The 144179-nt window shown below is 45.0% G+C and overlaps 1 protein-coding gene across 1 annotated transcript; it reads right to left on the bottom strand.

Moving 5' to 3' along the window:
• Positions 1 to 56298: 56298 nt before the first annotated feature.
• LOC135200177 (zinc finger protein 271-like) lies at positions 56299 to 128680 on the bottom strand. Its single transcript, XM_064228540.1, has 2 exons — positions 128498 to 128680; positions 56299 to 66053 (listed from the first exon to the last, which is right to left on the bottom strand). The coding sequence occupies exon 2, from the start codon at positions 65480 to 65482 to the stop codon at positions 63473 to 63475; it is 2010 nt and encodes a 669-aa protein (XP_064084610.1). The 5' UTR covers positions 65483 to 66053; positions 128498 to 128680; the 3' UTR covers positions 56299 to 63472.
• Between the last annotated feature and the right edge of the window lie 15499 nt (positions 128681 to 144179).

Genomic DNA, 144179 nt, shown 5'->3' with positions numbered 1-144179 from the left:
CAATTTGCCAATACTGTTACGGACCTCACTGTATGCAAACAGTGCTCGGCGAGTCATTCAGTTCTATAATTCAATGCTGTTAACAAGAAACGGTGATTAGGAAGACATCAAAAACATGTGGGGCCTGAGTAAGTAGGAAAGTTTACTGCAATACTCTCAATATTGTATGGAGGCATTATGCCATTTTTTTTTTACAGATACTTTGAATATTATATAAAGAATATCATGGTTATAATAAAACTTGTTGTGAATTATGTTTATTAAAAAATTATAATAAATAACTAGTGAGAACAAAATGAGAACATTTTATGTCTATTACAAAAAATATAACATTTATATTATCCAATCTAATACCTTGACCATCAGTCACTTCCCTCAATCTGTCGGGCATCGAATGAACAAGGTTGAAAATTTGCTGCGGTCTCCGTCTACAAATTTCCCACTGAGAGTTGATGTGAGCCATGAGTACCGTGTTGTTCTCTCATGTTCCATTTTCCATGTTTTCACCATCTGGGCCCACAAGTGTTCAATCACATTCATATCTGCTCCTTTGCTCGGCCATTCAAGAAGAAGCAGGTTATCCTGTCTGGCAAACCACTCTTGAACTTCGTGAGCAGTGTGAACAGGATGGGCCTGGTGGGAAGGGAAAATTCCTTTCTAGTAACGAAGGTAAGAAGGAGGTTTGCAGCAGCTCAAACATATTAGCTGCTGTAAATCGTCCCTCGATACGGAAACACATCATCCCAACATGCATGCACACCCCCAGCCCCATACGTTGCAGGTGACATGGCCAGATCGAACCACCTCAACGATGTTACGGGGTTCATATCAGAATGAGAGTGAAAAAATAGGGATGTATAATATAAATCATATATATATATATATATATATATATATATATATATATATATATATATATATGTATACCTTTGGAAAAATTTAAATTCTCAGTGATGAACAACACTGAAAGAATTCTATTGTGTAATTATTTATTTAATATATTATATTGAGGAAAAAGAGCAAATGATGCCACTGTCCCTTACCTAATATTATCTCAGAAATAGCACTCTTATTTATGTAAACTCCCTTTGTATATTTTGACAGTCCACTTCCGTGGAACAAAATCTGAAGATTAATAATTAAATATAAAGAAGAAGGCAATTGATAATTGATGCAAGTAACGATTTTCCTTGTCATACCTAGTTCTATTTGTTCGCCAACAATGCAGTCTTCCCATGAGATGTGGACGAGAACGCACTTCTCGTTAGTAAAGATGACCCTGCCCCAAAACGTCCAAAACCCTTATCAGCATGACGTTGGGCAAAATCAAGCCTTCCCGCCTTATGTCGCTCCGTCAAGAGCTCCTTCGTCGCTGGAGTTCTGTGATGAATCCCAGCAGTGTGGAGTCTGTGTCGTACTGTCATCGATGACACTTCTAATCCAAGGTCTTCATGAATGGCCTCGGCGTTGGTTAAGGGTTGCTCTCGAGCGGCCCTGATTAATGGCGTCATCCTCAGCTGGGGTGGTTTCCGGTGGACCACCTGGACCTAGCTAAGAGAACATATTACCTTAAATGTTTAAACTATATTATATAACATCGCAATCAATTCTAGATTTTTCTAATTTTGTACTCGATGGATTGATCATAATTTAGTAAACATGGCTGTATATTTTGTTTTTGGTTTCAAAAGCATATCAAATAGAACGAGATTACATATATCCATATATTCTCAATTTGGTTGGTGGTTATTAAAACTGTAAATCATCCTGAGCCATCACTGAAATGACATTTAATAAAAAATAAACTATAGCTATCAAAAGACACACAATGACTGTGACGGGGTGGGCACAAATAAAATGTCTTATAGGCTTAATTTTACCGAGACAACTCAATCGACTATCTAACTTTGTTCATGGTTGAGGTCGGCAAGGGCCAACCACCCACTGGTGTGGAATTATGGAGGTGCACCTGAAATATTACTGTGGTGTTGGAATGGCTGTGGATATCTGTAGTTTAACCAAAATTATAATAGCGAGACGAAATACTTTTAAGAAAGAAACTTTCATATCAAATAAGCAAGATTAAATAACCATGAACAATGTAACATATCCACCAATCATTCAGCATAAACAACTTACGCAAGTCGTTCAAGTTCCCACTCTCCTCCCACCTTCTTATCCACAACTGTACCGTGGTGGGGGACACACCAACATCACGTGCAATGGCTCCTATCGAGAAACAATTGTCGCGTAAAGGGACAATTCGTCCTCGCAGCGCCAGATTTGTGTCCCTTCGATTCATGGTGAGTGGTTGTGAAGTCTGACCCATTTAAAAATCCTGCTGACGACCTCACCGCCGTTGGGATTCAGACTCTGTTTCGAGTCGAGTAAAACAATACCATGATTCATATATCATTAAATTGTTTCTTGATTGTAGGATTAGCCAATAGGGATCATAATCACCATGGTATGAAATAAAGATACTACTGTTAAATATAATATGCTCACATAATTATTGTTCCTGCTAATAATTACATTGAGAACTGAATACTCGTTGAGCACTGCTTCGTAAAATGAGCTCGGTGAAAGTGTTCGCGAATTCTCTAACCTATTTCTCTGTAACTAAGATTCGTATAAGTACGAGATTTTGCTATAGTGTACTACACCGGTACCGTAATTTATAGAGTATCATAAATCACAAATTATAAAGAATAGACACTTGTCCTGTACGAAGAGGCAAAAGGCTCGATTAGCCAGAAATGGATATGACACAACAGTATAAAAAAAAAATTCGCCTACCCTCTCCCTCCACCCCCACTTCCACCCCCTTCCTCTTCCTTCCCTCACATCCCTCCCCCCCCTCCCCTCTCTCTCTCTCTCTCTCTCTCTCTCTCTCTCTCTCTCTCTCTCTCTCTCTCTTCTGAATGTTACTTCAGTTTAAGTATATTTTGTACGATTTTTTTTATCTACCATCATCTAATCTAATAATAATAATTTAACAATTTACAATTTTTGTTTATATCTAACGATTCACTTGGTTGTTACCTGCCAGCAAGGTTGGCATTACGGTACGATACGGCACGGTTGATATTTAGCCTATGTGTACGGTACGGAATTACGCAACGACAATTTTACCAAAGTACGGTACGTTATGGTTCAGGTACGGAAAAAATGTGCAAAAATCAAGGGAAACAACATATTAATTAATTATTGATAATAATAACCAGTTTTTTAACTATTATTCTTAGCATCATCATCAGCAGCAGTAGTAGTAGCTATTACTATTTTTATCTTAAGGTCAAATTGTTTTTTCTTTCTTTAGTGACTATTGACTTGGGTAAGGAGTAAATGATTATAACTATTAGATTGAGAGATATCTGCATGTATGGTGGAGTAGTAGAACGATAGATACTGTGATTGATGGTAAAGCTACTGTTATACTTGTGTTTGGTTACCTCCTTCGCAATCTTCATTTGGACTCAGGGCATCAGCCATATGCTTGTATTACGAAGGTGAAGAAGAGATGGCCGCCTAGGAACATAACTGTCGGCATGGTAGCAGAAATCCGTTTGTCACGCAACTTTTCAACTTTTTTTTTTTTTTTTTTTAGCAAAGAGAGAGCCGCCAATTGCCTACAGATTGGTTTGAATAGGTAACTGGTTACAGTTGCTCTATGTGTTACAAATAAAAATTGAGCATTTTTACCGGACATTCATTTGTGTTAAAGCCTTGATTATACCGAAAAATTATAGCAAAATCCCGTACTGATACCAGTCTTCATTACAGTGTTATTGACCAAAAACTTGACTGCACTGTCTGTGAAACCCACAGTAAGAGAGCTTTACCAATTACAAAAATAAACATTACCTTTTATCTGAAATGTTTTAATTATACGTTTTGAAGTTAACTGTAATTGCGGTTGTTTTTTATTTATACTTAATGGTAATTATAATTGTAACTGAAAAGTTCAAATAATAAAGAACTTTATTTGAAATTGTTATCCTAGAGCAGCCCTCTTACTTTTCGAGAACTCATCTTAACCAAATGTAACAGAGATGTTTTGAGTCGCTACCCAATTTATTTATTATATTATTAAGGAAGAATATTAACAAGCCAGCTACCAATTCTAAAAATTTTTTGTATTCCATTTATTTCCTTTTTTGTGCAAAAAGTTTTGTGAAATTTTTTTTCCAATATTTAAGTTTTGTATTTCAGTATTATTGAAGTTGTAATTGTAATTCACGATAACAGGTCAGGTAATTATGATTCTAATTGAAATAGACATACAAAGAACAAACGTAATTACCTCTAACAACTTATATTACATAAGATATACGACAGTAGCTACTTCATACGAAATGGATGTGCATAAAAATAATGGGAACAAGAATAAAAAAAAAATTTATGCATACATGGGAGAAAACTGATTAGAAATTCAGTGATTTTTCCACTGCACTTCGGCTTCTCTCGGGGCACCTGTGAATTGTTCAGTCTTTAATAAATCGACGTTATCTCTCTCGGGATCTGTGGGGTTCGGCACCCTTATTTGGCCAGGCAACCAATTCAAATCCTCTCGACCTTGTAACCATTCCTGGACTATTCTGGCCGTAGGGATGGGGCAGCCGTCATGAATGAAAATGACAGGACTAGGTGGAAAGGGATAATTCCGCTGGTGAAGCGAAGGGAGGAAGAAATCCTGAAGAATTTTAACGTATTTTTCACTGGTGAAACCCTTCAGTCTTGGTGATATCACATATACCATGTAAGGAAATCCAGGCCCACACGTTTACGGTTACAAGCCACTCCTGGCCACTTCATAAATGCTTCCTCGGTGGTATCTGAAGGAAAAACAATCTAAATTTTTTACAATTTACGCGTTGCTTTCCGTAAAGGGAAAATAATGATATATCGTTTGGGGAAATGTAATGCTAAGTAACAACCCCTGCATTAGGATAATGTTTATTCATCTATGAGGATTAATACCTATTACAAGTTTTCCTCCTCCAACCTCTTATACACTAAAACAGCTCGAAAGCTGATTAGTGGAATTCACGTTAAGAGAGGAACAGCACCACCTTTAGTAAACAGTGTTTCAAACAGACAATTAACAATGACAGTAATGACCTGAGATGTTGCAATGCCAGTAACAGCCAATCAATCAATCAGTCCCTGTAATCGTGTGATTTAATATATCACTTTGTTCGGTGATAACGATATCACTGCTACAGCACCTCTTTTACACGCTAACAAGTTTGTCACCCAATCATGGCTAGACTGAGGTGTTGTATAAATTTTGATAAGGCATCTGTCCTCTGCTAGTAGTATTCGTTATAGTCTCCAAATGAACAGCAACATATTGTTCTCCGGGCGCAGATCGTTGCTCTACGAGAAAGTGGGCTTTCAATACGTGTTGTTGCACAGTGTCTTGACGTCTCCCCTACAATAGTAAATAAATGGAAAAGGAGGCAAGCTTAGACTGGGAAATTGACCGACTTTGGATAGCATTTATTTCATTCATTTATTTATTAATTTTTTAAACTATAAACCTTATAAACCCGTGAAATTATGAAACCTAAATTACAGTTGCCTTGGTTCTGTTGAACTCTAATAGTGATTCTTTCTCTTTACTTCCCAGAATACCAAATAGCGTTCCCATAAGTAAACAGGCTATAATTAATCTTGATTATCTAGGTATCTGCATGTTAATTACGTATTTCAGTTCGAAGACCTCCACCACGAATGACCACCCGTTAGGATAACTACGACATTCGACGAGCAGCATAAGAAGATCCTTTTACCAATACTATTGCTATTATTGAACGTCTGGGATTAAATGTTTAGGCTATGACGGTGCGAAGACCAAGGTATATAGAATAAGGGAGAGAGGTACAGTCACTTTGGTCGCGGGGTATTTCCGTGACAGGCCTGGAGGCCAGGGTGGGAGCGGTCAAGGCAAGTACTACCTTGGGAAACTTAAGTACCTTGGGTCGAAGAGATTAGGCCTGTAAGATGTCCTTTTCACTCTGTTATCTTGTATACGTTTGGTGTTCTTTTGAATTCATATAGGTCACTGTACTACACATACAAAATCGTGGATTGATAATGTTTGGGTCTCTAATATATAATAGAAACCTTAAATTAATATGCTTGACAGGACTTAAAAAAATATTCAATTGGCATTTGACCTGGCATTTATTTACAAAGGCTTATGTATAATTTTACAATACATTATTTAATACACTAACATAGATAACACATAACAGTATCTGGCTTCATAATGGAAATGAAAAATACTTAGTAAAAGTGAAAAAAACAACAATTTTTAAAATTTTCATGGCATTATTTTAGTTAATTTATTGCTGCATCTTTTTTCTTTTTTTTGCCTACTTGATAAAATTTGGGCATTCAGAGCTCTCATCCTAAAAAACATCCGACATCTGACAAAAAACAATATTATGCCAAGTCGCATAATACTCCATTGCCTGGTCTCAGTGTATTTTCTCCATTGTATGTTTTGAAACATTTTTTCCGTTACCTTTAATTTTTCAAATAACTCAGCACTTGGTTCCGTTAATTTATCATCATGTCGCTCTACTGCACTAATCCAGGTACCTTTCACTATTTTACGTTTACATCCTAAGAACTGATGATCTGGAAATTTAGATGCCACATAACCTCCAACATATCGAAGGGCCCTCTTCGTCTGCAACATTCTCTAAAGTTATTTCATGAAATTAATTTTCAAAGTTTTCTGAATCTTCTTCTGGGATCTTCTCATCTTCAGTAGAGGCAAACACCATTGCAGAAATCATAAGCTCTCTTTCAAGATCGGTTTCATTTGAATCATTATTTTCACAACTTTTCTCTTGACTGAACATTCCTTCAGACATATTTGAAGAATCGCACTCCTTTATCGAGTTACATTTTTTTCCAGTTATAGAGTTTATTTTGCCAAGTAAATATGACCTTATTCTAGTTGCACCCATTTGTCTAAGACAGCCAAAGGAGGTAATTATGTATGATACATCATATTTACTTTTATACATATGCAACCTTGGCAAGGATTTGCATGACACAATAAGTCCCTTTTGGAACTGATAGATCTTATTACTTTTGCAAACTAGTCTTGTTTCAGCAGTACACTTCATATTGTCAAGGATTTTATTCTGTTCCGTCAGTAGCATCCCATAAGTATTTATAGATTTTTTTCTGTCATAAGGTACCCTTGAATTGAACACAACAAAACCAGGAGTCGGCAAGCTTTATAAAGTCCCTTGTACTTTCCCAGGACATGTTTCGTCAAAAGTCCCTGACTTCCATAAAAATCTAAAACTTTAGATGTTGTTTCCGAAAGAAGCTGCACTGCTTTCCCCACATTCATACGTCTGAATTTCATTGCTGGGGCTCGCGATCCAAGAAGTTCCTGCTGCAGGTTTCTTTTATATGCATTTTCTTCAAAATGTTTACTGCATATGCGATGAGCAGTAGGGTTAAAGTAGTCCTTTCTATTACAACGATGAACCCATTTCAGTCTTGTTTCCTCATCACGAGGGAATCGGAAAAAGGATATCTCCTCTTTTTTTCTACTATTTGAATAACAATCAAACACGGCGCAGTTGTTTGGCATTATTTTAATAATAATTTAGATGATATAAAAAATCAAAACTATGGTTGTATTCGAAGAATGTAAAACTAAATCAATACATAGATGACTGAAGTGACCTGTGATATACATTTGAATGAAACGGTAGCTGAGTGACTCTCGGTGCCCCTGACCCCATGGCCTCCAGGTGATGCGGCTCTTGGGGGGATAAGCCGCAACCCCCCACAAATGACTACCTGACCATTCTATATACCTTGGCGAAGACGTCTGCATGAGGCAGGAATACCTCATAGAATTCCTACCAAGAAGGAATTTCTCGGCATCGTGCTGATAGGCTTGCCTTCGTTCAACAGTTTGTAGGGGAGGATATGGAATTTTGGTCTCGAGTCGTATGCAGTGACGAAAGGTCTTTTACTAGCTGAAGTCACGGCAGAATACATAACCGAAGACCGAGTAATATATGGCGAGTTTCTAAAATCATTAATAACAGTCAGACTATAATAATTATAAGCAAGGGTAATATTATCATCAAAAGATGATAATTTTGTCAATAACCATGTATTTTCCGCTAATTGAATTATATTCCCACGAGAAGTGTGAAAATAAAAATTCTTCATTGAAAACCCCCCATTAGTTATGCTATGGCCAGCTTTCAGGCATTAAGCAAATACATTATTAATACTATGAATAATCACGAAGGCAAACTTATAATATAGAGTACTGCCTGTTTACTTTATTAAAGAATATCATATCATAACGGACTGTTGCAGATCAAAGTTAATGCTATTATAAGTATTAACCCTTGCAGATGAATAAATATTCTTAACTTATTGCAAGGGTTGTTACTTTGCATTTTATTTCCCCAAACGATATAGAATTATTTTCCCTATTACGAAAAGCAAAGCGTAAATTGTTAAAAATTAGATTTTTTCCCTTCAGATACTACAGAAGAAATTTACGAGGTGACCAGTAATGGGCACGTCACAGTAAACGTGTGGGGCTGAATCTTTTTACATTATATGGATGATATCACTAGGATTGAGTGGAGGCTCACTGGTGAAAAATACATTGAAATTCTTCAGGATTTCTCATTTCTTTCACTTTAACAGCGGAATTATTCCTCCCCACATGCTCCTGTCATTTTCATTCACGACCGCTGCCCCATCCATACGGCCAGAATAGTCCAGGAATGGTTTCAAGGTCGAGAGGATCTGCAGTTGCTTGACTGGCCAAGTAAGGATACAAACATAACCTCACTAAGAATATTTATTCTAATTTGGTAAAATGTTGGGAGCCTGAGAGGGAGAGGAGACCAGATCAACTTATGAACCTCTGGAAACACAATGGAAACTCTTCCACAACCGACCACAGATCGTCAGAAACCATAAATCTTCTATGCCTAACAGATTGCAAGAGGTGATCTAGAAGGAAGGTGGCTGGACTTCTCACTAATATTAAAAATAAATGTAAAAATTGAGTGTGTATATTTGGATTACCCCATGGCTTCCGCTGAACTTCCATGTCGTATGATGTAAAAAAAAAATCGTAAATAGACCTATGCATATCGTTTAGCTCCAGGTCATGATTATTAAAATTATTTATTCGAAATGTGAATTTGATATTTTAAAGGAGTTCAAAATCTAAAGGGAATTTCGCTATACTGATTTTTTCTTATTTATCTAAAAAGAGAACCCTAGGACAATATGATCAAACTACATTTCTCCAAATAGCTCTTTCCACAATGGAAAGGTAAATGACTGAAGGGGCTGTTTAACAATAGAGACGTCTGTCTCTTATCCTCACACGAATGATGATAAGAGCGAAAGGAATTTCTGTCCGTAGGACATTAAAACATGTATCACAATTAATATATTAGAAAACAGAAGCCAAGTAGATATGTTTATCCATATCATGTAATAATTATTGTAATGAACGGCGTGTAGGGAATAATCTCTACAGTATATTCAAGAGGGAATACAAACCCAACCATGAATACATGAAACCTCTGAATATCAACAATTATTTATCATTGGCAAACGAATTAAGTTTACCATATGGGAATGGTTAAAAGTTTGCACCAAGTTTGGGAGTCCTTCTTCACTTTCCATTACACGTTGTGGAATTTTCTCTGTCCCTAGTAGTTTCATTTTGATTCCTCAGTAACGTCTAGTCTCTCTCTCTCTCTCTCTCCTTTTCATTCTAATGTATTTACAAGAGAGAGAGAGTTTAACCCAATCCTTCTTCTTGTAAATGTTGTTGTATTCAGAAAATCTACAGTACTTTAATAATATTAGGATAAACACTAAAAAAAACAAAAGCAGGCATTAAAGAAAAACAAGAAAATATTTCAAGTGGAGCTTTTCTGTAGCCATACACTATCCGCGAGCATATCTAGTATTTCGTCCACTCATCGGGGTCGCAACAGGCCCACCTTACCCCTAGTCCCCCACCCATTTCAGTTGTAGCAAAGCCAGGCTGAGGACATCGGTACAGCAAAAGCAAGAAGCTTGTCAGTTTGAATTACATTTTAGAATTCCAAAACCTGTGAGACAGTTTAACAACAAGAACTCTATCCCCGACACCACTACCCCCCCCCCCCCCCCCGAAAAAATATATATGCATATATTAGTTTAGTCCAAGATAAAAAGGGTATTAATGACTATCAAAAACGAATACTTGGCGCAGTGGTATTTCTAGATGACATGTCACTTTAAAGTAGCTAATATGGGGAGAGAGAGAGAGAGAGAGAGAGGAGCTAAGGTGTCGGACACTTAAAACACGTTCACAGAGTTTTTGGGTATGTTCAATGAAGTGCTGCTGCGTTTCTCTTTATAGCTTCCTATTATATTATTGGTAGGAAACGCACTGCAACCGATACTATAAACTTGGCTTACGTGATAAGGTTAAAATATCCTGTTATGATGTTCGTGATTCTCTCCAATACCAATATAACTCTAAAATTTTGATCAATTTTAAGTATTGCGTAATGAATATGACCGATATATAATAACAGACACGGTGGTAAGATAACGCCTTAGACGAAAGTTAAATGGAATCTTAATAAACAAACTTATATTAAAAGTGAGACAGTAATCTTAGTTACAACGATATACCCTGCTCAGATTTCTTTTTTTTTTTTTTACTCCGTGTGTGTGTGTGTGTTTCTCCAACCATACCTAATGACTCCTCCCACTGAAAGAATTCCAGAGCTTATTGGTGGAACTCTTGCTAAGAGAGGAAGAGTCCTCCCCCCATCCCCCGCAGTAAACACTGTTACCATATAATTTTTCGAAGTCCCTCAAGAAGGTGTACCAGGGAAACCTGTGTCCAACTGTACATCTCTCAGCAGGAAATGAACTTCTGGGTGGCTGCACGCAACCTAGCCAGGGGAATATCAGGATCGTGGCTGTCGGCGGGGAAGAATTTGCCTGGCACTCTCAGGGTCTCTCCATAAACCTTCTCTGCCAGGGAAGGGCCACCATTGGCCCTTGGGGCGGTGCGGAGACTGAGGAGGACTCAGGGAAGCTGTGCCTTCCAATCGGGGCCCCTGACAGCGTGCCATTAAGGAAACCTTGAGGGAGCAATAGACCCTTCCCACCATGCCGTTGGCTGCAGGATTGGAGGATGTCGTGGTGTGGTGCTTGGTCCCCATCGGGCATGCCAGGGAAGACCAGAGCTCTGACATGAAGGCGGGTCCTCGGTCCATCGTGACGTCATCGGGCACTCCAAAGCGGTTGATCCAGCTGGTCTGGAGGGCTTTGGCACGGGTGTCTGCGGTGGCTTCTGACATTGGGTGACCTCGGGCCACCTGGTAGACCGTTCAATCACTGTCAGGAGGTATCTGGCACCATCGGGTGGAGGAAGAGGCCCGACGACGTCGACGTGGCTGTGTCCAAATCTTTGCCTGGGCTGGGGAAAAGAGCCTATCCCCGATTCCGTGTGCCTTCCCATCTTGCTACTCTGGCACGCGATGCAGTTCCTGGCCCACTCCCAAGCCTCCTTGATGCCGTGCCACACGAACTTCTCTGTCAGGAGCCTGGTTGTCATACAGGGCGACGGGTACGAGAGGCCGTGAATGACATCAAACACCTGTTTCCTGTGGGAGGGGGGTATCAGGGGACGAGGGCATCCTGTGCTGGTATCGCAGAGGAGCGTCATCCTGGAGGGGATGTCCTCCCAGCGAAGGGTGGTGATGGCGGTCCGGTAGGCTGGTACTTTTGGGCTGGAGGCTTGTTCATGTGCTAGGTCTTCGTAGTTCATGCCGAGGAGAAGGGAGTTGATCTCGATCTTCGAGAGGGCATTGGCTACGGGATTTCTTCCACTGGGGACGTACTCGATGGAGCACCCGAACTAGGAGACAGCTGCAAGATGGCGTTCCTGCCTTGCGGACCAGGCATCACCCGCCTTGATGGTGTGGACCAGCGGCTTTTGGTCTGACCTTATGGTAAAGGGGACGCCCTCATGAGATATTTGAAGTGGCGGACGGCCTGGTAGACAGCAAGGAGCTTGCGGTCGAATGTGCTGTAGCGAGTCTTGGCGGGTTTGAGCTTCTTGCTAAAAAAGACTAGTGGTGTGGGGACTCCGTTGACCAGCTGTTCCAGGATGGAGTTGCACACGATGTTGGTGGCATCGATAGTGAGCGTCAGGGGTGCGTCGGGATCCTGGTGAGCCAGAGTGGTGGCCCTGCTGAGGGAAGACTTGGTTTGGGCGAAGGCGAGCTGCTGGTCATCTCCCCATGTGATCTTCTTAGGTTTGCCCTTCAGGACCTCGGTCAAAGAACACTTGGTACGGGCGATGTCTGGGACGAACCTTCAGTAATAATTCACCATCCCGATGAATTCTTGGAGGGCCTTGACGGTCGTTGGTGTCGGGAACTTCTCCATTGTGGCCACCTTTGACACCATGGGACGAACTCCTGCTGCTGTAATTTTGTGGCCGAGGAAATCCACCTTCTCAGTACCGAAGGTGCTTTTGTCAAAACGGACGACAAGTCCGTTCTCCTGTAGGCGCTTGAGGACGGCCCTAACGTGGTTCAGGTGCTCTTCCGGTGGTCTGGAAAAGATAAGAATATCGTCCACGTAGCAGACAGAGAAGGGTAAGTCACTGAGGATGCTGTCCATGAGGCACTGAAAGGTGGCCCCAGCATTCCACAGGCCGAAGGTGGAGAAGGCGAACACGAAGGATCCGAAGGGCGTGATGATCGCCGTCTTCAGAATATCATCGGGATAGATGGGGACTTGAAAATACGACTTTTAATAAGTTGATCTTGGAGAAGACCTTGGCGCCATAGAGGGGCCCGGTGAGGTCCTGCATGTTTGGCAGGGGGTAGCTGTCGGGCGTGGTGACTAGGTTCAGGAGCCAGTAGTCACCGCAGAGCCTCCACGTACCGTCTGCCTTCTTTACCATGTGAAGGGGGGATGCCCATTGACTCGCTACCTTTTTACAGATCCCCATCTTCTCCATTTCTTTGAACGCGGTCTTGGTTTCCTGGAGGAGCTTCAGCGGGAGGCTGTGGAACCTGGCGTGTGTCAGGAGGCTCTTGGTCTCAATATGGTGGAAGACACCGTGCTTGGGCACAGCCCCAGCCAACTGGTGAAGCTCGGGGCAGAAGACGTCCAGAAACTCCTGGAGAAGGGAGGCGTATCTGTGGTGGGGAAGGACGGAGCAGATGGTGGGCGTCCTTGGTCCTCTGGCAAGTGGGCGGGAGAGGCAGGTCTCGGTATCGAGAAGGTGCTGGCGGGCCACATCCACCAAGAGGCTGTGGTAGGCGAGAAAGTCCACCCCCAGGTGAGGGGTAAATACATCAGTGAGGACAACGGGCCAGGTGTAGGTCCAGCCCAGGAACGCAATGGTCTGGGCCCTGATGCCGTAGGTGCAGATGGGCACTCCATTTGCAGCTACGAGGGTGGTTGGGTCATCAGGGGCACAGCTGTGATCCTCTGCAGATGAAGGGAGCACTGACTGCATGGCACCAGTGTCAACCACCATCCTGAGGCCACAGATGCTGTCCTGAACGTAGAAGCCCTTGAGTTGGGACTTCGTTACTGCCGCTGCCATGGGGGCTTGTTTTGGGTGCTGCCTCCGTTGTTTTTTGAAGGGCGGAAGGAGCAAGGGCGCTCGCACTTCCATGCCTTGCTGCCGAACTGGCGTTGGAAGTGGCACCACCCGACGTCTAGGAGGGGCTTTGGAGATCGCTGGTATGCTGCACCAACCGTTGCCTCCTGCTGTAGGCTGTTGGCCGATGGAGAAGAGAGTTTTGCAGCTTTGGTGGTGGTAAACAGCATGAAAGGCAGCTGCACCAGACTTTCCATCTCCATGGTCTCAGCGTTATGGATCTGGCTTCAGACTTCGGGTGCAAGTTGGCGAAGGAACAGTTGACAGAGGATGCTCACCTCCTGCCTTCGTCCTTGGTGGTCCACCTCTGGCACGAGGACTAGGTTCTGGAGCTTGTGCCAGGCCAGTCTGGGATCCAGAGTGGTCATGGGGTTGACCACGAGGTCGAAAATTTGGGCAGCTCACTGGGGAACTGGGAGGGAGAAGACCTTGATGAACTCCCTCTTCAGGCCTTCGTAGGGCAGCTCCCTGGGATGGCTGTGCATCCATGGGGCAAGGCATTTGAAGGCATCCGCTGTTGCAGCCATGTTGCAACGTCCTCACTGCAGAAGTGCTCCAACGGTGTGGTCGTCCAGGGCGCGGGCACGGGCATCGAGGAGGACTCAAGCACAAAGAAGGATCGTCTCGCAGATCGCAGGGTCGAGGCAGACACAGAGGAATCGAGTGAATGCACTGAACTCTCCATCGTCTTGTCAGACTCACGCTTACGGTCAGCAAAAAGACATGAATGGCGGGCCAAACCATAAGACTGAACGCCAAACCACTTCTGTGAAGAAATGCCGTTGCGAGTCTGCTAATGGTGTTGAGGAGTACCAGAGAACCTAGACTAGGCGTCTCATGGGTCCATTTAATGGCAAAGCCAAAACTGCTTGGGTCGCCAATTGTGAGGACTGAGTTAGAGGAGAGCGAGCAAACTATTTGGCAAATGAGGCTGTACATAGGCGGTGTGTGGATGGAAGTGAAGTGTCCGTCATGCACGCACGAAGAAATGTAAATAAAAAGGGAAAGGACCCCTGCTGTGAATGTGTTTCTTCACAGATGAAAATACATGAATAATATTACATAGAGGGAACGGATTCCCGACATATATACATCAAAAGAAAGGGGGTAAAATGTTCTACAGTTTAGTTCATGGATTAAAAGAGAGGACATATGGATATACAGATTTTTACAACATTCGCCCGAATGTCGTCCTTACACGATAAGAGATAATAGATTAGAGGGCATAAACTAGAACTGAGTTACTTCAGGAAACCTTCCAGTCAAAGGGTTTATGACATCATTAGGATGTGAGGAAACAAAATTTAGTGCATACATAGAAGAAAGGGCATTTTCTATCTTAACAGTATGGAAAAACAATAAAAAAAATAATGTTAAAACAGCACCAATGCATAGCTACAATTCATAAAAAACGAACCAAATTCTAGGTTCACTCAGGAGTTTGGTAAGTTAAAGGAGGAAATGTAGATAAACTTCTTAAGACAGTATATACACAGATGGCTCTAAGCAGGAAATAAACAGACCCACGGAGGACTGAGCAAGTGCAGCTGCATTTGTAATTCCAAGTTTTGATTTCTATTGTAGTTTGAGATTGAATCCACTTACATCTATCCTAGGAGCTGAATTATTTGCTATATGTGAAGACTCCGTGACCTCTGAAATTTATTAAAAAATAATGGTGTGCTGAGATTTAAAGGAATTGTAGGTACATAACATCCAGTCAATTCTACCAACTAAATGACACCCTCAGTTATGTGATTCTGCGCTGGGTTGCTACCAAGTCATAAGGAAATCCTAGGGAATGTGCTGGCTGACGAAATGACAAGACATTTAAGGTTTGAAAAATATTTTCATTTTGAATAATAACGTAGCTATAACAGAGAAGAAATCCGCTTTAAAACGAGAAACGAAAGAAATGTGACAAAAAAAATGAATACCAAACCGGGTAAGTGGCTTGGAACCTTTTAATTAAACCCGTTATAGGAGAGTTGGAAACATCTTATTGTAAAAATAGAAAAGTAAAACCATCTTGGAGAATCTAAGAATCGGACATGTCAGGGTAAACTCTTATTTGCATGAATGTGAAATGGTGTATTCGCCTCTGTGTATTCAGTGTAATATAATAGAAGATATCCAACATGTCATTATAAGTTGTAGAAAATTTACAAAAACGAATGCGTTGAAAGCAAAATTGACAGCAATGAAAGTTAACTAACTTAAATAAGTTACTAGTAATACATAAAGATAAAGAAGTTCAGAATAAAGTTACAAGTACTTCATAACATTTATAGGAAAAACTAACGTACTAAACACGCTGTAGCCATACCAAAACAGCCAGATTAGGCTCACCATGGTTAAATTTAGCCACTAAACAAACTAAAGTTTGTACGTGTAAGGCGACTACATTTAACATTGATATTTGAGTTAGCATGACTAATCTTTTTATTTCTGATATGATTTTGCAGGGGAGTACGTTGGCTCCAATAAAATAGGGCACAGGTCTACTACTAAAATAAAGAAGAAGAATACTTCTGCCTCAGTTATAAGGAAAAAGATCTATTCATATTAGATAAACCTAAAGATTAAATCAGTAGGCTAGCAGATGAAATTAACCTCCAGTACCAGAAATGGATGTCCATAAGTGGGACAGGAAAAATGGAAAAAATCCAAGAGTCAAGTATTCAAGAAGTGGAAAAACCAGTAAAGAAACTGAAGAATTAATACACCCCAGACCGTCAAGGTATAAATAATATAATAATAAAAAGTTTGGGTACAGAAATGACAAAGTCTGGCACTCTTAATTGGAGACATTGAAGAGGAGTTAAACACTCCGGACGAATGGGAGAAAATGAAAATATTATCACTGCATAAAAAAGGATTGGTGTCAAATGATCAACCAACCCTTGGCATGCCGGAGAAAGTAAAAACACTTATTAGATTCTGCAAATCAGAAAAGTCCTGAAATACCAATTGATGTGAAAGAACTCTATCGGAATGAGCTGGACTTTGAACGCTTGTCCATTCAATTGAAGATGCTCCCTGATGCTCTGAAGAAGGGAAGAGAAGTGCACAATAAATAGCATCACCGAAATATGCAGTGGGTACTCTCAGGGGAACCTGTCATACAAGGTCTGCTTAGTGAACTGCATAAACTACTTAAGCTATACTTAACAGTCTCAGCCACCTCTGCAACTTCAGAAAGATGTAACCCTGTACTGAAAAGAATAAAGAACTCGCTAAGAAGCAGAAGCACCATGACACAGCATTATATGTTTATCTTAGTTTTACCAGACCACTGAGCTGATTAACAGCTCTCCTAGGGCTGGCCTGAAGGATTAGATATTTTTACGTGACTAGGAACCAACTGGTTACCTAGCCAGCAACGGGACCTACAGCTTATTGTAGGATACGAACCACATTGTATCGGGAAATGAATTTCTATCACCAGAAATAAATTCCTCTGGTTCCGCGTTGGCCGAGCCGAGAATCGAACTTCGGACCATCGGGTTGGTAGCCTAGCGCGAAATGCACTCGGCCAACGTGGAACTAGCATACACAGCAAAGAACAAATAACACTACATCCATTTGTCATGCTTTCAAGCAAAGAGCTGATGATCTGGATCTGGTGGAAATAGCTAACGTCATTTTGGGCGTTTTTATTGATGTATCTATCAGTGTTTGATACTTTGAAATGGTTCATTCTTGTATGTGCCGATTGCATCTCAATGCTATTCATATTCTGCAATACTTTAGTATTGGATGTCAAGGTGGGACAAGAGATACACGGTGTTGGGTTGTGAGGTTGATTGTGTCCTCAATTACATACTGACTCCAGTTGCTGTCTACAACTGGCACACTTACTTGGCGCCTGCTCGCCATGGGAAAACGTATCTTACCAATGCAGGTACTCCATCATCCCCCCCCCCCCCCGAGATTAATACATGGGGTATATGTGGATAAGCAATAATAAGAACAATACATGGATTAAATTGGATGCATGCGCCAGAGTAATGGGACAGATCCAATAAAAAAAAATAAACAGATGCTGCTGTAATGTACGTGATTACACATAAGGAGGGTGTATGACAGTCAAAGACGTCATATGTAGTCATTCATCCAAGCTGGCCTCCTGGCGTGACGTGATGGGCTGACTCCCGCACTGCTTGCAGGCTGGGCGTGGGAGGGGCTGGATGCGTGGCAGGTGTGGCCCGCCCTGGCTGGGGCCCCGATGATGTGAGTCGCAGGTGCTTCCTGTTATGGAGGGAGAGGCGCCCGCTGCCGTTCAGTCTGACTAGGTATAGTCAGTATGGGACCGTTTCCGCCACGGTACCAGTACGGTCCCACAGCTTGGTGGCTTGATTTTGCACTCGCACTTGGGAGCCCGGGTTGATGACGGGAAGTGTTCTGGAGGGTCCGTTCTCTGTGAGGGCAGCACCGTTGTCAGCCATCTGACGTTCTCTATGCTGGAGGGTTGCCCACCAGTGTTTGTCTACCGTGAGGTGCCAGCGGGCCGTAGGTACGCCGTCTCGGAGCTGCCTGCCTGCTGCCATCTGGGCGGGTGACTTATTCATTCTGCGGAGTGGTGTGTTGAGGTACTGTAGCATAGCCAAAGAGGACTTGTCCGTGTCGAGGTTGCCGCCGCTGCCCATGTTGGCCATTATTATCCGCTTCCCAACCTTGACTGCGGCCTCTGCCCTACCGTTGGACTGCGGGTACTGGGCGGATGATAGTCGCATGGACATGCCCCATAACTTGAAAAATTTCCCCATTTCCTCGCTTGCCAGATTAGTGCCACCGTCCGTGGAGATTTGCTCCGGGGCCCCCCACCTGGTGAAGTAGCGAAGTAGCTGGGTCTTGATGTGAGAGGAGGAGGTACCGTGGGGGAAGTGGGCCAGCTCCAGCCAACCTGTGAGCCTGTCTGCGTAGGCCATGTACATGTGTCCGTCGTGCTGGAACATATCCGCTACCGTCATCTGGAAGGGGTACTCGGGGGGCGGCGTGATGATGAATTCCTCAGCGGCCTGGGATGGTGCATGAATGTCGCATTCTTCGCACAAGGAGCGGCGATACTGCAGGTCCCCCTGGAGTCCAGGCCAGTATACCGTCTGGCGCGCTCGTCGTTGAATAGAGTCCAGGCCTTGGTGCCCCGCGTGTAGGTTGGCAGCCACCTGCTGACGAAGAGGCTTCGGGATAACTAGGCGAATGTTGCCCTGTTCGAATGTGTATGTCACTAAGTCTTGGACGACGGCCAGCCTCTCCCTGACACCGTAGAAGGGCCGAAGGCATGCAACTTCCTGGGACTTCCTGTCGGCACAGTCCCCGGCCAGGACCCTGGCCATGAGCAGCTGATACACGGGGTCGCTGACGGCGGCATGTCTGACACTCGCCTCGTCCACGACGCAGCTGTCGTGCTCTACTGCTGCCAAGACAGCGGCTGCTATGGTGTCGGTGAGGTCCTCGTCGAGGTCCACGTCGTGGGTGCTGGGATCAGCTTTCAAGGTGGGGTATTGTGACAAGAAGCCTGCCGCACTGGTACGATTCCCTTTCAGATACTTGACCCTGAAGCGGTACTGCAAGGTTCTCTCCTTCAGCCTGAAGAGACAGGGGTTGGAGATTTCTGTAAGAGCCCGATCCCACAGCAACTTGGTTAATGGGCGGTGGTCTGTTATGACGGTGAGGTTGGGGCACCCCAGCAGGAACAGCCTCGCCTTCTGGAGACACCAGGCTACCGCGAGGGCCTCCCCCTCTACGGCAGCGTAGCCAGCTTCGGCGGCAGTGAGATGGCGGCTGCCGCATAGCGCCAGGCACCACCCGCCCATGCAGCAGAAGGGTGTGGCGGGGGAGCTGCACGCGCAATACTGCTGGAGGATAACAAACCCTATGCCCTCTTTGCTCCAGTCAGTGATAGCTGCTGTGGGGCGGCTCCTGTCATAGTAGGCCAACCCGTCCTTTGCTAATTGGCAGATCGTGTACTGGGCGTGATGGAATTTGGTCCGGAGTGCCTCGTCCCAGTACACTAACTTCCCCGTTGGCTTCTTGAGGAGCTCCCTGAATGTGTTCATGATGGGGGCTGTTGTGAGGAAGGGCGCCAGCTGGTTGATGAATCCGTACCACGCCCTTATGTCGGTGATAGAGGGCTGACACGGCATCGGGAAGTTCTTGATGGCCGCCAAACGTTCCTCTGTTGGCTTGTAGGCCTCCCAGCCCAAGTTGAAGCCCACAAAGTCCACTTCTCTTCTTGCGAACTGGAATTTCTCAGGCTTTAGGGTGACGCCCTTAGCTGCGCATGTTTTGAGGAAGTCGTAGGCGTGCCAGAAAGCTCCTTTGATGCTGTCGTTGTAGAGGAGGGTGTCGTCCATGCACTTGTATTTCCTCTGGATGTCCTGGATGGCGTCGTCGAATTGTTGAGTATACGCATCGCCGGCGGAGCAGTGTCCCATGGGGGTACGCTGGTAACGAAATCTCCCCCAGGGGGTGATGAATGTGGTCAGGTCGCGACTTTCCTCGTCTAGCTCCACCTGGTGGTATCCCCAGTACGCCTCCGCCACGGTCTTGAATGTGTGCTTGGGTACACCGGACACCATGTCGAATAGGGCTGGGGTGTGGTGCGTCTCCTGCAGGCAGGATGCATTGAGGCACTGGTAGTCAACTGTACAGCGTGGCTGTCCTGACTTCTTGGCGACGACCACCATACAGGCACACCACTCGGTCGGCTGCCCAGCAGGTACCGGTTCTATGACACCACGGGTGACGTCCTCTTCGAGCTGGGCCTTCACTTCCTCTTCCCAGTGTTTTGGCACCGATGCTGGGGTGTGGCACGCGTAGGGCATGGCTCCTGGGAGCAGGTGGATGTGGTGTGGTTCCCCCTGCATCACTGGCAGTGGCTTTCTGGCTGTGTTAAACGTCGTCGTGGCGAAATGTTGCAGGAGCCAGGCTTCCAGTCTGGCCGCATGCTCCTCCTGGGGCAGCAGGGGAACCTCGGCGGGTCAGGGTGGTACCTGGGCGGCCCGTCAGGCCACGCCATCGAACAAGCTCACGTGTGCCACCGCGGGGGAGGGGTTGGGGAACTCCTTGGGTACCAGCTTCAAGTCCCTGCAGGCGTCCAGCGACAGGAAGAGGTGCTTTGCCTACTGCACGAAGTACACGTCCTGCTCCGTGGTGCGGCCTTGCAAGGTGACGTGGCACACAGCGGATCCAAGGCACTTCAGGGGGAGGTTTGCCACATGCCGCAAGCCGGCACGGGGTGTAAGGGCTGCTGGGCGGACTTGGAGGCGCGACAGCAGGGAGGGGCCCACCACACATACCTGTGCCCCGGTATCTGCCACGGCGACGACAGGCGCTTGTACTACTGTGGCGGTGTGGACGACTGTTACCTCCACTACTGGGTGGCGGGCGAGGTTGGCGCCCGCAACAAGCACAGCACCAGACACAGCACTAGACACGTCTGTCGGGGATTCTGCCGGTTTTGCATGGGATTTCCTGCAGCATTTGTGATAGTGGCCCTGCTTGCGGCATCCTTTGCATACAGCGGACTTGGCGGGGCATGAGACTCTGCCGGGGGCGTGGCGGCCACCGCAGTTCCCACAGGGAGGGGGTGGGTGGCCCCCACCTGTACCAGCGACGGTTGCATTCGGATGATCTGCCTCTGGTATCTCGCTGCCAGCCGCGAGAGCAGTTTCCCGCCAATTGCAATGGCGCGCAGCGCTGTCGACACGGGCCGCCTCGTAAGCACAGTACCTGGCCCTAAGGGCGCTAACACTATTAATCACTATTAATGTCGTTGCTACATTGGTAAACATGACAACGCATAGCCTCATCACTTAGGCCCACCGTTAACTTAGGTAATAACATATATTCGGCTAGATTACACTGACACTGAGGGCACTGGAAATTGCAATCGGTGGCCTTTTGGGAAAACTTTAAAAAATAATTGCTAACGCTTTTGCCTGGGCCTTGTATCGCATTGAAAAACTCTGGCCATAACACAGCACGGTTTGTAAAGCATAACACAATATCGCGAATAGAATCCATGGCTTCCGTAGCGATGAGGTTACTCCATTCCTGTGAGGTGAATCTGGCGTCCAGCGCTCGTTGCAGAGGGGGCGTGCAGTATAGCCTGATGTGGTGGACGACCTCGTGCGGCGGTAGTCTGCACAATTCGATCCAACATTCCATCAACCTTCTCCAGGATCTGAACGCTTCAGCTCGATTTCGCACTTCTCCGGGGCTGCAGACGAAGGGACACGAGGTGCAGGGGTAGCATGTGTCATAATCCGGTCGCGGAGGGAGTTGATCATTTGTTGCTGTGCCGCCATGGCCTGCCTGGCTTCTTGCAGGGCAGGAACGAGCCCACGGGGGACGACAGGGCGTGCGGCCCTTGGGGTGGACTGCACTGAGCGTCGCTGGAAGGGCATGGTGAGGGTCACGTTGGTCCTTAAGAATCACTGTGCCATATTGGATGTCAAGGTGGGACAAGAGATACACGGTGGTGGAGGCATGTGGTTTATTGCGTCCCCAATTACATACTGACTCCAGTTGCCATCTACAACCGGCACACTTACTTGGCGCCTGCTCGCCATGGGAAAACGTATCTTACCAATGTAGGTACTCCATCATTTAGTATTCTTGTATTTTGTCTGTAGCACAATGTGTAATTGTGATATTGACATAACTTGCTGTGCTCGTGTCTCACACAAAATAAAACTCCTAGTCAAACAATAATGTGAAGATGCAAGTTTTATCCCGTAGTCTAATGGTAAAGCAACTGTTGGTTGTATTTGTTTTGCGTCTATAATCAAAATGTCTGTGATTGATCTTATAATTATGGTGATATGTTGTTAGTTCATTTTGTTTTCATTTGTGCTAAACATTGCATGCAAAATGGTATTCAAGCATCATAAACTATTATATGTTTGTATGATTGTATGATCTGCAATGTTATTACGATGTATGGTATCAAGTCATTAGAGTCTATTAAGTTTTGAAGAGGTCTGGTAATTTTACATTTTTTATTATACCTTTAAGATTTTGAGATCTTGGTTCGTTTTCGTGACATATTCACGTTGATTCTGATTGGATTATTATTACCATTGCCTTCATATGATTATATATGGGTGTGTAAGATGCTTGGATAACAAATTTTGCTTTGCTTTAGTTTTTGCATTTTGATAATGCAAACTGATTTGCAGCAATGCTTTCTTTAACAAACTGATGCAATTAAACTGTATTGTGGCCAAACCATTGCAGATTACTTAACCAGTTATTAAACCTTTAAGATTTACATTATACACAATTTGTGCACTTGATTTAGTTTGAATCAATGATGCAGTTCTCTTACCTGTTGGTTTATTTGAAATAATTTTTTATACGTTCAATAAAGAATAGAAACTTTTCTGGTAATTCATGTGTATTTGAATATTGGAATACTTGAGTATATTGGTGTGGCAGAAACTATCTTGCACTGTTGTCTCGTGTGACATGGAGGGTATAATAACAATTATTAAATGTAAGATAACACGATATCGCAATGACTTTTCACCAGACCCATCATAAGTCTCATCAACATTGTGTTTGGTACCCACGCTTTTATTTCTGTAGACAGGATTAATTGTTTGAAAATTCTGGCATCTCAAAAAATTGTTTTTGACTTTATTGTACATTTTAATAAAGGCGTGGTTTAAAAACTATATTTTTATTTTTTCAATGTTACCACAGGTTTCTTCTCCTATGTATTCTCCTTAGAAAAACTCGCGTTGACGTAATAACAAAAGGAGAAGAAGTAGCTATAGTAGTTTTGAAATAGATCTGACTTTGGTACAGCTCCCTCGCGAGTTATATTACTCCTTTGCTTGTGTTTATTTAGGATTATTGTAAATTCCTTCCCATTTTCAATTTCTTTTTTTTTTTTTGACAGATATACTCTTTATTTTCTTGATGAAGTAAGGGAAGTAATTAGTGGTAGTTGAGAGGACTTCCCCAGGGACAGCTCTATAGCCCTTAATGTTTGAGACAGAGAGAAGCTTCTCTCAGCAAAGAAAGACAAGGAAGTCCGCTGCCTGCTGAAGAATAGCTCCGACTGGAGAGATACTACTCGTTCCACATCACCATCCACAGAAGATGGCCTATTTCCCCTGGTACACAGCCACAAAGAATTTATGCAGGTATCCAGACATCTCTATCATTGTGTGGTGAGAAAAACTTCTCACTTTCAAAAGGCGCTGGATAGTCTCCAGGCAAGAAGTGATAGTCCTCTCTTAACCTGGATTGCTCTCTACTTACGGCTACTACAACAGGTTGTGCCAAGGGGGAATCTCTCTCGGTAACTCGGAAAGTAGCAGGTCTGGAATACCACTTGGCATGTGACCAATTGGGAGCCACCATGGCCATCCTGAAATTTGGGGTGATCATGACCCTGTTGATCAAACAACGCATCAGACAAAACGGAGGAAAGGCGCAGGCATCGAGATTGTCCCAGGGGTGTTAGAAGTTGTCTTCTAATACTGCTCATGGATCAGGCATTATAGACCAGAACCCCGGATGCTTTCTGTTTTGCAGGGTTGCAAAGAGGTGTATTATTTTTCTTCTTTCCCACCGTTATCCTTACATTACAGGGTCGGTTGCCTGATGTGCCTTCTCCACTGCCTTCTATCAAAGGCACTAACGTCCATCAAACCTCTTCTCTCTATATCTTCCTTCAATTTATCTCGCCATCTGATTCTCTGTCTCCCTCTTGATCTTCTTCCTCTAACAGGTTCCTCCAAAGGCTTCTTCACTCCCTCCTCATCATCCATCCTCAACACATGCCCATACCATTTCAGTTGTGACTCTCTTATCACCTCTGTAATCTTTACTAAGCCTGCCCTTCTTATTTCATCATTTTCCAGTCTCTCAAGCAGTGATATTCCCATAAACCACCTCTATTCTCATCTCTATTCTCTCAAGCTTTACTTCCTCTTTTCTTTTTAGAGCCCATGTTTCTGCTCCATACATTAACACTGGTCTTATCAGTGTGTTATATACCTTGACTTTCAGCTTGATTGGCATTTTCTTATCACATACCACTCCAGCTATCTTTCTCCACTTCGCCTCAGTGGCGTGGTTGGTATGGTGTTAGCGTCCCACCTCGGTGGTTGCGGGTTCGATTCTCTGCCATTCCATTGAGGAGCGAGAGATATGTATTTCTGGTAATAGAAGTTCACTCTCGACGTGGTTCGGAAGTCATGTAAAGCCGTTGGTCCCATTGCTGAATAACTACTGGTTCCATGCAACGTAAAAGCACCATATAAACAAACTTCCCCCATGCAGCTTTTAACCTACTGTCAACTTCAGCCTTGCATCCTCCCTCTTGGCTTAAAGTAGATCCTAAGTATTTAAACTTCTGCCCCAAAGATCAACCAATCTTTCTGTAATGTCTGGGTGTTGGGACAACTCTATCATCACCTGACTCTGGTGACTGAGATTGTCTGCCACTACGTTCCAGTTCCTCAGAATGTACCTGGCTGACAACTCTTCTGAGTGTGCTACTAGCCTCTTGTGCACATGTACTGCCAACATGTGGAGCTGAAGGTAAACCAATCCACCATGCTCTTCGATGTATGCCCCATCACTCCATCCTGAAACTCTTGTAGAGCTAAGAAAATTGTCTTGAGTTCCAGGATATTGATGTGGAATTGTGTTGCTCTGGTTCCACACACCTGAAACCAGTAACTCTTCCAGGTGTGTGCCTCATCTCTTACTCATTGCATCTGAGAACGGGAGCATCTTGGGAGGGGAAGTGTGAAGCGACACTCCTATTACGAGGTTCCCATCATCTAGCCACTAGGCTAAATCCTGTCTCATTTCCTCTGAGAGAGGAATGGGAAGGAACAGGGAGTCCCTTGCCGGATACCAGAACTCCTTCATTCTCTACTGAAGTGAACAAAGGTGAAGCTGCCCAAGAGGACCAGCTTCATCTCCGAGGATGACAGGTGACCAAGAAATACTTGCCACTGCTGAGGTGGTTGCTCCTGTTGAGACAGGAACAACTGTGCTGCCTCTCTGAACCTGCTGACATGTGAGTCTGAAGGGTAGACTCTCACTGTTGCCATATCTATCAGTATGCCCAGGTACTTTATCCTCTACCTGGGTATGAGTTCGACTTCTCAAAATTTATCACAACTTTCAGGCTGTGACAAAACTTGAGAAGTCGATCTCTGTCCTACAGCAACTACAAACGAGAGCTCACAAGGACCAGCCAATCATTGAGATACCTCAGGAGACAAATTTCGTGCAAATGGGCCCAAGTCGACACCAGGGTGAACACTTGTAAACACCTGGGGAGTGGTTGAGACCTCGAAAAAAAGTGCCCTGAACTGGTACACCATCCCCATGGATTAAGCGCAGCTGCTTGTGGTAAGACTGATGGATGGTATTTGAAAATAAACATCCTTCAGTTCCACCAACAGCATGATGGCCATGAGTACTAAACATGTCATTTCCATCATGAACCGAACCTGGTGAACGAATCGGTTCAGGGAAGAGAGGTCTATGGCTGGTCTCCATCCACCCATCACTTTCCCTAAAAAAAAATAGACAGCTCTAGAAACAACGGGGCCGGTCAGTCACGACTTCTACTGCACCTTTTTTCAGCATCACCTTCACTTACCCCTGCAGGGTGAGATCTTTCTGCGAGTTGGGAACATATATGCGGAGATAGATCGGATGGCTGGTGAAGAGTGGTAGGAACTTGAAGGGAAGTTGATATCCTACTCAAAGGGCATCCACTACCCAGGTTTCTGCTTCATATCACTTTCATGATGCCCAGTGACTCAGCAGGCAACTCCCAACCAACACCAACTTGCAGGGAGAAACTCCATCCCTATAGTCCTCCTCCCTTCTTACCCCTGCCTCCTCTCCCAGGTTGGGAAGAGGGAGGAAAGGGGAGCTGCTGCGCACCGTTCCTGGTGAGGGCAGAAGAAGGCTGGGTGTTCCTATGAGAGCCCTTGGAAGTTTGGGCACTCCTAAGACCTGTAGAGGAAGTGCCAGCCTGACTCAAAGGTCGGGCTGCAGTGGCATGTGGAGACCCAGAGGCCTTAGCCAATGCCTAGTGAACGAGACAGTCTTTGCTCTCCATCCTCCATCTGTCCACATTAGCATCCATTTCTTCTCTAAGAAAGAGAGAAACAGTCCATTGCGTAAGGCCAGGGCTGACTCGGCACCAACGAACTTCAACACCAAGTTAGCCCACAGATTAGCTGTCTGGTGAGCTAGGTAGGGGATGGCCCTACCTCCAGACAGCATCAGTCTCTTGAAAGTGGCTTCCTCTTCAGGGTTCCCTGAACCCAAAGTGGAAGAGGAAGCAATCTTGGATACTGGACTGGAGTGAGTTCTCCTGCCCTGATACAAAAGAAATCACTTGGTTCAGAACCTGTTCGGCAAGATTTGACCAAGGCAAGCCCACTGACGTAGCAGTCATACGATCTCAAAGTAGGTCCTCTGTAACTTGAGGGTGTCCGTGTCCTGGAGAAAAGGACCATAGAGCCCTTCTAGGTCACAGTCCTCCCCGGATACTATCTTTACAAGGGAGAGACCCACTGGCAACGTCTCCGCTACTCGAGCATACGGCCAGTTGGGTCTGAGGATTGTACTCGGAGCGCATCCCTTCATGGATTGGATAGGACGGAAAAATGAAAATGACCAGTCCCAAACCTTACACCTGTCTGACTCCCAGTATACCCCCAGGAGGTGCCTGGGCCTCGCTCAAGCAAACGTGGACAGGCTCTGTCCCACAGATGTGCTACAGTCTTCTTCAGGCCTGGGGCCTCTACAGGTGAAGGAGACTTGACGAGGGACATCCTCTTTGCTTTTCCAGGTGAGTGTACCTGTGGGCTGGCACCACCTTTCCAGGACCCTGGTATTATTCCACTGTCATCGGGTTTCATGGGCCCAGTGTATTGTAAGCAACTGTTGTACTGGACTCCACAGACCCCTGTGCCACAAGAGCTACAGGTGCATGGGCTCCACAGATCCTGGGAAGTCACTGCCCCAGGTTGGTAAAGGTTCCTCTACTGTTGCACAGGATCCCACAACCCATGTGATACCAGTAAGGGTTCCTGGTTTACAGACCAGGGCCCAGCCCAACGAGGGATGGCAGGTGTCCAGCGTGCAGGTGCTGCCTCACCTTCTACATGCGTGGGACCCCGTGCAGCAGTAGAAGAACCTTTTCCAGCCTGGAGAAGTGACTTCCTAAGGGTCTGTGGAGCCCCAAGCAACAGTCGCTTACAATACACGGGGGCTTGTGCAGTGGTGGAAGGTTCTTAATAGGCCTAAGAAGGCGACTTCCAGGGACAGGTGTCAGTGACGGGGGTCCATGGAACTCTGCGCACCTGATGCTTCCATGACATGGGGATCTGGAGAGCCCTGTGCAATGGTTCCCATGTCTGTAAACAGGGGAGAGGTGACACATCTACATCCACTGGTGGCTAAAAGTAAAGTGAATGTGTACCCTAAGCAGCTTCTTTCAAAGTTAAATGGCTGCTCCCAGCTTGCTCTGCAAGTAATTCCAATAGATAAAGACTTGTTTAGTGTTTTCTAATCTTACTGATTGAGTTTCCTGTAATGTGTCTAAAACTGTCATTTAAAATGTTTTGTAATTTTTCAAGGTATATCTAAATTGTGCTTGTTTAGCACAAACTAAATTGTGCTTGTTTAGCACAAACTATCTCTCCCACCCAAGAAGGTCAAGGAGATAGCGACGGCTATGAAACAGTTCCTCAAGAACAAAAAGGCTTCTCAGCGTACCCAAGAGAGAATCCTAGGTTCGCTACAGTTTGCGTCGGTGACGGACGTCCTATTGAAAGCCAGATTGAAGGATATCAATCAAGTTTGGAGGAAGAGAGCCAACATCAATCTCAAGGATAAGATCTCTATAATTCCACCCATTTTGACAAAAAGGCTCCGTCCATGGACGGAACGCCGGAACCTGGCCAAGTCAGTATCACTGCCATTCCCTCCGCCGTCTCTTAACTATCCACACGGACGCATCTCTGAGCGGCTGGGGAGGATACTCGCAACACAAGAAAGCCCAGGGAACGTGGTCGGATATGTTCCGCCAGTTACACATCAATATTCTAGAAGTGATGGCAGTTTTCCTGACCCTAAAGCGACTGACTCTGGCCAGAAACAGTCATATAAGGTTAGTATCAGACAGTTTAGTAGTAGTCCACAGCATAAACAGAGGAGGCTCCAGGTCAAGCAAACTAAATCACGTATTGATTGCGATATTTTTGTTGGCGGCGAAAAATCATTGGCACCTGTCAGCAACTCACCTGGCAGGAGTAAAGAATGTTATCGCAGACGCACTTTCCAGGACAACTCCGCTGGAATCGGAGTGGTCCCTGGACAGGAAGTCGTTCCGGTGGATTTGCAATCAAATCCCGGACCTTCAAGTAGACCTATTCGCCACGGAATCCAATCACAAACTACCATGTTATGTGGCACCCAACCTGGACCCTCTAGCTTACACCACAGATGCAATGTCCATAGATTGGAACAATTGGCAGAAGATTTACCTATTTCCACCGGTGAATATTCTGATAAAGGTCCTGCACAAGCTAAGATCTTTCACAGGACAGGTAGCATTAGTGGCACCCAACTGGCCAAAGAGCAACTGGTTTCCGCTTCTTCTAGAACTGAATCTCCGGCCCAAACGGATCCCCGTCCAGAACTGACACAAGTAGTACAAACTCTGACTGTGTAAGCTTCCTCAAGAATTCTGAGTGCCCTAACTTTATGGACTTCATGAAGTTTGCGGCCCAAAAGGACGCTAGTATTGATCCACTAAACATTTTATTCATAGAATCAGATAAAAGAGAATCAACGCTCAGGCAGTATGATTCAGCAGTGAAGAAATTGGCCATTTTTCTAAAAAATTCAGCTGCTCAAAATATGACTACAAATCTGGCAATTTCGTTCTTTGGAACTCTATTTGAGAAAGGCCTAGCCGCTAGTACCATTAATATTAAAGCTTGGCTTTAATATTAACTTGTCAGATTCATACTTCTCTTCGATTCCAAGAGCATGTGCCCGTCTGAGACCAATAGACCGCCCTCATACGGTCTCTTGGTTTTTGAATGACGTACTTAACCCTCTTACGCCGATTGGACGTATTAGACGTCGAGTCAAAATGTCTCCCGTAAGCCGATTGGACGTATTATACGTCGACTCAAAAAAGTTTTTTTAAAATTCGCGGAAAAATACTTATAGGCCTACCAGCCAAAAACTTTTGAATCATGCGCCTTGGGGGATGCTGGGAGTTCACGGATCAAGGCGTTGTTTTGTTTACAATCGTTACGTAGGCGCGCAAGCGCGAATTTCTTTCTTATCACACTAAAAAGTATCAGTGACCCATCTCAAAAATTATTTTGTCACTTTGACATAATTTTTGCACAGTTTTAAATTATCCGTTACATGGAGTATTATATATGAAAATGTGCGCAATTTCATGTAAAATACAACAAAAAAATACTCATGATTGTAGCTTTAATCAGTTTTGAAATATATTTATATAAATAACGATAAGTGCCAAAATTTCAACCTTCAGTCAACTTTGACTCTACCGAAATGGTCGAAAAACGCAATTGTAAGCTAAAACTCTTATATTCTAGTAATATTCAATCATTTACTTTCATTTTGCAACAAATTGGAAGTCTCTAGCACAATATTTCAATTTATGGTGAATTTATGAAAAAACTTTTTCCTTATGTCTGCGCGGTACATTTTTTCGTCTGATTGTCGTAATGTTTGCACCATTTTAAATTAGCCGTTACATAAAGTTTTATGTATGGAAATGTGTGCAATTTCATGTAGAATACAACAACAAACAACCCATGGTTGTAGCTTTACCTTCATTTTGCAATGAATTGGAAGTCTCTAGCACAATATTTAGATTTATGGTGAATTTATAAAAAAAAAAAAACATTTTCCTTAAGTCCGCGCCGTAACTCTTCCAAAAAAAATCAGAAATTTTTTTGTGCGATTGTCGAAATGTTTGCACCTTTTAAAACTAGCCGTTACATAAAGTTTTATATATGAAAATGTGCGCAATTTCATTTAGAACACAACGAAAAAAAAAATGATTAAGGATTGTAGCTTTTCTCTATTTTGAAATATTTGCATATAAATTACGATAAATAGAAAAAAAACCACGTTCGGTCAACTTTGACTCTACCGAAATAGTCGAAAAACCCAATTGTAAGCTACAATTCTTACAATCTAGTAATATACAGCCATTTATCTTCATTTTGAAACAAATTCGAAGTGTCTAGCACAATATTTAGATTTATGGTGAATTTAAAAAAAAAAAACTTTTCCTCCGCGTGCCGATTCGTGGCCGCAAATCTCCGAAATGCGTACATCGTTTTCTCCTAATATTTGCTCCTTTTCATATTAGGCGTTTTATAGAGTTTCATATATGAAAATGTGCGCAATTTCATGAAGAATACAAACAAAAATATTTGAAGGTTGTAGCTTTTCTAATTTTTGCAATATTTGCATGTAAAAAAATATATATATAAAAATTTTGACATTCAGTCAACTTTAACTCGTCCTAAATGGTCAAAAACTGCAATGCTAAGCTAAAACGCTTACAGTATCGTAATATTCAATCATTTGTCTTAAATTTGAAAAAAAATTTGAAGTCTCTAGGACAATATTTAGATTTATGGTGAATTTTTGAAAAAAGCATTTTTTTACGTCCGCACGTTACGAATTCATGCATCATTTTGTGATAATATTTTTTCTGTGTCGCTTTGATCGTTTTACAATGTGTTATATATCAAAATGATTGCAATTTAGTGTAAAATACAACAAAAAAAATGTAACTCATTAGCTTTAACCGTTTTTTGCACAGCTCTATTTGAATACAATTATGTATTAATTTTTTCTTTGTCCCTACCATATATCACATTATTTATATATGATAATGATATTTTTTTCATTTCTGATGGTTGCATACTAAACTTCAGGCAATGACAAAAAAAGGAGCCAAAAATAAACTCTTAATCTTGAAAACTAAGTGCGCTGTGATTTTTTGAAAAAATTATTTTTTACGCTTCCGTGCTCACTCCAAACCCGCCTCAGCATACGGGAGACGATTTGGTTTTTAGGGCTTAGGCGTAAGAGGGTTAAATTAGCCTCAGACACTGATGATGAGTCGTGCTCATATATAACCCTTCTCAGAAAGACCTTACTCTTAATGGCCCTGGCTTCAGGTGCCAGAATATCTGAACTCTCGGCTCTCTCTAGAAATCCAGATCATGTTGAATAGACACCCAAGCTTGGGTGTCTATGCCAGGAATGAAGATGGCGGGCGGGTAGTAGTAGTAGTAGCAAGAGCAAGCGGAAGGTAAGGGGAGTAGCCTTTGTAATGGCTCTTGCTGTCGGAGGGACTTTGAAGAGGAATCTAATTGGCAGAAGACCTGTGAGTAGTGGCTTCCACTCGCCCTTATACTTATACCGACGCCCTTGGGGTGTTCGAGCTGAGGGTAGTAACTTCAGCATACCATGCTAGCTTTTTCTCTGGTATATTTAGGATCTATTTATACTTAGAAAAGTGAGCTACAGGAACTTTTCACCGGGCGACACAGGTCTTCCCCAAGAAATAGATTTTTCCTTTGTCAAAATCCCTTAATTGATCCCATCCCCTCCAGTGTTTAACACCAGAGGAAAGACCATGAAGTTCGCCTACTCTCTTCACTGATGCCAGGGCAAGCAAGAACATGGTCTTGAGGGTTCAGAGCCCTGTCTGATGACTCTCGTATAGGCTCATATGGTGCACAAGTCAGGCTTTTCAAAATGAGTCACATCCCATGCAGGGGGCCTGAGTTCCCTGGGAGGGCAAGACCTCTTGAAGCTTCTCATTAGTAGAGAAATCTGCACCGAGGAGATATTTACTCCTCATAGGTGTAAGAATAGGCCCAGAGTGACCCTTTAGCCTTTCACTGCTGAGATGGAGAGAAGCTCCTCTCTGCATAGAAGGATGAGGAAGTCCTCTGCTGAATAGTGGCTCCAACTGGAGAGAAACCCAGTCTATTACACCAACCACAAAAGACAGCCCACTTTCCCTGGTATAATGCTGCAGATGATTGTCTGAGATACCCAGCCATCTCCATTGCTGTGTGGTGAGAGATGCTGGATAGTCTTCAGCCATGAAGACACTGGGACAGCACTGCCTGATGGAACCGTTCCATGTGAGGTTGACACAGGAGGTTGGTCCGAGGGAATCTATCTCTCGGTGCCTCAGAGAGCAGAGCTAGCAGGTCCAGATACCAAATGGCATGTAGCCACTTGGGAGCCACCAGGGTCATTCTGAGATTTGGGGTGATCACCCTGCAAATAAACTGGAGGGAAGGCGTAAGTGTTGAGTTTGTCCCATGGGTGTTACAAAGTGTCCTTTGCAACTGCCCATGGTTCTGGTATGATGGAGCAGAATACCCAAATCTTTCTGTTGTGACAGGTGGCAAACAGATCAATGGCAGGGAGACCCCACAACTTGAACAGCCTTAGTGTAATGTGTGTGAAGGAACCACTGCGTCCCTATCACTCAATTCTAGCGACTGAGCTTGTCTGCTACTACGTTCCTCTTGCCTGGAATATATCTGGCTGACAGCCCTACCAAGTGAGCTACTGCCCACTTGTGCACCTGTAACTGATGAAGTGGAAGGGATACCACACACCCTTGCTTGTTGACATATGCCACTACTGTGGTGTTGTTGCTCATCAACACCACAGTGTCATATCACTTGATCCCGAAACTCTTGGAGAACCAGGAAGGCTGCTCTCATCCTGCTCATCAAGTGCCCATATGTCAGACAAGTGTGGCCTATACAGAGGCATATCAGGATTAGTACTTGTATGTGTGTCTCTCTGATATGCTGAACTCCACTTCTTAACATCAGGTTCAATTTATATTAATTTATCATTTTCAGGCTCTTCATTCCATACATTTTGCCATTTATTTACAAGGATTGTTTTTATATATCTTGTATAGTTAATAATAGGGATGTTTACATTTGCTTTTATCACGTGGACTGCTTCTTTATCTGCTTTATCATCCTCTTCACTTCCTTTTATCCCTACATGGGCAAGGATCCAACATATTCCATATCTCAATCTGTTTTACAATAATATTTTTGGGATTGTAACTTTGAATGTCTTCTATAGCACTTCTGGAGTTTATATAAGTCACAAAATTATTAAATGAGTGTTCAATTGTTATTTTCATGGCTAATGTCATTGTACATAATTCAGCTGTAAATACTGAGGCATTACTGGGACGAAAGAACTGATACGTTTTGTCATGGGACACTGCAGGATATCCCACTCCTATTCTGATTTAGATCCATCTGTATGTACTATTGCGTAATGTGGACCTTTTCGGCTTATATGTTCTATTGCATGTTGTCTATGATGTTATGGGATATATGTGTACTTTTTTTTATAAATATTTTAAGTTTGTGCAACTTTTTATTTTATTCATATTGCAAGGAGGAGGAAATTTTACTATTGAAGGTAGCTTTATATTTATATTCAGTGACTTGAACAATCTTCTAGATCTAATAGGGAAAGGTAGTAAATGATTGTTAATAAATGCATTTCTTAATTCAAATAATCTTTTGGTCAGAGAATCGCTTATCTGAATTCTCAGGGCACTTTTCATTGTCACTAACTCTCTATGGAGGAGAGAGAGAGAGAGAGAGAGAGAGAGGGGGGGGGGGGGGTAGTTCACCACATTCAACCTGTAAAGAAGAGGTTGGTGAAGATCCAAAGGCTTATGAACATATTCTAAGGCCCTCATTATGAACTGGATCTAGCGTTTTCAGTACTACTGTGTCTGATGTTGAGCTGTATATTTCGCTACCATAATCAATGATAGACAGCACTGTTGCTTTATACAGTAATGTAAGGGTTTGTCTATCGGCTCCCCAAGTAGTGTTTTATAATTTTCTAATTAGATTTAATGCTCTTTTACATTCTGATTTCATATATGTTATGTGGACTTTCCCGTTTAAGTGAGTATCAAATACAGTAGTGCCTCAGGTTACAAAATTAATCTGTTGCGACGCGGCCTTCGTAACCTGATTTTTTCGCATCTAGAACTACATTTTACATGTAAATTGCCTAATTCGTTCCAAGCACTACAAAAACACCACAGTAAATTGTATAATAAAGCTAAATTGACCAATAAACAATGAAATACAACAATTTGGACCATTCAATACCTAACATAACCATGACTGTACCTGTAAATAAAGTGTATTAGTGTACAGGGTACAAGAAATACTGTATGTACACATGTAGTAAAATGTGGAACCTTACCTTTCGAGTGAGGTGATGTCCGAAAGTGACAACAGAGGAGGAGGACAAATAGCAGAAAACATGAACACTTAACTTTGCGAAACACATTAAAAACTGGTAGAAATCATTAACACTAAACTTTACGAAACACATTAAAACATGCAGAGCAAATCATTAATAAAACTACATATGATAAAAATAGATGAATGGACTTTAAATTATCCTTACAAAAGACTCAAGCAGTTGTGCTTTATAAAAATAAAAGGTGGAAGTAAGGTGAAGAGGTAAATTTAAAAATCTGAAATCATAGTATACCAGTTGGCCAAACTGCAAAATCTTTGTGATTAGTAAGTGGAACCTCTACATACGAAAGTCCCTACGTACGAAAAATTCAGGTTACGAAAGCAAAGACGAAGATTTTTTTGCTTCTGTGTACGAAAATAATTCAGGTTGCGAAACGGTAAAGTCTGAGATTCACCTGGGCCGCTGAGAACAATTTGAAAACAAGCACGCTGCCAACTCAGTAGACTCGTCACCATCCTCCCACTCTCCCATTAGTTCCTGATGCTAGTCACCGCCGTAAGATCCAGCTCTCCTATTGGTCAGCATCTGTCCCATCATGCCTCTATGTAAAGGCGTTCCTTGACCATTTTTTGCGGCAGCGTTATCGTAAACACTTGGAATTCGTTCGTTCACATATATTTAGTTTGTTAATGTAAATTTCCGCTTTCGTTGAACTGTAAGTTACGTTATTGTGTTGTGCGTGAACTTAATTACTTACGTTATTAGCCATGGGTCCCAAGAATGTTGCTGAAGTTCACGGAAAGAAGAGGATGCTTTCTATGGAGAACGAAGATGGAGATAATCAAGAACTGTTAATGTTTTCTGCCATTTGTTAAGTGAGATGCTGAATAAAATATGACAAAATCATCCATAAACAGGTTACTTTTAATTCCGGTAGGTAGATTATTACAAATAATAAAATTTATTGCTAAAGTAAGGAGTGTGCCACTAAGGACGCTTCCTTGTGGAACACCATTTTCAAGTGTTCTGGACAATACATCATCAATTCTCACTTGAAAATTGCAATTTGTCAAAAAGTTTTGGATGAACATAGGTAAATGTCCACGGATCTTGTTGTTTTGTAAACTTTTTAATATAGTATACCTCCATGTGGTATCTATCGTATGCCTTTTCAAAGCCAAAAAAGACAGCTATAGTAATTTGTTTTCCTTCAAAACCTCTACTTATATGGTCTTTTAAGTAAGAGAGAGAATCCCATGTAGGTCTGTTACATTGTGACCCAAACTGAGTTGGGGTCAAAATTTTATTCTCTTGAATGTGCCATGTTAGTCAAGCATTCACCATATTCTCTAACAATTTGCATAGGTAGATTGTTTAAGAAATTGATCAGTATTTATATACATTAATTGGATCCTTTCCAGGTGTGGGGATTGGATTTATAATAGCTTTATGCCATTCATCAGGAAATAAATTTCGAAGCCATAAATTATTATACAGCTGTGGTAAGTATAACTTTGCCCAATGTGCTAAGTGGCAGATCATCTCAAATCAACTATATTGTCACCTCCAGGAGCAGATTTTTTGCTTTATAAGAGAGCATACTCTAACTTTGTCATATTAAATTTTCTGTTATAATATATATCTTTGGTTTCAAAATTTATTGTTATTAAATGTATACATATTAATTTTCTTTGAGCGGAAGTGTTCATCCAAATTTTGATCACTACTTACATTTGCTAAGTTTTCTCCTATTATGTTGCTTATTTCTTTTGGATCAAGTATTCTTTTAAGATGATATGGGGAGAAGAGGTTTTGTGGAGGATGATGCCTTAGACAGAAGGCACATCAGGCAACCTAACCCTTAACCCCTTTGCCACCAACCTGTTGCATTGCTGCAAATGCTTGCATACCGCATGAGACCCATTGTCGATTGGGAGTAGTATATCAATCATCACTTGCTCCCACTAAATTTTATGTTATTCATATTTTTCCTTTATATTCTTATGTGAAAACAACTTGTGTATATATCAATGAATATTTTTACCTCATTGGCCAAAAAAAAAAAAAATATATTATATATTATATATAACAGGGATATCAGAAAAAGGGAGGAATATTTAGTGAAAAAAGTATTTGCAGAAACAGAAAGTTATAAAGTGGTAGAAATAGTAGTAAAGTAGTAGAAATAAAGTAGCAGAAAAAGTAGTAAAGTATTAGTAAAATAGTATTAGTAGTAGTAATAGCAGTACTAGTTTTCTTATGGAAACATTTAGTCCTAGGTTTCATACAGAAACAGCATATCAGTGGTACCTCGAGATACGAAATTAATCCATTCCGAGGCGGCCTTCGTATCATGAGCTTTTTGTATCTTGGACCGCATTTTACATGTAAAATGGCTAATCCGTAAGCCTCCGCAAAACACCCCAGTAAATTTCATAATAAAGCTAAAAATTGACCTATAAACAATGAAATACTACAACAATTTGGGACCATTCAATACCTAACTTAAATATGTACTGCTAATATACCTGTAAATAAAGTGTATTAGTGTACATGGTATACAAGAATACTGTACGTATATACGTACGTATGTAGTAAAATGTGGAGCTTACCTTTCGAGTGAGGCTATCTCCGAAAGTGGCGACAGAGGAGGACAAACGGCAGATACGTACGTACACTTAACTTTACGAAACACATAAAAAAATATAAGGAAAACATAAACTAAACTTTACGAAACACATTAACAAAACTGTAACACTTAACTTTACAAAAAACTTAAAATAAAAAAATTTTTTTTTTGTCTTTTTTGATATTTACATTTTTTTTTATACATTTACTATATATATTATATCTATATATATATATATATATAGATATAGAATATATATTATATATAATATATATATATATATATATATATATATATATATATATAAAACAAAATTTCAACTTCTTTCGCCACTTTCAACTTTCTGTTTTTTAGTATCACTTGGTTCTTCCTTTTTGCTTACTACTCCTACTAAAGGCCTCTAAAAAATAACTATCCAAGGAAGATTGCTTCTGCCTACTTTTGACAATGTTCCTGAAATGACTCCGGCAAACGTCATCGACCTGTGCAAGCATATGACTTTGTAAGCCTTTTCGGGGTGTCTCTTTTCTACAAATGATTGCACCTTATGAAAAGCAGCTAGAGCATCCTTAATTTCTGCCGTTGTCATAAAGTCGTCCTCCTCCTCCTCGCCGCTGCTAGAGAACTCCTCTTGAACGATGATATGTTGCATGGCCTCCAACTCCTTCAGGTCATCCGTCGTAAGCTCCTCTTGGTGCTCCTTGAGAAGGTCATTGATGTCGTCCTCGTCGACGACCAGCCTCATGGACTTGCTGAGTGCAACGATCTCATCAAGATCTGGTTGCAAAACAGTTTCAGGATCATCAACTGTTCCTGAATCTGCAGCACCAGCTTCGCCCACATCGAATCCCTCGAAGTCTCGGGCGGATACGGCATCAGGCCAGAGTTTCCTCCACGAAGAATTCAAGGTTGTTCGCCTTGAAACCTCCTGCCAAGCTTGGTAGATGAGTCGGATGCATATCACATCGAACACTCAAGGTGAGGTTTGTGGTATCGGTGATGTTGAAACATCTCTTGAAAAGATGTTTCATATACAGCTTCTTGAAGTTCGATATCACTTGCTGGTCCATGGGCTGGAGGAGAGGGGTGGTGTTAGACAGAAGATAAAGAGCCTTGATGAAGGAATACCCCGCTAGGATATCTTCCTCGAGGCCAGGAGGGTGGGCAGGGGCATGGTCCAACACCAGCAGACATTTCAGAGGGAGGCGCTTCTCTTCCAAGAATTTCTTCACTGTTGGGCTGAAACACAGATTTACCCACTCAGTGAACAAAAGCCTCGTTACCCAGACTTTCGCATTAACCCTCCACATCACTGGAAGCTTCTCCTTAAGCATTTTGTGGGCCTTGAAGGCTCGAGGAGTCTTGGGATGATAGACAAGTAGGGGCTTCACCTTGCAATCCCCACTGGCATTGGAACAAAGTGCGAGCGTAAGCCTGTCTTTCATAAGCTTATGCCCGGGTAGCTTCTTCTCTTCCTGCGTGATGTACGTCTGACTTTTGAGGCTTTTTTTTTTTTCCCAAAAGGCCAGTCTCATCAACAGTTGAAGACTTGCTGAGAACTGTAGCCTTCGTTGATCATCATCTCGTCGAACGTCTTTTTAAAGGCTTCGGCCGCTTTCGTGTCTGAGCTGGCCGCCTCCCCATGCCGCACCACCAAATGGATGCCAGTCCGTTTACGGAATTTCTCGAACCAACCCCCATGAGAACCGCCTTGAAGTCTGGGGTTGGCGTTGATTGTCCTCTCCTCCGTCATCTCTGCCTGGGCATCAAGTCGCCAAAAATAGCGATCGGCCTTGTGGCAGATTGCCGTCTCCGTTATCGTATCGCCAGCGATTTCTTTGTCTTTTTATCCAGACAAGAAGAAGCCTTTCCATTTCATCGTGCATGTGGGTCCTCTTGCTGGACAAAATAGCGACCCCTTGGAAGGTGTAGCTGCTTTGATGACATCCTTCTGCTTAAGGATGGCGCCTATTGTCGACAGATTTTGGCCGTATTCCTTGGCGATCACACTCAATCGCATACCAGCTTCATACTTCTTGATAATCTCCATCTTCGTCTCCAAAGAGTGCATCCTCTTCTTTCCGTGAATTTCAAGTTATTTAGGACCCATGACTACGTATATACTGTACGTAATTATGTTATGTAGTACATATACGTATGTAGTAAAGTTCTCACACAACACGATAAAGTATACTACAACGAAATCGCTAACGAATTTACGTTAATAAACGAAATCGTTAGAACGAACAAATACCACGTGCTTACGATACCGTGCAGTGGCCGAAAATGGACGCCGCTACGTAGATGCATCATGGGAGGGATGCTGACCAATAGGAGAGAAGGATTTCATGGTGGTGACTAGCATCAGGATTCAATGGGAGAGCGGGAGGATGGTGGCGAGTCTACTCAGTTGGCAGCGTGCGAGTTTCAAAATTGTTATTGGTGGTCTGGGCGAATCTCGGACTTTACAGCAACAACCTTTCATATCTCGAGTTTTTCGTAAGTTGAGCCTTTCGTATCTCGAGGGACCACTGTACATCAATGAATGTTTACAGCATTGGTAATGGCAATAAAATATAATAAATAATAATAATAATAATAATAATAATAATAATAATAATAATAATAATAATAAATAATAATAATAATAATAATAATGATAAAGGGATTTTGACGAAGGAAAAATCTATTTCTGGGCAAGGGTTCATGTCGCCCAGTGAAATAATCCCTTAAGTTCATTATTTCTAGGTAAATGATACTAACATTACCAGAGAAAAAACAATAATAGGGGGATGTCAGAGTAACTGACTCGCTCACCCTAAATAAAAAGAGGGTGTCGGTATGGTGCTGGGGCGAGTGAGACCACTACCACAAACCTCTTGTCATTTAGAATTCTCCTTCATCAAAATCCCCCTCCCTGAGAGAGCTGACACACGGCTGGCGCCAGCAACTACTACTACACACCCTCCCACGCCGACCGCAGCGCCTCTCGTTGCCATCCTTGAAGTTAGAGGCCAATCTTGGGCGCAAGGGTGGGAGAAACGGGGGGATTTCACTGGGCGACACGAACCCTTGCCCAGAAATAGATTTTTCCTTCATCAAAATCCCTTTTCTGGGCTCAGTTTGTGTCGCTTCGTGAAATAGTACCAGAGAATTAGCACAAGATTGGGAAAAAACAAAATAGGGTCTGAAGAAAACGAAAGAAAAAATAAAACGAATATAATCTAGTTGAAATAAATACAAAGTTATCATAGCTAAAGTTAAACTTAACATAATGTAACATGTGTTAGTCTTAAAATATAACTTGGTCTTAAAAGTACACTTAGACTAACTTATGATAACTTAAACTAGGTTCTATGAGCAATTATATACAAGTGAGACTCTCTAGCATAAAAATAATAGAGGATAACTCACAACAGTTCTTAAATCATACTAGTAAGCATCTTACAACACATATAAGTGAGTCTCCCTAGCAAAAAAATAAGGGAGAACATCACCAAACGGTCACAGTTAGTAACAATATTTACAAGTGTGAGTGCCCCTAGCATAAAAATAAGGGACACATCTCTATATGTAGCCTTTTTAGGTAGCTAAGGCTCAAAGCACAATTGAGCTTGACAGTAAGGTTAGGGGAAATGTTGGTGAGGCAGGTAGATAGGAGATCTGGATCTTCGACTACAACTACTAGACAGTGTCAGGAGAAACTATGTTTCCCGCTGCCACTGCCGAAAATTTAAGAGATTCCAAGGATTTTAAATAGTGACGTTTGAAAACTGTCGGCGATTTCCAGCCTGCGTACTTCTTCAAATCATCAAAATTCATATGCTGGAAGTAATTAATAGAGGTGGCCACTGCCCTGATGTCATGGGCTCTAGGGAATGAATCAGGATTTGCTTGTTTAATAAAGTACAGGATTTGTTGTCTAATCCCTTTTATTGAAATAGTGCCACCTTTTTCTATGGTGGGCCTGAGGATCTGGATGATGTCCTGGACAGATAGGCTCGTAAGGTCGTCACCGGACATAGAGAAGGGTCTTGTGGAAGAGGGAGGACCTTCCAAGAAGCCCATCTCATTAAGGGGTCCTCATTTTTTGCTAAAAAGCCACGATCTGGAGATAATACGACTTCTCCTGAGGGGAGAAATTCCACATGTCCAGAGGCTCTGGAAAGAGCCGACAGTTCTGATATTCTGGCTCCTGAGGCCAGGCTTAACAGAAATAATGTTTTCCTTAACAGCATTATATAATTGCACGAAGCCAGTTTGAGAACGTCATTCAAGAACCATGAAATTGAACTAGGCCTTTCTGAAGGTCTGAGCCTAGCACAGGCTTTAGGAATAGACGAAAAGTAAGAGTCTGTTAAGTCTATCTTAAAACCAAACTGGAAGATTTTCTTTAAAGCTGACTTATTAGTGGTAATAGTACTAGCTGCTAAACCTTTTTCAAACAGGGATCTGAAAAAGGATATAGCTAAATTAACTGTCATGGTTCGAGCGTTTGTTTCCTTCAGGAAATTTGCCAGTTTCTTAACAGCAGCATCGTACTGGCGCAAAGTTGATTCCCTCTTATCCAATTCTAAGAAAAGGATATTCTGGGGATCAATATTTGCATCTCTCTTAGCCGCAAACTTCATGAAGTCCATAAAGTTAGGGTTTTGAGAGTTCCTGAGGAGGCGAACACAGTCCTCATTTGTACTGACTGAGACAGTCTGGGATTGGGGATCCGTTGAGGTCGGAGACCCAATTCCAGGAGGAGTGGATACCAATTGCTCTTGGGCCAATCTGGAGCTACTAGAGCTACTTGTCCCTTGAATGTCCTGAGTTTGTTCAGGACTTTCAATAGAAGATTCACTGGAGGGAAGATGTGTAGCTTCCTCCATTGATTCCAATCTATGGACATGGCATCTGTGGCATAAGCCAGAGGGTCCAGGTTGGGGGCCACATACCAAGGGAGCTTGTGGTTCTCTTGAGATGCAAAAAGATCTACCTGGAGGTCTGGGACTTTTTGGCATATCCACTGGAATGAACGCCTGTCCAGGGACCACTCCGATTCTAGAGGAACTGACCAAGACAGGGCATCTGCTATCACGTTCCTTACTCCCGCTAGATGGGTGGAGGATAGATGCCATTTGTACTTGGCTGCTAGAGAGAAAATGGCTATCATGACATGGTTCACAAGCCTTGACTTGGATCCTCCCCTGTTGATGCAGTGTACCACTACTGCGCTGTCCAAAACCAGTTTTATATGGGAACCCTTGGCTGGTAGAAGCCTCTTCAGAGTGAGGAATACTGCCATGGCTTCCAACACGTTTATGTGAAGCTGACGGAACTGAGGTGACCAAGTCCCTTGAACTTTCTTGAATTGGGAGTATCCTCCCCACCTGCTTAGGGAGGTGTCCGTGTGGATAACCAACGCCGGAGGGGGGAACTGGAGAGGTACTGATTTGGACAGATTCTTGGACTCCGCCCAGGGGCGGAGACGTTTGCGAAGAATCGACGGGATTGCTGACAACTTGTCCCGAGATTTGACATTTGCTCTTGAGCGCCAAACTCGATTTATATCTTTCAGTTTTGCTTTCAACAGAACGTCTGCGACTGAAGCAAACTGGAGAGAACCTAGGATCCTTTCCTGGTTTCTCCTTGATGTCTGTTGCATTTGGGGAATTGTCTTATTGATTTGGCTATTTCCTTCCTTTTGACCAATGGAATTGACAGAGTGTGGGAGTTCAAGTCCCACTGGATGCCGAGCCACTGAAAACGAGACTCCGGCGTTAGCCTGGATTTTGTCTTGTTTATTTGGAACCCCAGGTGTTCCAGAAACTGGATTACCTTGTTTGTGGCTTTGAGGCATTCCTCGACGGTTGTTGCCCAGATGAGCCAATCGTCGAGGTACGCTACTACCATTATCTCTTGTGATCTCAATTGCTGGACAACTGATTCCGCTATTTTCGTGAACACCCTGGGGGCTACATTCAGCCCGAAGGGCATCACTTTGAAAGAGAATGCCTGGTCTCCCAACCTGAAGCCTAGATATGGGCGGAAGTGTCTCGCGACTGTGATATGATAGTATGCGTCTGTAAGATCGATAGAGGTGGTGACGGCCGCACGGGGAAGTAAGGTCCGCACCTCCGAAATAGTCAGCATTTTGAACTTGTCGCAACGAATGAATAAGTTTAGACGGGACAAGTCCAAGATTATTCTTCGTTTTGTTGAGCCTTTCTTTGGCCCGCTGAACACGCGTCCTTGAAACTTTAAATGTTTGACTCTTGATACTACTCCTTTCTGAAGGAGCTCTTGCGCATACTCTGTCAATTCCTTTGTTGGTAATTGAAGGAATGTTTTGGATGGAAGAGGACCTTTGATGCAACTCCATCCCAGCCCTTTGGACACAATGCTTTGTGCCCAATTGCTGAATCCCCATCGGTGCCGGAAGAGGAACAGCCTCCCTCCTACCTGAGGGTTCCTATTGGGTTTGGGCAGGACGTGCTCCGCGCCCTCCACAGAAGTGTCTCCCCCTGTTGGGTGTACTTCCGCCGCCCCTCTGGCGAAATGCACCCCTAGCCCTGCTTCCCCTTCCAAACCTGTTGATGGCTTGGAAAGCCTGACCCTCAAAAACAGGGTTGAAGGCTGGGGAAACAGCGTAGGAGGTCGAGGGCTGGTTCTGGGACGTTAACAGGAGGATGGGCTGGCTCTGGTTCTTTGAAGTCGATGGTTGCACGGTTTGTGAAACCGGGACTGCTTGAACAAATTGTTGCTGCCGTGGAGCCTGGAAAGTTGAAAACTTTTTAGGCTTCTTTAGTTTCTTTGAACCAGAGTGGGTACTTTCTGGCTTCCTCTTACCAGTAAGTCCCCAGCGGACCCTAAGGCTCTGGTTGAGCCTGGTCGCTTTGTGGTGGATCTCATTTACAGCAGACTCAGGAAAGAGGTCAGCTCCCCAGATAGAAGACAAGAGCAGTTTATTAGGCTCATGCCTTATGGTGGCTTCCTGCAGGACATGCTTCCTGCAGTTTCGCTTTGCTACAACGAAATCATACAGATCGGACTGTACGGTCTGCATTTGGGCCTTTGCCAGAAGTTTGAACAGAGGTTCCGTACCATACGTAATGGCGGCAACCTCTGTCATGACTAAGGCATTAAGAGTCCTCCCCAACCTGGTCCTGGCGTCGAACTCCACTTGGATCAGATTATCCGGTAGTCTAGGAAGTCTCTCCCCGAACTGTTCAATAGCACAGTCCGGTTTGAGCTTCCCAACCATGAAGGAAGCTGGAAGGTCAGCCCAGAGATCCTCAGAGCTTGGGAAGAGCGGAGACGTTGGATCCGACTCTCTCAGCTGGGGAAGAGGCTCGTCTTTCATGGCAGCTTGGATCGTTACCTCTGCCAATTTTGTGGTGAAGGGGAGTGGAGTGTCCTCCTCCGTCACAAAAATGGTGAATGGGCTTTTGAAGGCCTGAAGTTTGGTGTTAGAACAGTCCCATTCTTCAAGGCACCTGACCCATTCTCTCTGGGCTTGTTCCCGACTGTATATTACAGTCTCCTTCGGGATCTTGTCCTCTCTCCTCAGAGCCGACTCCGTCAATCGAGCATACCCCATGAAAGGTGATTGAAGATTGGCGGGGTGGAACTCGAAGTCCTCAATGCAACGAGTTCCACAGTCCGGAATGGAGATCATTCCATCCTTGAAGGGTGCGAAGGCTGCGACCCTCCAAGGGTTGCTCATGGTGAATGGGGGAAGAGAGTCATAATCTGGCATTGTGGCCATTCCCGTGCCTGCCAGGGGAAGAACTGCTGGGGGATTCTCCCTAAGGCCTGCCAGCAAGTTTTCCTGGTTCGTCAGTCGCTCCGAGATGTTCTGGATTGACTGACCAGATTGTGCAAACGAGGTGGAAATTTGAGCAAGCATCTGATTGAGCCTGTCATTCATCATGGCGCCCACCATGTTTCCCACCTGTTGCATTACCCCTGCTGTAAAGGTAACAGGATCGAAGGAATCAGAGGTACTGGTCGAAGCAGGGGTCTTCGGACGTGCTCCGGTGGACGTTGAAGGTACCGGCTCGGAGGGAGCACGGGCCTTCTCCTTAGAGGACTTGCCTCTAGACCCTTTGGAATGCGAAGACGAGGATGACTTCGCTTTCTCTGCTCCGGGGTGGTGAGCTGGAGACTTATGAGTGGTTGAGGATGAAGTCTTCTTAGAAGATGTCCTATCAAGGGTCTTTTGCTCACGTTTCCCTTTCACATTGATGTCCAGGGTGGCAACATCCTCGGCAATCCCCGGGGCTCCCTCCTTCGCCAATGCCTGCGACACTTGTTGTTGGATGGCAGCAATATACGGAGCTGCCGCTGCAGGGTCGACGTACCCGGTCGACTTGCCGCCTGGGAGGTTGCGGACAGCCATACTCTTGTCTAAAATGTATGGCTGCCCCTTGGATACGTTCTCTCCAAAACCTCCTACCCAGGCTTTCAGGGTAGCCGACGCGGCGTCCTTCACGGCGGTAGCCTGAAATAAAGGGTCATTGTAATCCTTACAACGAAGCCCCGGAGATATATCATTAACAACTATGACTAAGTCATATTAATATATTTACACAGGTTTATCTGACAGTATATACCAAAAACAGAGACAATACCTACGCCGGTATATACTTACTCCGGTAGAAAACTGTTCCACTAGATCATAACAAATGGAGCAGGCTTCATGGTGCCACACAATCATATCGTTGTGGCGGACAGAGCAGGGAGCGTGGGTCCGGCAGACCTCATGACCGCAAGGGTCCTGCAGGATGGCGTTACACCCTGCCTCCTGACAGTTGGTAGCCTGTAAGTGAACAGATACATAAGTATCAGCAGTTACTAACAGGGCTAACCTGTTGAGAGATATGAAGCTCCGCTGCATGCCGGAGTGAAAATTATTTTGGGTATAATCCTCTTCTGTACTCCGTGAGAAAAAGTCCATAGGACATCGTAAACTGGCTTGAAAACTCCGGTACACCGGAGCGAAGATTTCCGTCAAACCAGATACCTGCTCATACACAGATAGTACACCGAGGTGAGGGTACAAACACAGCGGAGAACATGAGAAGATTACCCATAAAACTTAAAGTAAATAAAACAAAAACAAAATAAGCAAAGCAGGCAGAGCGTAGCTCCACCGTAAAACTCTTCCGCCACCCAACGGAGCACACGGATGGTGAGCGGGTGCTCCGCCAGAGAAGCGAAAGAGACAACAACAAACATGATACAGGGGAAGCATGTTGAAGCTGCTCCGTTACCCCCCCCAAGGAGCTGGCGGAGCCAGCGAACTGCTGTAACGGTGGGGAGGGAAGAGGAGAGCTATACAGAGAGTGCCGGAGAAGACCAAATCCGTGACTCCCATATCCTCCCTGGGAAGGGAGGAAGAGGGGAGGGGTGCTCGGATGGTAGCCATAGCGACCGTGAGCGAGCGAGGACTATCTCCCCCCCACGAGGGAGGAGAGAGAGGGGGGGAGGCCCTGAGAGAAGGACCGAGGCGATCAGCTGGCCCGTCGCGATCGTAGGTGAACCACGAAGCGAACGGGACATACTAAACATAGCCTAGGCTAAAACTAACCGCCTCAAACATGCAACCCATAATAAATACATCGTAATAAAAATGAAAGGAAGGAAATCACGAGTGGGAGAAATAGAAAGGTCGTCCAGGAGAAGTTAGGCTAGCCTCCCCGAAGGAAAACAGACTAACAACTCGGGAGCTGGCCTCTGCCGATACGTAAAACGGAGGGCGACGGCCAGGATGGCTGGACTAAAGAGCAATGTAGCGATAAAATGGTGAAAAAGCCCACACGCCTAACAGACCTAGACAAAGGGACATGCATGCATGAACACTGAGCTAAGACATAGGCAAAGGATTTCCGAATAGTACGATGTAAAGCAATAGAATGGAAGTAGCACCTTCCGCACCACGTTCAATATAAAACATGATATAGGCATATACACAGCATGAAATAGCCACTACGGTATAGAAGACCGAAGGGGCTAAATGAAACACGAGGCGAGCCTGGCGCCAAACCAGGATGCCTATTATTGAACCTAAAAAACGGTTAAAACAAATCCTGGCTGGCTAAAACAAGTGTATAACCTTTCGGGGTACTTAACTTAGCTGCGGCGATTGCTTGGAGTTCCATCGTAAGCGAAAGATAAATCCAAAATTACACAAAACACAGAGCAAAAGAGAACACGTGTGTGTGGAAGGTCGCTAACGTAAAGGATGGCCACGAGAGGCGCTGCGGTCGGCGTGGGAGGGTGTGTAGTAGTAGTTGCTGGCGCCGGCCGTGTGCCAGCTCTCTCAGGGAGGGGGATTTTGATGAAGGAGAATTCTAAATGACAAGAGGTTCGTGGTAGTGGTTTCACTCGCCCCAGCACCATACCAACACCCTCTTTTTATTTAGGGTGAGCGAGTCAGTTACTCTGACATCCTCCTATTTTTGTTTTTTCTCTGGTAATGTTAGTATCATTTACCTAGAAATAATGAACTTAAGGGATTATTTCACGAAGGGACACGAACTGACCCAGAAATACAATAATAATAACTAAAAATAATAATAATAATACTAATAATGAACTAAGGAACCTCCGTAACGAGGCTAATATTGACAATCAAAAGCCACAGTAGTGTTAAAATATATTATTGTACAATGGTAAAAAATACAAGGAGAGACTTTCGGATACTGCTCCGTATCCCTCTTCAGTCCTACTGACGGTCAAACAATGGAGGGAGCGTTACAACAGTGGAATATATATATATATATATATATATATATATTATATATATATATATATATATATATATATGATATATATTATATATATATAGATAACTGGTTCATTCGTTCCAGGACACAACATCAATTGGAATGGTGCCTCTGTCATTTTTAAGAGTGGGGATGTTGGTGTTTGTCGCCTAGTGGAAGGAGCTGCTATTAGAAAGGGGTGTGCTTTTGAAGGGAACAAAACCTTCACTGATGAAGATAGTTTTACCAATTCTTTAATAATTGACCACTTTGTCAACGATTTTAGGACTCATATGTCTGGTGATTGTGAGACCCCTGATGTTGCTCCCACCTCTCTTTTATCCCAGATGACTGAGGTTACTACAGCTTCAAGTCATGGCACCAATGGAGTGTCTGCTCAGCTGGAATCACCTGAACGACCACTTCGCCGTTCCAGTTTTTCTTGCCAACAGAAACAACTGAACGGGGATTCCCTGACCAACACTAAGATCCATCCGCCTTGAACCAGTTGATATATTATATATATATATATATATATATATATATATATATATATATATTTTTTTTTTCTTTTTTTTCACTGTTGTAACGCTCCCTCCATTGTTTGACCGTCAGTAGGACTGAAGAGGGATACGGAGCAGTATCCGAAAGTCTCTCCTTGTATTTTTTACCATTGTACAATAATATATTTTTAACACTACTGTGGCTTTTGATTGTCAATAATAATAATAATAATAATAATAATAATAATAATAAATAATAATAATAAGTAAGTAATAATAATAATAATAATAATAATAATAATAATAATAATAATAATAATGATGAAAGCAATAGCATCTCAGACCACTACTTATACATACGGGGCATTTTATTTACCCCCATTATCATCAGCAAGCTATAAAAAACATACCTCTCATCATGAGTAACAGGCTTCCATAGAAGTCCATTCACCTTACACTTTCCTGTTGAGCAAAAATATTCCTCTGCCCAAGCATTCATCCATTCACACAATTTGTCAATTACATCACCACAAAAAGAAAAAATAAATAACAAAATGCATCACATAAGCAGGTGAAATCAGTTATGAACCGCCAACCTTCATCAGCAGTAGGTTCAATGTCTTCCAAACACTCGTCACTGTCATCCTCTAAGGAACTATCACTATAATCATCTGATAGATTTGGCAGGTATTCAGACCCTGACTCTGAAACACTATCATCCGACATACTAAAAAAAAAAAAAAAAAAAAAAAACATAAGGGGAAAAGGTTTATAATTACGTAAATCTATGTGGTTTACGGACAAAATCATGATCATCCGGGACGTCCCGCGAAATCGGGACGTCTGGCAACCCTAATCACGGTCTTTTATTGCTGGATGATAAAAGACGTACATGAGTACGTCCCAGTGGCAAAGGGGTTAATGTAAGGCTCCTAAATTTTTCCCATATCCTTTGTATGGGAGTATTATTAATTATCAGATATATATTTCCTCCATGAAATGATTCTTCCTTGAATTACTTCCTTTTTAATTTTTGCAGATATTTTGTTATACAGAGGTTTCAATGTATCAATTTCTATCAATAATTTAGTAATTTTGTGCAAAGTTCCTCCTAATATTGGTAATGTTTTATTTATTTTACTGAACTTTCTGTTCAAATGATCTAAGTGCCTTCCAATTTGGTGTTTTATTTTTATTAGTTCTGTTAGTTTGTCTAACAACCAAGGAACTTTGTGTTCTGTTGGATGAGACTTTGATTTTGTTATAGATTGTAATGGGGGACTATATATGTGTCTTTGATTTTGTATTACTTTATCAACAACATTTTTTATGAAATCAACAAGAAACCTACTTGGTTCATTATGATCTTGTAAATATTCAAATGGTGGGATATTCCCCTAGTGTGGAGTTCATATCGTTCCCAATCTGCTTCATAAATGTTATATCAAGGGACAAACTTGGCAGGATTATGTTGTAAAAATGAAATTAATATTGGGAAATGATCACTAGCATGCAAGTCATCAACTGTATTCAAATCTCCAATCTAATCTGTCTACCATGATTGTTGTACAGAGTCAAGTCTACCAAGGAAAATGTTCCATGTGATTTTGAAAAAATATGTGTTGATTTCGTTATCATTTATACAGCATACATCATTTTGAATCCATAAATTCTTCTATTTTATTTCCTGCTCTATTGGATTTTGTACAATTACATTCCCATATCGGGTTGTGAGCATTAAAATATCATACCATTAATGTAGGTTCCTTGGTATTGTTAAGTAGACCTTAAAGTTTATCAGTGTCAATTTTCATTAGATTGGTTGTATAAATTATAAATTAATAATTATCGTTTTTTATTTGTTAATTTAATACTTGATATTTGTAAGTTAGTAAAGTGTACAGGTACTTTGCCATAACATACTTTGTAATTTCCTTCCTCCCAGGATGCTGATGCTAAGGCATATATTTACCTATTGTTGGTATTTTTTTGTTCACATGTTATAAACACAATGTCATTGATTCATGTTCTTTTAATAACCGTTGAACCTCACATAGGTGTAATCTTGTCTGTAGACCATAAAGATTCATTGTATAATATAGCTATTGAAAATATTATGTTAACATCAGTCGAGTTTGATATACAGGCAGTTCCCGGTTATTGGTGGGGGTTCCGTTCTTGTCTGGGTGCTGATAAGCGAAAACTGCCATTAACTGAAACTCGGCAATTTATGGTACTTATAGCTCCTCTCTTAGGTATATTATGGCACCATAACTCTTTTATCAGCACCTTATGCACCAATAACCGAAACTCAGCCCTTTGCGCCATAAAACTGGATTGCCATTAACTGAGACTGCCGATAACCAGGGACTGTCTGTAGTAAGTGTTCGACGCACATGCATCCTTTTTCATGAGTACTCAAATCCGTGGTTTCTTTTTTCCTACATCTCATAAAATTACTTATAATGTTTGTTAAACCATCTTTTGTTATGTTTTTGCCATTGTTACACAATGCAATGAAACAATCATGACATCCACATGTGTTATCATGCATATTATATTTATTGCTTTATTTGTTCTTGTTGTACCAATTATTAATGATGGAGTAATCTCTTCTCCCTTGACATAGTCATTAATGGTATGTATAGTTCTCGTCCACTTCTTTGGTGTTTTGGACATCTGTATTCATAGGTTTTATCATTATTTTAGGGGATATATTAATATTCTTAGTTTGTTTTTGTTTTTGTTCTTTCTTTATATCCTTTGTCTTTGGTTTGACCAATGTTTCGCTACTGATTGTGGGTTTCTTTGTTTTGGGTGGTGTTCTCTCCAAAGGTCTTTTTTTTTAGCTTTTAATTTCCGATACATCACAACTTTCCTCTTCTCCCTCTGTGGTAGTATCTTTTTGTGCTATTTGCATTAATACTTCAAATGAATTTGATGGGGGTATTAGCCATATAATTTGCACCAGTTTCTTGATTCTTTACTTTTTTCTGTATATTACTAATTTCTTCTTGAGATTTACTTATCTCTATTAGCATGTGTTTTTGTTTCATTACTGGTTTTTGTTATCGAAGAATATAAGTATTTTTTAGCAGGATCTTGAATTCCCCTCACTTTCAATTCCAATTCAGTTTCTTTTATTGACATCCCTGTTCTTTCTTGTGATATTTTTAACTGTATTGTATTCATAGTACATATATTATTTGGACCTAACATGATGATACAAGCATCAAATTTGGCACAATTGTTCTCCAAGGGATACTAATCAAATCTGCTTGATTGGCCAATGGAAAATCCAAAATGGCGGCCATTTTTCAAGATGGCCGCTACAATAACCACCCAAAGTGGATGTTTTGCTTAGAAATATTTGTAGTTGTCCGAATTGCATGATCTAAGTGAGGATTCCTATGTTTTTAAGCCTGCTGATGTGTATTTTATAGTTTATAAGATGGTTAAGGCACTGTATTAAAGGAGTGATTGACGGGCACTACCAAGACACATTGGTGACATCACTGCTGTGAAACTCAGCATGGGGTTCAGTGTCAGCTAAGTAGGAAATCTATGTTGGCATCACACACCAACAACCTACTAGTATCCCAATTGCTGCATAATCAACCCCAAATCAGTTAGGCGGGAGAGCCGAACCAAGGATAACAGGGTTTTAGTTATCTGGATGGTGTACAGATCGCACAGGACTTATGACATTGGATGAACAATCGAACTAGGTGTATGGCATAGTGCAAGAACCTAGTTGTATCTCATACAGGAAAGTGGCCTATTGTATATTAGAGGACATAAGAGGCCTATTATACTATTACATGTACAGGGTGGTAAAAGGATAAACCCTCAACCCTGAACATCATCATAATTATGGATGCAAACTCTACTGGATGATCAAGGAAAACAGACTGAACCAAGTGTTGCCTATGTCAGGAGGTTAAGAAAGAAGATCTAAAATCTCCCCTGGCCAATCCTGCCAGAAGAGGGGATGATGGATATACAAACCTGGCAAAGAATATTCCTGTTTCAATCACTCAATGCGCTACCAATCAAGCTAGACCCTGCAAGACTTGATGAAGGTTCTGGGATAGAGGAAATGTTGAGAAAAAATAAGGCACAATATCATGAGAGTTGCAGGCTTCTGTTCAACATCAAAAAGTTACACCGAGCTGAAAAAAGAGCAAGTCATGCAGGTACTAGTGATGAGGGCAGTAAAAATAAGACTCCACAAAAGCTCCAAGAAACTAAAACAAAAGAATGCTTCTTCTGCAAAACTGAAGGAGGGGAACTTAGAGAAGCAATGACAATGCAAATGAATAGGAGAATAAATGAATGTGCCAAAACACTCAGTGATACAAAACTTCTCGCCAAACTAAGTGCAGGAGATGTCGTAGCCCAATAAGTGAAATACCACCCTAGCTGTTTGGTGGCATTATATAACCAAGAACGGGCATACCTAAAGATGCGGGAGCAAGAAAAAGGACAGGAACACTGGAAGGATGCATATCCAATTGCTTTCTCTGAACTAGTCACCTACATCTGCGAGATGAAAAATGCCAGTGAGAGGCCACCAATTTTCAAGCTTGCTGATTTGACCAAGCTTTACAAGCAGAGGCTGGAACAGCTTGGTGTTGACTCGCCTGATGTTCATCCTACTCAACTCAAGGATCAGCTGCTTTTGCACATTCCACAGAAGTTCTGTTGACTGTTGAAACTGATGTAGGTTCAATCCTATCAGAAGCATCCTGTTATGGTGAAGCGATCCATCTAGCAAGCGCCTCAGTGGTGTGATCAGTATGGTCTTGGCCTGCCATCTCAGTGGTCGCGAGTTCGATTCTTGGGCATTCCATTGAGGCGTGAGAGATGTGTATTTCTGGTGATAGAATTTCACTCTCGACATGGTTCGGAAGACACGTTCCATGCAACATAAAAACACCATACAAACAACAAGATCCATCCAGCAAAAGCCGCTGGGATAATAAGACAAGACATGCTCTGTCAGAAGTCGAATTTCAGGAGCTATTTTCATGACAAAGACTTAGAACAGGCTGTGCCACCATCATTGCTTCAGTTTGTATGCATGATCAAACATGGTGCAGACAACAAGTCCCAACTCCATCATGGAGCGTTGAAATCAGACTTTGCTACATCACAACTTCTACAGTACAACTGCTTCGCCAAATACAAGGAAGGAACGGATGTCCACAGGCATTCCAAGGACCGGGAGCCACATTTTGCAGTCTACATGGGCCTGTATGTGTTTGCCAAGATGAGGAAGAGACAAATAATTGAAATGCTCCATGAGAATGGGTTCAGCATATCAAATGACCGAGTCCTAGAAATCTAGCACAGTTAGGAGAAGCAGTTGTTGCACAGTATGTGGAAGATGGAGTAATCTGTCCTCCAATCTTGAGAAAGAATTTATTCACACCTGAAGCAGTTGACAACACAGATCAAATCCAACTGCGACCACAGCTGAAACATCTTTACACGGCACAAGTGTGTCCATTTTCCAGCATCCAAACACAGGAAATCCTGGTGATGAACGTGAGCCACTCAAACTAGATATAGAGTCAAAAATGAAGGGTAAAAAAGTTCCAGAGCTTCCAGAAGTATACACCAATATTCGACCAGCATACATCACCAAAAACCCCAATCCTCCTCCAGTTGCCGTACAACTCAATTCCACCAACACAGGCAGCCCTCAGAGAACATGCAAAGCGTGCAGCCTACCAGGCTGGGATCATCTGGGGCTCGGCAACCCACTGTAATCCACACATGAGCAGTCCAGCTGAATGGGGGTGGACACAGAAAGGATAAGCATGACAGATTACATTGGACAACGCTACCACCAATTGCAGAAAGCTGTCAAGAATTGACAAAGTGCTCCTGTAAGAAGGTTTGCAAAGGAAGATGCAAGTGCTCTCAGGCAGAGCTTTCCTGCACATCACTCAGCAGCTGCATTTGTGAACAGTAGCAGATCGAGGAACAGCAGCACAGTATGCATAACTTTGAAAATGTACTAGCCGGGACAAAACTTATGTAAAGAAAGACAAACATCTTGGTGGTCATCTTGAGAAATATGTCTCAGAGTGCTTTTTAAACAGGAAAATATAGTTCAGCAGGCTTCAAAACATAGGAATTCACACTTAAATCATGCAAATCAGACAACTACAAATATTTCTGAGCAAAACATCTACTTCGGGTGGTTATTTTGGCGGCCATCTTGAAAATGGCCACCATCTTGGATTTTCAATTGGCCAATTGGGCAGATTTGATTAGTATACCTTGGAGGACACTTGTGCCAAATTTGATGCTTGTATCATCATTTGCAAGATTTTTCTGTTATCTGCCCCACTATAAGTCTCCCAGTTCGTCTGCCTGACCATAAGAAGAAACAGTCAGGTTAGGGGAGGTAGAGTCCTCTTGCCCAGAGGAAGAAGCTTCTCCCTTGGAGTGAGCAGAGACCACCAAACCGAGGTCATCCTGATCACCCCCCCCCCCCCCCCAACAACCCCCCATGGTCTTCAACTGATGAATCAAGTGAAGATGACGAGAGAGAGATTGCTCCCAAAGGAGAGACACCCTTGGGGGGGAAGTTTAGCAGGAGGGAGAAATGTAGAAGGGTCAGCAACCAAAGGCATAGTCAGTGGCATGTAACCACCAGACGATGCTTTGGATGCCTTCTTGTACTGGCTCCTGTTGGTAAACTTCACCCTCTGCACAGGTAACAGGAACAACACTTGTCACACATAGAGTTCAAGGACACTGCCCTTCTGCACAAGTTTAGATGGTTCGTGGGTTTGCATATTAAATAAATATCAAACACAGACAATTAAGCAATGTAGCATAGAGATAAAAAAGAAAGATCCCACCAGGAAAAAAGCGAAACGGCAAGTCGGACAGACAGAAGACTCACGTGTCTTCATCACACAAAGGCTGAAAGGAAATTGGAATGTTTACATCCACACAGGTGGGACTCCTGCTAACCAGACAGTAGTTAGCTGCCTAACCACGTTCTTCGAAAGTTAAACGGCCTTTCCAGCTTCACTGAAAGTAGTTCCTTATGTAAAGGACTGATGGTTTGTATATTGTGTAGATACAAACATTATTTAATAATTTACAAAGCAAGCCCTGTCTTATCACTTGACTGGTAAGCTTAAAACAGATTAATACTACAGTACTCTAGTCATTTACAAAGCAAGTCTTGTCTCAACATTTCTGACTGGTTAGTTTAAAACAGAATACTGTACAATAACCCAGTAGTTTAGTCAGCCCACTGGACACAAAGCATTAGGACTTATATAAAAAGTAAACAAATAAAACTGCATCTAATTTTCATTGATGTTTAATGAAATTATCAATCTTTTTACTTCCACAATACATGACATTTCATGTTTACTTCTACTATGCATAACATTTCATGTAAATATTCAAGTTTACAACTGGTACATACTTATACAAGTGCATACACAAAATGCTGTATAACAAAAGGATGAAAAATTAATGTCAACCAATGACAACACTAATTCCTGATTTGGAAATCATATGTATATGGGAACAAGAAAAGTGAAACAGACACCAGGAAATTTCTTAAACTAGTGCATACAGAACAGAGTTCAAAGAGTAAAACTGAGAAAAAACAAACTAATTTATTTTACCTTTGTATAAAGGTTATTTATACAACCATTTCATATCAACTTCACCATGGTCAAAATATTCTGGATCTGCCTTGACCTCTACAAAAGGATCTGCAAATAAGTTCAGTATGAACTTCCTCCAAATTCTCCTTCTCTTCTTTGATTAACAACAATGATGATTTTTCAGCTTCCATTTTCACAGGATGTTCTATGTACAATTCTTAATCCTACTGAGAATCTGGTGTAATTTTCTTCAATTTGGAATACGTACTCTTTAATAAATAAAATTTCACCAATCAAAAAGCATAACAAAATTTTAAAGTGATTTGTATTTTTCCAAACTATACAAACATGAGGTCTTTACAAAAGGAATATGCTTTAGCGTAGCTGGACACGGCCGTTTAACTTTTAAACAAGTTGGTTAGGTAGTTAACTAACGGTCACTGGGTGAAAGTCCTGCCCAATTGGCCGTTAAGCATTCATTTTGCCTTTGGGCCAGGTGTCAGACTGAGGGGTGGCATGAGGTGGACACATAACACTAAAAACCTAAGGTTTGTATAGTTGGGAAAAATAAAAATTACAGTGGACGACCCCATATTTGCGTTCTCGACGTTTGCAGACTCACGTATTTGCAGATTTCTCTATAGACAATATCTACCAATTATTTGCAGGAAATTTGCCTATTTGCAATATTTTTCTATGAGAAATATCCACAAATTACTGAATTTTCAGATCAATTTCATGATTAAATGCATTTTTTGTGATAAAACTATTTTTAAAAAACCAGGTAAAAGCATTTTTAGTGGGTTTTTCTTGAGTTTGAACTAACAAAATAGGCAGTTTTAAGCATTTTTAAAGGGTTTTTAAGTATTCGCCAGATTCTAGCTATTTGCAGGGGGGTGGGGGGAACTGGTACGCATCCTCCGTGAATGCGGGGAGTCCACTGCACTTTTAAATATTTGCCATTTACATGTTCCTACATAATATAAAGACCATTGATCTTTACATATGGAAGACTTACTTCTAAGTAGGAGTAGTCTGAGGACGCTTCTAAACTGACTGGTAGTTCGCCACCCCTGGGTCACTTCCTAGTCATGTAGATCGGGGAAGGGACCATTGCCTCTGACATCTGAACAGAGAATGGGAAATGCTTGTTCAGCTGTCAGGTTTCTGAGCCTTTTTGAATGAATGGTTATAAAGCAACATTATTCGAAAAGGGGCTAAGCAATTGGTTTGTTAGAGAGAGGGTTGGCATTGCTTCTACATCTAACTAAAATTTTAGGAAATAAAATGGGAACTAGATTATGAAAATTACCTGCATCAACGCCAGTTCCAGCAAGTGATGGCCTGACCTATCCTCTGCTCACAGGGGGAGGAAGGATGATGAACAAAGGAGAAAGGAGGAGAGTCCAGTCATTCACACACATACTCTCTCTTTCATAACTGAGCACCTTAGGCAAGATGCTTCCTGTCCTCTTAGGGAAGCCAGGTACCTGACTTGTTGAGCAGCCACCACAGGACCCATGGAAAACATGTCCAAGGACTTAAGGGGTAATGTCCCGAAGGTAAAAGGAGGTGAAGGGGGTCTGGCGCAACCACACCCCTGCCTTCAATACCTGAGGAACTGACAGAAGATTCTTCCTGAATGCAAGGGACAGAGCAATGCCCCTGACTTTGTGGGCTCTCACCCGACTCACTAGGATTCTCCTCACTCGAAGCAGAGTACACTCATTCGATCATCTCACAAAAACATAAAGACATGGTGTTCTTTGATACCTCTTTCTTGGTCAAGCCAATACAGGCAGTCCCTGGTTATCAGTGGGGGTTCCATTCCTGAAGGTGTGACAATAACCGAAAATCTGCGATAATAGCGCCAATCCCGGGTTATCGACCCTGATAACTGGGATTGGCGCCAATAATTGGGGACTGGTGCTGGTAACCAGTGATCGACGAATATCAGCACTGAAAATACAGTTACCGTCATCGCTAGAAAAGCGCTGAAAAACTGGATTGCCGAGAACTGGGGATACTCAGGCAGGAGGTGTCAAATCTTCTTTAGATAGTACCACAGCATTCTAATTTGACAGAGTAGCATCTCATTTGGATTATCAGCAACCAAGTCCTCTAGGGAGGGGATCATAAAGGACTCGAATCTGGCGTCAAGAGACCGACGGATGCTATGTCTTTACTCCAAAGTCCAGGACAAAATAAAGAGTAACTGATCCCTATCTCCTCATGTGTTTCACACTGAAATAAAGAACATGAAGTTTACCCACTCTCTTCGCTGATGCCAGGCCAAGCAAGAAGACGGTCTTGAGAGTCAGATTCCTGTCTGATGATCCTCATAAAGGCTTGTGCAATGCACAAGTGAGGCTCCATAAAACTACGAGTCACATCCCACTCAGGGGGACTGAGTCCCCTGGGAAGAAAAACATTTTGAAGCTCTTCATCAGCAAAAAATTTCCCACGAGGAGGAGATATCTACATCCCTCAGATAGATGACTAGAACCAAGCCAGCCCTATAGCCCTTAACAGCTGATAAAGATAGGAGTTTCTCTTGGTGAAGAAAGACAAGGAAGCCTACTACCTGTTGAATAGTAGCTCCAACCAGAGAGAGACCCTGCCTACGAAACCAACCATAGACGGCCCACATCCCTTGGTATACAGCTGCAGAGGACTGTCACAGGTATCCAGACATCTCTGTTAACTGTGCAAAGAGAAGTAGAGCTAGCAGGTCTGGATACCATACTGCACGTAGTCACTAGGGAGCTACCCAGGTCATTCTGAGACTTGGGGTGGTTATTACCCTGTTGATCACCCTTTAAATCAGACGAAAAGGAAAGAAGACATAAGTGTCCTGGTCATCCCATGGGTGTTGGAAGGCTTCCTCTGCTATGGACCCTGGATCTAGAACAATGGAACAAAACATTGCAGCTTCCTCTTGTGCCAAGTGACAAGCAGGTTGATGGAAGGAAGATCCCAAATGCTGAACAGCCTTTCCTTGACATCTGTGTGAAGGGACCATTCTGTCCCTATAACTTGACCCTGGCGACTGAGCTTGTCTACCACTACATTCCTCTTGCCTGGAATTTATCTGGCTGACAGCTCCACCAAGAGTGCTACCGCCCACTCGTGCACCTGCATCATCAACATGTGAAGCAAACGAGACACTAGGCCTACATGCTTGTTGACATATCCCACTACTGTAGTCCTTTGGTGAGCCAGTTACATATGAACAGAAATAGACCAGGTTGCTGGTGAGGGATGGTCAAAACTGAAAGGGGAGTAGACAGCCCTCCTGAAGGACATATGTTACCCCTGTCTTGGCTCTGTATTGTTGCCAAGTTGCCCAGTGGCTCAACAGGCACCCACCACCAACAGCAGCATGTAGAGGGGAATGCCGACCCTAGTGTCCTCCTCTCTTCTTCTTACCTTTAACCCCCTTTCTGGTCTAGAAGGGAGGTTGAAAGGGGTGCGACTGCACTCATTTCTTAGCAGGAGCAGAAGAAGGCTGGGTGTTCCCCCCGATACCCTTCGCAGCCTGGTTCTTCTTGGGGCCTGTGGAGGAAGTGCTAGCCTGAACCAAAGGTTGGGCTGCAAGAGCACATAAAGACTTAGCAGTCTTGGTCACTGCCTGGTGAAAAAGACAGTCGTTGTCATTGATGCGACTCTTGTCCATCATAACATCTACCTGCTCCCTGGGAAAAAGAGGCGAACCCCAGCAATGGTACATTCCTCAGAGCCAGGGCAGATTCTTGGCCACCGAACTTGGAAATACAATTCAGGATAGCATCCATCAGTAAGACCAAATTCGCCTATAGGTTTGACGTCTGGTGGGTCAGGTAGGTGATCGCCCTACTTCCAAATTGGCACAGTCTCCTGAAGGAGGAATCCTGGGACAACAGATCCCTAGGAGAAGGCAACCTTGGACAGTGGTGTGAATGACTACAGGTCCAGCCAGGAGACTGTCTGGAAGGGTGCCATGGCAGTGGCTTCTGGGTTCGCTGTTTCTTATTGCGTGAGAGCAATGCTCTTTCTTGGCAGTAAGGTGCTGCAGCAACAGACCCGGAACCTTAGCGAACCAAGTCTGGGTCAACCTGTTTCATCGGCAGTGGCTCTTCCGAGGGCAAGTAGTACTTCTTTTGTCAAGGCAGAGGAGGGGGAAGAAGCTTGTCTAAGAGGGAGAGCGACTGCATACTCTCGGGTGTGAGCTTGTGCTGTCCTCACAACATGCTCCAGTCTTCTTCGAGGCCATGGCCTCCGGCCAAAAAGAAGACTGTGTAGGGGTGCCTCCTTGATGCTTCTCAGAGTGCGCAGGCTCTGGAGTCAGCAGCACCTGAATGGGACTCTGTCTACATACTCAGACGAGTGGTGGCAGGAGGTGAAGAAGCACCAGCTTGCTTCTCCACTTGCTCTCATGTAGTGCCTTCACCAGACCGAGGAGCAGACTCCTTCATGCTGGTGGAGGTGATTTGAGGTTTTGTAGACACCCAAGTACCTGGAGAGTCACTATCCTGCTTAGACGGTTGTGTACTCAATGCTCACAAATCACATATGCGATCATCAGTAGCTTTCTCGAGTCGAGGTAGGCACTACACTAGTTCTGGAAGGTGACTTCCCCAAACTAGTTTCGGGTATACAAGTACTCTTGGACTCATGCACTGGAAGCTCCCAAATCACAAGGTCTCAAAGAGACCTGTGACATGGCTCCCAAGTCTGAAGACTGGGGAGTGAGCGAGACCCCCATCTCCCCCCCCCCATGGAGGGAGGCACCAAGTCAAACAACCCATGGTAGGACTTCTTCCAGGCAGGTCAAGCAACCTTCTTCCTCCTCTGGTGGGCCTTGGAAGAAGAAGGGGAGGAGGCAGCAGATGACGACAAGGAAGACGATGAAGATGAAGACGACGACACCTTTTGGTTCTATCCCCGATGAAGGGGGGAGCAGAGACAACACTAAAAGGTATGGCAGGGGGTGCGGTGATGCTGGGTCAACAATAGCCGGGGTCATCAACAGAGGGGTGTGTGTGGTAATGTTCATAAGCATCTTAGCCATTGCAGTCATCATGACAGTTAATGTGAGACTGTCACTGCACAGAGTCACAGGAGGCATAGCAAGGGTGTGAGAAGCCCTCAGGTGACACAGCAAGCTCTGCACTGAGGGAATCCCCTGGAGACCTAGGAGTCTCTCCCAGAGATCCTCGATCTCCACCACAGCTGAAAGGGAAGTAGGGTTGGGGTTGGTAGTCTCTTCTTGCCCCAAAGGGGATTCCTCCCCTCCTGAATGAGCAGAGACCATCCTAGCAGAGGTTGTCCTAATTACCAGCACTTTAACATGTTGACTCCCGCCTGACAAAGCAACCGAAGATGACAAAGGGGAGATTGCTCCAATAGGAGTGACAGCAAAGCAAGGAAGTTCTAAAGGAGGAAGGATAGGAACTAAATGGATTGGCAAACAACTGTGTAGTTGGGGTGTGTTACTGCTGGACAACACCTTGAGAGTCCTCTCCTTGTACTTCCTCATCTGTGAGTACTTCACCCACTGCACTGGTGACCAGTTCCAAACGCTTACTACAAGTAGTGTCAAGATTATACAAGCAATCCCTGGTTATCTGTGGCCTCAGTTATTGCCAATCCAGTTTTATGGCGTTTGTCTAGCAATGAGGATAACTGAATTTTAGGGGCCACAATGTGCTGATCCCCGCTTAATAATGCCACCGATCCCCAGTCATCAAAGCCAATAACCAAGGATTGGCAGCAATAACTGTGGATCGGTGCTATATCTCTGATTTTTGGATATCATTGTGCCACTGAGAACAGAATCACCAGCGGATCGGCACTATATCTCTGATTTTCAGATATCGTTGCGCCATTGGGAACAGAATCACCACCAATAACCGGGGACTGCTTGTACAGTAATGCCCCTGCGACTAGTGCCAAGGACATGAGCGTCAACATTAAGAACAGGTGGTGATGGGTACAGGTTCTAGAGGCAGTAACTGGGCATTTGCACCTGGCACTACCCTTGCACACCTTAGGCTTAACAAATTTGTGGATTTGCATAATAGTAGCATTAGACAAACACAGAAAAAGCACAAAAGATGTATCACAACACAAAACAGGCAACAATCCCACCAGGAGAGTAGACTAAAAACAAAGCAAAATGGCAGGCAAGGTAGAGGGCAACACAACGGCTCCATACAGCATGATGGCTGAAAGCAAAGTGACGTGTACCAGCTGGGTGGGCCAGACTCCCATCTGGCATCCAGTAGATAACTACCTAACTAACTTGTTTAAATGTTAAACAGCCATATCCAGCTACGCTGAAGCATATCCCTTATATACAGAAAGACAGTTTGTATATTTTGTAGGAACAGGTATGGTTTTAGCATTCAGTACAGTACATTTAATTACCTCATAAATATTATGAGTTTTCATGAGTAACCTAAAGGTATTTGAAACTGTCTAGCATTTTTGACATTAGGACTGGAGAATGTCCTCTCTCTACAATGATTTCCGATATGTACCTTGAGAATTTCAGAATTAGAAAACTACTTGAACAAACATCAAGTACAGGCAGTACCTGGTTATCGGCAGACTCAGTTAATGGCAATCCGGTTTTATGGGGCTTGTCTAGCGCTATAAAATCAGCGATTTGTGGCGCCATAATGGCCAGGTTTGAGTTATTGGCGCCATAAAGTGCCAAAAATAGAGTTATGGTACGATAACATACTTAACAGGCGGCATTATCCAAAACTTGGTGCCATAAATCGCAGAATTTAGGTTAATGGCAGTTTTCCCTTATCTTTTGAGAGTTGAAAGGACCTGAACCAGAAACTTTGACATACAGAGCAAGTGAATGGTTTCTCTCATGTATGAATTCTCATGTGTTTTTTTAAAGTACTTTGATGAGAAAAAATTTTCTCACATACAGAGCAAGTATATAGCTTCTCCCCTGTATGAGAGCTCATGTGTATTTTGAGATTACTTTGACGAGAAAAACTTCTTTGGCATACAGAGCAGCTATATGGTTTCTCACCCGTATGAGTTCTCATGTGTGGTTTGAGATCACTTTGATGAGAAAAACTTCTTTGACATACAGAGCAAGAATATGGTTTCTCTCCAGTATGAGTTCTCATGTGTGGTTTAAGATGACTTTGACGAGAAAAACTTCTTTGACATACAGAACAAGTATATGGTTTCTCTCCAGTATGAGTTCTCATATGTTTTTTGAGATCACTTGATTCAGAAAAACTTCTTTGACATACTGAGCAAGTGAATGATTTCTCTCCTCTATGAGTTCTCATGTGGGATTTCAGGTCACACACCTGTGAAAATGTCCTTTGGCATTCAGTACAAGTTATTTCTTTCTCTGCTGTGTTGCTCCTCGTTGAAAACACTTCTATTCTACCCAAATGTCTCTTTTCTTCTGCGATACCGACATTCTTTCCGCTTTCCACATCAAAACTCGAGTGGTCTTCTTCACTATCTGTAGGCTGGCCTGTATATTTTACATCAACTTCACCACAATCAATATATTCTGGCTCCCCCTTCCCTTCTATGGAAGAATCTACAAATAAAGATCCATCAACTGTAATTTTACTATGTTTATCTTCCAAATTGTCATTTTCTTGTTTGAATAAATGAGACCTCATGTGTATTTTGAGATTACTGTAACGAGAAAAACTTCTCTGACATACCGAGCAAGAATAAGGTTTCTCTCCTGTATGAGTTCTCATGTGTGTTTTAAGATCACTTTGACGAGAAAAACTTCTTTGACATACAGAGCAAGAATATGGTTTCTCTCCTGTATGAGTTCTCATGTGTGGTTTAAGATGACTTTGACGAGAAAAACTCCTTTGACATATAGAGCATGAATATGGTTTCTCTCCTGTATGAGTTCTCATGTGTTTTTTGAGATCACCTGATTCAGAAAAACTTCTTTGACATACTGAGCAAGTGAAAAGTTTCTTCTTTCTGGTTTCCACATCAAAACTTGGATGGTCTTCTTCACTCTCTATATCCTGGTATGTATATTTCACATCAACTTCACAATCAATATATTCTGGCTCTGCCTTGACTTCTATGGAAGAATCTACAAATACAGATCCATCAACTGTGATTTTGCTATGTTCATCTTCCAAATTATCATTTTTTTGTTTCTTTAAATGATATCTCATGTGTATTGTGAGATTACTTTGACGAGAAAAACGTTTTTGACATACCGAGCAAGTATATGGTTTCTCTCCTGTATGAGTTCTCATGTGTGTTTTTCGATGACTTTGACGTGAAAAGCTTCTTTGACATACCGAGCAAGTATATGGTTTCTCTCCTGTATGAGTTCTCATGTGTGTTTTGAGATCACCTGATGCATAAAAACTTTTTTGACATACTGAGCAAGTGAATGGTTTCTCTCCTGTATGAGTTTTCATGTGTCTTTTGAGAGCACGTAGGAAAGAATAACTATTTTGACATAAAGAGCAAGTGAACCGCTTCTCTCCTGTATGAGTTCTCATGAGGGATTTCTGGTTGCACATCTGTGAAAATGTCCCTTGGCCTTCAGTTGTACCCAAATGTCTATTTTCTTCTGCAATACAGATCTTTCTGCGTTCCACATCAAAACTTAAATGGTCTTCTTCACTCTCTACAAGCTGGCATGTATCTTTTACATCAACTTCATCACAATCAATATATTCTGGCTCTGCCTTGACTTCTATGGTAGTATCTACAAATACAGATCCATCAACTGTGATTTCAGTATGTTCATCCTCAAAATTGTCATTTTCTTGTTTGATTAAAGGCAAAACTGAGTTTTCAGCTTCCATTCTCAAAAGATGTTGAATGTATAGCTTTGAAACAAAGTCAGTTTTCAGTTTCATCCAAGAGAAGCTCTCAAAATGAACCAACTATTGCCAAACCTTCAGACAGTGAAATTGCTGGAATGAGAGGAAGCACTGAAGTCAACAATTTTCATTCATGTGATCACAAAGTCTGCATCTCATAGAATGGTAGGTTGCATCCAGGTCTTTTGCAAGTTCAAAATAATCCTAGCTCATTTACAGCCTGCTTTCAATGATACTGGAAATCAAATAGTATTCCTATAACAAAACAAGACTTCTGACACCATAAAGGAGTCAAATCTAGTACACACATAAAACACAATTATATCAATTAAAAAACAAAATGTTTCATATGACCAACTACACTTCTTATAACAAATTATTTCTAAATTAACAATGTAACATAGAGGCAAACAAAATATTCAGTCATTAATGCAAACTGTCACATAAAACATTACACTAATTTAATGTCAAATTTTCAAATCAGATGATTTTTTCTTCAGTATAAAAAACCTGTAATATATGATGTAAATAACAAAAATGGAGTCAAAATCTTCTCAAACTGCATTACATCGACGACCTCGTGAAAGTTTCCTCTGCTGGTGATACTCTGAAATAATAAAAATAAATAAAAGTAAAAATGTGCTCTGATATTATAACACTGTCCATAGCAAACACAAAATCAGATATTCACAAAAATTTCATGTATCATTATAAGTTTGTTTTAACTTTAAAACATATGTCCCTTGGCAAAAAGGGATTTTGACGAAGGAAAAATCTATTTCTGGGCGAGGGTTCGTGTCGCCCAGTGAAATAATCCTAAAGTTCATAATTTCTAGGTAAATGATACTAACATATACCAGAGAAAAATAAATTCAGGAGGATGTCAGTATAACTGACTCGCTCACCCTAAATAAAAGAGGGTGTTGGTATGGTTTCTGGGGCGAGTGAGACCACCACCACGAACCTCTTGCCATTTAGAATTCTCCTACACCAGAATCCCCCTCCTGAAAGAGCCGATCCACAGTCGGAGACAGCAACTACTACTACTATGCTACGTACCACACCGACTGCAGCGCCTCTGGTGGTCATCCTTGTTGTTAGATGCCAATCTTGGGCTGCAGGGCGGGACATATGGGGAGATTTCACTGGGCAACACGAACCCTCGCCCAGAAATAGATTTTTCCTTCGTCAAAATCCCTTTTCTGGGCTCAGTTCGTGTCGCTACGTGAAATAGTACCAGAGAAATAGCACAAGATTGTAAAGCAAAAGTGGAAGGTCTCAATAAAACTAAGAAGTAAAACAAATAAATATAATGTTATTGAGAACTTAAAAGTTATCATACAGATAAATTTAACTTAAGGGGGCCGGCCAGAACCCCTATATATGGTGGTATAGGGCAAAAAATGCAAAGTCATGAAAAAATTCATGGAGCTTCATATGGCAATTGAGAATATGTATACAAAATATTTCGTCAAAATTCCTCTTACTTTCGTAGTTACAGGGTAATTAGTTAACCCTTAAACGCCGACTGGACGTATTTTACGTCGACATTTTTTGTCTCTCGGGTGCCGACTGGACGTATTTTACGTCGACATACAAAAGTTTTTTTAAAAATTCGCGGAAAAATACTTTTAGGCCTACCAGCCGAAAACTCTTGAATCACGCGCCTTGGGGGATGCTGGGAGTTCACGGATCAAGGTGTTGTTTTGTTTACAATCGTTACGCAGGCGCGCAAGCACGAATTTCTTTCTTGCCGCACTAAAAAGTATCTGTGACACATCTCGGAAATTATTTCGTCACTTTGACATAATTTTTTTACCATTTTAAATTAGCTGTTACATGGACTATTATATATGAAAATGTGCGCATTTTTATGTAGAATACAACAAAAAAATACTCATGATTGTAGCTTTTTATCAGTTTTGAGATATTTTCATATAAATAACGATAAGTGACAAAATTTCAACCTTCGGTCAACTTTGACTCTACCGAAATGGTCGAAAAACGCAATTGTAAGCTAAAACTCTTATATTTTAGTAATATTCAATCATTTAACTTAATTTTGCAACTAATTGGAAGTCTCTAGCACAATATTTCGATTTATGGTGAATTTATGAAAAAACTTTTTCCTTACGTCCGCGCGGTAACTTCCGAAAATAATCATACATGCGATTGTGGTAATGTTTGCACCATTTTAAATTAGCAGTTACATAAAGTTTTATATATGAAAATGTGCGCAATTTCATGCACAATACAACTAAAAACAACACATGGTTGTAGCTTTTATCAATTTTGAAATATTTTCATATAAAAAATGATATTGTTATGATACAATAAAGTTTCATACATACTTACCTGGCAGATATATACATAGCGACGACGGAGTCTTAGCTATGTATATATCTGACAGGTAAGTTGATTGTATGAAAATGATGTGACAAATTTTCAACCTTCGGTCAATTTTGACTCTACCGAAATGGTCGAAAAATGCAATTGTAAGCTAAAACGCTTATATTCTAGTAATATTCAAGCATTTACCTTCATTTTGCAACAAATTGGAAGTCTCTAGCACAATATTTCGATTTATGGTGAATTTATGAAAAAAATAACATTTTCTTTACGTCCGCGCGGTAACTCTTCCGAAAAAATCATACGTGCAATTGTGGTAATGTTTGCACCATTTTAAATTAGCTGTTACAAAGTTTTATATATGAAAATGTGCGCAATTTCATGTATAATACAACAAAAAATAGTTGAAGGTTGTAGCTTTTCTCATTTTTGAAATATTTGCATATAAATCACGATATATAGAAAAAAAACCACGTTCAGTCAAATTTGACTCTACCGAAATGGTCGAAAAACGCAATTGTAAGATAAAACTCTTACAGTCTAGTAATATTCAGTCATGTATCTTCATCGTGAAACAAATTCGAAGTCTCTAGCACAATATTTAAATTTATGGTGAATTTTTAAAAAAAACTTTCCTTCCCTCTGCGCGCGGATTCTCCGCCACAAATCTCCGAAATGCGTAAGTCCCATTCTCGGAATATTTGCTCCGTTTCATATTAGGCATTTCATAGAGTTTTATATATGAAAATGTGCGCAATTTCTTGTAGAATAAAACGAAAAATATTTGAAAGTTGTAGCTTTTCTTATTTCCGAAATAATTGCATATAAAAAAATATATATAAAAAAAATTAGACATTCGGTCAACTTTAACTCGTCAGATATGGTCGAAAACTGCATTTGTAAGCTAATATTCTTACATTATAGTAATATTCAATCATTTGTCTTCATTTTGAAAGAAATTGGAAGTCTCTAGGACAATATTTAGATTTATGGTGAATTTTTGAAAAAAATGTGTGTTTACGTCTGTGTGTTACGAATTCATGCATTATTTTGTGATAATATTTTCTCTGTGTTGCTTTTATCGTTTTACAATTTGTTATATACCAAAATGATCGCAATTTAGTGTACATTACAACGAAAAAAAAAGTAACTTGTTACCTTCAACCATTTTGCGCACAGCGCGATTTGAATACAATTATATATGAAATTTCGTTTTTGCGCTATCATATATCGCATTATTTATATAGGATAATGATAATTTTTTTCATTTCTGATGGTTACATACTAAACTTCAGGCAATGACAAAAAAAGGAGCCAAAAATGAACTCTTAATCTTCAAAACTAAGCGCGCTATGATTTTTTGTTTTTTTGAAAAAAATATTTTTTCCGCTCCCGCGCTCACTCTGAAACGTCTCCGGCACACGGGAGACATTTTTTTTTTTACCGCTTCGGCGTTTAAGGCTAACGTAACTCAATAAGCCTAAAACATTGATCCGTACAAGAAAATGCAATATTTCTTCTATTATCGTAAATTTTGATAATTATTTTCAAAGAAATTAGGAGAAATGGCATCTGTAGACATTCCCCGAGTCGAGAAGGAGACTTCAGGCTCAGCTACCAAGTCAAGTCCCGATTTAGTGCGATTACAGACTTCAAGTACATAGTCGACACGTTCCATTTCACCTCTGACATTCGCCTGCCTTTACGTATGTTTATGTATGTTTCGGCAAGAATTTCATCCTGCCAATGAGGAAAAGACAAGGAAAACATCTCGCTAACATACAGACGAAGAAAAATCGCTCACGTATTATTACAGAGTATCATAATATATGCGTAGTTAGTGAAGAGAGAGGGAAGGGTTGCTTAGTAACGCCCCCGTCTTGCTTGACAGCACACGTCACACTGTGCCCAAGGCTACCATCTTTGAGCAAAGAGATCTTCATTTATGATAAATAACAAAGTTTTGGTAATACCAAAAATGGAATATGAAATTCATAATAATCATGATTTATTAAATTGTCTTTGTAAAAAAAAAAAAGAGTACGCCTTCGAGTTTCACCTCTTGACATTCTCTTGCATTTACGTTTATTTATCTTTGTTTCGGGCAAGAATTTCATCATGCCAAAGAGGAAAATACAAGGAAAACATCTCGCTAACATACAGAAGAAGAAAATTTGCTGTAATAAGCCGAGTTAGTGAAAGGGAGAGAGAAAATTGCGTAGGAAGGAGTGCCCCATCTTGCCTCAAGCAGTGCCCCAGGCTGCGATATATGAGCAAAGGGATCATCATTTATGATTAAATTATGATAAATAAAATAGTTTTAGTTTATTAATACCCAAAAAAGAAATATACATTCATAATAATCATTATTTATTAACACTGTCTTTATAGAAATACGAAGGAAAACTTTGAACGCTCGTATCTCAAAACTATACTTATTGACCTTCAAAATCTATCTTCTCACTTAGTTTTGAAGCTATAACATTGGATTTTGGTATATAACTCAGAAAGACATTATAGAACAATCAAATAGAGCCCTTTTTTCCAATTTTTGTTTCGTATTTTTTTCATAATTTGTTTTCTCCTGATTTATAGGGTTTATTTTTTTACCATATTGAAAAATTCATATCTAGCAAAAAAATGACTTTTAGAAAAAAAAACTCTCCATTCGATTGGAGGTCTACATCAGGTCTATATATGGTAGTAATCCCAGGTCTTAATATTAAATATCAAGGGAGGAGATAGAATTTGAAAAATGGTTATTTTCAGGATAAATCGCCCTGGCGTCACAAAACCGAAGGTCAGAGGCGAAAATCATATGCGGTTTGGAGATGTCCCAAGTCACCTTATTAAGTGGTATGAATATCAAAGTCCTGTCCTTAAAAAAGGGCATTAGCCGGCCGGCCCCCTTAAAGTAAATAATGCAGACATATAGTTAACCTTAAAATTAAACTTATAGTACTAGTTATGATAACTTGAACAATATTAGTGAGTTACAATGCATATTGGGAAAATTACTCACTAAACTTATAATTATTATTAATAAATGGTACATTGATAAATGTCGGTGTGCTACCCTAGCATAAAAATAAGGGGAGCAACACCAACCAGAATCATAATATTTACAATAAAGTTGTGGGTGCCCCTAGCAAAAAAATAAGGGACACACCACTATAAACATCATCTTGGGCAGTTAAGGCTAAAGGACCATATAGAGCATAACAGTAGGTTAGGTGAAATATTAGCTGAGGCAGGTAGAAAGGAGATCTGGATCTTCAACTACAACTACTGTGCAATGTAAGGGGAAACTATGTTTCCCGCTGCCACTGCCGGAAATTTTAAAGATTCTAAGGACTTCAGATAATGACGCTTGAAAACTGTTGGCGATTTCCAGCCAGTATAGTACTTTTTTAAGTCGTCAAAGTTCATATGCTGGAAATAATTAATGGAGGTGGCTACTGCCCTGATGTCATGGGCTTTTGGATATGATTCAGGGTTTGCTTGTTTAATGAAGTAAAGGATCTGCTGCCTGATACCTTTTATTGAGATAGTGCCACCTCTTTCCCTCATGAAGAGGGGGCCTGAGGATCTAGAGGATGTCCTAGACAGAAAGGCTCGTAAGGTCATCACTGGACAAAGAGAAGGGTCTTGAGGAAGAGGGATGACTTTCCAAGGGGCCCATCTCATCAAAGGATCCTCATTTTTTGCCAGAAAACTACCATCTGGGGAAAGTAGAACCTCTCCTGAAGGGAGGAATTCTACATGTCCCGCATCTCTGGAAAGAGCCGACAGTTCTGATATTCTAGCTCCTGAAGCCAGACTCAGCAAGAATAGCGTCTTTCTTAGTAACATTATGAATGAGCAAGAAGTGTTGTCAGTGTCTGAGGCCAGTTTGAGGACATCATTCAAAAACCATGATACTGAATTAGGTCTTTCAGAAGGTCTGAGGCTAGCACAAGCTTTAGGAATAGACGTAAAGTAAGAGTCTGTTAAGTCTATTTGAAAACCCAACTGAAAAGTTTTCTTTAAAGCTGATTTATTAGTGGTAATAGTACTAGCTGCTAATCCTTTTTCAAATAAATATCTGAAGAAGGATATAGCTGAATTGACTGTCATGGTTGTGGTGTTTGTTCCCTTCAGGAAAGATGCTAACTTCTTAACAGCAGAATCGTACTGTCTCAAAGTTGATTCCCTCTTATCTGATTCTAAGAAAAGAATATTCTGAGGATCGATATCTGCATCTTTTTTAGCCGCAAACTTCATGAAGTCCATAAAGTTAGGGTTTTGAGAATTCCTGAGGAAGCGAACACAGTCTTCATTTGTACTGACTGAGATAGTTTGGGGTTGGGAATCCGTCGAGGTCGAAGACCCAATTCCAGGAGCAGAGGGTACCAGTTGCTCTTGGGCCAGTCCGGGGCTACTAGAGCTACTTGTCCCTTGAAAGTCCTGAGTTTGTTCAGTACTTTCAATAGAAGATTCACTCGAGGAAAGATGTATATCTTCTTCCACTGATTCCAATCTATGGACATAGCGTATATGGCATATGCCAGAGGGTCCAGGTTGGGGGCCACATAGCAAGGTAGCTTGTGGTTTGCGAAAAGATCCACCTGAAGCCCCGGAACACTCCGGCGTATCCACTGGAATGACTTGTTGTCCAGGGACCACTCTGATTCTAGAGGAACTGATTGGGACAGGGCGTCTGCTATCACGTTTCTTACTCCCACCAAGTGGGTGGAGGATAGATGCCATTTGTACTTGTTTGCTAGGGAGAAAATGGCTATCATGACATGGTTCACATGTTTTGATTTGGATCCTCCCTTGTTGATGCAATGTACTACTACTGCGCTGTCCAAGACCAGTTTTATATGCGAGTTCTTTGGAGGAAGAAGCCTCTTCAGAGTGAGGAACACTGCCATAGCTTCCAATACATTTATGTGAAGCTGGCGGAACTGACGTGACCAGGTTCCTTGAACTTTCTTGAACTGAGAATATCCTCCCCACCCGCTTAGCGAGGCGTCCGTGTGGATAGTCAACGATGGAGGAGGATGCTGAAGAGGAACTGACTTGGACAGATTCTTTGACTCCGCCCATGGACGGAGATGATTGCGAAGAACTTGCGGGATTACTGACAACTTGTCTCGAGATTTGACATTTGCCCTTGAGCGCCAAACTCGATTTATGTCTTTCAGCCTTGCTTTTAACAGAACATCCGTCACTGATGCAAACTGGAGTGAACCTAGGATCCTTTCCTGGTTTCTCCTTGATGCTCGTTTGTTCTTGAGGAATTGCCTTACTAGCTTGGCTATTTCCTTCGTTTTGACCGCAGGAATTGACAAATTGACAAATTGTGGGAGGTCAAATCCCATTGAATGCCGAGCCATTGAAAACGAGACTCCGGTGTGAGTCTGGACTTTGTCCTGTTTATTTGAAACCCTAGATGTTCCAGGAATTGAATTACTTTGTTTGTGGCTCTGAGGCATTCCTCGACGGTTGACGCCCAAATTAGCCAATCGTCGAGGTACGCTACTACCATTATCCCTTGTGATCTCAGTTGTTGAACTACTACTTCCGCCATTTTCGTGAACACCCTGGGGGCTACGTTCAGCCTGAAGGGCATCACTTTGAAAGAGAATGCCTGGTCTCCCAGCTTGAAGCCTAGGTATGGGCGAAAATGTCTCGCGATTGGGATATGATAGTATGCATCTGTAAGATCGATAGAGATGATGACGGCCCCACGGGGAAGTAAGGTCCGCACCTGCGAGATGGTCAGCATTTTGAACTTGTCGCAACGAATGAATAAGTTTAGCCGGGACAAGTCTAAGATTCTTCTTTTTGATGAGCCTTTCTTTGGCACGCTGAATAAGCGTCCTTGAAACTTTAAATGCTTGACTCTTGACACTACCCCTTTCTGAAGGAGCTCTTCTGCATAATCTGCCAATTCCTTTGTTGGTAGCTGAAGGAATGATTTGGGTGGAGGGGGACCTTTGATCCAACTCCATCCCAGCCCTTTGGACACAATGCTCTGTGCCCAATTGCTGAACCCCCACCTGTGGCGGAAGAGGAACAGCCTCCCTCCTACCTGGGAGCTCTCACTGCTGTTGTGCGGGACGTGCTCCTCGTCCTCCACGGAAGTGCTTGCCTGCACCCCTCTGCTGAAAGGCACCTCTAGCCCTGCTTCCCATTGCGAACCTATTGAAGGTTTGAAAGGCTTGGCTTTCAAACACCTGGTTGAAAGCCGGGGAAACAGCGTAAGAGGTCGAGGGCTGGCTCTGTGGAGACAACGGGAGGATGGGCTGATTCTGCCCCTTTGTAGCTGCCGGTTGTCCTGGTTGAGAGACCGGGACAGCTTGTAAGAATTGCTGTTGTTACTGTTTCTGGTAGGGTGGGAACCTCCTAGTTTTCTTTAGTTTCTTTGAACTGGAGGAAGCGTTCTCGGGTTTCCTCTTATTGGAGAGACCCCAACGAGCTCTGAGGCTTTGGTTAAGCCTCGTTGCTTCGTGCTGTACCTCGTTTACGGCCGATTCCGGAAAGAGGTCTACCCCCCAGATATTTGAGGAAAGCAACTTATTCGGCTCATGGCGAATCGTTGCTTCCTGAAGGACATGTTTCCTACAGTTCCTTCTAGCCAGCGCAAACTCGTACAGATCAGACTGTACAGTTTGCGTCTGGGACTTGGCTAAGAGCTTAAATAAAGGCTCCGTACCATAAGTCAGAGCAGCCACTTCGGTCATCACTAGAGTGTTCAACGTCCTTCCTAGCCTTGTTCTTGCCTCGAACTCAGCTTGTATGAGGTTATCTGGTAACCTAGGCAACCTCTCGCTGAACTGTTCCATGGCACAGTCCGGTTTGAGCTTACCTACCATGAAAGTGGCCGGTAGGTTCTCCCAAAGCTCACCAAATGCAGGGAAGAGAGGGGACGTAGGGTCCGATTCCCTGAGCTGAGGAAGGGGTTCATCCTTCATGACAGCCTGTAGGGTAACCTCAGCTAACTTAGTCGTGAAGGGGAGCGGTGCCTCCTCCTCTGTGGCAAAGATAGTGAAGGGACTCTTAAATGCCTGGAGTCTGGTATTGGTACAATCCCAATCCTCCAGGCAATGTACCCATTCCCTCTGAGCATGGTCACGGCTGTACAACACCGTCTCCTTGGGAATCTTATCTTCTCTGTTCAATGCTGTCTCTGTAAGCCTGGCATAACCCATGAAAGGAGGCTGCAGGCCGGCTGGATGGAACTCGAAGTCCTCGATCCTTCTAGTTCCATAGTCCGGGATGGAGATCATGCCATCCTTGTAGGGCGCATAGGCTGCTACCCTCCAAGGATTGCTCATAGAGAAGGAAGGAAGGGTATTGTAGTCAGGCAACTGGGCCAGTCCGGCGCCTACTACAGGGAGATCGGCCTGAGGTGCTTGGCTCAGGCCTGCCAGCCGGTTCTCCTGGTCAGACAGATATTCAGAAATATTCTGAACCGACTGTCCAGACTGATTCAGCGTGGTGGAGAATTGAGCGAACATCTGCTCGAATCTCGTATTCAGAGATCCGACCAAGTCTCCTACTTGCTGCATAACCCCTGCCGTGAATGCAGCAGGATCGAAGGGACCAGTTGAACTGGCCCCGACAGGGGTCACCGGAGGAGTTCCGGTAGCGGGAGAGGGTACTGGCTCGGCGGGAGCACGGGCCTTCTCCTTAGAGGATTTACCTCTCGACCCTTTCGAATGCGAAGAAGAGGAGGACTTCGCCTTCTCTGCTCCGGGATGGTTAGCCGGAGACTTCCGAGAAGATGAAGAAGACGACGTCTTCTTAGACGATGTCTTCTGAAGGGTCTTCTGCTCTCTTTGCCCCTTTACTTTGGGGACTACAGAGGCAGCTGGCGTGCTAGTAGGGATCTCAGATCCCGTGAAGCCTTGAAAGGAAGACGATGAAGGGACAGGCGAAGAAGATCCAGAAGCACCCAAGGGAAGCCCTTGGGCGCCTAACAAACCTACCTCAACTAACAAATCATCTGTACCTACCGCCATTGGCTCTATATTGAGGTCTAGAGTCGCTACATCCGCCGCGATGTCGTGGCCTCCTCCTTCAATAAAGGCTTGCTCCACCTGTTGTTGGATGCTTGCAATCGTCGGAGCTGCCGCGGTGGGATCCACGTACCCCGTCGACTTCCTGCCTGGGAAGATCTGGACAGCCATCTTCTTGTCCAATATGTATGGCTGTCCCTTCGACACATTTTTGCAGAAGTTGTCCATCCTTTTGTTGAGGAACGTGGCGAAAAGGTCTATATGTGGTTTTCCCCACAGGGCCCAAAGCCTTTGAAAAACTTCGAGGTGGAGGGTCCACTCTGTTGGAAGGACCTGGTTCTTCCTGTTCAGCAGGTCCGTTCTCACGTTCTTTTCTCCCAGAACGAACCTGGTAAGGAGGGTGACGCCTCGTTCCTCCGCCCAGATCAGAAGAGCTCTTGCCAACTTGTAGAGGGAGAATGAGTGAGTCCCTCCTTGCTTTCGAATGTAAGCCAGAGCCGTGGTGTTGTCCGAGTTGACTTGGACTACCACGCCTCTGACTTCTGATTCGAAGGACTTTAGGGCTAGATGGCTAGCCAAAAGTTCCTTTAAGTTGATGTGCCAGGACACCTGTTCCCCTGCCCAGGTCCCTGACACTTCCCTCGCTCCTAGTGTGGCTCCCCAGCCTGTCTCCGATGCGTTGGAGAACAACACTAGGCGCGGGCTCTGAATCAAAAGGGACATACCTACGTTCCTTTTGAGAGGAGCCAACCACCAAGCAAGGTGGGTCTTTACTTCCTGATGGATCGGAAAGGAGTCTGACAGGTCTCCTGTCTTCCGATTCCATACACTCTGCAGGTAGAATTGCAGAGGTCTTAAGTTGAGCCTCCCCAGAGAAAAGAACTGCTCCAGCGAGGAAAGGGTCCCCAGCAGGCTCAGCCATTCCCTCGCTAAGCTTCGTTCTTTCCCTAAGAAGGCCGAGACTTTCTCTAAGCCTCGATCGAGCCTTTCCTGTGACGGAAAAACTCGAAAACCCCGAGAATCCATCTGAATCCCCAGATAGAGAAGGTTCTGGCTGGGGATCATCTGGGACTTCTCGAGGTTCACCAGAAGTTCAAGAGACCGTATCAGGTCTAGGGTCATTGACAAGTCCTTCAGACATAGCTGTTCCGACTTGGCTCTGATGAGCCAGTCGTCCAGATAAAGAGAGATGCTCACCCCCTTCAAAGGCAGCCAACAGGCTACGTTTTTCATGAGGCCCGTGAAAACTTGGGGGGCCGTAGAAAGGCCGAAGCACAAAGCCCTGAACTGAAAGATCCTCCCCTGGATCATGAAACGAAGAAATTTCTTTGATGAAGGATGCAGAGGGACATGAAAATAAGCATCTTGCAGGTCCAGGGAGACCATCCAATCTCCAGGACGTAGAGCCGCAAGAACCGAGGAGGTCGTCTCCATAGAGAACTTCCTCTTCTCTACGAATCGGTTCAGTGCGCTCACGTCTAGTACAGGTCTCCACCCCCCCAAGGTTTTCGGAACAAGGAACAGGATTGTAGAAGCCTTGGGAGTGGGGATCTTGTACTAATTCGATGGCCTCCTTCTCCAACATCTGATCCACAAGGAGAAGGAGAGTTCTTCGCACGACAAGGTCTTTGTACTTTGCTGACAGCTCCCTTGGAGTCGAGGTCAAGGGTGGTCTGTCTTTGAAGGGAATGAGATATCCCTTCCTTAGGATTGAGAGGGACCAGTTGTCTGCCCCTCTCACAGCCCAGGCTTCCGAGAACTTCAGAAGCCTGGCACCTACTGGTGTCTGGAGGACTAATGAATCATTTCCCTTTCTTGAAAGGTCTAAAAGATGACCTCCCTCTCTTTTCTGGTCCTTTCCTTCTAGAGGAGGATCGAGAAGAAGGACCTCCCCGAAAGGGTGCTTGAGGAGTGCGACTTTCCTTCTTAACGGAGGGTACAGCAGGTCTAGTCTTCTTAGCTGATTGGACTAAAAGATCCTGGGTCGCCTTCTCAGTGAGTGAGTGAGAAATGTCTCTCACTAACTGAGAAGGAAAAAGTTGGCTCGATAGAGGTGGTATAACAGAGACACCCTCTGAACTGGAGATACAGATTTTGTTAAAAATGAGCTAAAAACTGCTCTCTTCTTAAGTATCCCTGCTCCAAAGAGGGAGGCTACTTCTCCAGATCCGTCTTGGACTCCATACAGGACAAAACGCTGTGAAGCACTTCGGGGCTAAGGAAGTCCGGTTCCTGCGTCTTCTTGGCCAACGCCCCAAGGGACCAGTCCAGAAAGTTAAAGACTTCCAGGACATGGAATAATCCCTTGAGGAGATGGTCCATCTCAGACATACCCCACGTGGTCTTAGCTGTAGACAGGGCATGTCTCCTTGTCGAGTCCACTAGAGTGGAGAAATCTACTTCTGCAGACGAAGGAAGAACCAGTCCCATGGATTCCCCCATCTCATACCAAATGCCCCTTCTTCCTGAAAGCTTGGAGGGAGGACAGGCAAAGATAGTCTTTCCTGCTTCCTCCTTAGAGCTGAACCAAGCCCCTATTGACTGGAGGGCTTTCTTCATGGAGATGGTAGGGTGCATTTTCAGGAAGGAGGAGGATTTAGTTGCCTTTGTACTTGTAAACAAAGAACGAGAAGAAGGAGGGGCGGCTGGACTGAGGGAGTCTCCAAACTCCTGAACTAACAAAGCCGCTAAGGTTTTGTAGTCCGAAAGCGCCGCTACCCTCGGAGATTCTTCGTCAGAAATCTCCTCAAGCTCTTGCCTTGTTGTTCTGATAAGGGAAGAGCGATCACCTGAAGGAGAGCGCCTACGTTGAGAGGAGCTGTCTGGTTCAACAGTCTTCTGCTCTCGAGGAGAGGGGCTTCTGTCTGAAGAAGAGCAGTCCAGATGCGGAGATCTTCGAACTGGCGCCTGACGCCTGGAAGATTCCTCTAAGCTGGGAGGTGTCTTGTGTTTATAAGACGTCTCGCTGCAATAAGGAACAGAGCTGCTAGGGAGAGCTTCGTGTCTAACAGGCTCAGAGTGTCTGGAAGGTGTCTCGTGTCCGTCCAGGACATCGAGTAAGGAGAGAGTATCACGTCTGCCAAACTTCTCTCGCTTGGAAGGAGACTCGTGACTGACCGAAGCCTCACGCTTGGAAGAAGCCTCGCGCCTGGGAAGTGGCTCGCGCTTGGATGTAGCCTCGCGCCTGGCTGTCGGCTTGCGCCTGGAAGAAGGCTCTCTCTTGGAAGGTGATACGTGCCTGATTGGCGCCTCGGGCTTGGAGGACAGCTTGCGCCTGGAAGGAGACTCGCGCCTGACAGGTTCTTTGAAGGGAGAAGGAGCTGATACTGTGAGGGAGGATGCAACAACTACTTCTTGGATAGGTGCTATCATCTCACTAACTGGCTCGTTAGAACAAGACCTACTCAAGCTTCGAGAAGAAGCTTTTCTAACCCTATCCTTTTCTAACTTCCTTAAGTAGGAAGTTAGAGTCTTCCATTCCTCCTCACTCATATTCTCACATTCCTTACATGGATTAGTGAAAGAACATTCACAATACTCCCTACACCGCTTGCATACCGTGTGAGGATCTACCGAACCCTTCGGTAGTCTCACGCCACAACCCTCATTCACACATACTCTAATTACATAACTAGAGTCAGACATTCTTAAAAAAATCCAAAGCGAAATCCAATAAACAGTCCACAAAAGCGTATGCCAAACCAACGATCCAGTACGTCACCAAAAAAGACAGTCCAGAAGATTAATGGCGATGAAAAACGAAAATCAGGTCAGGAGGAACCAACAACGATGTTGTCGGAACCGGCGACAGAGAAAATCTGATTATAAAACGGGAATGGTTCCTAGTCGTGCCACCCAGCGGCAGGGCGGTAGATCACCTGACCTACCTGTAGCGTGTGCCGCGAAATTTGAATTTCTGTCGGGAACGACGGAGTCTAAAGCTAAGTATATATCTGACAGGGAAGTTGAATGTACAAAAACATGAACACTTAACTTTACGAAACACATTAAAATATGGCAGAAAACATTAACACTTCTTGATTATCTCCATCTGCATCTCCATAGAAAGCATCCTCTTTTTTCCGTGAACTTCAGCAACATTCTTGGGACCCATGGCTAATAATGTAAGTCATTAAGTTCACAAACAACACAAAGAAATGATATTGTTATGATACAATAAAGTTTGTTCATACTTACCTGGCAGATATATATAATCAAGTACCCACCCACCTCCCCTCAGGGGACAGTGGCATTAGAAAATCTGAATAGAAAATGGGAATGGTTCCTGATATCCGCCTCCCAGCGGCGGAATGTGTACTAACCACCTGGCCGACCGTTGCGTGTGCCGGGAGTTTTGAAATTCTGTCGGACTTCAGAGAATACAGCTATATATATCTGCCAGGTAAGTATGAACAAACTTTATTGTATCATAACAATATCATTTTGTTCATGACACTTACCTGTCAGATATATATATATAGCTGAATCCCACCATTGGAGGTGGGAAGGGACAGAATAGAATGATTTTAGGAAACAAATTGCATGCAGATGATTGACATCTTGGTTCCACCTGTTAGCATAGATGACTTCGTGATTACTGTCACACAAGTCGGCTTTTGCTTTACTAGTCTCTCCAGCAAGGTAGTGAGTTCTAGATGATCTGTCAACGGGAGCGTGACCACAATGTGACTAGACCATATTGACCATACCATGAGGGCTAAGAAGTAATATATATCACCACCTGACCGACCTAGCCAAAGTTAAGGATGTTTTAAACTAAGGCTTAAGAATTGAGAAGTCCGCCATTGGCGGCGACCTAACAACTAAAATTAACAGCTCTTCCTAACCATTTTCTACAGGATAGGATGAGTGGTACTTCTTGCCCCCAAGATTGTGTCTGCGGACACGTATGGCCCTAGCGAGCCGCAGATCTCATATGTCGTCTTCACATCCCGCAGGGAGTGTGAAGCGAACACAGAGTTGCTTCGCTAAAACGCGGCACTCAGTATGTTACTGAGTGCCATGCTCTGTTGAAATGCTTCCGAGGCCGCGCCCTCACCTCGTGAGCATTTACTTTAAAAGGTTTAAAATCTTTGTCCAAACATGACGAATGAGCCTCTTTGAAAGAACTCCTTAACTATAATGCCAGGGCGTTCTTCGACATGGGGAAGTCTGGTCTTTTACGGAATACTGCCGATTGTCCGAAGGACTTCGAATTCTTTAGTTTTAAGTAGATAAAACTTGAGAGTCCCGACAGGGCACAGGACTCTCTCTGGCTCTTGCCCAATAATTTGTGCCATCCCCTTGATCTCCAAGCTTCTGGGCCAAGGATTAGACAGGTTTTCATTCTTAGGCAAGAACGGAAGGCTTAGAGAACACACCGCATTATGTCCTCTAAAGCCAAAACGTCTGATGATGGCTTAAACATTACTAACCCTCTTGGTCGTAGCTAGAGTGGTTCGAAAATTAGCCTTTCTGGTCACATGCATTAAGTTTACAGAAAGGAGAGATTCGAAATGCTTTGACATCAGGAACTTCAGACTACGTCTAAGCTCCATGCCAGAAGCTTCAATCTAGACAGTTTCGAGATTTCCACAGACCTCAAAGATCGTGAAGGGCTTTGTTGTTGGACAGATCCAAATCTCTGAGCCTAAAGGCCGTCAACAACATATTTCCGTATTCTTTAATAGTTGGAACTGCCAGCTTATCCCATTCTTCAGACGGAAAGGGAAGACGGTAATGTACAGAGGTCGAGGTGGAGGAAAAGCCATTCTTCCTGCACTATCTCCAGAAACGGCCCACTCCAATTGGTACACTGCAAAATAGGCAGCACTTCTTTGCCTTGGCAATGACACTTGCCATTAGTCTTGAAAATCCTCTCATTCTGGTCAACTTCTCGACAGTCTGAACGCAGTCAGACTCAGAGCGGAGAGGTTTTGAGGTACTTCTCGAAGTGAGGCTGTTAGAGTAGACCGACTCTCTCGGGAAGGGTCCTTGGAAAGTGCTCTAGGAAGGACGTGACCTCAGTGAATCCAGCCTCTCGAAGGCCAACATGTGGCGATCAGCGTCATGCTCGCTCCCTCTGACACCAGAAATTATCTTATTAATTCTCCTAAGAGTTTGAATAGGGGAAAGAGACTAAACATCCATCCCCGTTCAATCCCATAGGATGGCATATATTGCTACCGCTCCTGGATCGAGAATAAGGGAGCAGTCTAGAGGAAGCCTCTTCATCTTCAACATTGCGAAGGGAATGTCACAGGACGCCATTAAAGTCTCCACAAACTCCGATATACTTCTAAGCTAAGGTTCTACTCGGACGTCAGTATTCGTTGCAGTCGATCAAGACGATATGCACGGACGTTCTGCCAATGTGCAACGAACCTTTTGAGGATGGTTATGTTCTGTGCTTGTTCTCACAACAGGCTCTCTCTCGTTAACTCGAACAGGGACCGAGAGAGTGTTTCTCGGTACTTCTTGAGATATGCGAGAGCTGTGGAATTGTCCGAGTTGATCTGGACCACTGGGTAAACAACTCGTTTTTAGAAGAACTGGAGAGCCAACCGAATTGCTTCCAATTCTATGAGATTATGAGCCAGGACAACTGTATCCCTTTCTAGATGCCTGGCACAGTCTCGCTATCCCCTTAGGTGATCCTTGACCTTGAGAGATGTTCAGAATCATTTCTAGATCTTCGATGCTATTCCACTTTTCCGGCAGGAAAAACTGGAGAGGTCTGAATTGCAGTCTATTCAGAGAAACAAACTTCTCCAGCGAGGAAATGGTCCCCAGCAGACTCATTCATACCCTCACCGAGCATGTTTCCTTCCCTAATAAGGCTGCACTTTGCTTAAGCAGGTGTGCATTATTATAGTGCTATGCCGCGGTAGACTTGTACAGAATTCTGTTACCTTGCGGTAAACAGAACCGAAAAGGCCTAATTTATATCTCTGTTGAAAAAATTCTCGCAAAGCGAAGATGATGTTCATTCATGCATGCTAGAATTCCCCTCAACCCGAGGCTAAAGCCCGTGATTGTAGGGCAGAGATACGGTTAGACAGTCAATCCCACAGGAGAGAGAGACGTAACTGACCGGGCATGGAAGAGAACTAGCTGGTACTGAGTTGGTCTACAGTCACAGTGACAGCAGCCTACGTTCGCTGTCTCACACTATTATCCCTGAGTTGCCAACTACTCCATTCTACGAAGGAAAGGTTGTTATTATTATCAAACCGAAAGAAAACTCTCAAGCAGGCATATTTAAGCGAAACAGAATTCGCTAAATACAGAAGTTGAGTTGGTGTTGTCGTAACAATACATTAAAAATCTAAAAGGGAAACTGGAAACTCCTGGAAGGTTGCAGGGAGTACCGATTAAATGCACTTAGAATAATAGTCCTTTCGGTTGCCATCCGTAGAGGTAACTGCGTTATGCGTATATGACTTGAACCATACAGCAGTAATGTAACGCAAAGGTAAAATACGTAGAGTATTGTAGTCATTTGGACAGCTAATTCTCTACTTCATTCTATCCTCGACGAGGAAGAGAGAGAATGGAAAACGACTGTCTTCGTTCTCTTAGCCGAGAACGAATTTAGTACTAGTCGTAGAAGGTCCTCAAGTGAGAACCGAGGACCGAAGAGGACAGCTCAAGCTTCTTATGTATTTTAGACATAAGACTTCATGGACGTAGTCTACAAGTCTTTTTCATGGACGAGCCTCTACAAATGAATGAGAGCTCTTCCGAATCTTGTCAATGAGAACTTATCCGCTTACACGATAAAATGTTATTGAGATATTTGTCAATGAGAACTAACCCATTTACGTGACAAAGAGTATATTTCATCAATGAGGGGTTACCCACTTACTTGACAAAACGTTTAGTATCTTGTTAATGGGAGAAACCCACTTACATGACATAAAGTAATCCAGGAATTTGAGCATAAAGTCTTCCCTATTCCCGCAGAAATTGAGGAAAGGGCAGGATTCCTGGTCAGAGACTGGGTTTACGGCAGGTAGGACCCTAATGTTCTCCTTCGGCAGCGCAGTCCCGAACGCAGAAGAGGCGTTTTATGACACCGAAATCTGCTTAAAGTTTACTAGTGTCTTCTTCTAGATGCCAGCTCATCAGAACCAACCTGACTACCTTATCCATGCAGGTTGGATAGTTATTCTAGAGAAAGAGAGTCAGGGCCCCGAGACTGCAGGTCCAGGGCTCCGAAATACCAATCTAGGAGCTAAAATTATCCATCGTCCTGAACAGCCCTTTCAGATGGTCTATCTGGCTGGCAAAATCGTCCTGGGAAGAGGAAGGAACTCTCCAACCAGCTTCCTCTCCCGTTTCATATCCGATGCCAGCTATTACGCTTAACCTTGCTGGAAGTAGGGCAAAGGAAGTCTTGCCTTGCATTTTCCTGGAGTTCATCAAGTCATGAATTCTTTTGAATGCTCCCTTCGTAGAAAGCAAAATGGACATCTTGACGAGACCAGGCTACTTCCTCTTCTTCGACAAACCACACTGCGAGAGAGGAGAGCAAGGGACCGAGGGCCGAAACTTGTCAGCAAACAAGTCTTACAGAAGGCGTCTTCGTTCGCAGGTTGCGAGTCGCTCGAGGACTCTGTCTCCCTTACGGGAAAAGGAGAAGAGTCCCCAACCGACTGCGAAGCAATGAAACCCTGAGACTCCTCCTCTCACTATCACCTCGTAAAAGGGGGTCTCCTACTTGAAGTAGGGTTCAAAGACGAAAGTCGGGAATGCTTAATAGCAACTCCGAAGCTTTGCGAAGTTCCGGTAAAGGATCCTGCTGCAGAGTGTTCTGAAGAGTGTCCGATAATCAAACCCTGAGGTCCCGTTCGTAACAGGGGTCCTCTATCTGAAAGAGGGTTCGAAGAAGAAGTTCGGGTATGCCTCACCGCCAACTCCGAATCTTTATTAAGTTCCTGTAAAGGAACGTCTTGTGGAGAGTCCTGAAGAGCGTCCTCTTGACGAGCATTCTTGCAGGAGTCCTGCCGAACGTCTTGATGCATAGGGCGCCTATCGTTCTGAAGAACGTCTTGGCAAGTGCTCTGCCGAGCGTCATGACTTGTAGGACGTCGAGCGTCTTCAAAAGCGTCCTGGCGAGCGTCCCGATGTGTAAGACATCGAGCATCTTCAAAAGCGTCCTCGTGAGCGTCCTGGCGAACGTCTCGATGTTTATGAAGGAGAAGGAGAAGGAGACTGCCTGACTTGACAGACAGCCTCGAATCCTTCCTTCGATAAATGTGTTTTGCCCTTCTCTTGGCGAAAACGAGGCCAACCGAGAAGACGAGGGGACGACCTTCTTCCTTTTCACAGTAACAATGATAGAGCAATCTGGGCGCTTAACCCTTTAACGCCGACTGGACGTATTTTACGTCGACATTTTTTGTCTCTCGGGTGCCGACTGGACGTATTTTACGTCGACATACAAAAGTTTTTTTTTAAATTCGCGGAAAAATACTTTTAGACCTACCAGCATAAAACTCTTGAATCACGCGCCTTGGGGGATGCTGGGAGTTCACGGATCAAGGTGTTGTTTTGTTTACAATCGTTACGCAGGCGCGCAAGCACGAATTTCTTTCTTGCCGCACTAAAAAGTATCTGTGACACATCTCGGAAATTATTTTGTCACTTTGACATAATTTTTGTACCATTTTAAATTAGCCGTTACATGGAGTATTATATATGAAAATGTGCACATTTTTATGTAGAATACAACAAAAAAATACTCATGATTGTAGCTTTTATCAGTTTTGAGATATTTTCATATAAATAACGATAAGTGCCAAAATTTCAACCTTCGGTCAACTTTGACTACCGAAATGGTCGAAAAACACAATTGTAAGCTAAAACTCTTATATTTTAGTAATATTCAATCATTTACCTTAATTTTGCAACTAATTGGAAGTCTCTAGCACAATATTTCGATTTTTGGTGAATTTATGAAAAAACTTTTTCCTTACGTCCGCGCGGTAACTCTTCCGAAAAAAATCATACATGCGATTGTGGTAATGTTTGCACCATTTTAAATTAGCCATTACATAAAGTTTAATATATGAAAATGTGCGCAATTTCATGCACAATACAACTAAAAACAACCCATGGTTGTAGCTTTTGTCAATTTTGAAATATTTGCATATAAAAAATGATAAGTGACAAATTTTCAACCTTCGGTCAACTTTGTCTCTACCGAAATGGTAAAAAAACGCAATTGTTAGCTAAAACGCTTATATTCTAGTAATATTCAATCATATACCTTTATTTTGCAACAAATTGGAAGTCTCTAGCACAATATTTCGATTTATGGTGAATTTATGAAAAAAATAACATTTTCTTTACGTCCGCGCGGTAACTCTTCCGAAAAAATCATACGTGCGATTGTGGTAATGTTTGCACCATTTTAAATTAGCCGTTACATAAAGTTTTATATATGAAAATGTGCGCAATTTCATGTACAATACAACAAAAAATAATGAAGGTTGTAGCTTTTTCTCATTTTGAAATATTTGCATATAAATCACGATAAATAGAAAAAAAACCACGTTCGGTCAACTTTGCCTCTACCGAAATGGTCAAAAAACGCAATTGTAAGCTAAAACTCTTACAGTCTAGTAATATTCAGTCATGTATCTTCATCTTGAAACAAATTCGAAGTCTCTAGCACAATATTTAGATTTATGGTGAATTAAAAAAAACTTTCCTTCCCTCCGCGTGCGATTCTCCGCCACAAATCTCCGAAATGCGTACGTCCCATTCTCGGAATATTTGCTCCGTTTCATATTAGGCATTTCATAGAGTTTTATATATGAAAATGTGTGCAATTTCATGTAGAATAAAACGAAAAATATTTGAAGGTTGTAGCTTTTCTTATTTCGAAATAATTGCATATAAAAAATATATATAAAAAAATTCGACATTCGGTCAACTTTAACTCGTCAGATATGGTCGAAAACTGCTTTTGTAAGCTAATATTCTTACAGTATAGAAATATTCAATCATTTGTCTTCATTTTGAAAGAAATTGGATGTCTCTAGGACAATATTTAGATTTATGGTGAATTTTTGAAAAAAATATTTGTTTATGTCCGCGCGTTACGAATTCATGCATTATTTTGTGATAATATTTTCTCTGTGTTGCTTTTATCGTTTTACAATGTGTTATATACCAAAATGATTGCAATTTAGTGTACATTACAACGAAAAAAAAGTAACTTGTTACCTTTAATCGTTTCGCGCACAGCGCGATTTGAATACTATTATATATGAAATTTCGTTTTTGCGCTATCACATATTGCACTACGTATTTATATATGATAATGATAACTTTTTTCATTTCTGATAGTTGCATACTAAACTTCAGCCAATGACAAAAAAAGGAGCCAAAAATGAATTCTTAATCTTGAAAACTAAGCGCGCTGTGATTTTTTGAAAAAAATATTTTTTCCGCTTCCGCGCTCACTCTGAAACACCTCCGGCACACGGGAGACATTTTTTTTCTACCGCTTCGGCGTTTAAGGGTTAACAGCGTCCTGCTGCGATGACGTCCTATTTTCCTTCTGCGGTGGAAAGACGTCCCAATGTTAAGGCGGCGATAGCAATCGCATGACGAGAGAGAGTGGACGAGAAGAGTCCTCCTCTAAAAGCTTCTGTTTAAAGGGCGCGAGTCCTTCCGAGAGCTCCAACCCCTGTACGGGGAGGACGCCTCGGAGGACAAGAAGCAATCCTTTAGGATTTGTGCACGATCTTTGGCAACCTGGGAAGCGTCTTCAGGTCCTGCCGAAGGGACGCCAGATCGGTGGGGAGTCCCCGTAACCCTCCTTCGGTTTTCGACTTGCCCACTCCCTGTTCCTGGGAGTCCGACAGAGGTCTAGACCTAGAGGCGTTATAGGGCCGATCTGATGCCCCCTCCACAACACTAGGGGCACTAATTCAACATCACTACACTCACAACACTGATTGGAGAGCGAGTACTTTAGATTCCAAGATTACGGATGGAATCCACCATAACAGAAAGGGCATTACCTCTCGCGGACACTTCCTCAAGGCCCGTAGGCCATACCACAGGGTTAGGCAAAATCAAGTCTACAGGAGGTTAGTAGGTTCCTTACCCTGACTTCTGTTTACTGATGCAGCTTGGAGGAAGACCTCCTGATTCTATCACGCTCTAATTTGCGTACATAAGAATCATACGTCTTTCTTCGGAATTACATTGATCTTTCAGCAAAGAAACATGTACACGTCGTGCATACCAAGTGAGGGTCTACCGAAGGTTTCGGTAGACTCACCTTACCACTTGCAGACAACAAACTCTGAAACTAGCCGAACTAGATTCAGACATCTTATGCACAGAAAAATCAAATTTAAATCAATTTATGATAGCGTATGCCTAGCCACAAATCCAAGTTAATAAACCGAAAAACAATTAGGATACTTAAGCGGCAATGAAGTTTCAAAATCCTAAGACGGAGGTACTGAAAACAGGTGTTTACAGTGCCGGCGACAGAGAAAATCTGAATAGAAAATGGGAATGGTTCCTGATACCCGCCTCCCAGCGGCGGGAATGGGTACTAACCACCTGGCCGACCACTGCGTGTGCCGGGAGTTTTGAAATTCTGTCGGACTTCAGAGAATACAGCTATATATATATCTGAGACCGTGAATTTACGTTAACAAAACGAAATCTATGTGAACGAACTAATTCCAGGTGTGTACGATAACGCTGCTGAAACAAAATGGTCGAGGAACGCCTTTACACAGATGCATGATGGGACAGATGCTAACTAAAAGGAGAGCAGGACCTTACGGCAGTGACTAGCATCAGGAACCAATGGGAGAGTGGGAGGATGGTGGCAAGTCTACTGAGTTGGCAGGGCGCGAGTTTTAAAATTGTTCTCGGCAGCCCAGGTGAATCTTGGACCTTACAGTACATACACCCTTTCGCAACCTGAATTATTTTCGATTTCATACACAGAAGTAAAAAAATCTTCGTCTTTGCCTTCGTAACATGGATTTTTCATACGTAGGGACTTTCGTATGTTGGGGTACGACTGTAATCTGCCATCCAGGTCACAGACATCTCAGAAGAAGAGGGATCAAGTCTGAAACATCAGCTTAGGAAAATTGACTGCTCAGTCTGGTAGGCGATGTTAGAGGATTTTAGGCTGCTGAAATCTTTAACAAGGTGGTTCAGTAGTTAACTAACAGTCCGGTTGTTAGTAGTCCCTTCAATCGGACGCAACATTCCAATTTGCTTTTGGCCCAGGTAGCAGATTGAGGGGTGGCATGAGGTGGGCAGTTTGTGTAAAGGACCTCAGGTTTGTATAGCTAGGAAAAATACAATTTACCTTCAAAAATCGGGTTTTGTTCCTACATGATATACAAACCCTCGGTCCTTTATGATAGGAAGACACTGATTGGTGGGTGGGATCTGAGTGATTTCTTATGTCCAGGTCCCTCTTTCCTGCCTTGTGAAGGGAATGGGTGGGTATTTACTTCTATTAACTACTAATTAAAAAAAATAGATAGGTTACTCCAAGGAGTGTCTTACCTGCATTGGCCGCTCGGTCCAGCACATAACGGTCTGCATTACTCTCTACCTGAAGGGAAAGAATAGGATGAAAGAGATAAAAGGAGAGCCATTCACTCTACAGTCATGCTCATTCATACCATACAACGAGGAGAGATGCAATTCTGTCCACTTAGAGGAGCTGGGTAAGCTACACAACTTGTTGAGCAGCCACCACTGGTCCCAGGAAAAGGTGTCCAAGGACCTGTAGGTAATATCCCAAAGGTAATGAGAGGTGAAGGTGGTCTGGTGTGCCCAGAATCCCACCTTTAAAACCTGATGAACCAGCAGGTTCTTACGGAATGCGAGGGACGAGGCAATGTCCCTGACCTTGTGAGCTCTCAGACGAAGTGTACCGGTGTCGTCTCTAACAGCAGAGTATGCCTTCTTAATCATCTCATGAAGCCATAAGATATGTATAGTGTTCTTGGACACCTCTCTCTTGGAACCTCCAGTGCTAAAGAAAGTCGTCAACATTCGGCCGGAGATGTCGAGTTCTCTCTTCAAGTAGCATCATAGTGCTCTAACAGAGCAAAGCAGCATCTTGTCTGGGTCATCATAGACGAAGTCACTCAGGGAGGGGATGGTGAAGGCCTCGAATCTGGTGTCAGGGACAGATGGATTCTGAGTCTTTTCTAAGAAGTTTGGGATGAAGTCGATCATAACCAATCCCCATCCCCTAGAGTGTTTTACATCATAAGAAAGACCATATAGTTCGCCAACTCTCTTCATCAATGCCAGGGCAAGCAGAAAGATGGTCTTGAGGCACAGTCACTGTCTAAGAACTCTTAAAGGGGCTCATGCAGGGCACGAGTTAGGCTCTGCAACACGAGAGTCATGTCCCACTCAGGAGGCCTGAGATCCCTGGGTGGGCAAGACCACTCGAAGCTCCTTATGAGTAATGATATCTCTGAGTATGAGATATCAATACCACTCAGCTTCAAGACTAGGGGCAGCGTGGCCCTGTAGCCTTTTACAGCTGATACGGAGAGGAGCTTCTCTTGGTGAAGGAAGATGAGGAAATCTGTGACCTGCTGAAGACTGGCTCCAACTGGAGAGATACCCCATCTATGACACCAACCACAGAAGACAGCCCACTTCCCCTGGTATACTGTGGCAGAGGATTGTCTGAGGTATCCTGCCATTTCTGTTGCTGCTTGATGATAAAAGCCTCTCGCTCGCAAGAGATGGTGGATAACCTCCAGCCATGAGGACAGGAATGACACCGCTTGGTGGTACCATTTGACATGTGGCTGGCACAGCAGGTTCTGCCAAGGGGGAATCTCTCTCAGTGCCTCAGAGAGAAGAGGTGAAAGGTTGGGATACCAAACAGCGGCACCAGAATCATCTGAAGATTCAGTGATCAGTGCCCTCCTGATCACTGCTCAAATCATCCAGAACGGGGGAAAGGCATAAACTTCGAATTTGTCCCATGGGCGTTGGAACGTGTCCTCTGCAGCTGCCCATGGTTCCAGAACAACGGAGCAGAAGGTCTCTAACTTTCTGTTGAACTGGGTGTCGAACAAGTTGACGACTGGGTGCCCCCATAGGCTGAACAACCTTTCTGCCATGTCTTGGTGAAGGAACCACGCAGTCCCTACCACCTGATCCTGCCGGCTGAGCTTGTCTGCGACCACATTCCTCTTGCCTGGAATGTATCTGGCTGACAGCTCTACCAAGTGTGCTATTCCCCACTCATGCACCTGTACTGTCAACTGATGAACTAAAGAGAGGCAAGTCCCCCTTGCTTGTTGACATATGCCACTAGTGTGTTGTCCCTCATTAACACCACAGTGTCCCATCACACGTTCCCAAAACTCATGGAGAGCCAGAGAGGCTGCCTTGAGTTCCAGGACGCTGATGTGAAGGTGCTTGTTGTGAAGGTCCCACACCCCTGCAGTCAGCAACTCCTCCAGGTGTGCACCCCATCCCTCGGTTGATGCATCCGAGAACAGAAGCACATCCGGAGGGGGAGTGGAGAAATCCACTCCTATTGCAAGGTTCCTGTAGTCAAGCCACCAGTCTAAGACCTCTCTCACCTCCTGTGAGAGACGGATGAGAAAAGACTGGGGGCCACGGGACTGAGACCAGTATACTCTGTTTCCACTGGAGAGACAGAAAGTGAAGCCGCCCATGAGGGACAAGCTTCTCCAAGGACAACAGGTGATGTATCACAACCTGCCAGAGCAGGGCAGGCTGTTCCTGTTGAAACAGGGACTGCCTCGCTGCCTCCCTGAACCCGTTGATACAAGAGTCCTAGGGGAAGACTCTTGCTGCTATCATGTCTATCAGCATGCCTAGGTACAAAGACCTCTGCTTGGGCTCGAGATCGGACTTCTTGCGATTTATCAGGATCCCTAAATCCCAATAAAACACCAGGAGTCCATCCCCGTCCTGTAGCAATTGTGAGTGGGAGCTCGCCAGGACCAGCCAATCGTTGAGATACCTCAATAGACATCCCGTGTGAATGTGCCCATGCTGGGACCAGGTTGAACACTTGTGAACACCTGGGGAGCGGTCGAGAGCCAGAAACAGAGTGCCCTGAGTTGGTAGTCCGTCTCTCCGAGGACAAAGCAGAGGTACTTGCGGGAGGACTTGTGGATGGGTATCTGGAAATATGCATCCTTCAAGTCTACCATAAGCATGAAGTTATTCTCCGTGGCAGAGGCAAGCATTGTTCATGTGGTCTCCATCTTGAACCGAGTCTGGCGAATGAATCGGTTTGGGGAGAAAGGTCCAGCTGTAGAATCATGGGGACCATTCCGACACAACTTCTACTCACGGGAGTAGATATCCCTTCCAGAGGACATTCACAACCTAGGTCTCTGCTCCATGTCGCCACTAAGTTGCCCAATGACAGCAGCTGGAGGTGAACACTGACCCTGGTGTTTCCCCTTCTTCTTACCCTTACCACCCTCTCCTGAAGGCAAGGAGGGCTGAAAGGGGCGTGACGTCGCTCCCTTCGAAGAGGAAGAAGAAGGCTGGGTAGTTCATTGGCTTCCCTTAAAAGCGTTCGTCTTCTTCTGGGCCAAGGAGGAGCTAGCTAGACTCGGGGGGGTCTAGCTGCAGTGGAATGCAAAGGACCAGAGATCTTTGCCACTGCCTGGTGGACAAGCCGGTCTTTCTCATCATCCTTGCACTTGTCCACCGCAGCATCCACCTGTTCTCTGTTGAAGAGAGGTGGAACCCAGCAGCGGTCTGTTAGGTAAAACCAGTACCAACTCAGGACCAAGAGACCTTGTGACTTGAGAGAGGACAGCGTTGCGTCTCTTGAGCAAAAGGTTTGCCCACAAGTTTGCCATCTGGTGGCCCAGGTAGGAGATAGTCCTACAACCAGACTGGCACACCTGAAAGCAGAGTCTTCCCTTGGGACAATGGCCCCAGAGGAAGCAGCGACTCTAGACACTGTGAAGGACCACAGGTCTAGCGAGGAGACTGCCTGAAGAGCTGCCATCATGGTAGCCTCCAGCATCACTGCTTCCTGCTGAGAGAGAGATACACTCTCGTTCGTAATGTGCTGCAGCGACAGACCAAAACCCAGGGAAACGAGGTCCGAGTCTACCTGGTTTGTCCCTAAAAGCCTCTCCGAGGGCACACAGAAGTGCCGCTGCTGAGGTAGAGGAGGGGGAAGCTGCTTGTCTGAACGATTGGACCTAAGAGAATTTTCTTGCCTGGAAACAAGGCCATTCACCCGGTCCAATAGACCTTCGGCCAGGCCCGACCACGGCAACCCTGTCGAGGCCTTGGGTTCCCTCTTGGGTTCCCAAAATGGCTTAGAGGAAAGAGGAGTGTTCTCCACTAGAGGAGGCCGTAGTCGCTTCCCCGAGATCGTTATGCTGACATATCGGCGCTATGATCTCTGCAAAGGTTCTCTAAATTTCAGGGGTGTCTGAGTCTCTGGGCAAAGGGCACTCAAGTCCTTCAAGAGACTGGTCCTCCCAATCAACTCTACCTGATCTTACTCAAGATTGCAGTTGTAATCAGCACAATAAAACATTTTGTTGCCTATATTAGTGAAAGTATGAAACTTCTTATTCCCGGGGTCATGGTTTGAACTGAAATCACAATTTGTCGAAAATTGTATTTTCCCTAACTATACAAACCTGAGGTCTTTTAACAATAGGAATGTACTTACGGCCGTTGAATCTTGAACAAGGTGGTTAGGCAGTAACTACCATGGGGCACTAGCCTGCCCGGATGTAAACACTCCACTTTGCCTTTCGGCCCAGGTTCAGATTGAGGGGTGGCATGAGGTGGGCATATTTGTTAAAGGACCTCAGGTTTGTATAGTTAGGAAAAATACATTTCATACAATCAACTTACCTGTCAGATATATACATAGCTAAGACTCCGTCGTCCCCGACAGAAATTCAAATTTCGCGCCACTCACTACAGGTAGGTCAGGTGATCTACCGGCCTGCCCTGGGCGGCAGGACTAGGAACCATTCCCGTTTTCTATCATATTTTCTCTGTCGCCGGTGGTATCAACATTGTTGTTATTACCTCCTGACTTAGATTCTTATTTCATCCTTTGATCATCGTTTCTCGGCTTTTTGGTGACGTATCTGGATCGTGTTTTTGGCATTCGCTACTGTGGACTGATTTTGGACTTGCTTTTTGGATTTTTCTCAGTATGTCTGATTCAAATGTGAGTGTGAGAATGTGTGTGAATGTAGGCTGCAGGGTGAGGATACCGAAGGCTTCGGTTGATCCTCACACTGTATGTCGTAAATGTAGGGGGTTTCAGTGTTCTTCTACTAATACCTGTCATGAATGTGAGGGATTAAATGCAGAAGAATGGAAGACTTTAACTTCTTATTTGAAGAAGTTAGAGAGGGATAGGGTTAGAAGTTTGAAAGGTGTGAGTACAAGGCCTATTGAGCCTTTTATTGATACTATTTCTAATCCTGATGAGTTGGATTCTCCCTATATGTCAAATTCACAAGCTTTACTTTCTGAATCGGCCTCGGAAATCGCCGATCTGAAGGCTACGATTCATCAGATGAAGTCCAAAATGGCGGACTTACAAGGTAAGGCTAGTGAAAGTGAACGGTACAGTGAAGTGAGTTCTCCCAGTGTTGTGGAGGGGGCGTTTGATCGTCCCTGCGACGCTCCCAGGCCTAGACCTCTTCCAAGCTCCCATGTCCAGAGGAGAAGGAAAGTCAAAAGCCTTAAGGAGGTCGTGGGGAATCCCCAACGGTCAGACGTCCCTTCAGCAGGCTCTGTTTCGATGCAGGCTGCTCAGGGACGCTTTAGAAAAAGCGTCCTGCGAGAGTGTTTCTCATCCTCTCTCTCCCTCACCTAAACGAGGGTGGAAGATTCGGATCTCTCTAGGCCTCTGAAACGGCATTTGAGAGACCTGAATTGGATTCGAGCCCGGAGCGCTTCTCTGATGAAGCTACCTCGTCTATTAAAAAGGCGAAGGTGGCGTCAGCGTCACCCTACGTGGATGTAGCAGAACGCTTTCCTGCTACTTCTCCCCCGATTGAAGATGACGTGGGAGAAGCTTCAAGGAAGATTCTCATGGCGGTGCAGGAACAGCTAGCCTCTTTGGTAGGAGTGTTAGCGAGGGATCCTCCTCGTAAGAAGGACGTTTCGCTTCCAATCAAGAAGACTCGTGCTCTCTCCCCTGCACATCGAGAGGCGTCATGCAGACGTGAAGCTTCCAAACATACCACAGAGGCTTCGGTTTCGAGATAGAGATCGAGGGAACCTTACGGCAGAATTGTAACGCCAGATAGACGTGAGGCGTCTTATAGGTGTGAAGCGTCATTCAAAGCGTCTTATAAGCGCGAGGCTCCAACCAAGGTATTGGCGCCAGTTAGGACGCCAGTTGAGAGCGAAGCGTCTTCCAGGCGCGAGGCGTCATCCAGACGTCAGCAGCCAGACAAGCGGGAGGCGTCAGCCAGGACGCTTGGCGGACGAGAAGCGTCATCCAAGCGGGAGGCGTCATCCTTTTATGGAGAGAAGCCTAGGCTGTTGGCGCCTTCCAAGAAGGAAGCTTCTATTAAAGCTTTGAAGAGGAAGGAATATCATTCCCTTAGTCCCTCTCCTATCAGGAGTTTGTCTCCCCCAGAGGAAAGACGTCCTGATTTGTTAGCGGAGACTCATCTAGACCCCGAGTTAGAAGTAAACTCGGAAGACGAGTATCAGGGAAGAGAAGGACTATCGAACTATAAAGTTTTAACAGCCTTGCTTCTTGAAGAGTATGGAGACGACTTGACCCCTGCCGCTCCTCCTTCCCCTCGCTCTCTTTTCTCGAGCGCAAAGACGAAGAAGAATATGGGCATTTCTCTTCCGTCTTCGACAGAAGCGGACTTTTCGACCTTAGTCGACGCTTCACGAAGACAAAGTTTGAACTCTGCCCGTATAACTTGGGGCATTTCAGAACTGGATCATCTCCTCAAGGGACTCTTCCATGTATTAGAAGTTTTCAACTTCTTAGATTGGTCCCTTGGGGTGATGTCCAAGAAAGCCCATGATTCTGAAGGACTCGAACCAGAAGTCCTTCTGTGTATTTTGTCTTGTATAGACAAAGCGGTACAGGATGGCTCGATTGAGATCTCCTCTTTATTTGGAGCAGGTCTTCTTAAGAAGAGGACAGTCTATAGTGCCTTTTTGACGAAAGCGGTCTCCCACTCTCAAAGGGCAACGCTACTGTACTCTCCTTTGTCAGACTTTTTGTTCCCTTCTCAGTTAGTGAAGGACATTTCTCGTTCATTAACTGAGAAGGCGACTCAAGACCTTCTTACTCAGTCAGCAAGGAAAAAGAAACCTGCTACTGCGACGGAAAAGAAAGGACCGAGTACATCAGTTCAGCCCTTTCGAGGTGGCCCTACCTCCAGAGCTCACTCAAGAAGGAAGGCTCCTGAGAAGAGAGGTAGGTCTGCCTTTCGTCCCTTTAAAAAGGGAAAATGATGCTTCTCTCCTCCAAGCACCAGTAGGTGCCAGGCTCCTGGGATTTGTGGAGGCCTGGGCACGTATAAACACAGACGCTTCATCAATGTCTGTAATAAGGAAGGGATATCGTATCCCTTTCCTGGACAGTCCTCCCCTAACGTCAACACCGCGGGAACTGTCAGCCAAGTACAAGGATCCTGTGCTGAGGGATACTCTTCGATCGATGGTGGATCAGATGTGGGACAAGAGAGCGATAGAACTAGTACTGGATCAAAACTCCCCGGGGTTTTACAATCGCTTTTTTCTGGTTGCGAAAGCCTCGGGAGGCTGGAGACCAGTACTAGACGTCAGCTCTCTGAACAAATTTGTTCAGAAGGAGAAGTTCTCGATGGAGACTTCTGCCTCAGTTCTTGCGTCAATGCGACAAGGAGATTGGATCTCCAGGACGCCTATTTTCACATCCTGATCCACCCTTCATCAAAGAAGTACCTCCGTTTCATGACGGGGGGAAGGATCTTTCAGTTCAGAGCCTTGTGTTTCGGCCTTTCCACAGCTCCTCAGGTCTTCACAAGTCTGATGAAGAATGTGGCGAGGTTTCTTCACCTCAAAGGTGTAAATGTCTCTCTGTATCTGGACGATTGGCTCATCAGAGCCAGATCAGAGAGACAGTGCTTGGAGGACCTTACGTTGACATTGAACCTGATCAGATCGTTGGGATTACTCGTAAACCTCGAGAAGTCACAACTGACCCCCAAACAGAACTTAGTCTATCTGGGGATTCAGATGGATTCTCGGGGTTTTCGAGTATTTCCTTCGCAAGAGAGAATCACAAAAGGTTTGCAAGTAGTCTCTCTCTTCTTAGGGAAGGAACAGACTTTGGCGAGGGAATGGCTGAGCCTTCTAGGAACCCTTTCCTCGCTCGAACAGTTCTTCCCTCTGGGAAGGCTGCATTTACGCCCTCTTCAATTCTTCCTCAAGAGGTCTTGGAGTTGGAAGACCGGACATCTTTCAGACGCCTTTCCCATTCCAGTGGAAATGAGACCACATTTGGAGTGGTGGTTGCCCCCTCTAAAGGAGAACAAAGGAATCTCCCTGAAAATCCTGAACCCAGACCTAGTGTTGTACTCCGACGCGTCGGAGAAAGGTTGGGGAGCAACATTAGGCTCGAAGGAAGTGTCAGGCACCTGGGAAGCAGCACAGGTGTCTTGGCACATAAACTGCAAAGAGCTCTTCGCCGTACACCTGGCTCTGAAGAGTCTAGAACCTCTTGTTTCAAACAAAATAGTTCAAGTAAATGTGGACAACACCACAGCACTTGCCTACATTCGAAAACAAGGAGGGACTCACTCCTTGTTCCTATACGAACTGACAAAAGATCTTCTACTTTGGACGTCTCAGAGGAACATCTCCCTACTTACAAGGTTCGTTCAGGGAGAAAGGAATGTGAGGGCGGACAGGCTCAGCAGGAGGAACCAGGTCCTTCACACAGAGTGGACCCTACACAAAGATGTGTGCCAAGATCTCTGGTCTCTTTGGGGGACTCCTCACGTGGATCTCTTCGCCACGTTCATTTCCAAAAGGCTGGCAGTCTTTTGCTCGGTTGTGGAAGACCCCAGAGCTCTGATAGTAGACGCCTTCCTGCTAGACTGGTCTCACGTAGACGTCTACACTTTTCCTCCGTTCAAAATCCTGGGACTAGTGCTGAGAAAATTTGTGGTTTCAAAGGGGACGAAGATGACATTGATAGCCCCCTTTTGGCCGTCACAAGACTGGTTCACGGAGGTAGTGGAGTGGATGGTAGATTTTCCCAGATCCCTCCCAAGAAGGATGGATCTTCTCAAACAGCCACACTTCCAGAGGTATCATCAAAACCTCCCCGCTCTCGCTCTGACTGCCTTTCGACTATCGAAAGACTCGTCAGAGCGAGAGGGTTTTCTCACAAAGTTGCAAGCGCAATCGCGAGAGCCCGCAGAACCTCCACTAGACAAGTATATCAGTCATAGTGGGAGGTTTTTAGAAGGTGGTGCAGAACTAAGAAGTTGTCCTCCTCCACTACCTCTGTAGCGGAAATTGCGGATTTCCTTCTATTCCTGAGAGAAGAATCGCATCTAGCGGTATCCACAATAAAGGGATACAGAAGTATGCTTTCGGCAGTCTTCAGGAATAGAGGTTTAGATCTAGCAGATAACAAGGATCTCCACGATCTCATAAGATCATTTGAGACGACGAAGTCTAAGGAACCGGTCCCTCCTAACTGGAACCTGGACGTGGTACTCAAGTTCCTGTCGTCTGAAAGGTTCGAACCTCCTCATCTGGCGTCGTTTCGGGACATTACTAGGAAATGCCTATTCCTATTATCTCTAGCTACGGCAAAGAGAGTTAGTGAATTACATGCTCTGGAGGATAAAGTAGGATTCAAGGGAGACTCAGCTATTTGCTCGTTTAGAACCCTGTTTTTAGCTAAAAACGAGAATCCCACGAATCCCTGGCCTAAGTCATTCGAAGTTAAAGGCTTATCGAGTCTCCTAGGCAGAGAAGAAGAGAGGTCTCTATGTCCTGTAAGAGCTCTAAAATTCTATCTCCAGAGAAAACACCAGATGGGAGGCTCTAGACAGGGTCTTTGATGCGCGGTAAAAGACCCCACAAGACTGATGTCTAAGAATGCTCTTGCATTCTTTGTGAGGAACGTCATTACAGACGCGCATAAGATCTGTCCTGACGAAGAGTTCCGACTGTTGAGAGTGAAAGCGCACGAAGTGAGAGCAGTAGCGACGTCTCTCTCGTTTCAAAAGAATATGTCACTTAAAAACATCATAGATATGACATTTTGGAGATGCAACTCAGTGTTTGCATCTCATTACTTGAAAGACGTTCGTGTGACCTATGAGAAATGTTTTTCTCTGGGTCCTTTCGTATCGGCGGATACGATCCTGGGTATGGGAGCCAACACCAATCCTTAAGTATATACTTACCTTCTTTTTAGATATGTTCTAGAGTCTCTTCTAACAAAAAGGACTTGGTGCTGCAGGGGCGGCCATCTCTGTTGTTCAGTAAGAAACTCTTGTGATATCTAATTAGATGAGTATAAAAATGATATTGTTATGATACAATAAAGTTTGTTCATACTTACCTGGCAGATATATATATAGCTGTATTTTCTGAAGTCCGACAGAATTTTAAAAACTTCCGACACACGCAGTGGTCGGTCAGGTGGTTAGTACCCATTCCCGCCGCTGGGAGGCGGGTATCAGGAACCATTCCCATTTTCTATTCATAATTTTTATTTCCACTGTCCCCTGAGGGGAGGTGGGTGGGTACTTGATTATATATATCTGCCAGGTAAGTATGAACAAACTTTATTGTATCATAACAATATCATTTTGTTCATGAAACTTACCTGTCAGATATATATATAGCTGAATCCCACCTTTGGAGGTGGGAAGGGACAGAATAGAAGGATTTTGGGAAACAAATCCATGCAGATGATTTACATCTTGGTTCCACCTGTTAGCATAGCTGACTTCATGATTTACTGTCACCCAAGTCTGCTTCTGCTTTACTAGAGTTGCCAGCGAGGTAGAGACCTATAAAGCTGGTGCAATCCAGATGATCTGTCAACGGGGGCGTGACCACAATGTGACTAGACCATATTGACCATACCATGAGGGCTAAGAAGTAAAATAAATATATATATATATATATATCACCACCTGACCAACCTAGCCAAGTTAGGTGTGTTAACTAAGGCTTAAGAGTTAAGAAGTCGCCGTTGTCGGCGACTCAACAAATAAATTAAGAGCTCTTCCTAACCATTTTCTACAGGATAGGATGAGTGGTACTTCTTGCCCCCAAGATTGTGTCTGCAGACACGTATGGCCCTAGCGAGCAGCAGATCTCATATGCCATCTTCACATCTCGCAGGGAGTGTGAAGTGAACACAGAGTTGCTTCGCTAAAACATGGTACTCAGGATGTTACTGAGTGCCATGCTCTGTTGAAATGCTTCCGAGGCCGCGCCCTCACCTCGTGAGCATTCAGATAAAAAGATTTCAAATCTTTGTGCAAACACAATGAAGGAGCATTTTTTAAAGAACTCCTTAACACTAAAGCCAGGGTGTTCTTTGATATGGGCAAGTCTGGTCTTTTTCGAACACTGCAGATTGCCCGAATGACTTCGACTTTCTTGAGTTTTTATGTAGATAAAACTTGAGAGACCCGACAGGGCACAGGACTCTCTCTGGCTCCTGCCCACTAACTTGTGCCATCCTTGCTTCCAAGCTCCTGACCCAAGGACAAAACGGGTTTCCATTCTTAGGCCACAACGGAAGGCTTAGAGAGCACACCGCCTTGTGTTCTCTAAAGCCAAAACTTGTGACGATGGCTTAAAATTTCACTAACCCTCTTTGTCGTATCTAGGGTGGTTAGAAGAAGGCCTTCCTGATCACATGCAAGAAGTTAACAGGAAGGAGAGGTTCGAATGCTTTGACATCAAGAACTTCAGACTACGTCTAAGTTCCATATTGAAAGCTTCGATCTGGACATGCACAGTCAGTCCGTCTGTACTAAAGTCAGGTGACCGGACCAAGTTGACCAGTCAGACGAATCAAGGACAGCAAGGCTGTACCCTGAAGACCATAAGGCACTATTCTTCGCTGAAGGATGAGTGTCTGGACTGCCTGGGCGATTCAATCTAAGCAAACCTTGGGGTGTATCAACGCAACCCAACGTCGTCAGCGAATCAACTCCTGACTCGAGCTTCTGGTGCTCGGAGAAAGGAGCGAGGAGAAAAAATGGCGATTCAGTCCCGAAGGAAGAATGCCTGACAGTCCAACCTGGTCTCATGTTACACGATCATCGGGGGTGTGTATAAACGCAACCGACTTCGTCAACAAGAAACTCAGGGCTACTATATGTCGCCTGATCTCGCACGAGTGTCTGACTCGAGAAAACAGGTGAGACAAAAAGTAGATGGTGAGCGAGTTTCGAGATTCCACAGAACTCAAAGATCGTGAAGGGCTTTGTTGTTTGACAGACGCAAATCTCTGAGCCCAAAGGCCGTCAACAACATATTTGCGTATTCTTTAATAGTTGTGACTGCCAGCTTATCCCATTCTTTAGACGGAAATGGAAGACGGTAATCTTATTCCTGTCAACATCTCGATAGTCTGATGTAGTCAGACTCAGAGCGGAGAGGTTATAGGTACCTTTCGAGTTTGAGTAGACCGACTCTCTTTCCGGAAAAGGTCCTTGGAAAGTGAACTAGGAAAGTATGTGACCTCTGTGAATACAGGATCCTGAAGCCCAACATGGGGCGATCAGCGTCATTGTCGCTCCCCTGTGACGTCATAAACCTCTTATTACATTTCCTAGCGATTGAAAAAGGGGAAAAGAGACTAAACATCCATCCTGTTTCAATATCATAGGATGGCGTTTAATGGTACCGATCCCGGATCGAGAATAAGGGAGCAGAGAAGAAGAAGCCTCTTCGTCCTCAACATACGAAGAGAAGAATGAAAGGGCGTCCCTAAAGTCTACACAACTCTCAACTTACTTCTAAAGAAAGATTCCACTCGGAAGTGAATAGTTGCTGCCGTCGATCGAGACGATAGTTGCTGCCCGTCGATCGAGACGATTCGTACGGACTTTTGCAATCCTGTAACGAACCTGTAGAGGATCGTTACATTCTACGCCTGTTGTTATAATAGGCTCTTTCTCGTAAACTCGAACAAGGACCGAGAGAAGATACTTCTTAAGATATGAGAGAGCTGTGGAATATCAGAGTTGATCTGGACCAACTGGTTCCCAAAAACTCGTTTCGAGGACTGGAGGGACTACCGATTGCTTTTACTTCTTTCAGATTAAGATCCAGGACATCTGAAACCCTATCCAGATGTCGGCACCTTCTTTTCTATCACCTCAGGTGGTGATAGACCACACTGAGAGATGTTCAGAATCATTCCTAGATCTAGAATAATATGACAATTTGTCGAAAATTGCATTTTTTCCTAAACTATAACAAACCTGAGGTCCTTTAACAATAGGAAGGTAACTAGCGGCAGCTGGGACGGTCGTAAGCTTCGAACAAGGGGAGAACGGTAGTTAACTGCTTGTCCGATCGTGCGCGCGGGCGAAGAATCACTTTTGCTTTAGGCCCATGCAAAAAGTTGCAGAGTGAGGGGTGGCATGAGTTGGGGGAGGTGGGGACTACTGTAAAGGACCTCAGGTTTGTAATAAGTTAGGAAAAATGCAATTTTCGACAAATTGTCATTTGTTCCGATACGTAATACAAACCCTCGGTCCTTTAACAATAGAAGACTCACTTCTTGGTGGGAGGAATCTGAGTCTTTTTGGTGAACAGACTGGTGTTCGTCCAACCCTGGGAAGTGGACCTCCCTGGTTCGTAAGAGCAAGGGAGGGATCCAAACCTCTGTCCGATTGATCGGGGTGTGCACCGCAGGATCATGGTCAGACCTATGGGCCAAGTACTAAAGAGAGAGGCAAGCGTATCCTCTTCGTACCAGCAAGCAAGAACTTGTTCCTGTTGCAAGAGACAATCATAAAAATTGGGGATGGGTTTGTCATCAAATTGGCATCCACTTCCTCCCCCTTGTTGGAGGAAGTGGTGGATATTTACTCCTATCCCTACTGAAAGGATAGGATGGTGCTCTATTGAGTAGCTCACCTGCATCTCGTCCTTACCCAGCAGGTGACGACCGTGTCCCTCTACCCAGAGGTAGAGGGAAGAAAAAGATGGAAGAGGAGCCAGTCACAATCTCATTCCTCATCCATTCTACGGTCACCACCAGGACTCGATGCTGTTCAGCCTGCGAGGGTTCTGGGTTAACTACACAACGTGTTGAGCAACCAACCACGGTTCCCAAGGAAAAAGATCCAAGGAACTGTGGGCAATATCCCGAAGGTAGAAGGAGGTGCATGCGGTCCGGTTGGACCAGGCGCCTGCCTTAATTACCTGCGCCACGGAGAAGTTCTTGCGGAACGCGAGAGAATGGATGAAGAGGCGTCCACACTCATCCTGGGTGTCGAGTTTTTTGCTTCAGACAGCTCCGTCGCGCCTTTTCACAGGACAAAGCAGCATACCCTTCGTATCGGAGGCGGTGAAGTCCATTAGGGAGGGTATTGTGAAGGACTCGAACCAATCGTCAGTTACCGAAGGGTTTCTGAGTCTTCGCTACGAAGATCGGTACGAAATCGAGCGTCACAAATCCCCATCCCTTTGTGCTTGACTTCTCAAGAGAAGTCATGCAGTTACCTAAGACGAAAAGACGGGAATAGTCGTATGACCTATCCCTCTTCTCGACTTTGGTTATGTACAGTACTCATACTGACAAGCTATTAAGACGAAGTAATGATTGCTCTGCGAACAAACCGAACTAAGTCCACAGCATATTTCGTAACTGACTCGGGCGCTATGACAGCTGCCGACTGACCTGGTTTCGGAATCAGTAGAGGCAAGTGTCAAGCATCCGGGTAAGTCACGTGACCTTCGCCCTTTAAAGAGTTATGCTGAGAGACCAAACAAATAAAATATTTGTTAGTCACCGATGCCGGACGGCGCGCGATGATTCTCTTAATGCATAAGCTCAAAAGGCGAAAGTCAATTGCCTTCAAAAGAGAGGTCCCTGATGGCAAGAAAAAATCTCATAGGACGTTGAATCTCAGCTTAAGGAGAAACAACACTATGTGACGTTGAAGACGAAGGTAGGCAATGAATGCAACCTACGTCTTCCAGCTGAATCGAGAGAAGGAATCTCAAGATTCTAAACCTGTGCTTACAAATGACTGAAAACGCTAACCGCTATTTCATTGCTGTCCGGTGTCAGTGAAAGCGGGCGTTCTTCGTAATGAAACACAGGGGAGAGCCGCCTGAAGAAAACTGCTTCTCATGGGCTGAACGTTTGGAAGTAGAGCTGGCAGGTGTGGGAGTAGGCGATGTCTTTCAATACATCTGCTAATCCGGGGTGAACAATGAACAATTGCACACCTACGAATACAAGATATTTTGAGGACAAACTCAGATTCCGCAAAAATCATTCGCATTATCGAGATACGATGCCAGCAAGAGACTATTACAGAATTATGTTACCGTGCGGTAAACAGAAAGATGAGAGTCGAATAGATCTCTGTTTTGTAAATTCTCGCAATACCGAAGACGATGAATACTAGCGTCACAGCAGTAGATGGTCATTCATGTATGCGAGAATCCCCGTAATCAGAGACTTAAGTCCGTGATTGTTGGGCAGAGATACGGTTGGTATTCAATCAAAGCAGGTGAGAAGATAACCAACTGTCCATCTCAGAAGCGGCAGCTGGTACTGAAATGCCTCGGGCAATTCAATACGCAGTAGCTGTGACTGATCTGTCATCCTGAGTTGCCAAGTAATCCTTTCCACGAAGGAATGCGTTCGGCTAGAACCACCGAGCATAAAAAGATATGCTCGAGCAATTATATTTATGCGAAACGAATTTCGGTAAATATAAAAGCTTAAATGGTGTTGTTGTGACAACACCATAAGTATATAAAATTGAAACTGGAAACTCCTGGGAGGTTGTCAGGCAACCCCGAGTTGCAGTTCAATTAGAATACTTTTCGTCTAAGTCGCAATCCGTAGAATAACCAGGATATGCGCCTACCCCTCGGGACCATTAACTGCTTAGCAGAATCATGTCGCGAGGTTAATATACGTAGTATATTTGTAGGATTCTGAACAACGATCTCCATCCTAAATTCTTTCCTTCAAGAAAACAAAATAAGGATTGGAGATCGACCACCTTCGGTCTCTATCAAAGAGATGAAGAATCTTCCTCCGAAGGAAAGCTTCAATGGTGAACAGAATACTAAGGACGATAGTTCAAGCCAAACTGGATATTCCCGTCCGTTCTTCTCTATTCCAGGTTGGTCGCCTACTGTGAGATAGTCTTCTTTCAGCAGCAGTCTTCTTCCTAATGCTAGAAATTCCAGGAATTCGAGCATAGGCGAGGTTCCCGATTATCGTGTAACATATCGGGGATTCTCGTCTCGCTCACTTTGGACCGTGGTCTCGCCTAAGTGTTTGGAGATCGTAAGAAACTCGAACACTTTGAATGCGCTAGAAATTCCGTAGAATTCTATGCAGTCTGCGAAACCCCCACCGAATTCGTCAAACGATATCGGCTGGTGGTCCTCTCGATTCCCGTAGAAATCGAGAATGGGGGCAGGATCCTCCTCAACGACCGGGGCTTACGTCAGGTAGGACCCGAAGGTCCCCCGGTCCCCCCGGTAGCGCAGTCCCCAACGTGGGATCCTACAGAGAAATCTCTGTAGGATCCCTCCCCTTTCCCTCGTAGCCGTAAGGAAGAGAGTGGGAACTGGGGGAAGGAATTGGATCTCGCTCGCCTTCCCAGTAGGAACTAGCAGTTGGAGAAGAGGAGAGTCAGCCATCGCCGCCTCTTAGATCGGGGAAAAACTTATCGTCAGAGAAAACGTTTTCCCCGAGGGGGTTACGAACTCTCCACTGATGTAATGGTCTGCCGCCCTGTGAACGTCGGCTGGGTGGGCTGATCGACACTGACAGGAGAGACCGATATACCGTCCCTCCGACGCATTCCAGTCCTCGTCCGAGTCCGAAACCTCTCAGGAGGACCGAAGGAGTATTTAAATACGTGTCAGAAGACACGTAGAAACCCGGCTGGTCGCCGTAAGGAGAGAGGGAATGGGGGAGGAATTGGATACTCGCTCGCCTTCCCAGTGGAACTAGCAGTTGGAGAAGAGTAGGAGCAGCCATCGCCTTGCGGCGATGGCCTCTTAGAGTCTGGGAAAACATATCGTCAGGAGAAAAACGTTTTCCCGGAGGAGGGTTACGAACTCTCACTGTAGGTAAGGGTCTGCCGCCACTGTGAACGTCGTCTGGGTGGGGCTGATCGACACCTGACAGGAGAGAGCCGATACCGTCCTCCGACTCATTCCAGTCCTCGTCGAGGTCGAAACCTCTCAGGAGGACCGAAGGAGTATTTAAATACGGTGTCCGAAGACACGTAGAAACGCCGCTGTCGCAGTAGAGAGGTGAAGTAGCTTGAATCGACCGGCCCAGAAACTGAGAGAGCCTTCTTGTCCGGCGGCGTCGTGACGGGATCGTGAGCGGCGCATCTCTCACGATCACTCCTATATACCTCGCTCCTTCCTGGCGTATGCCGAGGAAGTAGAAGGTATCTGAGAGACAGAACTGACGCTACCCCCCCTCCCCCCCCCCATGCCCCCCCCACGGTCGCCTCCAATCACTTGCGCGTACGTCCTGGTTGGTCCTAAGACCATACGTGGCACGTTCGGCATCGTGACGGGATCGTGAGCGGCGCACCTCTCACGATCACTCCTAGCTACCTCGCTCTTCCCGGTGTAGCCCGAGGAAGTTGAAGGTAGTGGAGAGACAGACCTGACGCTCCCCCCCCCCAGCTCGCTGGCAGGACCAGCGTACGTGGGGAGGCTTGCAGCCGATCACCAACCCGCGGTGGGGGATCGATCTGCAGGCCTGGCCGTGCCGCTCACCTGTGGCGAGTGGCTCGATGAGCACGTCGACCCGGTCCCCGTGCGTCAGACGAGCTGCTGATGGTTACCGTATCCGGTCCCGGTCCCTCTGGAGCGGCGGTCAGGTGACCTGCAGAGCTCACTTTCGCGGGGAGGAACGGTTTTTGAGCGTCCTCCCGCGGCACGTCAAACCGCTGGTACAAGCCGAGGCTGGTACGTCGCCGAGGGACCTGGGGGACCTCTTCCCAGCCTCAACCCGTGGTCGGTCAGAGACCGTCATGTCCACCCGAGGTACCGGCTGGTCGCTACGAGAGCGGCCGCTGGCCTGGCGAGAGTCACCTGAGGCGGCTCTCGACAGTCTTCTGCTCCCGTGCCTCGGTCATGACGCTGAGCGAACTCAGGCGTCTTAACTTTGGCTGCACGGTCACCCGAAGGAGACCGTACACTCGGAACTTCTCGCGGACGAGAAACCGAGCCGGTACCAGGCTTAGCAGCAGAGCTACCAAGACCAGGCGAGGGTGTACCAGCGGTAGCCAGCACATCCTTGGTCCCCGTCTTCTTCTTCTTCTCAGAAGAGGAGAGGGCCCCGTTCCCGGAGGAACAGGAGGACCAGCAGAAGAACCCCCCGTCACACCGGAGTGAGACGAGCCCTTCGAAGTTCCCGAAGGAGTCTTCTTAGGGGGAAAACCCGGGTTACCAGCTGGTCGCTGCGAGAGAGCGGCCGCTGGCCTGGCGAGAGTCACCTGAGCGGTTCTCGCCAGCCTTCTGCTCCGTGCCGCGGTCTTGACGCCGAAACTTTGGCTGCACGGTCTCCCGAGGGAGAGCGTACACTCGGATCTCCCGCGAACGAGAGACTGAGCCGGAACCTGGCGTAGCGGCATCGCGCTAGCACCAGGCGAGGAAGTACCAGTGCTAACCGATACCTCCTCTGGTCCCGTCTATCTCTTCCTTACAAGAAGGGGAGACGGGCCCCGCTCCTGAAGGAGCAGGAGGACCAGCAGAAGGACCCCCCCGTCCCACCTCGGTGGGACGGGCCCCTTAGAAGTTCCCGAAGGAGACTCTTAGGGGGGGGAGGCAGCCTTCTTCTTCTTCGGTTATGGGCCTTAGAAGTCGAAGGGGAAGAGAAGGCAGACAGCAGACGAAGACGAAGATGACACCATTCCTCTTCTTCGTCAGCTCACGCAGGACAGTCGTCAGGTCCTCCATCCAGGCCGGAGTCGGGCCTATTGCCGAAGCAACACGGCCCGACTGCACCTGTCCGGAAGGACCTGGGACTGGGGAAGACACACCATGGGCAGGACCAGCATGGACAGGCGCAGGAACCAGGAGCAACAGGAACAGCAACCAGCTCAGGAGCGGCAGGAACAGCGGCAGCGGTAAACACAGAAGGGACAGCCAAGCCAGTAGCGGGAACCACATCGCGGCAGGTACGGCAAGCCCAGCCATCGCCTCGTAGAATCATCGGCAGCCAGCGGGAACCTGGGTACTGGCGGCCGGTCCAGGGGCGAGCTGCTGGAACAGTGGAAGTCTGGGGCAGGCAACAAGAAGACAACACAGGCGGCGGCGGCATACCCCTCCTCGGTACGGCGGCGACGGCCCTAGTAGCGGCAGACGGCGTACCGGACACAGCATGGGAGTGTAGACCAGCGGGGGGAAGCAGCATAAGCGGCCGTGAAGGTTTGTAGTGGAGACCGCTCCAAGGTCACCGCCCCAGACCTCGCTAGACGCTGCAGCAGATCGTGGATGCTAGGCACGCCCTGCAGCCGCAGTGGCCCATACCTGTCCAGGTCGTCTCCCACGGATGTAGCACCTGCGGTAGCACAGACAGATTAGTAAGAGGGGTTCCCTCACGCACGGGGGGGAGACATGCCCCACCCCGAACGCAAGGAAGACCCCAAATACAAAATACAACGAAGAAGCTGAGCGGGGGGCAGGAAAGAAGACGAAGAATCGATACCAAGGGAGTCGCGGAGAGCTTTCCGACGACTTCCCGCAGACCTTCGCTTCCCCTACCCCCGCACAGCAGTGAAAAGTAATATGAAAATGAAACAGAATACTGCACTTGCGATTCACTTCATAGAACTTAAAGGGGAAAGATCAATTCCCTGGGTAAGGAGCGAAACTTGATCCATAATAATATGATGCTCATCATAAAATATATATGAAAATGAAACAGAATAGTACTGCACTTGCGATTTTCACTTTCACAGCAATAAATCGTAAGGATTAATTCCCGGGTAAGAGCGGAAATTGATCCAAAATTAAAATTTGAATGCAACTAATAAATGAAAATGAAAAGAATACTGCATTGCGAATCCACTTTCATTGCATTCTATTCATGCAAATAAGAGGCTCGTGCCGAGCGCAATCACGCTCTCGGCAAACGAACACACAGGGCAAAAAATATAATGAAAAAGAGTACTTACATCTTTCAATTACACACTTTCGCCCAAAATACATGACTCGGCGCGAGTGCGCCCGCCCTCGGCACCGAGACATAATTCAAGTCAATTTCATGAACAAAAAAAAGAGCGGAAATCGCCGCATCTACGGCGATAGCTCCATGTTGATTCATAATTAAGTAATGAAAATGAAAACAGTGTACTTACAGTTTCATTTTCAAGTCAACAAACCATTAGTAGAAAACACAATATAAACAAAAGCATACGACGATGAAGCAGGCAGAGAGCGATGACGAACACGTCCTTCACACCTGCGGCCGAAAGCAAAGTTGATTCTTCACCTCTCGGGCGCGCGGGCGCACGCACGATCGGACAAGCAGTTCACTACCGTTCTCCCTTGTTCGAAAGCTTACGACCGTCCCAGCTGCCGTAGTTACCTTCCTATTGTTAAAGGACCGAGGGTTTGTATTACGTATCGGAACAAAGTTTCAGCTTTCCGGTAGGAAAAAACTGTGGTCTGAATGCAGTCTATTCGGGGAAACAAACTTCTTCAGGAAGGAAATGGTCCCCAGCAAGCTCACCTCCATTCCCTCCCCGAGTATGCTTACTTCCCTAATAAGGCTGCGCTTTGCCTAAGCAGGAGAGCAAATAAAAGTGCAATGTTGCGGTAGACTCGTAGTTCCATACCGTGCGGTAACGAGCACCGAAAGGATTAAGAGATAACTCTGTTGAAACATAGTAGTAAAAGCAAAACGAATGCAACGTTTATTCATTCACGTAAGAAATCCCCTCAATCTTAGGCTAAAAGGTCCGTGATTGTAGGACAGAGATACAGTTAGTCAGTCAATCCCGCAGGAGAGAGAGACGTAACCTACAGCGCATGACAGCGCACGATCTGTTTACTGGCTCGGTTGGACTGGAGGACAAGACACAACGTGACAGCAGCAGCCAGCAGCTTACGAACGTCGTCTCTTAACTTTATGTCTGGGTTGCCAGCTACCACCTATTCTACGAAGAAATAGGTCCGTTATTTTTTGAGCAGAAAGACTCTCAAGCTGGTATATTTAAGCGAAACAGAAAACGCTAAATATATAGATGCGTTTGTGTCGTCAGAACACTACCATACAACGGTAAAAAGATAATCGGAAACTCCTGGAAGGCTGCAGGGAGTAACGTAGTTAAATGTCCTAAAATAGACAATAGACCTCTCAGTTGCCATCCGAAGAGGTAACTACAGCAAAGCGTATATGACTTGAAACCAACCAGAAGTAAAATAACGCAAGAAGGCAAAATATGAAATTATATACACAATAAAGTTTGTTCATACTTACCTGGCACATATATATAGCTGAATTCGGAAATACAGCTACATACATATCTGACAGGCAAGTTTCATGAACAAAACTTAAGAGAATCGAAGCAGTCAGCTCAAGCTTCTTATGTTATTGGACATAAGCGTTCATTGACGTAGTCTACAAGTCTATTTCTTGTACGAGTCTGCGAATGACGAATGAGAGCTCTCCGAATCTTGTCAATAAGAGCTTATTCGCTTACGCAATATCAAGTTAATGAGATGTTTTGTCAATGAGAACTAACCCATTTACGGGACAAAGAGATATTTTGTCAATGAGGGGATACCCACTTACTTGACAAAACGAAAGTATATTGTCAATGGGGGAAAGTCACTGAATTGACAAAACGTAATCCAGGAAGTCGAGCATTTAATTTTTCCGATTCCCGTCTCAAACAAGGAAGGGGCAAGAATCCTGTTAAGAGACTGGGCTTACGGCAGGTAGAACGACGATGTTCAATTCGGCAGCGTAGTCCCGACTAGAAACTAACAAAATCTATCATCTGAAAAACCCTTTCTGATGGGACTAAAAAGCTTGCAAAATTATCCTGGGAAGAGGAAGAAACTCTCCAACCAGCTTCCTCTCCCCGTATCACAACTAATGCCGGCTAAAGCTTAAAATTTATTGGCAGTATGGCAAAGGAAGTCCTGTCTTGCGCTTTCCTGAAGAGTGCCCTTTTGATGAGTGCCTTTGCAAGAATCCTACTGAACGTTGCCGAGAGTCCTGACGTGCAGGACATCGAGCCTTACATAACCTGTAACTGCCTTATCGCAAAGTCTTGACTGCGGTAGTGGCAACTAAAATTTATTGGCAGAATAGCAAAGGTTGCGGTAGAGCAAACAAGATCTTCCCTTGAGCTTTCCTTAACTCCATCCACCTATGCGAAAAGCAATATTAATTGACAGAGACCTCTTGAATTCACGAAAACCCGATGTCTTGCTGGGTTTCGAAGAAGAAGTTGTCTGTTCACTTTAAGCTTCCCTCCGAAGCACTGCCTACTTCACATTCTTTGCAGTGAGGTAGAAGGTATCCCCGAAGGTAGAGGTAAAAATTCTTTAGGCCCAAATCTGAAACAAGAGCTTGAAGAGTTCAACAGAAACGTTCAGCCAGGCGACACACCTGGCGTGCGCTGGTGCACGCTCGGCGTCCACTGCGCGCGCTCGGCGTCCACTGGAGCGCGTTCGGCGTCCACTGGCGCGCGCTCGGCGTCCACTGGCGCGCGCTTGGCGTCCACTGGCGCGCGCTTGCTGTGCACCCGCGCGCGCCTGGAGTCCATCCGAGTGTCTCCGCTCTCAAAAGCTTCCTGCTACTATGACTTCTTTTACGTATTTCTCGGTGGAAGACGGACACGAGTTCAGGCGACGTTCGCCTTCTTACTTCTCACTGAAACGCATAACGAGAGAGAGAGAGAGAGAGGACGTGAAGCGTCCTCTTCTATAAAGCTTCTATTTAGAGGGCGCGAAGTCCTTCCGAAAGCTCCAACCCCTGCACGGGGGAGGACGCTTCGGAGGACGAGAAGCAATCTTTCAGGATTCGTGCACGCGCACAGCACTGGCAGTCTGGGGATTTTCATCAGAAACGCCGAAGGCACGCCAGATCGGTGGGGGTTCCTTGTAACCCTCCTTAGGCTTTCGACAATGCTCCCTCCCCGGGTCTGTGGGAGTCAAGCAGAGGTCCCACCCGGCCTAGAGGCGAAACGAGGCCGATCTGACTCACCCTCCACTACACAAGGGGTACACTGCACTTCAGAACTTCACTTTTTACTCTCTAAAGCAAGCACTTTCGATTCTAAGTTACGAATCGAAAGAGTATCGAGAAAAGGGCAATTCCTCTACAGACACTGCTTAGGGCCCGAAGGCAACACTGCAGGGTTAGGAGTAACAAATACAGAAGTAGCACTTCACAGCAATGAAGGAGAGCGAGCACCTCTCGTAGACATATTCATAGCCCGTAGGCCATACTACAGGGGTTAGGCAAAATAAAGTCTACAGGAAGGTTAGCAGGTTTACTACCCTGACTTTTGTTACTGATTAATTTCGTACATACGAATCATACGTCTTCCTTACGGAATTAGACATGTCTCACACTCCTTACATGACAAATCTCAACAAAGAGCAAGACCCATACCCCTCGTACATACCAAGTGCGGATCCACCGAAGCTTTCGGTAGCCACACCCTATCTTTGCAGACAACCCCGTCTGAAACTAGCCTAACTAGATTCAGATATTTTATGCAAAAATGAATCAAATTAAGATAGCGTATGCCTAGCCACAAATCCCACAAATCCAAGTAAAATAAATCAAAAGACAATTAGGATACTTAGCGGCAATGAAGTTTCCAAAATCCTAAGACGGAGGTACTGAAAACAGGTGTTTTCAGCACCCGCGACAGAAAAATTATGAATAGAAAATGGGAATGGTTCCTGTAACCCGCCTCCCAGCGGCGGGAATGGGTACTAACCACCTGGCCGACCACTGCGTGTGTCGGAAGTTTTAAAATTCTGTCGGAACTTCAGAAAATACAGCTATATATTTATCTGACAGGTAAGTTTCATGAACAAAATGTAAAATATTGATGTTTTTACTATTTATTTAAAAAATTATCGAAGTGACACCCTTCGTCGTCGTCTTCTACAAAACAGTTGTTTACTCGGTGAGGAAAAGTTTCAGATTGTTGTGATAAAAAGCCCAGCGTCTGTGGGCACAAGTGGTGTGCGTATTTATCACAGGAAATGGTTAGTTTATTGACACAAGAGACTCCGTAAACATCGAGATGGCGTCAATCTTCTAAATATGACAATTTGTCGAAAATTGCATTTTTCCTAACTATACAAACCTGAGGTCCTTTACAATAGGAAGTAGCTAGCGGCAGCTGGAACGGTCGTAAGCTTCGAACAAGGGGAGAACGGTAGTTAACTGCTTGTCCGACAGTCGCGCGCCGCGCGACTGGGAGGTAAACAAATCACTTTTGCTTTTGGCCCATGCAAAATACGCAGAGTGAGGGGTGGCATGAGGAGGGACTATATGTAAAGGACCTCAGGTTTGTATAGTTAGGAAAAACGCAATTTTCGACAAATGTCATTTGTTCCGATACGTAATACAAACCATCGGTCCTTTAACAATAGGAAGACTCACTTCTTGGTGGGAGGGGAATCCGAGTGCTTTGATGAACAGACTGGTGTTCGTCCATCCCTGGAATGCCTCCCTGGTCGTAAGAGAGGGAGGGATCCAAGCCCCTGTCCGATTGATCGGGGTGTGCACCGCAGGATCAATGGTCAGGCCTCTGGGCCAAGTACTAAGAGAGAGGCAAGCGTATCTCTTCGTACCAGCAAGCAAGAACTTGTTCCTGTTTGCAAGAGACAATCATAAAATTATGGGTTTGTCTCAGCTGGCATCCACTTCCTCCCCCTTGTTAAGAGGAAGTGGTGGATATACGCTACTACCCCTATCCCTTAGTGAAAGGGACTAGGATGGGGCTCTGTTGAGTAGCTCACTGCATCTTGTCCTTATCCAGCAGGGTGACGACCGTGTCCCTCTACCCACAGGTAGAGGGGAAGAAAAAGATGGGAAGAGGAGCCAGTCACACTCTCATTCACCTCATATTTCTTACGGTCACACCAGGACTCATGCTGTTCAGCCTGCGAGGGTTCTGGGTTTCGCTACACAAACGTGTTGAGCAGCCACCACGGGTCCCAAGGAAAAAGATCCAAGGACATGTGGGCAATATCCCGAAGGTAGAAGGAGATGCATGTGGTCTGGTTGGACCAGACCCCTGCCTTCAGTTACCTGCGCCACGGAGAAGTTCTTGCGGACAAAGCAGCATCTCCTTCGCATCGAAGGCGGTGAAGTCCATTAGGGAGGGGATTGTGAACGACTCGAACCAATCGTCAGGGACCGAAGGGTTCTGAGTCTTCGCTACGAAGTTCGGTACGAAATCGAGCGTCACGGATCCCCATCCCCTGGATGCTTGACTTCGCAGGAGAAGTCATGCAGTTCCTCAGAGGGGAAAAAGAAGGGAATAGTCGCATGACTTATCCCTCTTCTCGACTTCGGTGATGTCCAGTACCCATACTGGTCTGTCCGTCTGCAACGAAGAGTCTCGCATCCTCCTATCCCCATGCAGCGAAGTCTCGGTAGTGGATAGGACACCGACACTCCATGGTGGGTGTCGATGGTATGGGTACTGTGACAAGCTATAAGACGAAGTAATGATTGCTCTGTAACAACCGAACTAAGTCAACAGCGTAGTTCGTAACTGACTCGGGCGCTCTGACAGCTGCCGACTGACTGCGTTTGGTAAGAGGCATCCGAGTAAGTCACGTGACTTTCGCCCTTAAAAGGGTTATGCCGAGAGACCAAGCAAATAGTGTATTTGTTTGTCACCTATGCCGGACGGTGAGGTGATTATTCTCTTAAGGCATGTGCCCAACAGGCGAAAGTCAATTGCCTTCTAGAGACCGAGGTCCCTGAAGGCAAGACATTCTCATAGTTGTTGAATCTCAGCTAAGGAGAAACAACACTATGTGCCGTTGAAGACGAAGGTAGACATTGAATGCAACCTACGTCTTCACAGACGAATCGAGAGAAGGATTCTCAAGATTCATAACCTGTGCTTACAAATGACTGAAAACGCTAACCGCCATTTCATTGCTGTCCGGTGAGAAGTCGTAGTTGCAATGAAAGCGGGGCGTTCTTCAGTAATGAAACACAGGGGAGAGCCACCTGAAGAACTGCTTCTCATGGGCTTGAACGTTTGGAAGTAGAGCTGGCAGGTGTGGGAGTAGGCGATGTCTTTCAATACATCTGCTAATCCGGGGTGAACAATGAATAATTGCACACCTACGATTACGAGATATTTTGAGGACAAACTCAGATTCCGCAAAAATCCTTCGCATTATCGCAGTGCGATGCAGCAAGAGACTATTACAGAATTCTGTTACCGGTGCGGTAAACAGAAAAGATGAAAGTCAGAGAGTATCTCGTTGTAAATTCTCGCAATACTGAAGGTGATGAATTCGAGCGTCACAGCAGTAGATGTTCATTCATGTATGCGAGAATCCCCGTTAATCAGAGACTTAAGTCCGTGATTGTTGGGCAGAGATACGGTTGGTATTCAATCAAAGCAGGGGAGAAAGACATAACCAACCGTGCATCTCGAGGCGGCAACTGGTACTGAAATGCCTCGGGCAATTCAATATGCAGTAGCTGTCGCTGACTCGTCATCCTGAGTTGCCAAGTAATCATTTCCACGAAGGAATGCATTCGGCTAGAACCACCGAGCATAAAAGATATGCTCGAGCAATTATATTTAGGCGAAACAAATTTCGGTAAATACAAAAGCTGAAATGGTGTCGTCGTGACAAAACCATAAGTTAATATTAAAATTGAAACTGGAAACTCCTGGGAGGTTGCAGGCAACCCGAGTTGTAGTTCAATTAGAATACTCCTCGTCTAGTCGCAATCCGTAGAGTAACTAGGATATGCGCCTACCCCTCGGACAATTCAACTGCTTAGCAGAATCATGTCGCGAGGTTAATATACGTAGTATATTTGTAGGATTCTGAACAACGATCTCCATCCCAAATTCTTTCCTTCAAGAAAACAAAATAAGGATTGGAGATCGACCACCTTCGATCTCTATCAAAGAGAGTGAAGGAGAAGTCTTCCTCGAAGGAAAGCTTCAATAGTGAACAGAATAACTAAGACGATAGTTCAAGCCAAACTGGATGTTCCCGTCCGTTCTTCTCTATTCCAGGTTGGTCGCCTACGTGAGATAGTCTTCTTTCAGCAGCAGTCTTCTTCCCAATGCTAGAAATTCCAGGAATTCGAGCATAGGCGAGGTTCCTGATTATCGTGTAACAATTATCGGGGATTCTCGTCTCGCTCACTTTGGACCGTGGTCTCGCCTAAGTGTTTGGAGATCGTAAAAAACTCGAACACTCTGAATGCGCTAGAAATTCCGTAGAATTCTAAGCACTCTGCGAAACCCCCACCGAATTCGTCAAACGATATCGGCTGGTGGTCCTCTCGATTTCCCGTAGAAATCGAGAATGGGGCAGGATCTCTCCTCAACGACCGGGACTTAAGTCAGGTAGGACCCGAAGGTCCCCCGGTAGCGCAGTCCCCAACGTGGGATCCTACAGAGAAATCTCTGTAGGATCCCTCCCATTTCCTTCGTAGCCATAAGGAAAGAGGGAATGAAGGAGGAATTGGATACTCGCTCGCCTTCCCAGTGGAACTAGCAGTTGGAGAAGAGTAGGAGCAGCCTCTCAGAGTCTGGGAAAACGTATCGTCAGGAGGAAAAACGTTTTCCCTTTCCCGAGGAGGGTAACGAACTCTCTCTGTAGGTAAGGGTCTGCCGCCACTGTGAACGTCGTCTGGGTGGGGCTGATCGACACCTGACAGGAGAGAGCTGATACCGTCCTCCGACTCATTCCAGTCCTCGTCGAGGTCGAAACCTCTCAGGAGGACCGAAGGAGTATTTAAATACGGTGTCCGAAGACACGTAGAAACGCCGCTGTCGCAGTAGAGGAGGTGGAAGTAGCTTGATCGACCGGCCAGAACTGAGAGAGCCTTCTTGTCCGGAGACGAGAGACTCTGGTTCAAGACAGAATCGGCAAGCTCCGATCGCGGCAGACCCACAGTCGGTTTGGGTTCCCTCTCGGGCCCCAAAACGGACTCGAGCAGAGACGTGGGCTCTGCGGTGGGGAGCGGCAATCCTTCCCCGAGGTCGTTGCGCTGACTAATCAGCGCCATAACCTCGACAAAAAGTTCCTCTGGATCTCGGAAGTCATAGCATCTTGCAGAGTAGGACCGTCAAGAAGCCCTCGAACAAGAGCATTCCGAGAACCTCCCCTTAAGGAGGAGGAAACTGCGATAGACCCCTCTCGGATTCCTCCTGCCACTTGCGCGTACGTCCTGGTCGGTCCGAAGATCGTACCTGGTACTTACGGCGTCGTGACGGGATCGTGCAGGGTATGCCCCTCACGATCACCCCGCTATGCCTCGCTCTTCCTGGTGCAAACCGAGGAAGTTGCAGGCACGGGAGAGGAAGACATGACGCTCCTCTTTCGCTCGCTGGCAGAACCAGCGGGCTTGGAGGGCTGCAGGCGATCGCCACTTTGCAGGCCTAGTCGAGCCGTTTCCCAGGGAAACGGCTGGACCGAGAACAGCGGCCCCGATCTTGTGTGCAGAGGAGCTGCTGCTGGTCCCCCTATCCACCCGGTCCCTGTGGGAGCGGCGGTCAGGAGACCTGCAGAGACCACTGTCGCGGTGAGACCGGTGCGTGTCCTCGCGGCGCATCATACCGCTGGTACCAGCCGAGGCTGGTACCAACGAGGGAACCTTTTCCCAGCCAGCTCGTGGCTGGTCAGTCACGTCTACCAGGGTTACCAGCTGGTCGCTGCGAGAGCGGCCGCTGGTCTGGTGAGAGTCACATGAGTGGCTCTCACCAGCTTCTGCTACGTGCCACGTACTTGGCGCCGAGCGAACTCTGGCGCGCCAAAATGACAATTTGTCGAAAATTGCATTTTTCCTTTTTCCTAACTACAAACCTGAGGTCCTTTAACAATTAGGAAGTAGCTAGCGGCAGCTTGAATGGTCGTCAAGCTTCGAACAAGGGGAGAACGGTAGTTAACTGCTTGTCCGACGCGCGACTGGGAGGTAAACAAATCACTTTTGCTTTTGGCCACATTGCAAAATACGCAGAGTGAGGGTGGCATGAGGAGGGACTATATGTAAAGGACCTCAGGTTTGTATAGTTAGGAAAAAATGCAATTTCGACAAATTGTCATTTGTTCCGATACGTAATACAAACCATCGGTCCTTTAACAATAGAAGACTCACTTCTTGGTGGGAGGAATCTGAGTCTTTTGATGAACAGACTGGTGTTCGTCCATATCCTGGAATGCCTCCCTGGTCGTAAGAGCGAGGGAGGGATCCAAGCCTCTGTCCGATTGATCGGGGTGTGCACCGCAGGATCAATGGTCAGACCTCTGGGCCGAGTACTAAGAGAGAGGCAAGCGTATCTCTTCGTACCAGCAAGCAAGAACTTGTTCCTGTTTGCAAGAGGCAAACATAAAGTATGGGTTGTCTCAAGCTGGCATCCACTTCCTCCCCCCTTGTTGGAGGAAGTGGTGGATATACGCTCCTATCCCTAGTGAAAGGGATAGGATGGGGCTCTGTTGAGTAGCTCACCTGCATCTTGTCCTTAGTCCAGCAGGGTGACGACCGTGTCCCTCTAACCACAGGTAGAGGGGAAGAAAAAGATGGGAAGAGGAGCCAGTCACACTCTCATTCACTCATCCATTCTTACGGTCACACCAGGACTCGATGCTGTTCAGCCTGCGAGGGTCTGGGTTCGCTACACAACGTGTTGAGCAGCCACCACGGGTCCCAAGGAAAAAGATCCAAGGACCTGTGGGCAATATCCCGAAGGTAGAAGGAGATGCATGTGGTCTGGTTGGACCAGACCCCTGCCTTCAGTACCTGCGCCACGGAGAAGTTCTTGCGGACAAGGCAGCATCTCCTTCGCATCGAAGGCGGTGAGTCCATTAGGGAGGGGATTGTGAACGACTCGAACCAATCGTCAGGGACCGAAGGGTTCTGAGTCTTCGCTACGAAGTTCGGTACGAAATCGAGCGCACGGATCCCCATCCCTGGATGCTTGACTTCGCAGGAGAAGTCATGCAGTTCCTCAGAGGAAAAGAAGGAAATAGTCGCATGACCTATCCCTCTTCTCTACTTCGGTGATGTCCAGTACCCATACTGGTCTGTCCGTTTGCCACGAAGTCTCTCGCATCCTCCTCTCCCCATGCAGCGAAGTTCTCGGTAGTGGGATAGGACACCGACAACTCCATGGTGGGTGTCGATGGTATAGGTACTGTGACAAGCTATTAAAACGAAGTAATGATTGCTCTGTAACAACCAGAAACTAAGTCAACAGCATAGTTCGTAACTGACTCGGGCGCTCGACAGCTGCCGACTGACTGCGTTCGGTAGGAGGCAAGTTGTCAAAGCATCGAGTAAGTCACGTGACCTTCGCCTTTTAAGGGTTATGCCGAGAGACCAAACGAATAATAAGTATTTTTGTTTGTCACTAATGCCGGACAGCGAGGTGATGATTCTCTTAAGGCATGTGCCCAACAGGCGAAAGTCAATTGCCTTCTAGAGACCAAGGTCCCTGAAGGTAAAACATCTCATGGTTGTTGAATCTCAGCTAAGAGAAACAATACTATGTACCGTTGAAGACGAAGGTAGATATTGAATGCAACCTATGTCTTCACAGATGAATCGAGAGAAGGATTCTCAAGATTCATAACCTGTGCTTACAAATGACTGAAAACGCTAACCGCTGTTTTATTGCTGTCCGGTGAGAAGTCGTAGTTGCAATGAAGCGGGGCGTTCTTCAGTAATGAAAACACAGGGGAAAAGCCGCCTGAAGAACTGCTTCTCATGGGCTGAACATTTGGAAGTAGAGCTGTCAGGTCGGAGAGTAGGCGATGTCTTCTGACACATCTTGTAATTCGGGTTGAACAATGAACAATTGTACACCTACGAATACGAGATATTTTGAAGACAAACTCAGATGTCTGAAAAATCATTCACATTATCGCAGTGCGATGCAGCGGAAGACTTGTACAGACTTCTGTTACCGTGCGGTAAACAGAAAGATGAAAGAGTCCAAGAGATATCTGTTGAAAATTCTCGCAATGTCGAAGGCGATGGAATCTAGCGTCACAGCAGTAGATGGTCCTTCATTATTGCGAGAATCCCCGTTAATCAGAGACCTAAGTCCATGATTGTTGGGCAGAGATACGGTTCGGTAGTCAATCAAAGCAGGGAGAGAGAGACATACATGACCATGCATCTCGGAGGCCAGCTGATACTGACTGCTATCAGGGCAGTTCAATACGCAGTAGTTGAGTCCTGAGCTCTCGCTGACTCGTCATCCTGAGTTGCCAGGTAATCTATTATTCCACGAAGGAATGCGTTCGGCTAGAACTACCGAGCATAAAAGATATGCTCGAGCAATTATATTTAGGCGAAAACGAATTTCGGTAAATATAAAGTTGAAATGGTGTTGTCGTGACAAAACCGTAAGTATATAAAATTGAAACTGAAAACCCCTGGGAGGTTGCAGGCAACCCCGAGTTGCAGTTCAATTAGAATACTTGTCTTATAAGTCGCAATCCGTAGATTAACTAGGATATGCGCCTACCCCTCGGACATTCAACTGCTTAGTAGAATCATGTCGCGAGGTTAATATACGTAGTATATTTGTAGGATTCTGAACAACGATCTCCATCCTAAATTCTTTCCTTCAAGAAAAACAAAATAAGGATTGGAGATCGACCACCTTCGATCTCTATCAAGAGAGTGAGGAGAAGTCTTCCTCGAAGGAAAGCTTCAATGGTGAACAGAATACTAAGACGATAGTTGAAGCCAAAACTGGATATTCCCGTCCGATCTTCTCTATTCCAGGTTGGTCGCCTACTGTGAGATAGTTCCTTTCAGCAGCAGTCTTCTTCCCAATGCTAGAAAATTCCAGGAATTCGAGCATAGGCGAGGTTCCCGATTATCGTGTAACTATCGGGGATTCTCGTCTCGCTCACTTTGGACCGTGGTCTCGCCCAAGTGTTTGGAGATCGTAAAAAACATCGAAACACTCTGAATGCGCTAGAAATTCCGTAGAATTCTAAGCAGTCTGCGAAACCCCCACCGAATTCGTCAAACGATATCTGGCTGGTGGTCCTCTCGATTCCCGTAGAAATCGAGAATGGGGCAGGATTCCTCCTCAACGACCGGGTCTTACGTCGGGTAGGACCCGAAGGTCCCCCGGTAGCGCAGTCCCCAACGTGGGATCCTACAGAGAAATCTCTGTAGGATCCCTCCCCTTTCCCTCGTAGCCGTAAGGAGAGAGGGAATGGGGGAGAAATTGGATACTCGCTCGCTTTTTTCCCAGTGGAACTAGCAGTTGGAGAAGAGTAGGAGCAGCCATCGCCTTGCGGCGATGGCCTCTCAGAGTCTGGGAAAACGTATCGTCAGGAGAAAACGTTTTCCCGCGGAGGGTTACGAACTCTCACTGTAGGTAAGGGTCTGCCGCCACTGTGAACGTCGTCTGGGTGGGGCTGATCGACACCTGACGGAGAGAGCCGATACCGTCCTCCGACGCATTCCAGTCCTCGTCGAGGTCGAAACCTCTCAGGAGGACCGAAGGAGTATTTAAATACGGTGTCCGAAGACACGTAGAAACAAACGCCGCTGTCGCAGTAGAGGAGGTGGAAGTACCTTGATCGACTGGCCAGAACTGAGAGAGCCTTCTTGTCGAGACGAGAGACTCTTCGAGACAGAATCGGCAAGCTCCGATCGCGGCAGACCCACCGTCGGTTTGGGTTCCCTCTCGGGCCCCACCCCAAAACGACTCGAGCAGAGAACGTTGGGCTCTGCTGGTGGGAGCGGCAATCCTTCCGCAAGGTCATTATGCTGACGAATCAGCTTAATGACTTCTGCAAATTCCTCTGATATTCGGGAGTAACCGCGTCTTGCGGAGTAGGACCGTCCAGTCCCTCCAACAAGAACAGATCCCGAGATACTCCTCCTTCAGAAGGAGGAACAGCGGCAGACCCCTGGACGGTCGCCTCCAGCTACTTGCGCGTATGTCCTGGTCGGTCCTAGAACCGTGCCTGGTCCATACGGCGTCATAGCGGGATCGCGAGCGGCTCACCTCTCGCGATCACTCATAGGTACCTCGCTCCTCCCGGCGTAGCCCGAGGAGGTTGAAGGTACAGGAGAGGCAGACCTGACGCTCCCCCTAGCTCGCTGGCAGGACCAGCGTGCTTGGAGGGCTGCTGCTGATCGTCCAATCCGCTGTGGCGATCGAGCAGCAGGCCTAGCCTTGCCGCTCGCCTCCGGGTGGGGCGAGAGGCTCGGCTGAGAACGTCGACCGCTGATCTCTAGCGTCAGGCGAGCTGTTGCTGGTTACCGTCTCCGCCCAGGTCCCGATGGGAGCGGCGTCAGGTGACCCGTCAGGTGACCTGCTAGGCTCGCTGTCGCGGTGAGACCGGCGAGCGTCCTCTCGGCGCGTCGAGCCGCTGGTACCAGCCGTGGCTGGTACCGACGGCCGCGGGGACCCCTTCCTCGCCTCAACCCGTGGCTGGTCCGGGGCCGTCACGTCAACCCGAGCAGCCAGCTGGTCGCTGCGAGAGCGTCCACTGGCCTGGCGAGAGTCTTGTGCTTGACACGACAATCGCCAGTCTTCTGCTCCGCACTTCGGTCTTGACGGCGAGCGAGCTCGGGTGTCAAGGACTTTTGGCTGGACGGTCTCTCACCGCGGGAGACCGTCCACTCGGTACTTCTCGCTAACGAGAAGCCGAGGCGATCCTGGTTTAGCGGCAGAACCGCTAGAACCAGGCGAGGAAGTGCCAGCCGAAGCTGGTACTGCCTCTGGTCCACCCCGTCTTCTTCTCCGGTGGATAGAAGAAAAGACGGCCCTGTTCCCGAGGGAGCAGGAGGACCAGCAGAAGAGCTCCCCGAATCGCCGGAGCGAGACGGGCCCTTAGAAGGTCCCAAAACCCAGGAGCCTTCTTAGGGGGGAAAACCCGGGTTTACCAGCTGGTCGCTGCAAGAGCGGCCGCTGGCCTGGCAAGAGTCACCTGAGCGTCTCTCACCCGCCTTCTGCTCCGTGCCGCGTCTTGGCGCCGAGCGAACTCTGGCGCCAAAACTTGGCTGCACGGTCTCCCGAGGGAGAACGTACACTCGGGATCTCTCGCGAACGAGAAGACCGAGCCGGAACCTGACGTAGCGGCATCGCCGCTAGCACCAGGCGAGGAAGTACCAGAGCTAACCGATACTCCTCTGGTCCCCGTCTATCTCTTCCTTACGGAAGGGGAGACGGGCCCCGCTCCCGAAGGAGCAGGAGGACCAGCAGAAGGACCCCCCGTCCCACCAGGGTGGGACGGGCCCTTAGAAGTTCCCGAAGGAGACTTCTTAGGGGGGAAGGCAGCCTTCTTCTTCGGCTTATGGGCCTTGGAAGTCGAAGGGGAAGAGGCAAGCAGCAGATGAATGAAGACAAGATGAACAGCTTCCTCTTCTCCTCTCCTCTTCAGCTTACGCAGGACAGTCGTCAGGTCCTCCATCCAGGCCGGAGCCGGGGCTATTGCCGAAGCAACACGGCCCGACTGCACCTGTCCGGAAGGACCTGGACTGGGGAAGACACACCGTGGGCAGGACCATCATGGACAGGCTCAGGAACTAGGAGCGACAGGAACAGCAACCAGCTCAGGAGCGGCAGGAACAGCGGCAGCGGTAAACCCAGAAGGGACAGCCAAGCCAACAGCGGGAATCACATCAGCGGCAGGTACGGCAGGCCCAGCGATCGCCTCGTAGAATCATCGGCAGCCAGCGGAACCTGGGTACTGGCGGCCGGTCCAGGGGCGAGCTGCTGGACAGCGGAAGTCTGGGGCAGGAACACGAAGAAAACAGGCGGCGGCGGCAACTCCCCCTCGGGTACGGCGGCGCCCTAGTAGCGGCAGACGGCGTCACCGACACAGCATGGGGAGTGTAGACCAGGAGGGGGGGGAGCAGCATAAGCGGCCGTGGTAGTAGTGGAGACCGCCCCAGACCTCGCTAGACGCTGCAGCAGCCCGGTGGATGCTAGGCAGCCCTGCAGCCGCGGTGGTCCATACCTGTCAAGGTCGTCTCCCACGGATGTAGCACTGCGGTAACAGATAGATTAGTAAGAGGGGTTCCCTCACGCACGGGGGTTGGGGGGAAGACATGCCCCACCCCGAACGCAAGGAAAGACCCCAAATACAAAATACAACGAAGAAGCTGAGCGGGGGGGCAGGAAGGAAGACGAAGAATCGGATACCAAGGGAGTCGCGGAGAGCTTTCCGACGAATTCCTGGCAGACCTTCGCTTCCCCTACCCCCGCACAGCAGTGAAAAGTAATATGAAAATGAAACAGAATACTGCCCTTGCGATTCACTTCATAGAACTTAAAGGGGGAAGGAAAAGATCAATTCCCGGTTAAGAACGGAAACTTGATCCAAATATATGATGCTATCATAAAAATATATATGAAAATGAAACAGAATACTGCACTTGCAATTTCACTTTCACATAAAATAATCGTAAGGATCAATTCCCGGTAAGAACGAAAATTGATCCAAATTAAATTTCATGCAAATAAATAAATGAAAATGAAAAGAATATTGCAATTGCGAATCCACTTCATTGCATTCTATATACAAAATAAAAGGCTCGTGCTGAGCGCAATCACACTCTCGGTACGACGCACAGGGCAAAAATATAATGAAAAGAGTACTTACATTTTTCAATTACACAACTTTCGCCCAAAATACATGACTCGGGCGCGAGAGCGCCCGCCCTCGGCACCGAGACATAATCAAGGGTTCAATTCATGAACAGAGAGGAAATCGCCGCATCTACGGCGATAGCTCCATGTTGGTTCATAATTAAGTAATGAAAATGAAAACAGTGTACTTACAGTTTCATTTTCAAGTCAAACAAACCATTAGTAGAAAACACATATAAACAAAGCATACGACGATGAAGCGGGCAAGAGACGATGACGAACACGTCCTTCACACCCGGCGCCGAAAGCAAAGTGATTTGTTTACCTCCCAGTCGCGCGGCGCGCGACTGTCGGACAAGCATTAACTACCGTTCTCCCTTGTTCGAAGCTTACGACCGTTTCCAGCTGCCGCTAGCTACTTCCTATTGTTAAAGGACCGATGTTTGTTATTCGTATCGGAACAAATTTGGCTATATGCTCTCCCGCAGGAGATCGTATACTCGGAAGTTCTCGTGAACGAGAGACCGAAGCCGGAACCTGGCGTAGCGGCAGCGCCGCAAACACCAGGCGAGGAAGTACCGGTGGTAGTCGGTACGCCTCTGGTCCCCGTCTTCTTCCTTGCGAAGGGAGACAGGCCCTGTTTCCCGAAAGAGCAGGAGGACCGGCAAAAGAACCATCCCGTCCCACGGGAGTGGAACGAGCCCTTAGAAGTTCCCGAAGGAGCCTTCTTAGGGGTAGGGGGGAAACCCGGGTTACCAGCTGGTCGCTGCAAGAGCGGCCGCTGGCCTGGCGAGAGTCACCTGAGCGGCTCTCACCAGCCTTCTGCTCCGTGCCGTGTCTTGGCGCCGAGCGAACTCTGGCGCCGAAACTTGGCTGCACGGTCTCCCGAGGGAGAACGTACTCGGGTTCTCTCGCGAAAGAGAGACAGAGCCGGAAACCTGGCGTAGCGCATCGCCGCTAGCACCAGGCGAGGAAGTACCAGTGCTAACCGGTACTCCTGGTTTCCCCTGGTCCCCGTCTATCTCTTCTTACGGAAGGGGAGAGGGCGGGCCCCGCTCCCGAAGGAGGCAGGAAAAGACCAGCAGAAGGACCCCCCGTCCCACCAGGGTGGGACGGGCCCTTAGAAGTTCCCGAAGGAGGACTTCTTAGGGGGGAAGGCAGCCTTCTTCTTCTTCGGCTTATGGGCTTAGAAGTCGAAGGGGAAGAGGCAGCAGCAAGACGATGAAGACGAAGATGACACCTTCCTCTTCTCATCAGCATCACGCAGGACAGTTCGTCAGGTCCTCCATCCAGGCGGAGCCGGGGCTATTGCCGAAAGCAACACGGCCCGACTGCACCTGTCCGGAAGGACCTGGGACTGGGAAGAAGACACACCGTGGGCAGGACCAGCATGGACAGGCTCAGCAACCAGTAGCGACAGGAACAGCAACCAGCTCAGGAGCGGCAGGAACAGCGGTAGACCCAGCAGGGACAGCCAAGCCAGCAGCGGGAACCACATCAGCGGCAGGTTACGGCAGGCCCAGCGATCGCCTCGTAGAATCATCGGCAGCCAGCGAGAACCTGGGTACTGGCGGGCCAGTCCAGGGGCGAGCTGCTGGAACAGCGGAAGCTGGGGCAGGCAACACGAAGAAACAGGCGGGGCGGGCACAACCCCCCCTCGGTACGGCGGCGGCCCTAGTAGCGGCAGTCAGCGTCCAACACAGCATGGGGAGTGTAGACCAGGCGGGGGGGAGCAGCATAAGCGGCCGTGGAGGTAGTAGTGGAGACTGCCCCAGACCTCGCTAGACGCTGCAGCAGCCCGTGGATGCTAAGCACGCCCTGCCGCCGCGGTGGTCCATACCTGTCCAAGGTCGTCTCCCGTGGATGTAGCACCTGCGGTAGCACAGATACATTAGTAAGAGGGGTTCCCTCACGCACGGGGGGAAGACATGCCCCACCCCGAACGCAAGGAAGACCCCAAATACAAAATACAACGAGGAAGCTGAGCGGGGGCAGGAAAGAAGACGAAGAATCGGATACCAAGGGAGTCGCGGGAGAGCTTTCCGAAGACTTCCTGGCAGACCTTCGCTTCCCCTACCCCCGCACAGTAGTGAAAAGGAATATGAAAATGAAACAGAAATACTGCCCTTGTGATTCACTTCATAAAACTTAAAGGGGAAAAGATCAATTCCCGGTAAGAGCGGAAAACTTTGATCAATAATAATATATTGCTTATCATTAAATAATAATAAAATTGAAAACATACGGCCTGCAATTTCACTTTCACAGAAAATAATGTAAGGATCAATTCCCGGGTAAGAGCGAAAATTGATCCAAATTAAAATTTATGCAAATAAATGAAAATGAAAAGAATACTGCAATTGCCAATCCACTTTCATTGCATTCTATCATACAAAATAAAAGGCTCGTGCCGAGCGCAATCACGCTCTCGGCAACGAACGCACAGGGCAAAAATATAATGAAAAGAGTACTTACATTTTCAATTACACACTTTCGCCCAAAATACATGACTCGGCGTGAGCGCGCCCGCCCTCGGCACAGAGACATAATTCAAGGGTTCAATTCATGAAAAGAGAGGAAATCGCCGCATCTACGGCGATAGCTCCATGTTGGTTCATAATTAAGTAATGAAAATGAAAACAGTGTACTTACATTTTCATTTTCAAGTCAAACAAACCATTAAAATAGAAAACACAATATAAACAAAGCATACGACGATGAAGCGGGCAGAGAGCGATGACGAACACGTCCTTCACATCCGCGGCCGAAAGCAAAAGTGATTTGTTTACCTCCCACTACCGTTCTCCCCTTGTTCGAAGCTTACGACCGTTCCAGCTGCCGCTAGCTACTTCCTATTGTTAAAGGACCGATGGTTTGTATTACGTATCGGAACAAACCTCGAGTTGTAAGTAAAAATGTTGAACGCGTTTTGGTGAGATTTGCAGTACATTTGAGACCGTTTTCACTACCCTCTGTTTAAATCTTAAAATTTGGCCTTAGGGTAAAAAACCGCATGGTACAGGGGCGGACCATGTATGATCAATGTGTACTTGTTGTTGGTGAGAAACGGAGCTAAAGACCTCTACTCCGGTGTCAGGACGCGTTATAATGTACTTTTCTTGGAGTTGTACACATTGATCGTACATGGTCCACCTCTGTACCATGCGGTTTTTTACCCTAATTTCTAACTTTGGAGAAAATACTTACTTCGAAAGGAAAGTAGGAGTCTTTAGCTCAGTTTCTCACCAACAACAAGTCGCGACCGATGCCCATCTCCAATGTCAGGACGCGTTATAATGTACTTTTTTGGGGACTGTCCAAGCTGATCGAACATGGTCCACTCTGGACCCTACGGTTTTTTACCCTATCACCACCAACAACTCATGACTGATAACCATCTCCGTTGTTGTTGTTGAAAGAGTAAGCCAGCCTTGTGCTGGCACGGGCTCTTCATCAGTCATGAATTGTTGGTCCGGTGTCAGGACGTGTTAAAGTACTTTTTCGGAGGGTGGCCAAAACCGCGGTAGTCAGTGCGTTGGTCAGTCCACTCGGTTGTTTACCTTAGTAGCCTAAGTATAGTAATAGGTAGGTATAGCCTACCTACCTACAAGAGGTTAACTTACCTATAAATTCCTTTTTAATTTCTGTTCCACGGCATAATATACAATTGTTTTAATTCTCAGGAAGTAAAAAGCAATTATACAAGTTTAAAATGCGTAAATACGACGTATTTTCTGCGCATTTGTGATTAAATGAGGCGAAAGTAAGAACGGAAGAGCTGTCGTTGCCGTTGGTCAAAAGGTAAACAAACAGACGTGAGGATGAACGAACACCTTTTGGTAGTGTATCTTCATTTCATAGGTTTTGATCTTAGATAAGTTAAATTTTAAACTCTTATTTATATTTAAATCATAGTTATAATATTAAAATTAATTATAAATAGTAGTCAAGTATATTGTATTATAAGAAAGGAACAGTGGTAGTAGTAGTAGGGTATGGAGGCTTTTGCTTTGAAATGGCTCCGTTGCTCGTTTAATTCCTCCTTTGCATTTAAGTGTTTTGTCTCTGTAATGCCACGATTCTTTTATATTTTCAGTTCCCCATTTCAGAGGATCTGTAAATAAAAGTATATTAGCTATCAACTCCTTTTTATTTTCCTGATAGCTGCCACACAAAATTACATCTATTGGCAGTAAGAAATGTTCTAAATTTTAATTTTTTCCCTCGCAACACAACTACTATATCTTCCCCCTCTTTACCATGGTCCAGTGCTATCATTTTTTTCTACATTGTTGAGGCATAGACATACTATGTCATTGTGTAAATCTTTGCTACTGCACTTAATACCTATGAATGTAGTCTATTATTTCATGACCTCTATGGGCTTTTTTTCTGTTAACAGAGTCAAATGCTTTATGAAAGTCTATTGATGCAACAAATAACAGGTCTTTTCTTTTGTGTTCTTCTTGTATGCAATTATCAAAGATATACAAATGATCAATTTCTCTTTTTTTTTAGCGAAACCTGATTGCAAATCATGCGTTCTAATAGCTATGCCTTTCTATTTTGTTTTTCAGGATCCCCATGAAAATTTTAAATGACACATTAGTTAATGCAGCTGGCCTAAGATCTTTGACTGTGGGGTGTAAGTGTTAAACCAACGGTAGTGTGTTTTCCTACCTTTTAATATGTTGTTTAAACATTCTGCCAATTCTCTGTAATCGTTGTTTGAGATACAGTTGTAGCAAGTGTAGGCGAGATTTGCCTTTACAACGGTTCCATTTATTTGTTTTCTCCCTCTGTCGGGATTTCCTCAGACTTTTATTATTTTTGTTGATGCGTGCCCTGATATTATGGGCCGATGACAAGGCCTTGAGGAGGCGCACTCTCTAATATTATCTGGGTGGGATTCAATAAAATTTGGTCAACAAAATAGTTTTATTACAAAAAATAAACATTTAAACACGTTAACAATACACTGAACATGAATGAAAGAGCATCACGGGCGGCTAAGCCAATGTGCATTAAGAACCAACACTGAAATTGACGTTACTAGCGAATTTCCACTGCACACGCAGTTTCTTACTACTCTCATTAATTCAATTCAAGGAACCTGAAAGCTCTCATGGTTTGTTACGTGGTAGCCCTTAGGGTCTTTGATATGATGTGCTTGAAAAGCACTAAGTCCACGACTGGACGAAAAAACACAATAAATCGAGACCCATTTACTCTAAATCACAAATAAATTACATTCTTACACTTGCAGCTTTCGTTTGCTGCGCAAATCAAGTCCCTCATCGCAGAGATGACACATCTATATATGGATAAAGATAACTTACAGTTACGACGGAATTCGACCTGGCATGGCGATGGCTGGGAGCCGGTGAAACGAGAGACACACTAAAACATCACGTACTTACGACGTTCAGGACTAGGGCAGGAATGAGGCGTCGCTTCGCCCTACTTCAAAGGAAACTTACGCTTTCCCGCGTAAACTACAGAATCCTTGTAATTCAGGCGGGAATCATCGCTTATTTAGGCATTACGGAGATCAATGAATCTACTTTACTTGTGAATGGGAAGAATGACAGTTAAGTTATCATCTGGGATCAATGAATTGACTCAAAGTTCTGGCTGAAGGCCATAATCTGCAAATTCTTGAATGGCTACGGAGTCCTTGGCTCCAAATCTCTACATAGACAATTTACCTCGTACTAGGGAATAGCAAATCATATTCATTAATGAAAATTCATAGTCTTCATTACTATAAGACGCGCTCCTTACCCGCCAGGCATTTAAGAATTACATCTTAACTCTGTCGCGTATTGGACAGCTTTCTGCTCAATGAATTGCCCGCGAGATCCCTCAGTCTTGCCCCAATTTAACGAAACACTTGTGAAGTTAAATGGCGGGGATTTCGAATGATCAGTTCGAAATTCCCGACACCCTCCATTGTGTGTTTGTTTAAGGGTTTTGTTTTTGTAATACCATAAATCGTTTATAAATCTTCCCTATATTCACTTTCTTCTTTCGACAGTTCTCCAACTAAAAGTATATTGGCCATAAATTCTTTTTTATTTTCTTGATGTGGCTGCTATACAAATATATGTTTATTTCTAATGTCACTACACCACTATATGCACAAACATCTTGTAAGCATTTTCTTTTTCAACCTATTCCTATGGTTTAAAGGGCTATTTACATGGTTAAACGCCTTGTCCAAGCTGTTTGTCAATAGGTTTGAAGAGGTGTCTCACGGTCAAACCAAATTTACATCCAACCTCAGCCTCAGTGCCATCGTGCAGTTGCGAAGCAAAAATGGCTCTGGATGCAGACAATGTTATCGCTATTGGTTTAGCAGTGGCACTAAGGAAAAAGAAAAAATATCTAAGAGGACAAAGACTGGTTGCTAAAAAGAGAACAAATTTCTCATGCAAACTTACTTGTTGAGATTATAGCCACAGGACTGGCGTAATTATACGAGAATGGACGATGCAGCATATTTAGATCTGCTGAGGCATATTCCTTATACTATGTAGCCTGCTTTCCTGATAACATTGTGCTGTGAGCAGCTAGGTTCCTTTAGTGTCTCCCGGAGAGAGATAAATCTTTGTTTCTAGATATCTTAGTATTGGCAAACTCTTTACATTTAGCTCAACATAAAACTGTATGTTCTTTGTAATTAAGGATCAATTCCAAAAGAGCTTCCATCTCATTCCTCTTTACTTTACTTTCTTCAATAGTCAGACTTGAGATGGGAAATACAGACAATTTTTCCAAGAGAGGATCAAAATAACTAATGGGGTTCATGTTTGCTGATCTTTCACATGAGCAAAGTGTTTGTGGATAACTTTAGCCCCGGCCCCTCCCCAACAGTCAGGCCGAGCTGGACTTCCTTCAAACCCTTTGTCAACCGTGGTATAGTTGTTACTACCTAATGACAGGGTGGGAGTCCCGCCCACCCGGTCAGCAGAGTGTCACTTTACATCTGGCAGCATTTGTAAGTGATTGTTTCACTGCCTTCTGCCCTGCTTGCTGTTGGTTTCACCATGTTTCTTCTTGGAACATCGCTTTTACTTGGTGGGGTTGTTTAACGGCGGTCACAGCTTCACTGGTGGTAATTGCTATTTAAAGACCTCAGGTTTGTATATTTAGGAAAAATCACAATTTTTGGATGTAAATTGTATTTTTCCTAAATATACAAACTGAAATCTTTAACAAATGCAAACATTCCAATCTGCTTTGGCCCAGGTAGCAGATTGAGGGGTAGCATGAGGTGGGCAATTAGAAGCTGTAAAATCAGAATCTTCTGGATTTACTCATAAGGGAGAGGAAAATGTCCCCATTATGAGAAAGCAAAGAACCATACGTCAGTAAACGAAAATGTTGGGTTTGACTTATGTCCAAGCCCTCTTCCCTGCTTTGCAAAGGGAAGAGGAGGGTATTCCTTCTATTAACCAGTCTAAGTAAATAGAAAAGATACTTTGAGAAGTGTTTTACCTGCATTGGCTGTCCGGTCCAGCATGTGTGCTCTCTGCCTGCAAGGAAAGAGCAGGATGAAAGAGATAAAGGAATAGTCAGCCACTCTGCAGTCATACTCAATCATACCAATACAATGAGACGGGATGCAATGTTGTCCAGTTAGAGGAAATTGGTAGGTTACACAGCTTGTTGAGCAGCCACCATGGGTCCCAAGGAAAAGGTGTCCAAGACCTGCGGGCAATAGCCCACAGGTAATGAGAGGAGAAAACTGTCTGGTGTGCCCAGACCCCCCCCTTCAAAACCTGTCAAACCGACAGATTCTTAAGGAATGCAAAAAACAGGGCAATGACAATGCCCTCGTGAGTTCTCGGACGAAGAGAGTACTGGCTTTGTCCATACCAGCGGAAGAGTACGGCTTCCTAATCGTCTTACGAAGCCAGAAAAAAATGTTTTTCGACACCTCTTTCTTGAGACCACCAGCGCTAATGAAGAGTTGTTGACACTCAAGCCGGATCCAGAGATGGTGAGTCCTCTTCAGGTCTCTAACGGGGCAAAGTACCATCTTGTCTGGATCATCACCATCACCAACGAAGTCACTAAGGGAGGGGATGGTAATAGACTCGAATCTAGCTTCAGTGACTGATGGATTCTGAGTCTTCACTACAAAATCCAAGATGAAGTTTAGTGTGATTGATCCCCGTCCCCTAGAGTGTTTCACAATAAAAGAGAGACAATGAAGTTTGCCAACTCTCTTCGCCGATGCCAGGGATAGCAGAAAAACGGTCTTGAGGGTCAGATCCCTGTCTGAGGACTCTCGAAGGGGCTCGTACGGGGCATGAGTCAAGCTCTGCAATATGAGTGTCACATCCCATGCAGGAGGCCTGAGAACCTTGGGTGGGCAAGACCTCTCAAAGCTCCTTATGAGCAAAGATATCTCAAGAAAAGAAGCGATATCGATACCCTTCAGCTTCAAGACTAGGACTAGCATGGCCTGTTACAGACCGCAATCCGCTCAGGTTCTTTATTATAATAAACAAAAAGGATTCAACAACAACAGTTGAAACTCGGGATATGAATACAGAAAGAAACTCAAACAAGCTTAATATCATTTGTCTTTGATATTAAGCTTTTACAAGCTTAATACCAAAGACAAATGCAGAATGGTTTCTCCTATTTACATAACAAAATAAAATCTTACAATATGTAAACTGCAGAAACAGTGCGGTGATGAAATCCTTGCTGGCCAGTTTTACAGCTGTCGAAATCAGTGCTCGAAGCGAGGGCTTCACAAAAGGGAACAGTAGAAACTTCAGACGGCTTCTAGACTTCGTACTGCAGGAAGAAATGTCTTAAGTCTTGAAACCTGAGGGGCAGGTTACTCCTCAAAACCACTTGTAGGACGGGTCTTCTTTGAAAGAGTTACGACGTCGACATCGTGACCTCTCTCTCTCTCCGACTATGAACTGTGGAATTAACTTGTTTCCGTTCACACTCTATATCGTGCGTCCTCTTCCCCTCTACCCTTCGTCTTTACCTTCTTTTCTTATCTCTGACGATCTCTCAGATGATCTGATCCTGATGATCTCTCTACTTCCTCAGTCATATATATATATATGTCGATCTCAGGGCATGGCTGAAAAGGGCGGAGCTTAACCAGTGAACGTCATTGTCTCCTGACAGGAACTTTTTAGAAGGATCTAGACGAAAAGTTACATCATACTACATGGCGTTTCTAGTGACGGGCGTGTACTGGAGTTCCACAACACACCTGGGGATTCTCGAACAATCATGAGAACAGATGCCTCCAACACGTGCGCAAATGCCTCCTTGCTGCAGACCTACTCGAAGAAGATACATATTCCTTTCCTTTAATATATGATTCTTCGCTATAAAGCGATTACCATGACAGGTTCCCCCAAAAGAAAAAAAAATGAAACCAACTGATTTTATTTTTTTCTAAAGAGAAACAAGAATCAAACAACAGGGGAATAATTCTGCATAGAGCTTTAACCTAGTTAAACATGCACGCTTCTCAATTCATTCACCAAACCATGCAAACACAGAAAACGGTCATCAGGCTACTTATTCTGAAAAAATCTGTAGAGAGGCTATCACCTATAACATTATCCTTACCCCTTAATTCTTCCTTTTCTAACCTCGGATTAAACTTCGAAATTCTTGAGCACCTCAGAGCTTTTCTCAAAACTATTTTCTTTCTGTGACACCGTTACTATGCGACCGGGCAGTGGCCACGGCACGGGCCGTTCATTATAATTCTTGAGCAAGTATAAATGCAGCCACTTTGCTCTACGCTTACCCATATCGATTAAATCATTTATATTTCCCCTCTTTTCTAAAACTGAAAAAGGACCTTCGAACTTATAAGATAAAGATTTTGTTTGTATGGTGTTTTTATGCTGCATGGAACCAGTGGTTATTCAGCAACAGAACCAATGGCTTTACGTGACTTCCGAACCACGTCGAGAGTGAACTTCTATCACCAGAAATACACATCTCTCACTCTTCATTGGAATGGCCAAGAATCGAACCCGCGACCACCGAGGTGAGAAGCAAACACCAAACCAACCATGCTACTGAGGCTGATGTAAGATAAAGAGGGACCTTCTTTCCAGACTAATACTAAAACTTTATCTCCCACACAGAAACTTCTCTCTTTCGCTCTAAGTCATGTTTTCTTTTAGTTTCCCCTTGACTTTCACTCTTGTTTGCCTTTGCTAGTTGCCAAGCATCTCTCAAATTGTTTTATAAATACTCTAGATTAGTTATGTAGTCCTCTCTACCTTCTCTGAGCATTAAATTACATTTCAACATTTCCAAAGGACCTTTAGCGGTGTGACCGAAAAGGACTAAATCCTGGAGTGACATTCGGTGCCAACCATAAAGCTAACAAAACAAAAGGTAACTTTTCCTCCCAGTCATCCTCAAAGTTATTACACAGTTCTCATAAACAACTCTTTACCATTTGGCGAAACCGCTCCACAGTGCCTTGTGATTCGGGGTGATAAGGTGTGGAAGTTACGAGTTTAATGCCCAACTCTTTCATTCTATCCCTGAAATATTTGGATACAAAACTACTGCCATTATCACTGTATAGTACGAGGCAGACCAAACTTAGAAAAATAATCTAACAAACGTTCAACTACAGTCCTCGCATTACAGCTTCTTACGGGTATCGCCTCTGGATGGCGAGTTAGTCTATCAATGATTGTTAACAGATATATACTCCCTCCCTTACTTCTAGGCAACGGTCCGACCATAACGATAACTACATTCTCAATAGGTTTGCCTACTGAAGGAATATTACACAACGGAGCTCTGGGAATTACTTGATTCGTTTTTCCGGAAATTTGGCATTCATGATAACTTAAAACATACCTCTTCACGTCACTTCTCATTTTAGGCCAAAAGTACGCCCTACTAATACACCTGAAAGTTTTATTTACTCCCAAATGTTCTTGCTCATCGTGCGTTAACTTCAAAATTAGTTCACGAAGCTTCCAAGGAACTACTAATTGTTCGGTGATCCCTCTTTACTACCTGACTTAGGACGAACATAACAACACAAAACTTTGTCTTTTAAACAAAACGTTTCCTTACACACACTATCGAGATCATCATCCAGCTCACATTCAAAATTTCAGGTTAGTGTCTCATCCTCTCTCTGGAACTCGACTAGCTCATCCTTATTCAAAAGGTTAGTGCCTAATTCATCACAGTAACCATTACTTGATTTCACTACATCGACCACGTTATCCTCGACAGCTACACCTTCTGCTTGGCTATCACTGTCACCACCGATAGAGTCAGGTCTCTCAGCCACACTCACGCCAAGATCAACCTCGCCACCTCTATCACACTCGTTCAAATCCACGCACCCACACTCGTTCAAATCCACGAACAAACTATGACCGTAGTCTACATCTGTATCTAAACCTGACCTATTTACTACCATTTCAGGCACTGCAATCTCACTCACAACAGGATTCACATACTTGGATAAAGCTAAGTCATTACCAACAACAATGTCAACGCCATCAACAGGCAAACTGTCAACAACTGCAAGTTTCACTTCTCCTGACACTACCTGACTTTCAAAGTTTACCTTTAACAAAGGACAAATAACAAAAGTGTTCGGAAATCCACTTAACATGACTTTTTCTTCCATGTTGATTCTTGCCTTGTTTGGCACTCTCTCTCTCCTAATTAAGGAGACAGCAGCTCCTGTGTCCCGAAGCAAGACTATTTCTCTTGAATCTCCTCCTCCAAGAGAGGAAACTAAACCTTCTGAAAGAAATTCCCCCCAAAATTTCCTAGTTTCTCTCATCACATCACTCCTACTTGATGAAAGGTTAACTAGAGACACTGATTTCTTAACGTCCTTCCTTTCTACTGCACAATTTCTCAGTAAATGCCCTATCTCATTACATTGGAAACCAGACAAAGGATCATTTCGCTTTTTACTGACACTTAAATTATGAGTCAAACTATATTCGTCTGTTAACCTAGTTTGCTCCTGCAAAAGATACGTCTCACCTATCTTCAATATAAGGCTTAATCTCAGGGGATACTTTATCTTTGAAGTTTTCTAGCAATACTAAGTTCTTCAGACTGTCAAAATCATCAACTTTAGCATAAGTTAACCAATCAAAAAACAGCCTTTCTAACTTCTTACCATATTCTACATACATAATATTCTCGTCCTTTCTCAAACTTCTAAATTTCTTACGGTAAGCCTCCGGTACTAACCTGTATGCGCTAAGAACAGTTTCATTCACAATATCATAATCATCACATTCCTCCTTAGACATACAACTATACACAGTAAGTGCCCTACCACGCAAAGCTGACTGTAAATGTAGAGTCCACATTTCTTTAGAACCTATGCTTTCCATTAACTTCTCAAAACACATGAAATATTTCGTTACATCTTCCTCATCAAACTTTGGTACTAATTTCAACACTGCACTCATACCTAGACCATCAGCTCCATTTTTGCTCTTGCCTGTCTGACTGCTAAGAGGACTTTGCCTTAAACGAACGATTTCCAACTCATGCTTACGTTCTTTCTCTCTTTCTTGTTGCTGCATTTGTCTCTCAACTGCTCTTTCCTCTCTCTCAGCCGCTCTTTCATCTCTCTCATAATTTTCTCTTTCTTTCCTCTCAAAATACTCAGGGAGATCATTCCCCTCTAGACCTAGAAGCTTACCACTCAATAAACTCTTTCACCATCTCACTCATTCTGGTTCTTTCTATATTCTCCCCGTTTCAATCTGTTACGGTGCCAAATATCCTAGCAAGGTCACCAACTGTTATGGACCGCGCGCTGCTCAGGTTCTTTATTATAATAAACAAAAAGGATATAACACCAAACAGTTGGATACGAATACAGAAAGAAACTCAAACAGAACAGAAGTTTATTTACAAGCTTAATATCAAAGACAAATGGAGAATGGTTTCTCCTATTTACATAACAAAATAAAATCTTACAATATGTAAACTAGGGAACAGTGCGCTGATGAAATACTTGCTGGCCAGTTTTGCAGCTGTCGAAATCAGTGCTCGAAGCAAGGGCTTCACAAAAGGGAACAGTAGAAACTTCAGACGGCTTCTAGATTTCGTACTGCAGGAAGAAATGTCTTAGTCTTGAAACTTGAAGGGCGGGTTACTACTCAAAACCACTTGTAGGACAGTTCTTCTCTGAAAGGGCTACGTTGTCGATGTTGTGACCTCTCTCTCTCTCTCTCTCTCTCTCTCCATCTATGAACTGCAGACTTAACTTGTTTCCGTTCACACACTATATCGTGCGTCCTCTTCCTCTCTACCTTTCGTCTTTACCTTCTTCTCTTATCTCTGACGATCTCTCAGATGATCTGATCCTGATGATCTCTCTACTTCCTCAGTCATATATATATATATATATATATATATATATATATATATATATATATATGTCGATCTCGGGGCGGGGCTGAAAAGGGCGGAGCTTAACCAGTGAACGTCATCGTCTCCTGACAGGAACTTTTTAGAAGGATCTAGACGAAAAGTTACATCATAATACGCAGCGTTTCTAGTGACGGGCGCGTACTGGAGTTCCACAACACACCTGGGGATTCTCGAACAATCATGAGAACAGACGCCTCCAACACGTGCTCGAATGCCTCCTTGCTGCGGACCTACTCGAAGAAGAAACATTTTCCTTTCCTTTAATATATGATTCTTCGCTATAAAGCAACTACCATGACATGGCCCTATAGCCTTTTACAGTTGAAACAGAGAGGAGCTTCTTTCGGTGAAGGAAGAGGAGGAAGTCCGCGACCTACTGAAGAGTGGCTCTGACCAGAGAGATACCCCGTCTATGACACCAACCACAGAAGACATTCCACTTTCCCTGGTATGCTGCTCAGAGGACTGCATGAGGTATCCTGCCATCTCTGTTGCTGCTCGGCGAGAAAAGCCTCTAGTTCGCAAGAGATGGTGGATAACCTCCAGCTGTTAAGACACAGGGAAGGGACTGCCTGATGGTACCGTTCTACGCGGTGTTACACAAGGTGATGCCACGGAGGGATTTCTCGCGGTGCCTCGGAGAGAAGAGCCGCAAGGTTGGGATACCAAATGACCTGCAGCCAATTAGGAGCCACCAGAATCATCTGAAAATTCGAGGTGGTTAACAACTGGTTGATCACCATGTGAATCATGCACAATGGAGGAAAGGCATAAACCTCAAGGTTGTCCCATGGTGCTGGAATGCGTCCTCTGCAGCTGCCCATGGGTCCAGTAAAATGGAGGTCTCTAGCCTCCTGTTGTACCGGGTAGAGAACAGATCTATGACTGGACGCCCCCACAGGCTGAAGAGCCTTTCCGCCACGTCCTGGTGTAGGGACCACTCGGTTCCTGTCACCTGATCCTGGTGACTCAACTTGTCTGCCACTTCATTCCTCTTGTCTGTAATGTATCTCGCTGACAGCTCCACCAAGTGAGCTGCAGCCCACTTGTGCACCTGATGGAGTGGGAGGGAAACGAGTCCCCCCTTGCTTGTTGATGTATGCCACCACTGTGGTATTGTTGCTCATCAATTCCACTGAGTGTCCCATCACACAAACCTGAAACTCTTGGAGAGCCAGGAAGGTTGCCTTGAGTTCCAGGATGTTGGTGTGAAGGTGCTTGTTGTGATGGTTCCACACCCTTGCAGTCAGCAACTACTCAAGCTGTGCACCCCATCCCTTGTTTGATGCATCTGAGAACAGAAGCATGTCCAGAAGGGGAGTGCAAAGATCCCCTTCTATTAAGAGGTTCCTATTGTCAAGCCACCAGTCCAAGTCCTCTCTCACCTCCCAGACACCCATGAGGGACCAGCTTCTCCAACGACGACAGGTGACCAATCATGACTGGCCACTGACGAGCAGGCTGCTCCTGTTGAGACAGGAACAGTTGCGCTCCCTCTCTGAACCTGCTGATACAAGAGTCTGAGGAGAATATTCTTGCTGCTACTTGGTCTATCAGCATGCCCAGATACTTCGTTCTCTGCTTGGGCTCAAGAATGGACTTCTTGTGATTTATTTCACTCCCTAGATCATGACAAAGCTCAAGAAGGCGATCTCTATCATGTAGCAACTGCGAGCGAGAGCTCGCCTGGACCAGCCAATCATTGAGATACCTCAGAAGACGTATCCTGTGTGAATGTGCCCAAGCTGAGACCATGGTGAACACTTGTGAACACCTGGGGAGCGGTCAAGAGTCCAAAACAGAGATACTTGCCAGACGACTAATGGATGGGTATCTGGAAGTACGCATCCTTCAAGTCCACTGTAAGCATGAAGTGTTCTCCCTGACAGCGGCAAGCATGGTTCGTGCTGTCTCCATCTTGAACAGAGTCTGGTGAACGAATTGATTCAGGGAAAGAGGTCTATAACAGGTCTCCATCACCCCCCCCAGAAGTCTTCTCTACAAGATAGACTCAACTGTAGAACCCTGGAAACTTGTCCAACATGACTTCTACAGAACCCTTGCTCAGCATCTTCTGCACCTCTCCCAACAGTGCTAGGTGCTTCTGGGATCCTACCAGATAGGATTGAAGACAAACCGGGTGGTTGGTGAAAGGTGGCAGAGACTGGAAGGGAAGTAGATATCCCTCCTGAAGTATATCCACTACCCAAGCCTCCACTCCATATCGCTGCCATGTTGCCCAATGGCTTGATAAGCAACCCCCTATCAGTGGCAGCAGCTGGAGGAGAATGCCAACCCTAGCATTTCCCTTTCTTTCCCTTACTCCCCTTTCCCGAAGGCAAGGAGGACTGAAAAGGGGGTGACTGCTCTCCTTTCATAGGGGAAAAAGAAGGGTGGTTTGTTTCTCAGGACCCCTTGAAAGAGGAGGACTTCTTCAGAGCTGAGGAAGAGCTAGCCAGTGACGTGTGTCCACCACAGCATCTACCCCCTCTCTGTTGGAGAGAGAGGAAGAACCTAGCAAAGGTCTGTTTTGTAAGGCCAGTGACAATTCAGGACCAAGAGACCTGGATACACGGGAGAGAACAGCATCTCTTCTCTTGAGCACCAGGTTTGCCCACAGGTTTGCCATCAGGTGAGCCAGGTAAGTAACAGCCCTACCACCAGACTGGCACCGTCTCCCAAAGGCAGTCTTCTCCTCGAACAATAACCCAGGAAGAAGCAGCAACCTTGCACAAGTGAACGACCACAGGTCTAGTCAGGAAACTGTCTGGAGCACTGCCATCGTGGTAGCCTCCAGGGTTGCTGCCTCCTACAGTGAAAGAGAGATACTCTTCCCAGTCAGGTGCTGCAGCAACAGAACCGGACCCAGGCAGTTGGTACCGACCTCTCCAAGGGTGTGTAGAAATGCCTCTGGCGAGGAAGAGGGAGCATGGATCTAGAAGAACGTGATCACCTTGGCAAGACACTTTCCCAAGGAGAATGTAGAGGTTCATGCCAAGCTGGTCTTCGTCATGTTCTGATGCCCACATGAATGTGGAAAAGAGCCAGGTGAAGCAAAGTCATCATCAGCTTGGCAAAAACATGCATCGTCCTCACGACGCATCCCAGCTTTCTTCGAGGCCAAAGCCTCTAGCGAAGAAGGCTGAGCAGGGGACCTCCTCCTGGCTCCTCAAGAGGCCTTGTCCCTAAAGACAGCGACATCAACCATAGCCCCTGGAGAAGAGCCAGACCTGGCCTTCACAGGAGGGCCTGTGTCACCAGAGTGACTTGATCCCTTCTTCTGTCCTGTGCCACCATCCTGATGGAGAGAAAACTCCCCAAGGACAGCAGTTGAATGACTCTCCTTAAAGTGTCAAACACTTGCAAACAAGTACCTGACACAGCTCCCATCCTAGGATCACAGCCTTGGGACTAGAGACAGGAAAACGAACCTTGGAACAAACTCCTGGGGCTCCCAGGACACTGGCCCCTGGGGATTGCATCTCAGTTCCCCCTCCCGAGGGAGGGGAAGAGCCAACTGTTTCCTCTCTGGGGGAGGCTTAAAATTTGTTTCTATTACAATGACAATAGATACGATTCCTTAAAACCACTAAGCCAGACCCAGAACTATAATGATAGCAAATGGGTAGAGAAGGGATATGGAGTGGACGATAGCACACAGAGCTCATGTACAGTAGTTTTAATTTAGCTTAGGCTCACCTTCAAGGTATGTTTCCGGTCCGTTTACTACGGCAGGCATCTTTCCACCTCGCCGGGTATCTGGGGACCGGAACACTTTGTACTCAGTTCCCAGAACTCCCTCCCCCCCTGTTTTCAACATTCTCTGTCGGTAATTCTGTTCCCCACTCCGGTAGGGACGAATGGTGGGCTAAGAGAGGCGCTCCCAGACTACTGGGTAGTGCTTCTCTGGTGCCAGCGGAATCAGGCCAGGTTCTGTTCGTACCAAGTCTATCTTATTAAAGACAATTATGATGAGAATGTAAAACTAGGGTCCGGAGCATTCGGGAACTCTTAGTAAGAATGTAGAATTTATAATTAGTAGACACGCGCATCCTGCTGGGATCAACTCCGGCGGCCTCAACTTTAAGATGCATGCCCCACCGGACACTACTCCGGCGGGTCCATATAGTAATACTCATGTATCATTTAACTTACAGATGGTACACTGTCAGGAGACGGCATTTACAGCAGTCCTGCAGCAGCCGTGCGGGCATGAGGTCTGCAGATCTAATGCCGGGTGTGCAGTCCAGGTGGACGACATGCTGGTGTGGCATCCGGATGGGTGCAAGGTGTGTTACACCTTAGTGTCAGACCTGACTAACGAGTCGGTGGGTACCATCCCACTAAATGATACAATGAGGATTATAATGACGAATATTGAATTACGTAGATCATTATGTTAGGATAGGCCTTGATGTCACTATCTCTTTCAGACCCCTCAGGCCCTCAAGGATTCAGCCCTTACAACCCTCAAGGTCTGGGTAGGCGGATTTGGCCGGAACGTCAAGTCCAAGAAACCCTACATGCTGTCGGAGGAAATGTGTTCGCTCATTTACCCCAACGCGAAGATGTTGGCAGCTGTAGCGGCGGACTTGGCGGCTCCAATCATTGCCAAGATCTGGGAGGAGACCCAGGCCCTACTGGAGGAACTAGGGGGTTTCGGCGACGAGGTCCTCGAAGAGGTGGCGGCCATCAACCTGGACCTCGAACCCATGACCATCGACAACCATAGTCAAGGTAGGGAGGTAAGTGAGGCAGGTGGTATGCGGGCTAAAGTTCTATCCTTCAGTCCGTCTTATTCCTCTTCTTCATCCTTCCAGGGATTTACCGGGAGACCCACGACTTCTAGGGACAAGTCGAGCCCGGTAATATCTAAGATAAAAACTTCTCAGAATAAACCTAAATCTATTAAGAAGTCCCTTCCAAAGGCAACCAAACCAATGAAGCTTCCTAAGACGAGCCTCGCCAGCACGCCATCAGCTTCCAAGCCAGTGGCGGACTCGGCAAAAGCTGCTCCTCCACAACAGGGGTCAAGGGCTAGAGGGTCCAAAGCCAGACCTCAGGAGTCTGGCTTTGACCCTGCTATGCTTTCCAGCATGCTCATGCAGGAAATGGGGTCCAAGAGATCTCTTCACAGCTCTCTTCACAGCTCGTCTCTAGTTTAGAATCGTCGGGACAATCCATCCAGTCCCTGACCCAGAGGCTACAGAACCAGGAGAGCTTGATGGCGGAACTCATCCGGTCCGGACACTCTCAATTATTATTAAGAATAATAACCCATGGCGGCTAGCAGCCCATGCCCCTTTCTCAGAGGGCATGTTAACAATAGAAGGATGTGGAACCCGGCCAGTAGAAGACTGAATTCTACCCGCCGGGTCTCCAATTCCCCTTCCCGGGCTACGTCCGGTTAACGGAGGAGGCACTGATAAGGGAAGATAAGGTCCCGAAGGAGACCGTTATCTTTCCCAGAGACCAGGCCCAATCAGCCTGGGTCCGGACCCTGACCGAATGGGAGTGTGTCAACACAAAGTTGACACCCCACAAAAGCCCATTCACCATATTCGTGGTAGGAGATGACACCCCTACCCCATGCACGTCCAAAGTAGTAGAAGTGACTCTACAAGCAGCAATGGAGGAAAAGCCGATACCTCAACTTAGGGAGACAGATCCGACCTCCCTGCTGTTCCCAGGAGACCTGGAGTGCTGGGTGGATGCTCCAGCCACTTTTACAGTAGGAAAGCTTAGCCCGGACTGTGCGACCACCCAGTTCAGTGAATGCCTACCTAGGCTTCCGGAGGCCATGGTAAAGGTGGAATACGAGGCAAGGTGTAGACTGAGCAGATCCATCAGTTCAGTCAC

The sequence above is a fragment of the Macrobrachium nipponense genome, chromosome 26, assembly GCF_015104395.2.
Source record: "Macrobrachium nipponense isolate FS-2020 chromosome 26, ASM1510439v2, whole genome shotgun sequence".
Classification (NCBI taxonomy): Eukaryota; Metazoa; Arthropoda; class Malacostraca; order Decapoda; family Palaemonidae; genus Macrobrachium; species Macrobrachium nipponense.
This window is presented reverse-complemented; position numbering and strand designations above follow the sequence as displayed.

What these genes read in the sequence shown, in the direction of transcription:
- LOC135200177 (XM_064228540.1), bottom strand. Translation starts at nt 65,482, where the DNA reads ATGAAACTGAAAACTGACTTTGTTTCAAAGCTATACATTCAACATCTT.